Source organism: Carcharodon carcharias, chromosome 11, assembly GCF_017639515.1.
Source record: "Carcharodon carcharias isolate sCarCar2 chromosome 11, sCarCar2.pri, whole genome shotgun sequence".
Lineage (NCBI taxonomy): Eukaryota > Metazoa > Chordata > Chondrichthyes > Lamniformes > Lamnidae > Carcharodon > Carcharodon carcharias.
In genome coordinates, this window is record NC_054477.1 from 37,451,250 (window position 1) to 37,595,428 (window position 144,179).

At 44.4% G+C, this 144,179-nt stretch overlaps 1 protein-coding gene across 1 annotated transcript; it reads left to right on the forward strand.

Annotated features, from left to right (window-relative positions):
* Positions 1-61,250: 61,250 nt before the first annotated feature.
* LOC121283867 (short transient receptor potential channel 4-like) lies at positions 61,251-119,157 on the forward strand. Its single transcript, XM_041198668.1, has 11 exons — positions 61,251-61,628; positions 68,356-68,874; positions 85,049-85,385; positions 97,439-97,578; positions 99,303-99,625; positions 106,157-106,352; positions 106,911-107,117; positions 107,246-107,287; positions 117,684-117,773; positions 118,405-118,554; positions 118,597-119,157. The coding sequence occupies exons 1-11, from the start codon at positions 61,251-61,253 to the stop codon at positions 119,155-119,157; spliced, it is 2,943 nt and encodes a 980-aa protein (XP_041054602.1).
* Positions 119,158-144,179: the final 25,022 nt, after the last annotated feature.

The following is a 144,179-nucleotide window of genomic DNA, read 5'->3' on the forward strand; positions in this document are numbered from 1 at the left end:
AGCCTGATTCAACATCAGCATGTGGCTTGGGAAGATAATGGGAGCAATGGAGGTCAACTACAATGGCTTTAGTTTCTCCAATCTTCAGAAGAAAGAAAACTTACATTTATACAGAACCTTTCATGACATCAAGGCACCCAAAGTCAATGAAGTACTATCAAAGTGTAGTCACATGTAAGGTAGGAAATACAACATCCAATTTGTGCACAGTGGGGTCACACAAACAGCACTGAGATAAATGACCAGGTATTCAGTTACAGTGATGTTGTTGGCCAGGGCACCAGGGAGAACTTCCTTGCTCTGCTATGAGTAGTGCTGTGGGATATTTTAATAGAGGGCAGGAGGGGCCTTAGTTTAATTTATCTTCCGAAAGAAAGCATTTTCATTGTTGCAGTAGTCCCTCAATACTGACACTGGGTGTATCAGCCTGAATTATTTGCTCTTGCCTCTGGAATGGGATGTGAAGTTACAATATTCTGACTCAACAACAATAACCTTTAACAGAGTAAAATAGTCTATGATGCTTCACAATAGCATTATCAAATGCTGAGCCATGTAAGGAAATATTAGGACAGATGACCAAAAACTTGGATAAAGCAGTAGGTTTTAAGAGTGTCTTAAAGCAGGGAAGGGAGTTGGAGAGATGGAGAGATTTATGGGGATGGGCGGGGGGTGGAATTCCAGTGTTTAAGGTTCAGGCAGATGAAGGCACAGTTGTTAATGATAGAGCAATTAAAATTGGCGCATTAAGAAGTCAGATTTGGAGGAGTGCAGAGATAGAAAGGGGGGAAATCCAGAGGGGGGTTTGAAAACAAGGATGAGGACTTAAAAACCCTGAAGTGAAACTGCTGTCACTGAATCACTGAGAAAAAAATTACTCTTCAAAACTTAATGTCAAACAGTCAGACAGCACAGTGACAATTATAGAGTTGAAGGAATTGGTAGAGAGCTGGGTCTTATCATCACACATTTGAAAAGTCTGGAAAATGTCACTGCACAGCAGTGTGTTAATCAGAAAGTGGGCAAAATCCCTGGAAACTCCAGAGGTGACTGTGTGGGAGTAAGGCGAGAAGCCATTGCCGCAGGTCTGCTGCATTTCAACAGGTTTTGTGTGGAACCGAACAATTGCCATCCTGCAGGGTTGGACAATAGGAGGAAGGTGTTGGAGGCTGTGTCATCTTCAGGGAAGGTACGACATTTTCCATACTTGACGAGGACTCACGTGTTGATGATCCACTAACTTGTGAAGGTACATGTGCTTCAAATCCTGTGCTGGTAACTCGTCCAGCAGCCTTGGATACGTGATATTCCTGATCTGATCTTCCTTCTCTCATGTGTGAGCATTCTTGGAATCTCCCACAGTAGGATATTCCAAACTCAGTGCAGTGACATTTACATCAACAGACCACTGTATTTTCCTTAAGTCTAAACTAAAGTATAACCAATAGAATGGGATAGACAGGGCATATAACATGCCCTTTATAGAACCTGCCTGATTTTCTTTTTTATTGATTTAAATGGTTCTGTAGAAGCCACACAATTGGTCCCTCAGGATTACTGTCCAGACAATGAAGATGAAAATCTACCCCATGTGTATATTGTTCAGTTTAGATTAAAAAAAAGGACAAAGCCATATTATGTGACAGGAAGGATAAGTCGGCTTACATGATGTTACAACTAGGATTTTAACACTTGCAGTGAAATTGTTGACAGCTGACAAACCCACGGAGGTATTGGGTGCTCAGGAAATACATTGGCATTCACAACTAATTGACAATTTGGTTATAAATGCAAACAAAAAAATCTGTAAGAGTAATTGTCTTGTTAATTTTGCAGTATCTTTAGTCAAAAATAATTGAGAAATGCATATTTTATTTAAGTAATAGGTTAGATACCTGTTAAGTCGCTTCCCAGTCTGATAGTGAATTGCAAAATTGAGAAAGGTAGGAGTTAATAATTTGTACATTAAGTTTTGAAACAGTTAGGCAGGCTTAAACAAAATTGCCTGTTAGACCATTATATTTGACCCGAACAAAAGCATATGTTTGTTGCTCATAGCATTATTGCATTGCCGATTAGAGATCCTTAAAAAGAATGTAAAATATTAGTTGTCTCCAAAAAAATTCTGATGAAAGCCCTTAATCTAATATGTAAGTAAGTGGCTAAACAGTAATTAAATTACTATGGTTACAGTTCCCAATAATTTTTTTAATTTAATCTGAGAAGAGGAGAAGCCAGTTCCATCAGCTATAAGTGGATTTGAGTAATCAATCTTAAAGTTGACTTCAATGTAAAGCATAGGTTGCAAAGTTTGGCTCCATCATGCCTGGTTTTTCAGTGACACAAGTGCTGTTTTGCTTCCAAAATGCATACACACAGACACACACACACACACACACACACACAGGTCTCCATTTTGGTAACGTTAGCATGCATATGGGGAGCATTCACCTAAGATATGCAGAGTTGTCAGATCATGATGTCTATCAGCATGCAACGATGAGTTGATGCATGGGTTGCCATCTTGGTGCTCAATCTTCCAGCTAACCCACTCCTAACCTCACATAACCGATCATGCATTCAGCAGCAAAAAGGAGAGCCCAAACTGTGTTATTTAAAGGGATCATCGACTATTTTCAGGTTAGTTGTTGATTGATTTCTGTTGCCTCTTGCTGCAGTTATAGAAAGCTTTGTTGTTTTCCAGAGTTGTTTAAAGTTGCTGAAGTATTTAAAAGCAGGTGAGGTATTAGCTGTAGAACTTTATTCTGACTTCAATGATTCTGCACAAACCACGTGTTGTCATGGATGCAGCTGTTTGCATCTCTCTTGGTCTATAGCACCGGGAGCATGAGCAGGAGTTACACAATGCATGACAAGTTGAGGGATGAGGGGAACGTGCTCTCAGCTGGAGCTATATCCACCCAGGATGTCCAGGAAGCAATTCTTCAGCAAGGCACATTGTTGTTAGATGCCTCCACTACAGTATGGGCATCCTCACTCAAACCTGCCACTTGCTGCAACTGCAAGTACAACCTCAGAGCAGGGTGAGGACGGCATTGCCAGTGGCTGTGAAGGTGACCATGGCCATGACCTTTTATACGTCTGGCTCCTTTCAGGGTGGTGCAGGCAATATTTGCAACCTCTGTCTTGTTTGCCATCTACATAAGGGAGGTCAGTGAGGCTCTGTATTCTAAGGGGACTTTTCATTCTCTCTTGCAAGAGAAACAGGTAGAGTAAGCACACAATGAAGGCCAACTTCTCCAAGCTGCTAATGTCATTGACTGCTTACATGTCATTTTGCAGGTCAAACCTAAAATGTAGCACAACCAAAAGGATTTCCACTCCCTTAAAGTCCAACTAATATGTGACCATACACAGCATGTCATGTAGGTCAATGCGTGGTGACTGGCAGCAGTCAAGGTGCCTTCATTTCCTGGAAGCCTGCTGTGCCATCTACATTTAGTCACCATGACAAACCAAAGAATGGCAACTGGGTGACAGGGTTATTCTTTGATGACATAGCTCATGACTCTGGTGCACAATGCACATGCATGTGGGCAGCATGCATTTAACAAATGTCATGATGCCATTTTGAAATGTGATGGAGGGGCCCATTGGCATTCTTAAACGGCTCTGTAGTTTGAACCTATGTGGGGGTGCCCTACAGTATCGGGTGCCGAGATTGGTAGTGGCATGTTGTCTGCTGCACAATTTTGTCATCATATGGGCACAGCCCTTACTGCTGGCTATATGGAAACCAGTTGAAGAGGAGGAGGAGGAGGAAGAAGAGGAGGGGAAGCAGAGGAAGAGAAGGAGGAGGCAACCAACACAGCCGTTTACAGGCCAGGATGACTATGATCCACAAAACCAACTGCAATACCAGTAACTGCAATCCTAATTCTCCATTCACTAACAGTCCCAAACCTTACCTTCCCTCTACTGCTGTTACATCACAGTGCCTTCTTGGCTACAATGCAAAAACAAGAAGCACCACAAAATAAGCATTCCAAACCAAATTTATAATCAAACCATGCCATACTGCATACAAATGTCAGCCAATCATCCTTGTTCATTTCCTTAAAACCTGTCTTCCATGTGTGTTTGCCTGTCCTAGGAATCCCATGCAGTGTTATTCCATTGGCTGCAGCATGGCTGGTGGAAGGCTGCAGATCTTTACTGGAGGTGACTGCAGATGTCCTTGCAGGACACCTCAAGCAGCTCTGGGCCTAGAAAGCTCAGCTTTGGACTCCACCATCTTGCCATGGGTTGCAGCAATCTGATAGAGTAACTGTGTTGAGAAAGCAAATATTGTCATTCTGTGTTGAATATTGTCTACTATTTAAATGGAGAGAGATTGCAGGATTTGGTGGTTCAGAGGGATCAGGGTGTCCTGGTACATGGATCACATAAATTTAGTATGCAGGAGGAATGGAAAGTAAAAGTAGGGACATTTTGCTGCAGCTGCACAGGGCCTTGTTGAGACTGCATCTGGAGAATTATATACAGTTTTGATCTCCTTATTTGAAAAAGAGATATAATTTCTTTAGAAGCAGTTCAGAGAAAGTTCACTCAACTCATTCCTGGGATGAAGGGCCTAGCTTATGAAAAAAGGTTGAATAAGTTATGCCTTTACACATTGAAATGTAGAAGAATGAGAGTTGATCTTATTGAAACATACAAGATCATGAGGGGACTGGAGAGGGTGTAAATCCAGAGGATGTTTCTCCTTGTTGGGGAACCTAGAACTCAGGGACATAGTTTAAGAATAAGAGGTCTCCCTCTTAAGACAGAGATGAGGAGAACTTTTTCTCTCTGAAGGTTATTAGAATGTGGAGTTTTCTTCCTCACAAGATCGGAGAGACTGGGTCTTCAAATTTATTCAAGACTGAGTTAGATAGATTTTTGTTAGACAAGGGAGTCAAGGGTTATAGGTGCAGACAAGAAAGTGGAGCTGAGACCATAACCAGATCAGCTATGATCTTATTGAATAGTAGAGCAGACTCGAAGGGCCGAATGGCCTACTCCGGCTCCTAAGTCCTATGTTTCTATGTATCCTGACAGAGGACAGCTTGTTTATGCTCCATGTAACCACTGCTAAACCCCAAGGTGGTGTCTCAGCTAACTTATTAATTTGTTGGAAGACAGATTGCTGGACTGCTATGAGACCCTTCAAGTCCTTTTGAGACTGGTCTCTGCATCTATTATGACAGTATAGTGATGATGTGTAGCAGCAAGCTAAGCGTGCATAACAGAAGACTAAGCTTGCATGGCACCAAGCTGGGATTGCATAACATCGGTCTGAGTTTTCACTTCAGCACACAGACATCAAGTGGTTTCTGCTCATGCTGCAATGCAAGCTGAGACATCACCCATCAGAAGTTGCAATATGGTTGGCTCTACAAGTGTGCTAATGGTGTTGGCCATCACCTCCATACTGAAGAGTATGTGCTGCAAGATCTGTGCAAAGTCTTGTGCCAAGTTGGTGCTGGATTCCTCCATGTTCCTTGACATTGACTTCAGGCTTTCTCCTAGGACCCTAAATTCACAAGCTTTTCATTGTGTATGTACTTTTGTAGGCCACCCCATCAAAGTCGTCATTTGAATCCTCTGTAACAAATCTTGTATGTGATCTTGCTCTACAGTCAGTTGACATCTGTGCTACTCTTGTCCCCTGCCCTGGCTTCAGAACACTTTTGTCCCAGTGAGTGCAGATCCCGCCACTATCCTCTAAAATATGAGCAATGTCAGTATCTGAACTGGTGGCTACAAACGTGAGATTTAGTGATGATGTTTCTTCTTCATCGCTGTCTCTCTGCTTCTCCACCTCTTGCTGTTCCACTGATTCCTGGCCAGGTGGCAGTTCTTGGGTATTTGAAAGGAGAAAGGCAGAAGGTAGGATTGTGGTGAGGGGAAGGAGAATTGCTATTCCTCTCCACCACTTGCATCAAAGCCTCCGTAAGTAAGAGTACTCAAAATCTTGGAGCATGCTGCTTGCCCTGTTGTGTCATCCTTGCGTTTCCAAGTCAGAACCAGTTGTAGAATGACTTCTGGCACCTGTTGCAGCCAAAATGCACCTCTCCTTTAAGAGATGCAGGCTGGCTTTAAGTAGTGTAGGCTAGTTTTAACTCATACAAGGCTTTTCCAACAACTTTGTGTCTCCTGTTCAAATGTAGTCACTCAATGGCACACTTAGTGTCATCAAGCCATTAAGTAAAACTATAAAGTGTTCTTTTGTTAGTCAAGAGGGAAAGATATATGTAATTTTTTAATTGAATGTCATTGATTTTGCTTTGCATTCTGCAGACTTGTCTATTCAAGAAAGACAAGACAGTCAATATTGTCTTGCATGCACTGAGATAGAACACATTAATTCTGTGTAATGTCCAATCTCCTAATGCAGAAAGAACTGATGAAGCATACCCTACCGAGAGAGGGAAATTCCAGAGATCGGCATCTAGGAAAATATGTTTGTAGCATAGGATTTTTATAGGTGGTACAGTAAGAGTAATGTAGCAATGTTAATAAAGTACATTTTAGGAACATGCTTGGCTAATCCTAAGACAGCAACTTACACATTGTAGTACAAGAAGATAACGTTCTAGTCATACCCATCACTCATTCAAATTTAATCAAGATGTCTCAACATTAAATAGACCTGCTGAGAGAAATAACACCACACACAAAAATTTCAACCTGACAAACCTGTTCATTTACCAGTTCTACAGAAAACCATGCTCACACATTCAATGCTAATCTGCGTTCTAGCCCATCAACACTCTGTAGGTTGAGAACGATGGTCCTAAAACAGTTGGTTCTAGTCAATGTGTAAAGCATGAAAAATACTTTCAGTAACTGAACTTCACCTTCCTGTTGTTTCAAAGCGCATGTAGGGAGGGAATGATGATTCAACTACTGACTTAATGGCTCTTTAAAAACAGCAATAAAGGCTTATTTTACGCTTTAACAATGTAACTCAATAGAGGAATCTGCAAACTTGGTTCCACTTTTGCTAACTATGTTGTACTTTTCCAAATTAGATATTAATATTCCTCCCTCTTCTAGTTTTTCCCCTTGCTTCATTGTACTCCTTACACATGATGCTAACACCCAGAAACCAGCCATGATTTAGTACAAAATTTCTTTGTAACACTGAACCATCTGTATGCTCTCAAAACCTATTGAACATACATATCATATTAGTATACATTTTATGTTGTTGCTATTTCAGGACAGTGAATGATGATACACCAATATGTCCAGAGTTTCAGCGCTCAGTAAGGATAATTTTTAGCTAAGAGAGGCAATAAACTAGTAGTTGGTGAACAGTTGCCTGTTTGATGCCTTGGCTGATTTTCCATTCCAATGGAAATCAAAATTCAGGTGAGGCATTTGACAGATGGCCAATATGTAACTGGCAGCTTATCACCAAAGCTGAAAATGAAAATTACCCCCATTAACTTTAATAAAACTGAAAAATCAGGCGAGGCATATCATGGGTGAGTGATCCACAAATAGCAGTTTACTATTTGCACCTGAAGTGAAATTCAACTCCTCCACTTTTTCCTTCGTCTTAGCTCATGTGGTGCACAAAGAGGGCAGGGCCCGAAACTTCCATCCATTTACATCATTTATACTGTTATATTACTGTTAATAACCTAAAAATATTAAGGAAGCTCTCATTAACGTGCTAGAAACAAGTGTCCTCGAAGATTTTGGCACTTTTCATGATTTGGCTGGCTGAGTCCTTTGTAGCTCATTCATACAGAAGCACCATTCATCTGGTGTTGCAGCACCTGGAAATTTCTTGCTTTTATGTGTCATGCAGCTATTAATATTATTGGAAATTATTTTATTTTTAAAGTAGATGTTTAGTCTGTGACAGTGTCTTAATTGAATTAAAGCCAGCTAGTCTGGGTGCTTTGATATGTACTAGTTTTGAGATGTAAGAGAGTTAGAGTGTATTTGCATTTTTTTGAATGGAGCATTCAAGAAGTACGGTGAAATCTGGCACCTAGCTAGCAAAGGCCAAACACTATGTTTATATCACTAATAAACTTGTAACTATGAAAGGGGTTTTATTGTTAGAAGAGGTGGAACTCAAAGGGGCTGGTGATACAATGAGAATTTACATTCAATGAGCTGTGTTGGGTATAACAGACTGCAGTTTCGGTGTGCAGGGCAGAGGCAATGTAAGATCAAAGCAGCTGTAAGATTACAACTGTCTCCTCAGGAATCAAAGTGAAAGGAACCTCATTTTGAATTTGTAAGGTGAAAATGCTTTGCCTGGTGTCTAGTTAAGTCTCTGGGTTGCTGTTGCCTTATTGGAGATTAGTTTGGGAATTTGTTAGAAGTTATGATAGTAGTAATTTTAGCCACATGTACATGTTTAATGTATTGTAACTTAATAAAATGTTTCATTTAATTTAATATAAAAACCTCTTGAGAACTGGTGATCTGACTCCTGAATTTAGAGTTGCATCTCAAACATACCACTTAAAAATATAGTTACGACAGTTGTTTAAAGTTTCCCTCTGGGATTTGTAAATAACTCAGCTTTACCAATTGCTGGGTCATAACATATGTTACAGTTGCACACTGCAAAAGCTAGACCCATATAAAGCAGGTGAAGTTGCTCCCTCACTGATTTAGGCAGAGCTTAGAAGTTCAGGAGCTTTGAAGAGCCTCCATATTTGGCTTACTGATTTCTGACTTCACAGATAGTTATACAGAAGCGCACTTAGCAGTGTGCAGGATTAGTTTTATGCATGTTGATTTAAGAGGATAAACAGTGTAGATGTGCCTAGCATGAGCAGGGATGAAAGGTATACTGTGGCCAATGTGCAACTGTGCCAAATTTGGTTAAATTGTTGAATTTCCTTTGGCACTACTCAGTAGTTCTAGGAGTGAGGGAGTTAGCAGTATCTAGGTCATACAACTGACATTCCTGACTGGTTTGATGGATTATAGATCCAAGAGTCTATTCCTCTGGCTTCAATCTCAAACAAGAAAGCTTGGAGGTCTTTAGAGAAGGTTCTGAATCATTCTCCTAGTTGCAGCCTGGCTCTGCTGCTTACTAGGCACAGCTGGCTATTTGGTAATTCATAATGTTGTTAAAATGTTACTATGATGTTGGTGAGAAATGCATTGACATAAATTGAAAGAGAAATTAAAGAGAAAAGCAATGATTGTGACTTCCTATTTGTGTTGCTGAAGAGTACTTGCTGATCAATGGTTATTGAGAGGCTGTACAGAAATTCCATGGAGATTCGGCTGATTATACCCATTTTACACAGGTTTTACACTAATACAGGAACAGAAGACATGCCAATAACCATTCCCAGGAGACATCCATGTATCTCCCTCTAGAGGCCAGAGGTGGCTGTACAGTGAAATTTGTTAATTAGGGACACCTAAAGGACTTGCATCAGGTGTCCTTTATCTGCACATGTCCTTATTTTCAAAATGGCCATTGAATAAACAGTAAACCTGATGATCCTGGGATTGGATGTATCTCCTGAAACCTTCCTTCTCTTTATCACTCTCCTCTCAACTAAGATTGTGCCTACTCCTGGAGCCCTAACAACAAGAGTGTGATTTCAATATTATTTTCTTGGCTTTCATTGGCTTTCCCAGTTCATTGCCATCTTGGGGTGTTTTTCCATTGAGGAAGGAATATCCCAATCCTGAGATCGGCTACATTGGTAGCCTGCACAGGGTGAGATGGCTCCTGGAGGGCAAGAGAGATCTCAACCAACTTGGTGGGGGTGGGGGTGTTGTGTGATGCGGGGAGGATTAAAGTCCTGCAGACTGCTGTGCTAATTCCACAGTGGCACATTTTTGATGTGCGATGGGGTGTATCGGAATCTGTTGACAGATCATCAGAACCTGCCGCACTGGTGGAGTTAGATGTGATCCTCCAATTGTAGTTTCAGCTTTTCCTGCGTTCTCTAACCACTTGTACATTTTCAGTTGGATTTTGCATGCTTGGCTTGTATGCTGCATTCATTGCTTGTAGTCTGACTGGAACCATCCTCCTGCATGGAGGTTTTCATAATCTGCATCCATAATCCTTTGTTCTGCAATTAATGGCCAGTATTTTGCAGCAAAACTGTCAACGTTCACTGTCTTATCAAGTGAAACTGACAGCAATTTCTAGTGTCCATACATAGCAGTTAAACATGGACATCCAAAAGTTGCTGTAAGTGCTTCCTAGCTCCTCCACAGGTTAAGCTGTTGAAGTCCATGTAGATACAAATATTTTAAAATTGTTTGAATTGATGCGTGCTTTCACTTTTACACTGTTGGTCTTGCTGTAAATGCCCTTGAAAAAGTTGGGCCTTATTGAATGAGGTGTAACTGGGTTTTAATGGTGTACTAATTTCATATTTACTTCTAAACATCCGCACTGGCCCTGAAATACTAATTTTATATTTGCGGAATGTCAGATTTCTCCATGATAATATAAGTTCCATAGGTTTCTTTATATATATTTTTACAAACATTTTGTCTATGATATTTCAGGTGCTAACTTAATCCATGTGTATGTCAAAATCTTTACCTTGCTCTCTTCAAAATTAGTGCACTTTACTTTCTGACTTGCTGTCTGTGAAAATTCCTCAATGAGATTGGCTGCTTAGCCCATTTGATAACATTACTTGCCGGACAACAGAGATCACCTATTGTTGCTATCAAAATCAAATTAACACCTTGTGGGAAACCTTCTGTGAGGCCAGTGATTAGTGTTGTCACATCCCCTCTCATCACAAATTGCAGGCCAAAAAAATTTAAAATTATAAAACTGTGGCAAAGCATTTCATAGTCTAATAGGCCTTAGGTTCAGAACCTTTCTCCTTTCCTCTCCCTTGGTCCTTCCACTTTACTGGCTCATTTCTCACTGCTGCTCCAACACTATGTTGCTGCTGTTGCTCCTGGCTCTGCAGCTAATGATGGTGTCCCCTTGTCTGCACTTGGGCCCCAGTCCTACAACTTCTAGTCCCCTTCCCTTCCTATTCTGCTCTATCTGAATGTTGAGGTCCTTGCCATTCCCCCCACCACCACCCCCCCCCAACCCCCTGACTTGATTTCAACAACAACCCACAATTTTTGAAGCCCCCCTGCTATTCTGAATTGTTCCCAATTGCAGAAGCCTGCCACCAGATGCAGAAACCTCTCAAATAGAGAGACCCACGAATTGCTGAAAGAACGCTCGAAGACTCATGACTCTTCAGCCCATTCCAGGCTGTGCTCCACACAGCCCTCTATAGCATTGATCAGGCGACGTCACCTGTGAGGTACTATGGCTGATAATTTAATCCAATAATCACCACCTGTTGGATCCTGGCTACTAGTTTAGTTGGGCTAATGGATCTGGGTTGCACGTTTCTTTTGGGATGGCCAAGTTGGTACCATAGACAGAGCAGGTCAGTAGACAGTTCTTATGTACAAAACATTATATTTATTGACAAAGGAACTCAGCAGCTAAAACTCAAACCCTGTCTCTACATTACAGACTGTAAGTCTAGACTACTCACTATTGATTACTGATTACTAAGGTAGTCTGTGCTACTTTGCTATTGGATACTAATATCATGTGAACTTCTATTATAAGTTTCTTCTTAAAGGTATATTACACATCAAATTACCACACCACCTAAATAAGTTTGAGGCAGTGTCTGAAAGACCCAAACCCCACTTTGCAACAGTACCGGTCATTTCAGAGCAGTTCTCAGCCTTTGAAAAATTGAGAGTTTTTTTTTAACCCAGTACCAAAGCATCAAAGAAACTCCTCTATCCTTAGACGTGAGTCATGCAGTCATTCAATCCTGGAGAAATAGGGTGGTTTCACTCATGCTTTTGATGCTGGGTTAAAATAAAATCTTCTTAATACAATTTATAAAATACCCTGTTATATCCTTTATGGTCCAAAGTGGATGACCTCATATTTTCCTACATTGAAGGAGCAGGAGAATGGGGCTAATTGGATTTTTAAAATTTGTTCATGGGATGTGGGCGTTGCTGGCTGGGCCAGCATTTATTGCCCATCCCTAATTGTCCTTGAGGACTGAGTAGCTTGCTCAGTCATTTCAGAGGGTATTTAAGAGTCAATTACATTGCTGTGGGTCTGGAGTCGCACGTAGGCCAGACCAGGTAAGGACAGCAGATTTCCTTCTAACTAACTTGATTTTTTAATGAAGTTATGAGGATGCTTGATCAGGGTAATGTGGCTGATGTGTTGTATGTGAACTTTCAGAAGGTAACAAAGTACCGAATAATAGATTTGCTAGCAAAATCAAAGCTCATTGGAGTAAAGGAACATGAAGTGCATTAACACAACGTTTCCAAGGAATAGAAGGGCCTGGACTTGCCTGAAAGGTTGATCAAAGCAGATTCAATAGTAATATTTGAAAGACAATTGGATAAATCTTTGAAGTAAAGCAATTTACAGGGCTCTTCCCCCTTGGAGTGTAACATTTGCAACCTTCCAATTATATGATTTTTTTCAGCAGAATTCAGTATCTTTTTTAAAATAAAAGAAATAGTTGTATTTAATGTTCCTGTGCCACACAAGGTGCAACATTCCTGGCCTTGGCACGCTCAGGCGCACGCTCCCTTGAGTGGGCAGAGAGAGGACATGCGGTGGAGGGAGTTCCCCTGGTCCCGCCGGCGGTGTGAGCACACGTGCGCAGCGCCGGTGCTGTGGAGGGAGCTGCTGGAAGGCGGGAAGAGTGCGAGCTGTCAGCGGGCTAGGCGGGCAGGCGGGCGGGCAACAAGAAGGAGACAACTGCTGATTCACCTCACAACCCAATAACACACACATCCCACCGCTGAATGAACAGTGAAGGCAGCTCAAGGCTTTGAGGAGGGAATGTAACGCCTGCGTTGTGGTTTTTCTTCAATCTCATTCTGTGTCTCCCGCCGCCCCCCCCCCCCCCCCCCCCCTCCACCTCCTCCTCCTCCTCCTCTGGCTAAAGTGCAGATGAAGAAATTCTCACTTTGTGCATCGGCTAATGGAATTACAAAACGCTGTTAATGTTAAAAATTGAACTGTCCGACAGGAACGAAAATGTGGTCACGTCGTCTCTTGGGGACTGTCTTGGCATCTGAAGCGACAGCTCCCCATTTACACCGACAATGAGGAGTTACTAGGGGAAAATGTTCCAAGGCACGGAAAAATGAGCCGGTCCCTTAAAGTGTGTTTTACGCTTCCTGGGCAGATATATTCGATTATCAGGATGTGAAACACTGAATATAGTAAACAAAAACCTGTGGACAAAAATGACACGATGCAGCTTTAGAATACCAAGTAAGTGGTCATCCTCAGGTTGTCTTCTCTGTTTTCCTGCAAAGTAGCAGACGGCTGGCTGGGAACTGTTTTTTTTCTGAAGCCATTGTATTTTGTCGCCTTCGTTCCACATTTTAGTATCCTTTTAGTACATGTGTCCGCTGATACCAGCAAAGAGTTGTGTGGAATTGATTGGGGCAGCGGGGGTGGGGGGATTATTCCCAGATTATTCCCATTGCATCTGATGGTTGTGTTGAATTCTGAAATGCGTTCCTGTCAACTCGTTGAGCCGTAAAAATATTGGCCTTACTTTACCACATCCCCCAGTTAACACCTATTCGGTTGAGGGAATAGTTTACCCGAATAATAAACGTCCGTTGTTGACTTTTATGTCGACATTTCACATACGGTTGAACTATTAAATCAATGCGTCAGTGGTTGGTTCAGCTTCATTCTTGGTGAAGGGCGCCGCTGGTGGACATTTCCACATCCCCATTTGTTTTTTCGACTGTACAATAATCACTTTTAATTTGGGAATTCCGTCCAGTGGTTTAATCAAATAAGTTAAGAATATGCGCATTATTTCTAGCTTAATCCATTAAAAACCGAACGACTGTTTCAAACTATGTACATTTACGGATCAGTTTCGAAAGTTATAAAACAGAACACGTAGAGCATGGCGCATCGAGTTGTAAACTATTTCGTTGTTTTATGATTAGCTACTCAGTCTAAAACATGAATTTTAAGACCAGGGAATAGCACTTTTTATGGGTGCTGACTGCGTCAGTCTGTGGTAACCACATAGAGAATGAGCGAGGAATGCAAAAGCTTTGGCGAAGCTGTGTCGGAGTCAACTTTGTTAGTCGCCAGGTCCTTGTTAATTCATTGTTGTATATCTGTTCCCTAAACAATGTCTACATGGGTCTGCAAGTGAAATATTGTGCAGTTCCATGCAATAACTCACTTACACCAAGAAAATTCATTATCTGTTCAGAACAGAGTAGGTTCACTCAGGAACTGTAAAGGAGCAACGTCCTCCGAAAAAAGTGTGGCAAATCGTTCATTTTTTAAAAAAAAACACACAATGTAATAAATTGTGTCACTTGCACAAGAACTAGAGGGAAGGGGTGGGGGGAAGAAATGCACCACTTATTTGTATCTTTTTTCCCTTTGACAAACACCGATACGTGAAGACAGTACCCAGTAACAACCAACATCACTTGGGTCAGATAGCAACCAGGCATCGGACATCAAGGGATACCAGATATGTGCAGTGTTTTAACGCTCGTTTTATCTCAAAACTGAAGGATTTTTAATAATTAGCTGGGAGCTCATACAGGGGGAATTCCATTTTGGAGTCTCCAGTCTCAAAATTCCCTGATCCTGCCCAATGGGAATCATTTTTTGTAGCATTGAGTGCTGTAGAGTCAACGTTGCTGCTGCGAAATAATGGATGAACGATTAGATTTTTCGAGGGACGGATACACCGATTTTAACTTTATTTTATTGATCAGAGTTCGCTTTTCGAATGTATATAGTAGCATTGGAATTCCTACAAAAACCTTAAACATTCGTTTGCTAATATCACTGTAATTTCTAGGTTTATATGTGCTGCCGCACAGAGACTTATACAAATCATTTCCCACAGGTTTATTGCCCCCGCCCCCACAATAATTGCTCGAAATGGTTGGATTTAGTGCTGAATTTTACGAATGTCTGTTCATTGCACGGGGATTCGTCTATTTCCGAGAGCCCGTTAGGAATTCGGGCATCGATCCAGCAATTTGTCCAATAACTCAGGTTTCTGCCTGAACTGCCTGTGTTTCCATTAAAATAGGTGCAACAGCTTTCTAAACCCGTCTCCTTGCATGCAAACTCCCAAAGATTCATAATTAATTGCGGCCGAGTCTGTAGATATTTTATCATTTATGATTAACATGTTGCTCCGCTATTCCATTTAATATATTCTTCCTTTTTTAATTCATCGTGGGAGTTGCTTCCATCTATTATAGATTAAATTTGGTGCGTGGAGCGTGTGTTTAATTGAAAATTCATTTTGAGTACCTGCAGTACTGGTTATAGCCATAGGTAGCACTATAATAGGTGCAAAGTGTCACGCCAAATGACGGACAATATCTACATTTTTTTTTATTCTTTCATGGGATGTGGGCATCACTGGCAAAGCCAGCATTTGTTGGTTATACCTAATTTTAGAGGGCAGTTAAGAGGCAACCACATTGCTGTGGGTCTAGAGTCACATGTAGGCCAGACCAGGTTAGGACAGCAGATTTCCTTACCTACTCAGTTAATCAGATGGGGTTTTTTATGACATATGATGTCACAGTTTCACATTCACTATTAGGGAGACTAGCTTTATATTCCAAATGTATTTGCTATTTGCAGCCATGTCAGCAGAGCTTGGGCTTCTGGATGACTAGTCCAGTGACATTATCACTATGCACACCATCTGCCTAGAATTCTTTAAATTCATTGGATGCAGGCATCCAGCATTTATTGTCAATGTTCAGTGGGCAGTTAAGAGTCAACCATGTTGTTGTGGGTCTGGAGTCACAAGTAGGCCAGACCAGGTAAGGATGTTTTTTTTAACAACAATCAGCAATGGTTTTGTGGTCATCATCAGACCATTAATCCCAGATTTTCTGCCGTGGTGGGATGCAAACCCAGGTCCCCAGAGTATTATCTTGGGTCTCTGAAATACTAGCCCAGTGATCATACCACTATGCCACAGCCTCCCGTAACTGTATAAGTATACTAGAAAAATACCGTCTGACCACCTAGTTTCCATAAATCATTCAAAATGCTTTCTGATCTTTTTATCACTTTTCTTTTCTGAGAACTGATATTTCTAACATGTCAAATTATTTTAAAGAATAAAAATGTCCAATAGTACATATTTCACAATAATATTTAATCTGTTCAATGCATTGTCTTCTGTGCTATTTAATATCTTCACAAATATTGATGAAATTTTCAGCCTCCCAAAAATTGCAATGTGGACTTGGTATTTGTGCCCAGTGTTGACTCTGAACTGAATTTGGATTGTGCAATCTCAGCATGTGCAATTTGACCAGTTGGCTAAAATATATCAATCCCATTCATCTTCTTCTTCTTTCAGCTTTTCCTATTTGACACACTGCTGATTAATCACCCTTCTCCATCTCCCTCTGTCAGTCACCTTTCCTGTTTCCAATCCCAATGCCTTTAAGATAAAAGCAAAATATTGCAGATACTGGAAATCGGAAACAAAAACAGAAAATGCTGGAAAAACTCAGCAGTGTTTGTGGAGAGAGAAATAGAGTTAATGGTTTTGAGTCCGTATGACCCTTCTTCACTGCCTTTAAGTCTCTCCCCACCACATCTTTCCACCTGGTCATTGGCCTCCTTCTTCCTGGCAGTCCCATCTACATTGCTCACCTCATCACATTTCCTCTCTCTCTTCCGCAACCGATGTCTATACCATTTCAATCTCTTCTTGGCTACTTTCTTCCATGTTCCCACAATCTTCATTGATCCTCTGATGTGCTGGATCTTTTCCTCTCTCATTATTCCACACATCCATCCCAACATTCACTATCATTAGTATATAGTCATTGTTCCTCTCTTAAAAGACAGCAATACCATTAATTTATCTAATCTGATGGGATACTTTTCTTTAATGTCAAGCCACTTTTACTCAGTGCATTTTATTATATAATGTTAAACATGAGTACATATTTCAAAAGCTTTATGACAATAACATTTACATCGTGTATTCTTTTTGAAAATTTATTTTTGTGTGCGAGAGAGAAATCTAAGGAGATAATTCAGATCATATAGCTTTTGTGATATTTGTGTTGAATAAACTTTAGAAAGTGTGTTCAGCTGAAACAGAGTGAGTGGGGTCTGGGAGAATGGGAGAGAGGGAGAGAAAGTGTAGTGAGAAAAAATGACAAGAAAATGTTAATTTAATTTTGAAGCTGCCTTATTACTCATCTGTGTTTAGTTGGCTGAAAAGGTAATTGCTAATTACTGCTGTGAGACATGGTCCTAATTGTTAACACTTATGAGACTGAGGGAGAAAGATAGCAAAATGATTGACTGTGTCTTGCTTACTTTTCTAATGAGTAAAAGTATAAAGACAATGTTAGCAGCTACAGGTCAGTTAGTTTGACATCAGTGATGGGAAAGGTTTTGGAAAGAATAATCAGAGAAAAGATCAGCAGGCACTTGGAACGGTTTGAGTTAATTACAGATAGCTAGCATGGATTTGTAAAAGGCAGATCATGCTTGGCTAATTTAAGTTTTTGATAAAGTAATAGAGAAGGTTGATGAAGGGAATGCAATGGAGGTTGTCTTTATGGATTTTAAGAAAGTGGCAAGATACCACATAAAAGGCTGGTTAACAAAATTGAGGCGCATTGAATAGAAAGTTCAATGTCAAATTGGATAATAAATTGGCTTAAGGATAAAAAACAGTGAGTCATGGTAAATGATTATTTTTCAGACAGAAGGATGGTAGACAGTGGTGTTTCCCAAGGGTCAGGGCCAGGATCTTTTTTGTTGCCATATATAAATGACTTGGGTATTGGAATACAGAATAAAATTTCAAAATTTGTTGATGATCTAAAATTGCAGGATTGGAAAACAGTGAGGATGATATTAATCGACTGAAACAGGACATTGGCTAGTAGAATGGCAGGCAAGTAGCAGATGAATTTAATACAGAGAAGTGAGAGGTGATGCATTTTAGCAGAGGGGTAGGGAGAGGCAATGTATACTTAATAGCACAGTCCTAAAGAATGTGCAGGAACAGAGGGACCTGAGGGTACATGTACATAGATCTTTGAAGGCAGCAGGACATACTGAGAGTGCGGTTAGCAAAGCCCATGGGATCTCGGGCTTCAGCATTAAAGGCATGGGGCAGAATTTTCCCCTCATCGGGCGGGTGCGGCGGGCAGCCCTGGGAATGGCTGCAAAACCGACTGCCGCCAGCAATTGGGCTCCAACCACGATTTGACGTTGGCTGGCCAATTAACGGCCAGCCAGCATGAACGCGTACTAGGAGCCTCAGCACTGCCGGGGTGGGGAGGAGCATGAGTGCTGAGGTGTGCACGTGCGTGGGCGAGCGCGCACTGAAAGCTCCCTGCAGGCAAGAGCTGCCTCAGGGAGCTAACGGACTTTAAATACAAAAACAAACTTTTAACATGTGAGATAACTATAAAATGCTGGTTAGGCCACAGCTGGAGTACTGTGTGCAGTTCTGGTCACCATATTATAGAAAGGATGTGATTGCACTGGAGAGAGTGCAGAGGAGATTTACCAGGATGCTGCCTGGGCTGGAGGGTCTGAGCTATGAGGAAAGATTGAATGGGCTGGGGTTGTTTTCCTTGGAGCACCGAAGGTTGAGAGGGAACCTGATAGAGATGCATAAGATTATGAGGGGCATAGAAAGGGAGGAAAGGAAGGCCCTTTTTCCGTTAGTAGAGGGGTCAGTAACCAGGGGGGCATAGATTTAAGGTAAGAAGTAGAAAGATAAGAGTTGAGTTTGAAGAGAATTTTTTTCACCCAGAGGCTGCAGCCTTGGGAGGGAGCAACCAGTGCTACGGCTGGCACCTCCCCAGTCATCGCAGCCTGCTAAGACGACAAGCAGCTCGTATGCCAACATGAGGTCGCTCTGGACCTCCCTACTCACCATTGATAGACGGGCACCTAGCTGGGATACTGGGTGCCTCATCCACCTTCCACACTGGCACTGACCACCTAAGGTCATTGCCTGTGTGAGGGCTTGTAGGTCCGAGCATAATCTCAGGAACCTCTGATTCTGTCCGTGGAGCTGCCTCTCCATGAGAGTTGCCACTCTCTCAATGGAGGAGGCAGTGCGCTTGACCATGAGAATCAAAGCACTGCTCATGCTCTGCATGGACTCCTCTACAACAGAGACCGTGCAGACCCTCATGTATTTCCACCAGCTCCTCCCGCATGTCCTGCAGGACATCCAGCATGTGCCGTCTAATAGACTACTCCAGAGGCTCATCATTTGCCTTCGACTGAGCATCGTCCTGGACCCCAGCAGTTCGCTGACTGCCGTCGCCCGGGGCACTCTCTGCTTCCACCTGCACCTCAAGTGAGTGCGAAGTGCCCTCACCAATGTGCACTGACATTCTAGCTGCCGATCTGATGCCAACCGAGTTGCTGGTATCTGCGCTGGTGCCTGGTTCAGAGAGCGGGTGTGATGCAGGTGCAAATGAAGCACGGTAGTCCTCCGGTGTCAGGCATGGCCCTTCTGGATCCAGAGAGAGAGTGCATGATGGCGAATCTAAAAGGGAGAACAAGGACATGTTATTAGTTAAAGTCATCACACTGTCACTGTGCATGCCAGGTGCCCTGGTGAGACAATAGAGATCTGCATCATGGTGCCCTCCAGGTGTGAGGTTGCCATTACTGAAGAGACTACACTAGAATAGTTGAATCTGAAACTCTCACCTCTGTACAATGAGATCTTACTGTTGCCTGGCACCCCCGCTTCTCCACGCCTGGTTGCACGTGGAGCTCTCCTGCTCAATGGTGTCCTGCTCGAACCTGGTCAGCAGCAGCAGGTTGGGTGGGCCTCTGTCTGTATGTGACCTCTCCGATGGATATGGCTTGTTTTCTCCTGAAAGGACAGTGGCACATTGATTAAACCACTTTCTACCTGCAGCACCATTGCAGCCTGGCCTACCCCAGCAGGCCCAATCTGAGTCATGGGCCTTGAGTTGCAAGGCACTCAGTCCAAGCAGCCAGGGCTCACCCTCTTGGCCAGCTCTGGCATCATTGACAATTGGCACTCAGATTTTATCACCCCTGAGGTCCATGGGGGGGGTGGGCTTGCGGCCACACTTTAACACTTCTGCATACTGACCCATGCCAACACAGTACTCACCCTTCATGAGCGCAGCAGGTCATTGAACCTCTTCTGGCACTGCACCCATGTGTGCCACACCATGCCATGGCTGCTAACCAGTGCTGCAACCTCCTCCCATGCCGTCTTTGTGAGGTACAGTGGCCTCCTCCTCATACCTCTGGGGACAAGGGTGTCCAAGCCACCTCGCCCAGGAGGACTGTGAGGCACTTATCCAAAAAGTGGGGGAGCGGAGTGCTCACCCGATCTGCCCTCCTGCCTGGCGTCTCCGGCCACATTTGACTCCATCACTTTGCTAACGCAGAACAGACATTCTTCCGTGGCAGCCTTCCAGTGACTGCCTGTGCTGCCGTTTTTATAAAAAACGTGGGCCCCTCTCAGCCCTTTCCAACCAGTGGGGAGCTGTGTTTCACACTGGGCGGTCCTTAATTGGCTCACCAGCGTGAAATTGCGGTCAGGGGCTGAACACGAGTGGCGGCCCGTTTCCCGGTTGATCCCAGGCCCACCCAGCAAACTCAAATTTCTGCCCATTACGATACCCTCTGCACCATATGCCCTTATCTTGTGAGACCTTTGATGTGGTACCTATCAAATGCCTTTTGGAAATCCAAGTACACCACATCTACAGATTCCTTTTTATTCACCTCGCTTGTTACTTCCTCAAATAACTCAATAAGTTAGTTAAACATGATTTTTCTTTTACAAAACCATGTTGACTCCACCCATTTGCATTAAGATTTTCTAAGTGCCCTGCTATAACCTCCTTAATAACAGTTTCTAACATTTTCCCTATGACAGATGTTACACTAACTGGCCTGTAGTTACTTGCTTTCTGTCTCTGTTCTTTCCTGAATATAGGAGTTAGCTTCAGTATTTTCCAAACTAACGGGACCTTTCCAGAATCAAGGGAATTTTGGAAAATACAAATCAATGTATTTACTATCTTCACAGCCACTTTTTTTCTTTTAGGACTGTAGGATGAAGTCCATCAGGTCTTGGTGACTTGTCATCCTTTGGTTCTAATAGTTTTTTTCAGTACACTTTCCCTGGTGTCTCATAATTGTTTTAAGTTCCTCCCCTCTTTTCATCTCTTGATAAATGGTGGTTTCCTCTTCTGTAAATGATGGTATTGGTAAAATTTAATGCCCTCCCCCATAGTGAGTTTGGTGGCAAGGGGCGTTTAATCAGGTGGGAGAGTGATGTGTGAGGACCCTGCCACATTCTGGCCTCCACCACAATTAAGTCCATGGCCCGTCCTCCCACTAATTGAAGCCCTTTGTTGGGCAACTAGTGCCTACTTAAGTGCCTGAATCTGCTGCCGCTGTTATTAACCCACTGGCGGGCATGGAGCTGTGGGAAACGTGACAAGCAAACCAGTGCGCTGTTGCTTTTGGGCTCCTGAGGTGGGGGGAGTGGGTAGGGTCCCTCATTCAAAGACACTCAGTGCTTGATCTGCCTCCCTGATGGCGCTGCATTTCAGAACTGCTGGCCTCTGATTGGTTGGCAGCTGCGACTTCTGTCTTCGGGGTCCTTGATCCCCTGGAAGGCCTGCTGCTGTCCAGTTTAATACCCGAGTATAGCACTTAATTTGGCAGGCCTTTCTAAAAGAAGCGACCCGAAGCTTATGCACGGGCCCCGACTCAGGGAATCCCCCTGCCCGCACAGGGAGTGCACAGCATTTTCAGCCCGTCCACATAAAATGGCGGCACGCATCTGATCAGGTTCATGCTCGCTCCCATATGCCCCCGCACAACTGCCCCCCTCCACCCCGATGAGGGGAAAATTTAGCCCATTGAGCAAACCTTGCAGTTTCCAATTTGCCACGAAAAGACGTTAAATGAAGCTGCTGTTTTTTTTTACCCTCTTGTAGTGGAAGTTGGAGTTGTTTCTGGATTTCTCCAGAAGCAGTAGTGATCACTTCAGGAGACACTGTCATGGTAACCCCATTGCTGCTTCACCCAGAGCCTATAGTTTGTGGAAGGCATGGAGAGAGTAAATTTCTGACAACAAATGTTAGGTTAACTGATCTATAATCCCCTAGTTTTCCTCTCTCACTTTTCTTAAATAGTAGAGGGAAATGCACAATTTTCAAATCTAAAAGAGCTTTTCCCCAATCCAGAGAGCTTTGGAAAATTATAGTTATGGCATCTATATTGTCATCATCTCCTTCATTTAACACGCTGGAGTGAAAATATCTCATTCTGGGGATTTGTCCCTCTTTAGTGCCCTTATTTTCTTTATTACTGTTATTTTGCTTACTTTAATTTTGGTGAATCCCTGCCCTTGAGCTACCCGTTTATTTTTCTTTGGATTTCTGGCTTGTTGCCCTCTTCCTCTTTTGTAAATGCTGCCATAACGTCATTATTCAGCATGTCTGCCATTTTCTTATTTTCAAGGGGTCCACATTACTCTTGATCAGCCTTTCTTTCCTCATATTCTTGTAAATTAAATTGTGAGTTGATTTTTCATACTCCCCTTGTTGTGATCGAAGCTGATGTTACCACTGGACAAGTCAGATTGTAGGGTGGAAGCCGGCTTGATACATCCTAACTTTTATTTTTTTGTTTAGAGACATGGAGGGCAGCTACTGAACAGAGTCACAGGATTCAGCTGATGAATTTTTAACAAAGGAATAAAACATTGATTAAATAAGAAAAGATAAACTATATTACAATACTCCTTCACCCACAACTATACCTTTACAGAAAATATTCAGATTTGTAAGGATAAAACAAGTTACAAAAGCTATCTTATACTCTAATGTTCACAGTAGGTACGCAGTCCATGTAAACCAGTAGGTGAACTGTGGTAAGACACACCACACTCCCAGATCAAGTGACAGATGCAATCCCAAACAGATGCTATAGATCTCTCATCAACTCCCCCCAAACGCTTGTCACACCATGAGCCAACCAGTCTCACTGAGCTCTGTCTTTCACACGAGGGTTTCCCATCTCCACTCTCAAAGAATTTACTTTGGAATCTTCTCCCAAACGATGCTTTCTCTCGGACGCCTTCCACGCCCTCTCTCTCAAATACTCAGCTGTGTCAACAGAACACTACTGCTTCATATGCTCATAGTAAGGACTCACCAACCTTTGGCTGCCTCCTCGGATCTTCTGGCTTCTCGCAAGCCCACTTTGTCTTGAGTCTGCTTGCTGCAGCTTTCTCTCTTTAATTCGGAGCCTTTTCCTCAGCTCCTTGCTTTCACTTCAATTGAACAGGATCTTGTTCCAGGTTCTTGCACCTTTGACTTAAAGGAATTCATGGGACCTTTCTTCTTTTCCTTTAGGACCTGCTCCTTGCAGCCCCCTCTCATAGTAGACTGCCGACAACCTTGTGATCCAGAACTCACTTGACATTCACTGTTACTTTAACTTTAGAGCAACTCATCTAAGATTTTTAGACTTATTTTCCCCAGAAATCTGCTGGTATGTATAACTAGAGAGGGACATAAACTGTTTACTTCATCCTCCAGCATAATCACCAAATAACCTCAAACTGCTTTCTGTCTCTAGGCAACAGCATAGTTTTTTTCCTACTTCAAGAGTCCTAAAACCTCATTGGAATGCAGGTATACAAACAAACCTTCCAGAATTGCAGGCATCATTTTAAAGTGAAACTAAAACTCAGGTTCCCTTAACACACAAGTACAGTCCTTAAGCTTAAAGCTAAAACTTAAAGCTATAGCTTAGTCCTAACACCCACAAACACAAATACAACTTACTTAAACTATATCTAGTTCCTAACATCTAGAAATACAAAGACAAGTAAAACATTGCGAGCCGCAGTGACACATCTGCAGCAAGTGTTGGTTGCTGGAGGAACTCCGGCTCCGAATTGATGAGCTAGAGTCTGGGCTCCGAACGCTGCAGCACATCCGGGAGGGGGAGAGTTACCTGGACGCTTTGTATCAGGAGGCGGTCACACCCGGTAGATTTAGTACCTCAAGTCCGCTCAGTGGTCAGGGTCAACAGGGTGTGACTGCAAGTGAGGCAGGTAGAGGGATCCTGTGTTCAGGAACAGAGGAGCCTCAGCTCTTGACCTTGTCCAACAGGTACAAGGTACTTGCTCCCTGTGTGGATGACGAACAGGGCTGTAGGGAGGATGAGCCATCTGACCATGGCACCGTGGCACAGGAGGCCATTCATGAGGGGGGAGCAAAAATACAAGTGGTGGTTGTAGGGGATTCTATAATTAGGGGACTTTGTAAGCAGGATTGAGAGTCCTGCATGGTATGTTGCCTGCCCGGTGCCAGGATGAGGGACATCTCTGACCGGCTTGAAAGGATATTGGAGAGGGAGGGAGAGGATCCAGTTGTTGTGCTTCACGTCAGGACAAATAACAGGTAAGATTAGGAAAGAGGACCTGTTTGGGGATTATCAGGAACTAGGAACTAAATAAAAGAACAGGTCCTCAAGGGTTATAATCTCCGGGTTACTACCCGAGCCACGTGCAAATTGGCATAGGGACACGAGAATAAGGGAAGTAAACACGGGGCTAAAGGAGTGGTGCAGGAAAGAGGGGTTCCATTTCGTCAGGCACTGACATCAGTATTGGAACAGGAGGGATCTGTAACGTTGGGACGGTCTCCACCTGAACCGATCTGGGACCAATGTTCTAGTGAAAAGGGTAAATAGGGTGGTCAACAAGACTTTAAACGAGAAAGTTGAGGGGGGTGGAAGGAAGGGTAAAACTCCAAGAAGTATGACTAATGGGAAACAAAGCAGCAGGTTAGCGTGTTGGGGGGGTGGTTTCAACTTCATGGAAAATTATGAAAAAACTGAAAAGAGAGGAGAGCCCAGAATAGGCTATTAAATTCTCCAGAACACAAAATAGGACAGAATGTTTAGAAAGGGCTAGGAATCTAACTTCAAGCACATCAGATAAAGGGATGATAATGAGAAAGGGGACGGGAAATACAAGACTGAAGGTGTTGTATCTGAATGCACGCAGGATACGAAATAAGGTAAATGTGCTTGTGGTGCAGATTGAAATTGGCAGGTATGATGTGGTGGGCATTACGGAGACATGGCTGCAAGGAGATCAGGACTGGGAGCTAAATATCCAAGGATATACATCCTATCGAAAAGATGAGCAGGTTGGCAGAGGGGGTGGGGTTGCTTTGTTAGTAAGAAATGAAAAATCGATAGCAAGAAATGATGCAGGGTCAGATGATGTAGAATCTGTGTGGGTAGAGTTGAGGAACTGCAAAGGTGAAAAAACCATAATGGGAGTTATATTCAGGCTTCCGAACAGTAGTCAGGATGTGGGGCACAAGATACACCAGGAGATAGAAAAGGTGTGTAAAAAAGGCAAGGTTACAGTGATCATGGGGGTTTCAATATGCAGGTAGACTGGGAAAATCAGGTTGGTAGTGGATCCTGAGAAAAGGAATTTGTGGAATGTCTACGAGATGGCTTTTTGGAGCAGCTTGTGGTGGAGCCCACTAGGGAACAGGCAATTCTAGATTTAGTGATGTGTAATGAGGCAGATTTGATAAGGGAGCTTAAGGTGAAGGAACTCTTAGGAGGAAGTGACCATAATATAGAATTTACCCTGCAATTTGAAAGGAAAAAGCTGGAATCAGATGTAATGGTATTGTTGAATAAAGGCAACTACAGAGGCACGAGGGAGGAGCTGGCCAGAATGACTGGGAGATGAGCCTAGCAGGAAAGACAGTGGAACAGCAATGGCAGGAGTTTCTGGGAGTAATTTGGGAGACACAGCAAAAATTCATCCCTAGGAAGAAGAAGCATACTAAAAGGAGGATGAGGCAACCGTGGCTGACAAGGGAAGTCAGGGACAGCATAAAAGCTAAAGAGAAAGCATACAATGCAGCCAAGAGCAGTGGGAAACCAGGGGATTGGGAAGCCTACAAAGGTCAACAGAGGACAACTAAAAAAGCAATAAGGAGGGAGAAGATTAAATATGAGGGTAAACTAGCCAGTGATATAAAAGAAGATTGCAAGAGTTTTTTTAGATATATAAAGGGTAAGAGAGAGGCAAAAGTGGACATTGGGCCGCTGGAAAATGACGCTGGAGAAGTAGTAGTGGGGAACAAAGAAATGGCAGAGGAACTGAATAGATACTTTGCGTCAGTCTTCACAGTGGAAGACACGAGTAACATCCCCAAAGTTAAAGAGAGTCGGGGGGCCAGAGGTGAGTATGGTGGCCATTACCAAGGAGAAGGTGCTAGGAAAACTGAAAGGTCTGAAGGTGGATAAATCACCTGGGCCAGATGGATTACACCCCAGAATTCTGAAGCAGATAGCTGAAGAGATAGGCGTTAGTGGTGATCTTTCAGGAATCACTGGAGTCAGTGAGGGTCCCAGAGGAGTGGAAAATCGCTAATGTAACCACGCTGTTTAAGAAAGGAGTGAGGCAAAAGACGGGAAATTACAGGCTGATTAGCCTGACGTCGGTCGTTGGTAAGATTTTAGAGTCCATTATTAAGGATGAGATTTCAGAATACTTGGAAGTGCATGGTAAAATTGGGTAAAGTCAGCATTGTTTCAGGTCATGCCTGACAAATCTGTTAGAATTCTTTGAGGAGGTAACGAGTAGGTTAGACAAAGGAGAGCCAATGGATGTTATTTACTTGGACTTCCAGAAGGCCTTTGACAAGGTGCCACACAGGAGACTGCTCAGTAAGATAAGAGCCCGTGGTGTTAGAGAAAGGTATTAGCATGCATAGAAGATTGGCTGTCTGGGAGGAGGCAGAGAATGGGGATAAGGGGGTCCTTCTCAGGATGGCGGCCGGTGACTAGTGGAGTTCCGCAGGGACCACAACTTTTCACTTTATACATTAATGATCTAGATGAAGGAACTGAGGGCATCCTGGCTAAGTTTGCAGATGATACAAAGATAGGTGGAGGGACAGGTAGTATTGAGGAGGCGGGGAGGCTGCAGAAAGATTTGGACAGATTAGGAGAATGGGCAAAGAAATGGCAGATGGAATACAACGTAGGGAAGTGTGAGGTCATGCACTTTGGTAGGAAGAATAGAGGCATAGACTATTTTCTAAATGGGGAGAGAATTCAGAAATCTGGAGTGCAAAGACCTATTTGAGAGTCCTAGTCCTGGATTCTCTTAAGGTTAACTTGCAGGTTGAGTCGGTAGTTAGGAAGGCAAATGTAATGTTGGCATTTATTTCGAGAGGACTAGAATATAAAAGCAGGCATGTGCTGCTGAGGCTTTATAAGGCTCTGGTCAGACCACATTTAGAATATTGCGAGCAATTTTGGGCCCCGTATCTCAGGAAGGATGTGCTGGCCCTGGAGAGCGTCCAGAGAAGGTTCATGAGAATGATCTCAGGAATGAAAGGCTTAACATATGAGGAACGTTTGAGGAGTCTGGGTCTATACCCGATGGAGTTTAGAAGGATGAGGGAGGATCTGATTGAAACTTACAGAATACTGAAAGGCCTGGATAGAGTAGACGTGGGGAAGATGTTTCCATTAGTAGGAGAGACTAGGACCCGAGGGCACAGCCTCAGAGTAAAGGGAAGATCTTTTAGAACAGAGATGAGGAGAAACTTCTTTAGCCAGAGAGTGGTGAATCTATGGAATTCATTGACACAGAAGGCTGTGGAGGCCAAGTCATTGAGTGTATTTAAGACCGAGATAGATAGGTTCTTGATTGGTAAGGCGATCAAAGGTTATGGGGAGAAGGCGGGAGAATGAGGTTGAGAAACTTATCAGCCATGATTGATTGGTGGAGCAGACTTGATGGGCCGATTGGCCTAACTTCTGCTCCTATGTCTTATGGTCTTATAACTTACTTAAAACTATCTCTCGTTCCGATCACCCTTTTGAAACTCTTATCTGTCTTGTCACCTTTTGTTGTTCTTTGTATCTTTCCCAATTGCCAGGATCTGTGTTTTTTTGCATTTTTGCATGCTTTTCCTTTTAGTGTTATGCTGTCTCTTAGCTTTTTCTTTGGAAATGAATATAAAATGGTTCTGTATCACGTTATATTATTTTTTGAACCGATCCCACTGATTTTCGATCCTTTTACCTATTAAAAGATTGTCCAGTTTACTGTGGACAAGTCTCTGCCTCATCGCATTAGAGTTAGCTTTAAATCTAGAATGTTAGAAGCCGCTTCACATTTCTCCCTTTCAAACACCACATTAAACTCCATCATATCATGATCACTATTAGATAATACACTGTTAGACCATTATCTAAATCTGGCATATATTACTCATTACTAAATCTAATATGGCCTGTACCCTTGTTGGTCCTAGGATGTAATGTTGCAGAAACTGTTCAGAACACACACAAGAAATCCAGTACATTTATGAAATTCTGACTTTTCAGGGGGCAGGACAGAAGCAGAAAAGGCAAGACAACACAAAGGGAGCAGAGGCAGACAAGAGAGAGGGCATTTTCTTTCTGATTTATTGAGCATAATTCCAAAGAAGGTCAGCTAGTTCCAAATATTTACCAGTTACCCACTTTAAATTGCATTTGTGACTCATCAACCCAGTTAATTATGAAATGGAGACCTTTTTGATTGTAATTGTACTGTTACTCAATGTTGAGTGCCTCCTGTTTTTTATCACCTACACATGCATGCCCTGATTTTTTATAGTGCTTTCCGTTTGCAATTGTCTTGTTTTGACATGTTTACTTAGTTGGGAGATGTTTGAGCAGGTGTAAATACAGATTGAATGCAGAAAAATGAAAAATGCATTATTAGCAAGCTTTCTGTTATTTGTTCCCATTATTCACTTGACAAAAACTAATCACAACAGAGTTCTACAAAATTGTATCTAGCTAAACAGAGAAGATGCTGGTGACATACACACTTAATGATTCAGTGTGTGGCCAGTAATAACCGTAAGCAGAGTTACACCAGCTGTGCAGCAGCATTCCCAATAAGATCAAAGCACCAAAATCATAAAGGAAAGCATAGCTTTTAAAGGAAAGCTCGCCTACTTTTATATCCGTTAATCCAATGTCTAACTAGTTATTTATTGAAATAATTTTTGAAGGAATTACTTTGCCTTACTTTATGTTTCCGGAAGACAATTCCATATATATAAAGGTGGGGGGGGGGGGTGCGGGGGTGGTGGCGGGGTGGGGGGGGTGGGGGAGGTAATGCACTTTGCTTTCTAGCCACAATGACACTTGCTCTTTTTAGAACCTGCTTCCTTCAAACCTGCATTCAAATCGTAGAATTCTATTATATGTGCATCATCAATTCTTGTCAGCATTTTAAAGATTTGAGTCACTTCCCTCTCAATCTTCACATTTCCAGGGAAAACAAATACAGTTCTGCATGTCTGTTCTCATAACTTTGAGCTGACCTGAATAGTTTTCTTTGAACGCTTTCCAATGTATCAGTGTCCTTTAGGAAATATAATTTGCTTGAAATTAGATAAAATATTCCAGACAGAATCTCATCAGTGGTGCAACAAACTTGGTATAATTTCTTTCACCTTATTAAAATTGTCCTTAATATATCAGAGAATCATACATTACAGCTCAGACACAGACTTTTTCACCAATCAAGTCTCCTGATAATTTCCCAGTTAAGCCATCTACTCTAATTTCGCTCTCCTACCCACATACATTCTTCTTTATCAGGAAACTGTCTTGTTTTCCTTTTTAAGTAATTTATTGGTGCTTCTTCATTGTTTGTGGTAGAGAATCGCACATTCTGATCATCCTGGAGTATAAAAATATATTCCAGTAATTAATTAGTTTTCTTGGTAAGAACATCACATTGACTTGGAAATTGCAGTAAAATGCCGTCAACCCCAAATGGATGGCCCTTTACATGTAACTGAGGGACATCCTTTTGGCATTGATATTTGTTTCTTTATTTCTTGTCCCTGTATTCATTATTAAACACGCGTAGATCAAAATCATCGCTCATTCTTTAACCCTGAATGGGGCTAACTTAATTTGCTTCTTTTCTGAAGCTAGGGATAACAATTAGCATTCTGTAGTCAAGTGCAGCTCCATTATTTCTTTGAGAATCCTAGCTGATATCCCATCTCAGCCTTGTAGGCGTTCTTATGTTGATTTTTCTGACAGGCAAGAGTGTTGACACTGATCCACACGTGGGAAATGCATGTAAAGTATACCTGGACCTGAATTTTTCAGACGGTGGGGTCTTGCTTCCCATCGTCTGAAGAGTTGGTGGGGAACACATCCTCGCCAACTCTAAGTGCAATTATTTGACACTCGAATGAGCAATAAGTGGCTGCAGGGGGCTTCGGCCCCTCACTCAGGAGGAAGTCCCACCTTAGAGTCCGAACAGCACTGCAGTGGACAAAAGAAGAAATCCAGGAGGACGTCGAAGCCTAAGTCCGGGCACCGGAGGCCCAGGTAAGTTCAAGGAGTCCCAGGGTGGGGAGGGTAGGGAAGGCCTGGGACTGTGAAGGGGGTGATCAGGGTCTTAGAGAGAGGTCTGGGATAGGGAGACTCAGCACTTCTAGTCAGAAGGGGACATCTGATAGTTGTCCCCCAGACTGCTTCCCTCCCAGGATCTAACTGTTCTTTTTTGGGCTTCCCCCATGGACATTCAATCCTCCCGCCAGCCTAAATATTGAGGCAGAGTGGGAAATGGCTGTTAAGTGGCCAATTATTGACCCCTTAATGGCCTCAATTGGGGTAACGGCGGGCTTTCAGTTCGAGGCCCTGCCTGCCCCAGCATAAAATTGCTCTGTGGTCAGGCGGGCAGGAATCCGGGGGGGAATCCGTCCCTTCAATTTCAGGCCTCGCCTATTATCCCTCTCTCAGCCTAAAGACCCACCGGTGAGGAAGCATAAAGTTCTGACCCTGGGTACTGTAGTTACTGGTTCCCATTTTCAATCGTGGATTTAAAAAGTGAGCATTGGGGTTAACTATTCTCTACAAGTGGGTAGAGAAAGGGCTTTACAACTCAACGTTTTTAGTAATAATACTTCCGTCTCACTGAATTCAACTGCAGTTTCCTTACACGCAATCATTTAGAAAGTGTGACTTTTCTGCAATCTGATGTTGCAGAAATGCATGATTAAATGCATGGATTAACAATTACTCTTTTTGCAGTAATGTTGGGTGGAATTTAATACCCTCCCCCGTGGTAAGTTTGGTAGCAGGGATTATTTGTCCAGGTGGGAGGGTGGCAGGTGAGGATCCTGCCGTCTTCCTCCTCTACCCCAATTGTGTCTATGCCGGGGAAGACCCTGGATGGCCTTGCCACCTCGCTGCCAGTTGAGGCACCATTTAACCTGCTGCCGCTGATGTTAACCTTATGGCAGGCTGGGGGCTTGTCATAGGGGGAGCACAACAAGCGAACTCTTGGGGAGTTACTTCCGGGCTCTTGGGGTGGGTGGGGGTGGGTGGGGGTGTGTGTGAAATTCCTTGTTTAAAGGTAAACAGTGCCTGATCATGAGACCTGGCATCATGAAAGAGGGAAGGGGGCACAGAGAGCCACCCACTGCCCTTACTGCCGGCCCCATTGCACCCCTCTCCCCACAACTTGAAACATATAACCATCCTCCCTCCATTACTCACCTGTGGGCCTCAAATCCAGTGTCGATACTAGGCCACGGGTGGGTGTGGTACTGGCTGAAGCTACTGCCTCCCTGGTGGTGCTGCCGTTCAGCAGAGCTGCCAGCTTCTAATTAGCTTTTGTTGGCAGATGGGACTTCTGCCCCTGGGGTCCTTGATCCTGGGGAAGGCCCACCCCTATCCAGTTAATTACCTTCGAGGCACTTCATGCAGCAGAACTTCCCTAAGAGAGGTGATACAGGGATCTTGTCGGCTCTCCAGATCCCCATTGCCTCCAATAAATTCAGCCCCTGTAAACTGGATTAACTGTAGTCATGCATTACATTGTTATATTTTTTGAATTGACAAAATACCATATACAGATGAGAGGGAATTTTTAATAAGCTAAAGCAATTAAAATATTTATTTACTAATACATTAAAATAATATGTAACATAATAGAAAATTTAGGAAGTTATATAAGATAAATATAAATGTTTTCTCACTGCTGTGTTTTAATGCCATTGTAAAAAGCATAAAGATTTCATCTGATTGCTATACAATAGTAAAATCATCAAAGCATTGCTTTAAGACACTTTTTCAATTTTGCTGGAACTAGTAAATAAAAGAAGTCTTTGCATCATTTTTACGATGATTCTAATACTTAATGGCCACAGGACACCCACCTTATACTGAGCAAAATTTGTAACAGGCTGATTTATTCTTTTCAATGACTTCACCTGTAACATTGAAAATCTTTCCCCATCATTCATAGAATCTTATAGTACAGGAAGATCAATGTGCCTCTACCAGCATATTGTTATTCAGTACCCAGAATAACGTACTAAAATAGCAGCTCCTTTCTGTCTCTGCATCACACGATTTTCTCAACTGACCACCAACCTTTTCAACCCTCCTCATATTTATTCTTCTACCTTGATCCATATGAATTAGGTAATCAGACGAAACTTTGGTAAGGTTACATTTACAAATACCATTAGCGATGCTTATTTATATATTTGAACAAATCCATATTTGAGTAGAGCTTTTATATGACCCAGTTATCATATTTTACAAACCCACCTGCAGGATATTATGGGCAGAATTTTACCCTCATCGGGCGGGCAAGGCAGGCAGGCAGGCCTGGGAACGGCTGAGAAACTGACCGCCGTTCGCGATTGGGCCTCGACTGCGGTGACACGCTGGCTGGCAAATTAACGGGCAGCCAGCGTGAAACGTGCGCTCAGAGCCTCGGCACTGCCGGGGTGGGGTGGGGGCGGGAGGACCGCGAGAGCTGAAGTTCGCACATGCGTGTAGGTGCGCGCGGTTAAAGCTCCCTGAGGCACAGAGCTGCCTCGAAGCTGAAGATTTTCAGTAATAAAATAAAAAAATGTTTAAAGTAATGAAAACATGTCCCCTCATGTGACTCTGTCACATAACTTATAACTTATTCTCAGAAGTTCTATAGTCTATATCTGATAATTTGTTCATTTGTCATGCTAAGGGAATCAAATTATCTAGTAAATTAGTTTAAATAAATAATAAAATAGCAGTTTCTTTTTTTTTAGCACAATTCAAACTCTGTCACATGAGCAGGGACATGTTAAATATGAGTGTAAGATTTTTTTTTTAAATCACTGGTTGAAACCTCATCCCGCCTGTGGATGAGGCTTCGCCAAAAATGCAAAGGCTGCTTGGCGTTATTGCTCACCTGCCAACTGAACGGTTGGACGGGCAGGGAAAAATTCCAAACAATTGGTTGATCAAGGGCCTTAATAGGCTGCTTAATCGTCAGCGGCACACCGCCAACCGAAATATCGCGCGAGTGGACGACGACAGCAGAATGCTCGCCTAATGTCATTGCGCATCGTTTTACACTAGAGTGTGTTGGGTGCACACCTGCACGCTGAGCGAAAACTTCTGGCCTATGTTCTGCAAACTCGCCTGTAGAAGTACCAAACTTTAACCATTCCCCATCTTGAAAATTAACTACTTTGAATTTTTCAATCTATTGATTGACTTTTAATCAAAAGTGGTGTGCACACCTATACATTTGTGGTAAATGGGTTTATTCAGTCAGTCGTAGCCACGCTGTAATATTGGAATAACTTATTCTCTGTAGTCTATATCTGATAATTTGTTCATTTGTCATGCTAAAGAAATCAAATTACCTAGTAAATTAGATTAAATAAATAATAACATAGTTTTTTTTAGCACAATTCAAACTCATGTTACCCAATAATTTGAGTTAAGCAACATAGAGTTACCAGGATTAGACTATACATGGGTGAACAGAGCAGCAAATCCAACAAGAGTGTAGCCACTTGTTCCATGTGCCTGCCTTTCAGAGGAAGAATAGAATTTATAGTACCAGAATGCCTTACATAGGCCTAAGAGAACAGCATGATGTAGAAGACTTCACCTTTCTAAGGAACCATTCACACAATTTTTTTAAGATAGGTAATTTAAGGGTGCCCTTTCTGATTCAAACTATTCTTCCCGTGGCAGCAAAATGTTACAACTATTTCTCAAATGTTTAACTGCTGATCCATTCAAATCACCTGGATAAGATTTCTCAGCAGGTATTAGTCAAGGCAATACATCCACCTGCATCCAAGAGGCATGCCACCCCCAGAGTCACCAATGCATCTATTTCTGTACAGGTTCAGCAAATCATTTAGAGACAACACCATTTCAAGCTGTCAGTAACTTCTGCGGTGTCCTCAGCATGATTGACTGTTCTCACATGGAGATAGTCTCATGGACACCACATCTGCTAGAATAGCTGCTGCAATGCAGCTTTCATAAATATTAGAGATGAACTCGTAACATGTTTTTCTTGCTAGTTTTTTCTGTAGCAACAGCTGCGTATGTGTGTCTGTGTATGTATACATATATTTTACATATACCTGCAAGTGTGTCTCTAGGTATGTTCATAGATGGACTATGTAGTTAATGCTACAACTTATATTATTTCCCTGCCTCTTTCATGTAGTACTCAATGAAGTAAAGTGAATTGATGTTTGCTTACAAATTCCAGTGTCAACTATGCCCTGTGGAGTCCACACTCTGGGTTCACTAACTGAAGGAGCCCTGAATTTGGCTCTCTGGCCAGCAGGTTGCACTTCAGTTTCTCACCTCTGTGCTTCACCAAATGTTCCCTCCTGCACCTCACCACCTGATCCCCAAAGTACGTGTTATCTGTATGAGTGATTGTTAATGTAGGACTGGCACAGGGTGCTCCTATTCAGCACCTAGAGAGAGTAGAAGAGGATACTTTGAAATTCTGACAGTAACATAGGCCTCGAAACAGCCTTATATGGGATAAAAACAAAAAAACTGCGGATGCTGGAAATCCAAAACAAAAACAGAATTATCTGGAAAAACTCAGCAGGTCTGGCAGCATCGGCAGAGAAGAAAAGAGTTGACATCTCGAGTCCTCATGACCCTTCGACCGAACTGAGTCATGAGGACTCGAGACGTCAACTCTTTTCTTCTCTGCCGATGCTGCCAGACTTGCTGAGTTTTTCCAGATAATTCTGTTTTTGTCTTATATGGGATAATCTTGTCATGTATATGAATGCAAGTTGTGGAAGGATTGAATGAGTGCCTGAATAAAAAGATAAGAATAAAAAGCAAAAGGCGATAGTAATCATGAGCTTGGAGGAGTCAGCTGCCTTCCCCACTCCCAGTTTCTCAATTATTTCCACCTTCAGAATTTCAAAGGCCCTCTCCTGACAGGATTGTAGTGCTGGACTAACCCCTTGTGTCTGCAGATATTGATGCCAGTAACATGTGACTCTCTCTGGCAAGTATATGAAACAGGAATTATGAGGAATATGCGAAAAGATGTGATAAACCTGAGTGCTCAGGCCAGCATGCACTTTATGTGCTAAGATAAAATCAAATTACTGCGGATGCTGGAAATATGAAACAAAAACAAAAATTGCTGAAAGAACTCAGCAGGTCTGTTCTGAAGAAGAGCCATATGGACTCGAAACATTAACTCTGTCTTTCTCTTCACAGATGCTGTCAGACCTGAGTTTTTCCAGCAATTTTTGTTTTTGATGCACTTTATGTGACTGTGTGAACATGCATTATGCAGGAGCTGGCTTGGGTAGTGTGCTCTGTGATTGTCATACAGTACTTGATGAAAGACAGAGCACTTCACTCAATTTTATATAACACGTTTCATCATCTCAGGACATCCCAGAACGCTTCACATCCAGTGAAGTGCCTGAAGCATAGTCACTTTTGATGAAGCAGGGCAAAAGCTTTGTCTTGTTCGTAATACAGATTGTCTTGGGAGAGATGGGCATTTGGAAAATGTGTGAGCAGTTGGTAGAGTGTTGTACATTGTTCATCTGTGCTACAATAACAACCTGTTGCAAGTGCTGTTAAGATGCTTTGTAAGGCAGCACTTTGAAAGGAAATAGAGAAAAATAGGCACTTTATATAAGTATGTTCTTTCATAACCTCAGGATAAAATACTTCATAGGTAGTGAAATACTTGTGAAGTGTAATTACTGTCGTAATGTAGATAATCATAGCAGACAATTTGTGTACAGCAATATTCCATAATCAGCAATGAAGTAAATGACCAGGTACTTTGTCTTTTTAAATCATGTTGATTCAGCGATAAATGTTGGCTAGGATACTAGGAAAACTCCTTTGCTCTTCCTTAGAGTCCCGTGGGATCTTTTACTTCAGCCTGAGAGATGGATCTGGTTGGCATCTCATCTGAAACATAACACCTCCAACAGTGAAGCATTCCTTCGGTACTTCATTAAAATATCAATCTAGATTGTATGCTCAGGTCTCTGGATTGACACTGCATTCACCCATAGAGCCATCCACATCTAGGGTGCTCTGGCTCTGCTCTTCACTGAAAGTTGGTCCAAAGCTCCAAAGAATGGACTGCCCTTCTTTCCAGGATTGCCTGCAACACCACTTCAAAAAATAAATTTATCAGCCCCACAACCTGCCTTATTTTTCTCTACAGAATTTCACATAGAGCAGCAAAGAATAAGCTTCTGTCAAATTGTCAGTGTTGCATTGTTTATGCTGAGGTCTATGCCTGTGGCTACTTACTGCAATAGAGAAATTCATAGTAAGTAAGCTTCATTGCTCATCCTTGTCCTCAGATCAGACAGCTTCTTCTTGATTGCATCTGAAGTGTACCAGGTGCATGACATTGCATTAACACTCTTCCTCTTTCTCCTATACCAAACAAAGGCCGGGATTTTGTGGCCCTGCAATGGTGGAGCCCATCGCGGGAGATTCGGCGGGACCGGACAATCTCAGAGGTGGGCGGGGCTGGAAAATCCCACCCGTACTCTTTGTTTGTGGGTTCTGTGCCTTTCGCCACTACCTCCCTCCCATTCTTAAAATTAATTTGCTGTCTTTTTACTATTGTACAAGAGACTGGAAGACTAAAGGATTCATAATATTTTCTTCAGTGTATTTAGAATAATTTTCCTGAATAACAATTAGTTTCTGTAACGTGAATTTTCTAATCAGTGTGACCTTAAAGTTGCTGTCAACCCTTTCATTTTATGTGGTAAATGTCAGCATTGAAGTAATATCAATTGGGTAATTTAGGCTTGTCCCTTAACATGGTTGGCAGCATTGTTAGATTGCTGAAGTGACTGTATAGTATTATTGCAGGTGAAACATGAGCTGCTGCACATCTGTTGTGTCACATCCTATGTTGAAATAAGTGCTCCACTCAAAAGTACAAGTTCCCGATAGGATTCTCAAGGGCAGTTAGGGATGTGTGATAACTAGGGACGCCCACATCCCATGAATGAATATTTTAAAAAATTGTTAACTATCCTAGGAGCTAGCCCTCATTATTTGGAATGAAGAGCGTAAGTGACCTCTATTCTGCTGATCTTTTTGCAAATAAAATAATGTATTTAAAAATCTCTTACCAATTATGGGCATAGTGTTCTTGACATTTATATTTTGGCACGGTGAACTAATTTTCATTTGCTCCAATGTTTATAAATGTTCAATGAATTATCTTAATTACAGAATAATATATTTTTTTAAATACCTTGGCTGCAAAATTGGACTCTGGTTCTGTCTGTGCTGGTGCTGATGTTGGTGGTAGGGAAGCCCCAAAGGAAGAAAATGGCATGTGATGCACAGCCCAGGGGGCACCCAGCCTGGGAGTTGCACCAGTTGTGTCAGGAGCGGTTGGACTGTGGCCCGTTCCGGGGCTGGGAAAAAAGCGTGGGAGTTGTCATGTGGATAAGCTGCACACTGCAAGGTGGCGGGCAGCCAATCTGCATATTTAAGGCCACTATTATGAGCATTTTGTCAGCAACAGTGCTGTCAGGCAGGCTATCAGGCAGGTCTGTCAAAACGCCAAGCACCAACTTGATCTGCATTCTCATCAGTGTTATACACTATGTCATTCCACTGAAGTCTTCATATGAATCCTCTACAGTAGAACTCATCTGCGACCTCACTCCCTGGGTGATATCAAGATGAGAATGAGGTGGGAGTTGAGAAAGAGCATTAAACAGTAATATATTCAATATTCTCAGCAATGCCATTGGCTCTGTTGCAGTCAGCTGCATGTTGTGGAGCACCATCTCCTCTGTAGGGCTCGGGAGATGTAGGTGTGTTTGTCCCCCATCACTTCTGTTCTGCTCCTTTCTATTTTGTGCCACCTTGTCCTGCTGGAGAATTAGAAAAATGTCTAGCTGTGCTGCACTGTGTTTGGTGATGTGCTTGCCATTGCTGAATATCTGAAGGTATATGGAGACAGCAAGAGTGCGTGTGAGGCTGGCATCATTGGAATGTGAGGATGGGGTGAAGTATCTGAATGTAATGCCTGAGTCCTAACTGCTAGGAATTACTGATGGGGTTATGATCCATTGAGCAGCATGAGAGATTGGTGGTGCATTTGATATGAGATGACCTTTGAAGATGCATTTACTGACCATGAGTACCGTGTGATGTTATTGAACTTCTTCTCGTACTTCTGCGAGGTCTTCGGGGCCAGACTCCTTGCATTGGACACCCAATCACCAGTTTCCATTACTTATATCCTCCTGGCCTCCTGCAGAAATAGGGGATGGAAATTAATGAGGGTGGCGGGGGACCTGATGTGTGTCACCAAAACTGACAGCAGCCCTGCCAACCCAATCTCCAGGAATTAAGCCCCTCATTGGCAGTGGGAACACTGCTGCTGGGGCTCTTGACTCCTTGGGGGACATTTCGTTCCAGGACTGCCCCAGTATCAGAGGCTGGCAGCTCTCTATTATTGGCAGTATAACCAAGAGTGGTAGCTGCTGCCGGTAATATACTTAGACATTCATCAGGGATCATTGTGGAATCTCTGGAGAAAAGTACGTGATGGCTGAATGGAGTCACCGGTGAGAGGGTTGGAGGGAAGGAAGGGGGATTCTCAGCACCCCCCCACCCTTCCCATTCCCAATGTTGGGTCCCTCAGTCAGGCACAGAATGCCATTGAAAGAGTGTCCTGTCCATCTCCCTGTTTGCGAGTCCCCTTCCCACTGCTGGTTGAATACCAGTGGCGGTGTGAAGAAGGCTTTATGTGGGCATTAAGTGCCCACCCTAGGGTTTCAATTGGCATCTGGGTGGGAAGGTCGCCTCCAAGCCTTACTGCCCTGGACTTAATCAAGTGGAAGCAGGGGGGAGGTGGGGCCCCACCTCTTACCCTCCTGCCTGATCAATCAGCTCCCCCCCACCTTGGAACTGGCCATAGGGGCATTAAATTCAGCCCAGGGTCCCTCCTCCTATGACATCTTTGATATGATATTTCAGTGACTAAGGCCTCCAGTGCTGCATCCATGAACTTGGGCACCCCCTCTCTGAACTGGCTCTCCATTTGCTTTGTTTCTTCTTGCAGCCAGTTGCAGTACTGGCAGTCAGAAGCAGCCTCCTGTGATTTGATGCACCTTCTCTTTAAGAGGAGCACACTTTTTAAGAGCTGGGGGTTACCTGGAACACATGCTCATTTGGTATGCTGTTAAACCTCCTTGTTGAAGAGCATGGGTCCCAGTTGGCTGCATACTACAATTAGACAAATGTTCAGGATGCATGAAAATGGGTGGAGAGCATTTCCAGCCCTTTTTCTCCCCCGTTTTAATTACCTTTCCTCATGGAAGTGTTGACCCTTGTTAAGGTTCCATGAGTGTCATCAGCCCTATGGCACCTTATCCAAACAGCTATTCTTGATGTATGAGCCTAATCAGTTAGTAAAGGCAGGTTGTTTCTCTTTATAAGTGATGATGTTCAAGTTCCAGCAGAGACTCTTGGATGGTTTTCTCTTCCATTGCACAGCCACTTCAGGGCTAATCCTGACAGCCCAAATGTTGCTCTGGCTGAGATCAGCAAGTTCAGCATTGACCTTAGATCTTATTGATGTTTACAGCACAAAAGGAGGCCATTCGGCCCATTGTGTTCACACCAGTCAACAAAGACCTGACTACACTAATCCCATTTTCCAGCACTTAGTCCATAGCCCTGGAGGCTGCGGCAATGCAGGTGAATATCTAAATACTTCTTAAATGTTACGAGAGTTTCTGACTCAACCACCCTTTCAGGCAGTGAGTTCCAAACTGCCCCAACCCTCTGGGTGAAAAATATTCTCCACAACTCCCCTCTTAGCCTTCTACCTCTTACGTTAAATCTATTCCCCCTGGTTATTGACTCCTCTACTAATGGAAAAAGCGCCTTCCTATCCACCTTATCTATGCCCCTCATAGCCTTATACATATAGGAGTCTGCCACATTGCATTTGTGCACAGAGCTATCAATAATAGAATATTTTAGTGCATACCTATTTATGTATGTGCATTTTTCAAATTTAACAGTCCCTGAAAGGGACTTTGAGATATTTATGTGTTTAAATGCAAATAATACTTATTTTATAAAAACAAAAAACTGCGGATGCTGGAAATCCAAAACAGAAACAGAATTACCTGGAAAAACTCAACAGGTCTGGTAGCATTGGCGGAGAAGAAAAGAGTTGATGTTTTGAGTCCTCATGACCCTTCCACAGAACTGAGTGAATATAAGGAAAGGGGTGAAATATAAGCTGGTTTAAGGTGGGTGGGGGGAGAGAAGTGGTGGGGGGGTGGTGATGTGGTTGTAGGGACAAGCAAGCAGTGATAGGAGCAGAAAATCAAAAGATGTCACAGACAAAAGAACAAAAGAACACAGAAGTGTTGAAGGTGGTGATATTATCTAAACGAATGTGCTAATTAAGAATGGATGGTAGGGCACTCAAGGTACAGCTCTAGTGAGGGTGGGGTGGAAAGACTAACAGGGCATAAAAGATTTAAAAATAATGGAAATAGTTGGGAAAAGAAAAACCTATATAAATTATTGGAAAAAACAAAAGGAAGGGGGAAGAAACAGAAAGGGGGTGGGGATGGAGGAGGGAGTTCAAGATCTAAAGTTGTTGAATTCAATATTCAGTCCAGAAGGCTGTAAAGTGCCTAGTCGGGAGATGAGGTGCTGTTCCTCCAGTTTGTGTTGGGCTTCACTGGAACAATGCAGCAAGCCAAGGACAGACATGTGGGCAAGAGAGCAGGGTGGAGTGTTAAAATGGCAAGCGACAGGGAGGTTTGGGTCATTCTTGCAGACAGACCACCCCCCAACCCCCCCCCACCCCACCCCACCCCGCCACCTTAAAGGGTCATGAAGATTCGAAACGTCAACTCTTTTCTTCTCCATTGATGCTGCCAATACTTATTTTAAGTTTGCTTTATTTTTCAGATGTTTCATAAAATTATCTAAAATTGAAACTAGTGAAAAAATTATATTATATGATACTGTAAAAAAGGCAGTATTTCGTATAGAGATACTGCAGATTTGGCAGGATTATATAGTTGCTGGATGTAATGTATAGTGTGTTGAGAAGAAGCAGTATGAACATCAAATGGCTCCTGGGTGTTAAAAGAATCTGCTATTGATGATGGAATGAAGAGGTTGTGAAAGAGGTTAATGCTGCTGTCAGATATTACACAGGCAAGTCAAGGAGGTCAGTATGGATGTCACAGTGTGAGGAGGCGTTAGACATGATATATGAGCACTGGGAAATAAGGTGGATTAAGGCATTTGAAAAGTGTCATGATACTTTAAAACCTATTATTGTGGCCATTAACAGTCTGGATTTCATTACAATTCCTGTTTTTATTTCTCTTGTTAGCTACAATATTTTGGGGTTTACTGTTCATTAGCAGGGCAATTTCATCTTTTGCTACATTTGGTTTCACATTATACTAATTGTGACATGCCTGTAAGTATATAGTTATTGAAGACTTTGCCTGGGGCTGGGAGGTGGGAGGGCTAGCAAAATGGCACAGGAAGGTGTGGGGATTGTCTGAAACCTTCCATCCTATGCCATTTTGCCAGTGGCAGGAAAGGTGGCAGATTGGCCATCTCCCCATTAATTGGCCAAATAAGAGCCACTTCCTGCCTCCAGTGGGCACTTTGCCCAAGTCAAGGGGCCCTCCACCATGTGGAGAGATCACCCAGTGAAATCTGGCTCTGGGTGGTGATGGCTGTTGTGATCTGATGCACATTTAACTTTAAGGGGTTATATCTTAAACTATTGTCAATCATTACCCACCTTGACATATGATGCAGTAGCTCAATGACTTGTTAGTCAGTCTGCAAGTAGCAGTAGTTGAAGTCATACAAGCCTCACAGCCTCCCAGTGAACATTATCTGTGTATAATCTTACCTTCAAATAAAGAATTCACATTATTGTTTCATCAATCTGTGTATGATTGGTACGTTTATGTAACAGTGGCCCTCCTTTACGAGCACCCAATGGTCCACGAAGGGGCACCTCGGCAACAATGGCCACACCAGCTGCTCAGCAAACCCCTGCCATAACGGCCCCCCATCCCCCATGCCCTGATGGCTTGGGTCCCCAACTCAAGTTACCCCTCTCCAAGCGAGCCCAGCTACTGAGGCACCCTGTCACTACAGCTGTAGCCTCAACAATGACCACTCCTCCCGATGACGCTGCTGTGACTGCTGCACCACCAGCCCTCTGATTGGATTGGGTCAGTGTCTTTAATTGGACAGCAGCCCTAGCATCAGCCACCTAATTGGCTGCTGCCAGCAAGATGTGACACCAGGTCTTACCTTCCACTTTCAGCTCCGGCAGTGGGACCCCTGTTGTCTCCAGAATATTCAGCTCAGCATTTCAGGGAATACAATCATTATGGGCTGAATAAAGAACAAACTCCATCTCCAAACGTAGCTCAAGGAAAATTGAATAGGATAAGATTCCTGGTAATCCATGACCTCTATCCAGCAGGAGGTCACTAGAAATATTAGTGGTGACTGTTGGTTTACCTTGTCAGTTACACAGAGAAGTTAGACCATAAAGAACAACATTAAAGAAGAAACAATATTCAAAAACAGCCCCATGACAAAGAAAGTGAAAGTGGGTATGACAAGTTATAATGTAGTTAGGGTATAAAAAGATACAAAGATTTTAAATACTCTGAGAGGGAATATTTTACTACTTACTTCAATTCTGATATTTTTTTCATTTCTTCCTGATTAGGCCAGCATTTATTACCCATCCATAATTGCCCTTGAGAAGGTGGTAGTGAGCCGCCTTCTTGAATCGCTGCAGTCTGTGTTGTAGCAACACCCACATTGCTATTGAGAAGGGAGTTCCAGGATTTTGACCCAGTGACAGTGAAGGAACAGCAATATAGTTCCAAATCAGGATGGTGAGTGAAGGGAACACCACAGGTGGTGTTTCCATGTATCTGCTGCCTTTGTCCTTCTAGGTGGTAGAAATTGTGAGTTTGGAAGGGGGTGTTGAAGGAGCCTTTGTGAGTTGCTGTAGTGCATCTTGTAGATGTTAATACTGCTGCCACTGTTTGTCAGAGATGGAGGGAGTGAATTTTATGGTGGATGGGGTGCCAGTCAAGTGGGATGCTTTGTCCTGGATGGTGTCAAGCTTCTTGAGTGTCGTTAGAGCCACACTCATTCAGGCAAGTGGAGAGTATTTCCTCTCACCCCTAATTTGTGCATTGTAGATGGTGTACAGGCTTTGGGGAGTCAAGAGTTGAGTTACCCTCTGCAGAATTCCCAACCTCTGGCCTGGTCTTGTAGCCACAGTATTTATATGGCTGGTTCAGTTCAGTTTCTGGCCAGTGGTAACCCCCAGATGTTGATAGTGGGGGATTCGGCAATGGTAATTGCATTGAATGTCAAGGGGAGATGGTTAGATTCTCTTTTGTTGGAGATGATCATTGCCTGGCACTTGTGTGGTGCAGATGTTACATGCCACTTATTAGTCCAAGCCTGGATAAGATGTTGCTGCATAAGGAATGGACTGCTTCAATATCTGGGGAGTTGCGAATGGTGCTGAACGTTGTGCAATCATCTGTGATTATCCCCACTTCCAATCTAATGATGAAAGGAAGGTCATTGATGAAGCAGCTGAAGATGATTGAGCCTAGGACACTACTGTGAGGAACTCCTGCAGTGATGTCCTGGAATTGAGATGATTGACTTCCAACAATCACAACTATCTTTCTTCATGCTAGGTATGACTTCAACCAGTGGAGAGTTTTCCCCCTGATTCCTGCTGACTTCAGTCTTGCTAGGGCTCCTTGATATCACACTCGGTCAGAAGCTGCCTTGATGTCAAGGGAAGTCACCCTCACCTCACCTCTTGAGTTCAGCTCTTTTGTCTATGTTTGGACCAAGGCTGTAATGAAGTCAACAGCTGAATGGCCTTAGTGGAACCCAAACTGAGCGTCAGTGAGCTAGCTATTGCTGAATAAGTACTGCTTGATTGCACTGTCATGACTCTTTCCATCACTTTGCTGATCAGGAGTAAGTCGATGGTGTTGTAATTGTCTGGCCTTTTAAGTACAGGACGTACCTGGGCAATTTTCCACATTGCCGGGCAGGTACCAGAGTTGTAGCTCTACTGGAGCAGCATGGCTAGGGGCGTGGCTAGTTCTGGAGCACAAATCTTCATTACTTTTGCCAGAATGTTGTCAGTCCCATAGCCTTTGCAGTGTCCAGTGCCTTCAGCCATTTCTTGATATCACGTTGAGTGATTCAACTTGGCTGAAGACTGCAATCTATATTGCTGGTTACTCAAGAGCAGGTCGAGATAGATCATCCACTCGGCACTTCTGGCCTAAGATGGCTGCAAATGCTTCAGCCTTGCTTTTGCACTGATGGGCTGGGCTCTCCCATCATTGAGGATGGGAATGTTTGTGGAGCCCCCTCCTCCAGTTAATTGTTTAATTGTCCAGCACCATTCACGACTGTATGTGGCAGAAATACAAAGCTTAGATCTGAATGTTGGTTGTGGGATCATTTAGCTATGTATATTGCATGCTGCTTACACTGGTTCGCATGCAGTGTCCTATGTTTTAGCTTCACCAAGTTGACACCTCATTTTTAACTATGCCTGTTGCTTCTCCTGGCATGCCTTCCTATACCATTCTTTGAACCAGGTTCGATCCCTGGCTTGATGGCAATGGTAGAGTAGGGGGCATGCTGAACCATGAACTTACAGATTGTGGTGGAATACAATTCTGCTGCTGCTATTAGCCCACAGCACCTCATCAGTGCCCAGTTCTGAGTTGCTTGTTCTGTTTGAAATCTATCTGATTTAGGACGGTGGTAGTCCCACACAGTGTGATGGAGGGCATCCTCTGTATGACGGTGACACTTCATCTTCACTAGAACTGTACATTGGCCACTACTACCAATACTGTCATGGACAGATGCATCTGCGACAGGTAGATTTGTGAGAAGGAGATCAAGTTGGTTTTTCCCTCTTGATGGTTCCTTCACCACCTGCTGCAGACCCAGTCCACCAGCTATGTCCTTTAGGATTCGGCCAGCTAGGTCAGTGGTGATGCTCCTTAGCCACTCTTGGTAATGGACATTGAAGACCTCCACCAAACTCTCATTCTTCGCCCTTGCCAACCTCAGTGCATCCTTCGAGCAGTGTCTCACTAGAAGAGCATTGATTCATATGCTGTAGGGGACGGTAGGTGGTAACCAGCAGGCGGTGACCTTACCGATGTTTGATTGATGCCATGAGACTTCATGGGGTTCAGAGTTGATGTTGAGGATCTCCCAACCATATACAATTCTGCCACCATTTGGGACATTGTCAATAAGGTATGATTCCCTGAATATGTGTGTCGGGCTGTTGCTTGGCTACTCTGCGGGACAGCTCTCCTTTGGCATAAGCCCCCAGATGTTCATAAATTTGCAGGGTTGTCAGTGCCTGGTCTATATTGAGTAGTCTGTCCAGTTAGCTGCATTGCAATTTGATACAACCGATTGGCTTGCTAGGCCATTTGTGAGTCTCATGTAGGCCAGAACAGACTTGTGTTTCCCTAAAGGGGCATTCTGAACCAGATGAGTTTTTACAACAATGATTTAGGCTAGGCTAGCTATTAATTCCAGAGTTATTAATTGAATTTAAATTCCACTTGCTGCAATGGGATTTAAACCCAAGTGCCCAGAGTATTAGCCTAGGCCTCTGGATCATTAGTCCAGTGATGTTACCACTGCACCACTCTCTCTCCCCACTCACCTTTGATAATCTAATCTATACCTGCTTGATGATTCTTGGAATTGCAGATTAAACTTCTGTCCAATTCAACCTATATCTGTATTATACAATTCTTAACTAAAACTACAACCAATAGTAATAGTTTATAAGCAATGTGACATCAAAAATTCTATAAATAATATATTGAGTGCATGCTGCTAAATTGATGCAGACTTTAAAATTATCGCCGAAGCTTTGGAACACATTACCATAACTAGTGAGCCATACTGATCATCAGCATTTCCAGCTGCAGGTCTTTAGAATTGATAGATGGTATTGGTATAAAGCTGCAGCTTTGTGGTTTTATTCCAAGATTCAGTTTTTGCCTTCTTTTAACTCTAAGTAGTATTCTTACAGTAGGAATGACAATGAAAATACACACATATCTAAGTATATATGGCAGGTTATGTGTACTGTAATTGAATGCCCAATTGCAAGCCAGTGAATAGAACAAGCAGTAAGATCAGTCAGGCTAATTTTATGATTATTATAAAAGCAAAATACTGCAAATACTGGAATCTGAAGTAAAAGCTGAAAATGCTAGAAATACTTAGCACATCAGGCAGCATCAGTGGCGAGAGAAACAGATACACACTAGAGGTTGTTGACCATTCATTAGAACTGAGAAATGTTAGAGATGGAATAGATTTTTAACAAGTGAGGAGGCGGTGGAGGGTGCAAAATGAACAAAAGGGCAGGGCTGTCGTAGAATGAAAAGCACGAGAGAGATTAAATGACAAAAAGATTTATGGCCAAAAGAAATGATATTGGGACAATCAAAGAATTAAAAAATGAATCTAGAAGAGGTGTGAGTGGTAAAATCATGAACATCTGCTGTCTGGAAAAAAAAACAGAAAAATAAGAAGAGAAACAAGAGTGAGAAACAAAGCATACCAGCAAAGAAAAAGGAAACAAAATGGGGACAGAGGTTACGGTCTAAATTCATTGCAATCAGTATCAAGGATGCAAGGTTGTATAGTGCCCAATCAAAAGGTGAGGTGCTGTTTCTCAAACTTGTGTTGAACTTCATTTGAATACTGCAGGAGGGCAAGGACAGAAAGGTCAGATTGGGAGCACAGTGAAAAATTAAAATGACAGCTAATTGGAAGCTTGGGGTCAAGATTACAGACTGAATGGGGCTGTGTGTCCTGCAACGTGGTCACCTAATGTGCTTTTGTTTTCCCTGTGTAGAGAGCAATGAATATCATATACTAAATGGAAAGAAGAACAAGTAAATCGCAGTTTCAACTCAAAGTAGTGTTTGGGGCTTTGGATGGTGAGAAGGGAGGTGTTGCAAAGGAAGGCACATTTTTCAAAGAAGGGGCAGGAAGAGGAGGGGAAGAAGGGCTCTCATCAGGAGGTCAAATATGTACAGGGTCTTCAGGAATTTATCCTCCTAATTCAACCACTGCAAGGAACAGTCTGTGCAACATTTTACTAAGGAGGCGCTAACTGAAATTTGCAGGTCGACCGGCAGCCTCTAAGCAAGATGAGGATGGCACTGTCAATGCTTGGGAAGGTGACGGTGGCATTGGATGTTTTTGTGTCGAGCTCCTTCCAGACTGGAGCAGGTGATATTTCCAACATTGTCTTTCACTGTTGACTAAGGAAGCACTGAGACCCTGAATGCAAAGAGAACAGAATATGTTTCATTCTCTCTTTCCAGAGAAAAACAGGCAGATTGAGCATGTGGCATTGCCAGGATAGGAAGCTTCCTTGTGGTGCAGGTTGCCATTGACTGTACACACATTGCTTTACTAGTGCCATAAGTAAATTCAGAGGTATACATCAATTGTAAGGGATTCCACTCAATCAGTGTTTTGCTGGTGTGTGCCATTCTCAGCATGTCATGCAGGTTAATGCCCAGTATCATGACAGCAGTCATGATGTCATTATTCAGCAGCAATTTCCTGTTCCACTAGCATTGGGCCACTATGAGAAATCAGAGGGTGGCTACTTGGTGACAAGGGCTGTCCTTTGCGTATCTAGCTCATGATTCTGGAGCGTACCCATGCCCATGTGTTATTTTTTATTTATTCTTTCACAGGATTTGGGAATCACTGGCAAGGCCAGCATTTATCACCCATCTTTAATTGCCCTTGAGAAGGCAGTGTTGAGCTACCCCCTTGAACTGCTGTAGCCCATGTGGTGTAGCTGTTAGGAAGGGTGTTCCATGACTTTCACCGAGCAGCAGTGAAGGTCCGATGATGTAGTTCCAGGTCAGGATGGTGTGACTTGGAGGGTAGCATACAGGTGGTTGTGTTCTATCCATCTGCTGCCCTTCTCCTTACAGTAGTAGAGGTCATGGGTTTGGAAGGCGCTGTCGAATGAACCTTGATTAGTTTCTGCAGTGCATCTTGTAAATGGTACACACTGCCGCCACTCTGTGTTTATGGCAGAGGGTGTGAATGTTTAGGGTCTTGGATGGGGTGCCAATCAATTGGGATGCTTTGTCCTGGATGGTGTCAAGCTTCTTGAGATTTGTTGGAGCTGCACTCATCCAGTAAAGTGGAAAGTATTCCATCACACTCCTCACTTGCATTTTGTAGATGGTAGACAGGCTTTGGAGAGTTAGGAGATGAGTTACTCATTGCAGAATTCTGATCTGCTCTTGTAGCCACAGTATTATATGGCTGGTTCAGTTCAGTTTCTGGTCAATGGTAACCCCCAGGTTGTTGATAGCGGAGGTTTCAGTGATGGTAATGCCATTGAATGTCAAGGGAAGGTGGTTTGATTCGCTCTTGTTGGAGACGGTCATTGTCTGGCACTTGTGTGATACGGATGATGCTGAACACTGTGCATTCACCAACAAACATCCCCACTTCAACCCTTATGATGGAGGAAAGTTCATTGATGGAGCAGCCGAAGAGGGTTGGGCCTAGGACACAACCTTGATAACTCCTGCAGCGATGTCTTGGAACTCAGATGGTTCACAAACTATCTCAGTTCCACAGCTATCTTCCTTTGTGCTTATATTAGACAATTTATTTTCTTCTTTATTCTTCCATGGGATGTGGGTGTTGCTGGCAAGGCCAGCATTTGTTGCCCACCCCTAACTGCCCTTGAACTGACTGGCTTGCTACCATTTCAGAGGGCAGTTAAGAGTCAGCCACCTTGCTGTGGGTCTGGGGTCACATGTAGGCCAGACCAGGTAAGGACAGCAGATTTCCTTCCCTAAAGAACATTCGTGAACCAGGTGGGTTTTTACAACTTTTGGCAACAGCTACATGGTCACTATTACTGAGACTAGCTTTCAATTCCAGATTTCATTAATTGAATTTTTATCTTTTTGTGGAAGATTTCAGTTTGGTAACACATACTAGAGTAAATTTCTTATGCCAAATTCCATCAGTTGCCATGGTGGAATTTGAACCCATGTTTCCTGGGCATGAGCCTGATCCTGTGGATTATTTATCTACTGACATTACCACTATGCCACCATCTCACTGCAACCTATGAGTTGTGGCTGCGGCTTGCAGCAGTGTTAACTACATACATTTCAGGTCAAGCAATATGTCGTGATTAGCAGGTGAGTGATTGGTGTGGTGAGTTGAGCAATCTCTGACCCTAATGGGGCAGGATATGACTATTGAAGATGTATTTACTGACCTTGATCACTTTTTGTGACACTATACTCAGGTTCTGGAAGTTCCATTTCTGACCACTGGCATGACCACTTCTCGCTGCTTTCTGTACTTATTCATTGACTTCCTGGCATACTTTTATTTCTTTGCATGTTTTTATCTTCTTGTGGAGGATTTCAGTTTGGCAGCACAGACTAGAGTCAATTTCTAATGTTAGCTACTTAGAGTGAATTGAGTGGCTGATATCAGAAAATAGTCAGAAGATATGCCATAGAGGAAATACAATGAGCTTGGCATCCCAATACATTCTGTTGACAGTAGATCAGCAACAGCTCAATCCACTTCTGATGGGAATTTCATGTTCATTCTAATTTGGAACCATCAATGCATCCCTGAGGCAGACACTCCTTTGAGAAGATCATTTTATGTGTTGCTATTATAGTTTGGTATTATATTCACGAAAGTGGAGACAATCTAATCAGTCTAGCATTTATTTATTTATGATGTGAAACGTTAGACGCATATGCCTCCAAACTCAACTAGACTCCAGTTTCAGCGAGTGTCTCTTTATATCTGCTCAAATAAAACCCCAATGAATGCCTTCTGTCTGCATATAATTAAATACAGTTGATATACCTCGTAGTCTCCCAACCTTGGACAGCCCGCTTCTACCTTCTCCCCAAAATCCACAAACAGAACTGTCCTGGCTGACCGATTGTGTCAGCCTGTTCCTGCCCCACAGAACTCATTTCTTGCTACCTTGACTCCGTTCTCTCTCCCCTTGTCCAGTCTCTTCCCACCTACATCCACGATTCCTCTGATGCCCTACATCATATCAACAATTTCCAGTTCCCTGGCCCCAACCGCCTCATCTTCACCATGGACATCTAATCTCTCTACACCTCCATCTGCCACCAGGATGGTCTGAGGGCTCTCCGCTTCTTCCTCAAACAGAGGCCTGAACAATCCCCATCCACCACTACTCTCCTCCATCTAGCTGAACTTGTTCTCTCACTTGACAATTTCTCCTTAAACTCATCTCACTTCCTCCAAATAAAAGGTGTGGCTATGGGTACCCGCATGGGCGCCAGTTATGCCTGTCTATTTATGGGCTATGTGGAACATTCCTTGTTCCAGTCCTACTCAGGCCCCCTCCCACAACTCCTTCTCTGGTACATCGATGATTGCTTCGGTGCCGCTTCATGTTCTCGTCTGGACCTGGAAAAGTTTTATTAATTTTGCTTCCAAATTCTACGATTCCATCATTTTAACAATCCATCACTGACACTTCCCTTCCCTTCCTTGACTTCTCTGTCTCAATTTCTGGTGATAGACTGTCCACCAATATTCATTACCAGTCTACCAACTCCCACAGCTTCCTTGACTACAACTCCTCACACCCCGCTTCCTGTAAGGACTACGTCCCATTTTCTCAATTCCTTTGCCTCCGTCGCATCTGTTCTGATGATGCCACTTTCCAAAACAGTTCTTCTGACATGTCTTCCTTCTTCCTTAACCGAGGTTTTCCACCCACGATGGTTGACAGGGCCCTCAACCGTGTCCGGCCCATCTCCCACACATCCACCTTCACACCTTCCTCTCCCTCCCAGAACCATGATAGGGTCCCCCTTGTCCTCACTTATCATCCCACCAGCCCCGCATTCAAAGGATCATCCTCCACCATTTCCGCCAACTACAGCATGATGCCACCACCAAACACATCTTCCCTTCACCCCCTCTGGCAGCATTCCGCAGGGACCGTTCCCTCTGGTCCACTCCTCCATCACCCCCTACACCTCAACCGCCTCCCATGGCACCTTCCCATGCAACTGCAGAAGGTGCAATACCTGCCCGTTTACTTCCCCCCTCCTCACCGTCCAAGGGCCCAAACACTCCTTTCAAGTGAAGCAGCACTTCACTTGCACTTCCCTCAATTTAGTCTACTGCATTCGCTGCTTCCAATGCGGTGTCCTCTACATTGGAGAGACCAAACGCAGACTGGGTGACTGCTTTGCAGAATACCTGTCTGTCTGCAAGCTAGACCCAGACCTCCCTGTCGCTTGCCATTTCAACACATCACCCTGCTCTCATGCCCACATGTCCGTCCTTGGCCTGCTGCAATGTTCCAGTGAAGCTCAATGCAAACTGCAGGAACTGCAACTCATCTTCCAACTAGGCACTTTATGGCCTGCTGGACTTAACATTGAGTTCAACAACTTCAGCTCATGAACTGTCCCCTCTATCCCCATCCTCTTTCCAATCCGACTTTTTCCAATAATTTATATATTTTTTAAATATATTTTTCTTTTCCCACCTATTTCCATTATTTTTAAGTGTATTTCCATCCATTGTTTCATCTCCACCTTTTAGCCTATTTCGATCCCTTCCCCCCACCCCACCCCCACTAGGGCTATCTGTTACTTGCTCGGCCTGCTTTCTACCCTTAATGTCCCCATTAGCACATTCCTAAGCTAATATCACCACCATCAACACCCCTTTGTCCTTTTATTTATGACATCTTTGGCAATCTCTCCTTTGCCTCCACCTATCACTGGCCCTCTACCCAGCTCTACCTGTCCCAGCCCCCCCTTCAACCAGCTTATATTTCACCTCATTCCCTCAGTTCGGATGAAGAGTCATATGGACTCGAAACGTTAACTTTGTTCCTCTCCGCAGATGTTGTCAGACCTGCTGAGTTTTTCCAGCTACTTTTATTTTTGTTTCAGATTTCCAGCATCCGCAGTATTTTGCTCTTATCTTACGGTTGATATACAATTGACAATGTTACCTTTGTTGCATATAGATTCTTTAATCTTGGAGATTCTGTCAAGGATTTTGTTGCTATTTAGGGTCAGCTATGCAAACAATATAACTTCATACTGGGCACATAGGTTTTCCATTAGGTGTTTCTCCATCCCATGGGGATGACATAAGGATGACAAAAATGTGGAAGCAGCTAGATTGAGACATTGGGCTGAATTTTCCCTGACCTGTGATGGCGGACATTGAGGTTGGGCGAGGGGATGGTGTGTGGGAAATTGTGCTGAACGGTCCCCTCTTGACACATTCTTGCTGCCGGGTGTTTTCCCAGAGAAACAGATTGATTGCCTGCTCAACTGAAGTGGGCGGCCAATTTGTATATTCAAGGCCACTTTGGTGGGGGGGGGTTTAGTGGGTTCTCCAGCAGCAGAGTGGCCCTCCACTGCTTGTGGAAGATGCTAATTCCATGGAGCTGGCCTCCCTGTGATAGTCCGGGAACTATCAATACCAGAGACACCATTTCATGGAGAAGACTTTGGGCATGCTAATAAATGGCAGCAACCATGACAGTGTCCATTACTGTTGGAGGCATCATGAGTCCGCCCACCATTCTTAATAGGATAATAAGCATGGAGGCAACCAATTAGGAGGCCGCGTCTGGGATAATAGCTTCCGCATTCTGGCTTCCAACTAGTGTGGTCTCGGGACCTCCCTTTGTGCCCAACGTCAGGGTTGCTAAAATCCTGACCATTGTAGAAGACATTTGTTCTGTACAAGCAGATATTCACCACAGTTTATAGATCAAGAAGGTCTGTCTTACTTTGATTTTCTAAATGAAGACAGTTTAAAAGGCTGTGCTTTGCTTTGGAGGCTTTTGAGGAGCATATCAATTGCTAAATATCTGCAGCCCACTTCCATTAGATGAACAGCATTGTCCAGAAGAGTCAAAGTTACCACTGCCATTAGTTTATTTGCAGTTGCATCCATCTATGGTAGTATTATATGACTTTACTAGATGGGTGAAACAGCAGCTTCCCACTGCAACAAGAAGTTGACTGATTCAACAAACTGCACTGTTCATAGCTTCCCAGTGGAACCAGAGAATTGTATTGTTCTAAAACTGCAAAGAGCAATTGATAGAACAATTTATCACTCAAAGCCTCACATGACAAACCACTCCATTTTATGAACATAAAAGTCTTTCATTCTGTTGATCTGCAGCTAGTGGGTGATGCCAGACACTTTATACTGTTTTTGAATGCCTGATATTCAGGAATCTGTCATTACACTTCCATCACGCAACAATCCACTGTATCAGCCCACATGACCCAATGTATCAGGGTGGTTGGTTGGTGATCAGGGCAGTCATGGCACAATTAAGACTTCCACAGACAGAGGGTGAAAGCACTTGTGTTGATATTAGCCCCATTATAAGAAATTTCATGGAACTGATTATTAGTGCTTTGAAGCCTGGATAAACCTGGGAGCCAGAGAAGAGGGTGAATGAAACTTTCGGTCAGTTGCTTTAAATGCATAACAATTGTCATATTAACTAAGGTTGCTTAACCCCTACCTGTTCACCCGACCCCACAAACCACTCACTTTCAAAGAGTATTGTCTGTTTACCTCAACAACCTGTATTTATTACAGTGCCTTAACATTAAAGAATGTTCCAAAGTTCTTCACTGAAAAGTAAAAAATAGGATGTTGAGCAAAAGAATGAGGGATGCCTAAAATCTTGGTCAGAAGGGAGTTTTAAAGAGGATGTTAAAGAAGGAGAGGGAAGTATAGAGGTGGAAAGGTTTACAAAGGGAATTCCAGAGTGTGGCTCTGAACAAGATGAGGCATTAAAAACCAGGGTTGTATTTGTCCTCTCAGATGGCTGTAAAGGATTCCCTGGCACTATATGAAGAAGAACTGGGAAATTCTCCGCAATGTATTGATCACTATTTATCCCTTCATCAACATCATTATCTCATTGTTGTTTGTGGAACCTCAATGTGCACTAATTGGCTTTGGCATATTGGGCTGAATTTTTAGCTCGGTGGGTGGGCGTGTGCCCGACCTGACTGAGCGTAAAATGACGTGCGATGAGGTTGGGCGAGTGTCCCGGCATCATCGCACACTCATGCGATATTTCGGTTGGCGGGTGTGCACCGGAGTCGGCAGCAGGCCTACTGACAATTAAAAGGACTTTTAAGGCCATTAAAAAGATAATTAAAATAAATTTTTCGTTGCCCGTCCAGCCTTACAGTTGGCGGGTAGGCGAAAAGGCCAAATGGCCTTTGCATTTTTTTGGAAACCTCATCCACAGGCAAGATTTAACAAATAAAAATAAAATTAAAAATTTTAAATTTAACTAAAAACATGTCCCTGCACATGTGACAGTGTCACATGAAGGGACATGTTTTATAACATTTTCATTTTTTATTTGGAAAACTGTTCATCTCCCTGAGGCAGCTCTGCGCCTTGGGGATTTTCAAGTGTGCACTCACTCACGTATATGCCTAAAGTGCATGCTCACACTCCTCTCGCACCCCCCCCCCCACCCCCCACTCTGGTCACACACACACGCAGCGCTGAGCGCTGCTGCGCACGTTTCATGCTGGTCAGGCCTTAATTGGCCGCCAGTGTGAAATCGCAGTCCGGCCGCACTTTGGGATATGCTAAAGTTGTGAAAGGTGCCATGTAAATGCAAGTTCTTTCTTGTGCACCCTCCTGATGCTCTAAATGAGTGTCTGTGCCGACAGAAAAGATTTCTGTGGTGATGCCTGACTTTAACATCCTCCAACACAGCCTCTTCTATGTCTTAATTCTTTCCAACATAACATCAAAATATATATATTCTCTGTGACAAATCCATGGGCAGAATTTTCCCGTTGGTGTGCCGATGTGTAAAATGACGCGCGGTGACGTGGGGCGAGCGTGCGTCCCAATGTCACTGCGCGCCATCACGATATTTCGGTGGGCGGCCGCACGATGATCTCCGATGCGGGCCCGCCATTAATTAACAGGCCACTTAAGGTCCTTGAGGCACCAATTGACGGCGATTTTTCAAGGCCCTTGTGATCATTAGGTTGTCGCACAGGTGCAACGGGCAGGCGGGTAGAACACATTTGTATAAACCTCATCCACAAGTGGGATAAGAGGGATCAGTGAGTTTGTGAATGTTATCAGTCAGATATTTAATTTGGAAAGTTACTGATGCTTGCCTGTGTGAGCAGAAATGCTTCAAAACTCATACCAGCTGCTTGGACAGGACCCACAACCTTCAGGTCAGGACTCTACAGTGAAGATCCTTTTGGGGCCTGCAGGTTTCAGGAAGCCTTTCCTTAGCCTGGGAATGGAAGTTACGCTCTCCACTGGAGGCGCCTCCTCTGAGGAGGAAGGGAGGGCCAGAAGTGGAAGGAGGCCAGGAGTGCACATTCAGCCCCCAGGGGAGGCACCTTTGGGAGGAGAGGCACAGGCATAAGGGGCGCAGGGCCAACAGGAAGTCCAAGGCGGAAGGGGCCACAGAAGACGCCACTATCCTGCTGCCAGGGTATACAGGCGGCAAAGCAGCTACCTCAATATGTCTGAGATGCAATGCTGAAGGAGGCTCCGTCTCTCAAGGGAGACAGTCAACTCCATCTGTCAGATGATAGGCCCTGAGATCTCTGCTAACCCCATGCCAGTGGCTCCAAAGGTCACATCTGCCCTCAACGTCTATGCCTCTGGCTCTTTCCAGGGCTCGGTGGGTGATCTTTGCGGTGTCTCCCAATCAGCTGTCCATACTTGTATCAAGCAGGTAGCAGACACTCTGTTCAGGCGCGCATTGACTTTCATCCACTACCGCACAGACGAGGCCAGCCAGGCAGAGCAATCCTGAGGCTTTGCAGCAATTGCTGTTTTCTCCCGCATCCAGGGTGCAATAGACTGTACACATGTGGCCATCAAGGCGCCAGCAGGTGAGCCCAGTGCCTTCATCACAGGAAGGGCTTCCACTCCGTGAACGTGCAGATAGTGTGTGATCACAGGATGCTGATTCTACAAGTGTGTGCAAGGTACCCAGGCAGCTCCCACAACGCCTACATCCTCAGACACTTCCAGGTGCCGGGGCTCTTCAGTGCTCCAGCCCAGCTTGATGGATGGCTGCTGGGTGACAAGTGCTAACTCCTCAGAAGGTGGCTCAAGACACCTCTCCGCCATCTAAGAATAGAAGCTGAGCAGTGATACAATAGGAGCCAAGGCTCCACAAGGGCTGTGGTGGAGAGAACCATCAGTTTTTTCAAGATGCGCTTCTGATGCCTGGACCATTCAGGGGGTGCTCTCCAGTACCCCCAGATCGTGTGTCGCTGATAGCGGTTGCATGTTGCACTATCCACAACCTTGCGCTGGAAAGGGGCGACGCAGTGGACTCATCATGTAGACACACTTGCTGTGACTGCACACGATGAGTTCAGCAGTGAGTCCGAAGATGAGCACATGCACGGAAATGCTGAGGGGGTAGATGCTGACCCGGGCATACTCCAGGGAGGTAAGGACACCCGGGAGGCTTTAATCCAATGAACTTTCAGCTGGAACACCGCATATGGACCTCCAACAAAAGCCTATGCTGCAGGCTCCATACTCGATACCTGAGTGCTACATCTGCCTGGATAGGAACATTAACTGAGGGTCAAGTCAGTAAAGCTCAGTGTGACATAACGCATTCATAAGCTCATGGATAACCATCCACCTGCAGAGGAAAAGAGGCACCCTTAGCCATGGTCACATGTCTAAACTCAATGATAAAACAAAATATTCTTAAGGAAACAAAATGACAAAGGTGTTAAACAACACACCAACTAATCATGACCTCATTGCGGGGCAACACAAAAGCACCAATGAGAAACCCGTGGTGTGCCTAAGGTGCCTTAAATTTACACTTTTGGATGCTACATCTAGGTGCTTCCCCCCTCGCTGGCACTGGCATCTGAGACAGCCTGCTCTCCATGCTGTCCTATTGGCCTTGATGACCTCTGGCTCATGGAGCCTGTGCTGGCCGCGCCTGGGAGGGAGCAGCCAGTTCCACAGCTGGCATGTCCCTGTCATCGCAGCCTCATCGGATGCAACGGTCACTGGCAGAGGGGTGGAGGAGCTGCTGCGCTAATCTGGAGCGCCTGGAGAGGAGCCCACAGAGATGACAGGCAGCTGCTGCACCGACGTGAGGTCGCTTCAGATCTCTCTCCTCACCGTAGATGGATGGGCACTGAGCTGGGAAACTTGGTGCCCAGACCATCTCCCACACTGCCACTGACCAGCTGAGGTCAATGCCCAATGTGAGGGCTTGCTGGTCTGCGCTAATCCCCAGGACGCCCTGATTGGTCTCCTGGAGGAGCCTCTTCACGAGAGTCACCACTCTCTCCATGGAGGAAGCATGGTGCTCGGCCATGAGGCTCATAGCATTGGCAGTGGTCTACGTGGACTCCTCCACCATAGAGTCCAAGCCAAGCATAAGCCTCATGTACCTCCGGCAGATCTTCCCATACACCTTGCTGCATTTTCAGTGTTTGCTGCCTCATGGACGACTCCAGAGACACATCATCAGCCACCGACTGAGCGTGTGCCTGGTCCCTTGCAGTCCTCTGACTGCTGGCACCATGGGCACCCTCTGTCTCTGCCAGCTCCTCCAGCGACTGCGAAGTGCCCTCACTGCTGTCCCCGGGACACTAGCCAATGATCTAATTCCCACCGAGGTGCTAGTATCTGCGCTGGTGCCTGCCTGGCAGAGATGATGTGACGCTGGTGAGTCAGAGACTTCAAGACCCTCAGGTGTGAGAGGGGGCCCTGTGCCTCCTGCTCCTGGCCCTGATCCGTTGATGCTGAAAGGAAGATCAAGGACATTTGATTAGGTAATGTGGAGACAATGTCAATGTACATCCCTGTCCCCTGGATCATTATGCGCTCATCCTTCCATAAGCAATGGTCAAGCCGTATTGCAAACTTCAATCACTGAACATTCAGCAATGTAATGGCTGCTGGGACACTAATGGTGACCTCACTGCTGGGCTCATATACCTACCCGTGGCACCCCAACCTCACCAACACTGGTGGACCTGGATTCATGGCGCCTTTCCAGCTCGAGGGCCTCCTGCTTGAAATTGGAAATGATGGCCAACTGGGCCGGCCCTCCGCCAGTCCTCAACTGCTTGGCGGCATTAGGAGCATTCTTCTGAAAAGGAGGAAAGAGCATTGATTAGTGCAACTTGTACCTGGAATCTCTTCGCTGCCAACCCATCTCAACCAGAGTGGAATATTGCAGGGCCCCAGTGTCTCCTCACCCCGCAGCTGCTGCACACTCAAACCAGGCCTGTCCCCCCACCCCCACCTTGGCCAGATACTGCCTACATCACGTTTGGCACCACACGGTCTAACTTTGCAGAGCAAGGAGGCGCAAGCACGTGGAACGCAAAATGCAGCAGGTGGATCGGTGTCCCCCCACATGGAAGCTCCCCTCCCAGCATGTCAGCACCCTGACTTTGACATGTTCTGTTGTTCCAGCACTGCGCCTAGGCACAGATCCTCCAAGTTGCCCCCAAAACAGTAATGTGGCTGTCACTGTACCACATGCTGCAGGTGCAGAACCCATCTCATCACCACCCTCCCAGGCTGACCTAGGCAAGGGCAATATCTGCTGGCTCGCCCATGAATGCCGTCAATGATTCAATACAGTAACTACACTCAGAGTTGGCTGGGGTGAGGTGGGGGGGGGTGGGGGGTGCATACAATGGGAAAGTCTATCTGCTGGGTTAAGTAACCAATGCCAACATGGTGCTCACCCTTCCAGAGTGTAAAAGGTAATTGAAACGCTTGTGACACTGGATCCAGGTGCGCTGCAGCACTTTGCGGGAGCTCACCTCCTCCCAGGCACGTTTGGTAATGTGGGGCGTTGGGGGGGGGGGGGGGCCGGTGGTGGGGGCCTCCTCCCCTCCCTGAGAATGTGGACCTCCCTCTGTGCTGCCACCTCCTCGGAGGGCAGCAAGGTAATTGTCTGAGAAACGAGGGGCACAGTGCACCCCTGCCCTACCTTCCTGCCTGGTCTGCTCACCAGCAACGCTCTGGGGAGCCATTCTGCTGGTCATGTTTGACAGCCTTTGCAAGGCTGCAGGAGCTCTTTTAAACAGGTCACCAGGTCGCCATTGGACCCGGCGATCATAGCAGTCCCACTACTGCCCGCCTGCTCCCATTGTCCTTGGGAGCCGCATTTCATGGCGTTTCATTTTAAAATGGTGGTGCAGATGTAATCACGGGCGGCAATAGGATCCGTGCCTGCTCCCGCATGGCCTGCCCGACAGGCAGAAAATTCTGGCCAAAGAGAAGGCACAGACGAATGGTGGATTCTTAGAGCACATCATAGGTCTATAGATAGATAGATAATTAGTGTATTGAAAATGCAAGGCATAGGAAATCTCTATGGGAGATGATACGGGTAAAGAAGAGACAAATTAGCCATGAAGAAATCCTTAATTTATCATTATAGTGAATGTTGAATCATTTATTTTAGCAAGCTGTTAATATTTTATTCTGGTACAAATGAAATAAATGCAGTTTTATTTTAATGATGAAAAATAGAGGCCCTGAAATCCACAGCAGGAACGTGTTGCCTTAACTGCCAGGAGTCACCTTCCTTAAACCCCTAATGTTCACCTAACCAGGGTCAGTGCCTTAGCATTTAACCCACCCCATTTCCCCTATGAAAAACGAAGTACAGATGCCTTCTTTGGTGCCCATTGAAAATTTAATGATTTAAGTTTTTTAAAGAAACATTTGTTTAGAAGTGTTCAGAGATCCAAGTCACAATCACCGGGTGGCCCCCACGTCTGTAACTGTCTCAGCTCATCTGCTCTCAGCAAGTGCAGTTGCACCAACCATCCCAGGATATGCAAACTCTGCCTTTTAGCCACGTGTGATTTAAATCTGAACACTTTTGTTTTGAAGGCATCGAAAATTTAATTATGTTGTTTTATGATATTTCATGCGACATTATTGAAATGTTATAGACTCTGGAGGCATGTTTCATCTGTTTAATACTTCTTATCTGCAGAGTACAACATTAGTGTATATTTATTTCTGAATATCATACCTGGGGTTAAATTGCTAATGGAAAATACAAAAAAATGGTCTTTTATCTTGCAGTTATATGCATCTTGGAGAAATAAGAAAACATGAGAATATTAGTGTAGTTTGTTGCAAGCATGTTAGACTTCACAGTTCCTTCACTGTCACTGGGCCAAAATCCTGGAACTCCCTTCCTAACAGCACTATGGGTGTACCTATACCAGATGGACTGCAGTGCTTCAATCAGGCAGCTCACCCCCACCGTCTGAAGGGCAATTATGGATGGGAAATAAATTCTAGCCTAGCCAGTGACATTCACATCCCACGAACAAATATTTAAAAAAGCTGATATTTCTACAGTATTTCACATGAAGAAACTTTAAGAACTAGTGTTAATTAGGATTGCTTAAAAACATGAGGATCATTTCCTTTTCATTCCGAAAATGAATTGCAACTATTATGGTAAAGTTTACCCAGTCGGATAGTCGATTATAAAATATTTTTATGCTTTTCTTTCTTTAAGAGACAAAACTTTGACATGGCATGAACGATGGCTCAGCTGTACTACAAAAGAAGTGACAATGCACCGTACAGAGACCGAATTTCTCTTCGAATTGTAAGAGCAGAATCTGAACTCTCTCCTGCAGAGAAGGCTTACCTGAGCGCTGTTGAGAAAGGTGATTACGCAAGTGTCAAACAAGCTCTTGAAGAAGCTGAGATTTATTTTAAAATCAACATTAATTGTATTGACCCTCTGGGGCGGACTGCACTTCTCATAGGCATTGAGAATGAGAACTTGGAAATCATTGAACTTCTCCTGAGTTTCAATGTGTACGTAGGAGATGCGCTTCTCCATGCCATCCGGAAAGAAGTTGTTGGAGCTGTTGAACTACTATTAAATCATAAGAAGCCTAGTGGGGAAAAACAAGTAAGTTGTATAAAAAATGAAAAGTACAGCATGTTTAGCATACCTGAATTGAATCTTAATGGTCCAACATTTGGCCAACAATATATTATTTTTAATCGAGAGATTCCTCATTATAAAATACAGTTAAGATGTTAAGAATTTTGAATCTGCAATGGAGAATTCTTTACCTAATTTATAATATCACATGATGCAATGGGTTGAACAGATAATGGAGCAATGTGAGATATGATTCAACAAATAGACAAATGGAGCAGTTAACCAGGCAAAGGAAAAATAAACGTTTGATAACTACATTCAAGATATATTTTGAAGGACATTAAAATTTTAATAAATAATTAACAAATTTTTAATTAGTTATTTTAATAGGCTATTACTTTGGACCAGCACTAAAATTAAAATTAATCTAAGTCTGTATTCATGGTTGCAGTGTATTTGGAGAATATAAAAATGCAAAGGGCAGACAAGCAATTTGGGTAGAATTCATTGATGGTTACAGAGGTAAACTTATATATAGCTGGCCATCAAAGATTGCTTTTTTTCACTTATATCTGTGAAATGAAACTGATAAATGCCTTCAGACTAATCGTTTTGCACATTTAACATCTTAGGAAGTTAGAAATTGGTCAACAACAACAAAAAAAGTTGCATCGAGTTTGCCACTTACCAACCTGATAGTCTGCATGATACAACAAAAATGGAATTATTGAATAACCATGGCAATCAATCCCTAACAGGTAGTCTACAACAGACCCAGTGATGATGTGAGGAAATCCCACAGTTCTCGAAAGTTTTGGGAACCCTCAAATCCACTTAGGCTGGAATTCTATGACCCCTTCGGGGCGGGGATGGGGCTGTAAAATGTGGCGAGCCATTCTAAACTTCATGGGCAGGATTTTTCCGTTGGCGTGTGGGGGTGGGCCTGACATGCCGACGCGTCAAATGGCGCCCGATGATGCCGATATTTCGTTCAGTGGGCGCACGCCGGAGTTGGCTACGCGCCTGCCAATATTTAAACGGCCTATTAAGGCCATTAAGGAAGTGATTACAGTAACTGTTAACACTGCCTGTCCAATCTTAAGGTTGGCGGGCAGGCGAAAAGGCGAAGCGGCCTTTGCGTTTTTTAGGAAACTTCATCCACAAGTGGGGTGAGGTTTCCTAAAGCTTTTATTAATTTAAAAAAAATTTCCTAAATATAAAAATATGTCCCACCTCATGTGACACACATGAGGGGACATGCTTAAATACATTTTTAATCCGGGAGATTGAAGCACTCTTTCACACATGCGACTGTCTCTCCTCCCGCTGCCTGCACAGGTAGCGCTGAGCACTACCGCTCTCATCTTACGCTGCACCCATCCCCGATGGAGCCCACCCGCCACCTGAAAAATTCAGGCCCATTTACTTCAGTGGAAAGGTAAAATTCCACTTGCATAAAATTCCACCCTTAACATATATAATATCAAACACTCATGTATTGTGCCCCAAAGTATAACTTTTTGAATTAAATCTATCCAATGTGCACATGAATGAATCAATACTATATGGTTCCATTGTCTCGCAATGGAGTTTCTTCCATAGATTTACCACCCACTCACTGAAATGGCCCAGGATTTGATGGAACAGGAATCTCTTGGTGAGTGCCATGAGTTAGATATTTTCCCTCACCTTTTAGTTCTAATTCATTTTGTGCTGGAAATTGTTGGAAGTGCCAGCTGATGGCAATATCAATGAGATACCTGAGACTTTGAAGACATAAACAGACATAATCAATTAAATATAAGGACACAGAATGAAACAGAATGAACGATTGAGATGGAAATAGGGTGGGTTTAAGCCCAATTAGATTTAGGTGGAGAAGTTAACAGAGAGGAAGAAAGATTCAATTGAGAGAAAATAAAGGGACAGAAAGAAATTTTGAAAATAAACCTTTAGGAAGAGTATACCACCGGCCGGGGTGAGACTCCACATTTTAATTGTTCCCTTTCTCAACCTCTGAGGTTGAGTGGATATTACAGAAGCATAAACATTGTCTTAAAAGAATTCTTAAATCATGGAATAGCAGCACTGACTTTCTGCAGTGAGTTTACTTCACATTTGCAGCACAAATGCAGCAATTTCTTGAAACTCATGGGGGAGGTTGACGGCGAGCTTCAGTGTTTGTGAGGCTGACCGTGGAGCATCACAAATTGTCCAGCAATTTGTGGTGATTCTTAATTCATGGCCTATCTCATTCTTGTCAAGTGCTGGATCTTCTACAAACTAATAAGGGTGTGGACCTTTAACCCACCGTTATTTTGGTAGCCAATTCTGGCCCATTGTTTCTAAAGACTAGTTTTGAATTTACCACTCTTTAGATTATGCCCTCTGGTTCTAATGCGCTGGGCAAGTTGAAATAGCATATCATGGTGGACATCACCTTGTCCCTTTAGAATCTTAAAAGCAGTAATCGGATCACCTCTCAATCATTTATTTGCCAATGAGAGTGTGCACAATGTACATGAACACCCAAAGTTCATCCCATCATCCCCTCAATCATTCTGGTGGTTCTTTTCTCTTTTGTTTCAAAAGCTGCAGTTTTCTTTTTACTCTGTGGCGACCAGCATTATACATTGTATTCCAAGTGCTGTAATATCAATGATTTATAAAGCGAAAGGAATAACTCACTCTTTCAGCACAATATGCCCTTTTATTACACCCAACATTTAATTTGCTTTATTTCACTGTCACCAATATTTAATGAGATAGCTTCAATTTATTGTCAAGTGGATGTCAAATTGGGCAATATTTCTGAAGGGAGGAGAGTTAACAGGAGGAATTATAACCTCCAAAACAGGTGGGATTAGATCGGATGGGAAGAAGAAATGAAAAAAACCTCAAACCTGAACCCAACCTTCCTCAAAACTTCCCAGATCCAGTTTTAACAGGGATGGGCAGCAGATGACCAACCCTCTGCCAGTAGGCAAGTCACGCCTTTAAATATTTTAATGAGGTTGTACACATCATATTTTATCTACTCCAGCCTTAACGCTGGCTGACAAGGCGTTCTGAACATTGGGAAACACAGCAGCTCAAGGGAAAGTAAGGGCTGCTGCATTAAACAAGTAAGTGCTTTTCCAGCACTGCTTGTGGGCCATGGAGAAGCAGGAGTCCTCCCCCCACCACCCCCCAAGCAAACATGTTACCTTCCCCACAGCTTGAACCCACTTATCCAGTGATCCGATACCTTGCCGATGTCCTTGATTGTTCGCAATATACCCCAGTGGCTTCCCTCAATCTTCATCACTTCTCCACCAATCTCTATGGCCCCTTCATTGACATTCCCCAAACTCTTCAACCCCTTATTGTTTTCCACCCCATCACTTCACCCTACCTTGATGGCACCCGCCCCTCCCAACACCTGATATCTGGCCCCACCATAGGTATCCTCACTTATCTCTTCAGCCTCATGGAGATGTCCCCAAAGGCACCCCATTCTCTCCCTCCTCTCCATTCCCCAGCTGTGGCTGGTTGTTACAGACCTAGCAGCCTGACCTATCTGCATCTGGGAAATGGATTTCCAAAGTGGTAATCAGGTGCTGCTGTTAAATTCAGCAGGACCTGAGAGGAACCTGTTTTTCCTTTATTCTAGGTTCCTCTCCCTGTTGTCTCACCCCCTCACCTCCCCATTAAGATTAGTACCAATATTTCAGGTTGCTGACCTTTCTCTGATGAAAGATCACTGGCCTGAATTGTTAACTCTGATTCTCAGTCCACAGATGCTGCCTGGCCTGATGGGTTTTTCCAGCACATTCTGTTTTTGTTTCTGATAAAAGTGGGGCTCTTTTTGCTGTAGGAGAGAAGGTTAAAATGAAATCGAATCAAGATGTGCAAAGTGATGAAGATTTTTGACGAGATAAACAGGGCTTAAATTGGTTGGTGAGCTGGTAACTAGAAGGCATAAGATTGCCACAAAAAGAAGGAAGGGAGAGGTAAAGAGATTTTCGAACACAGAGGCCAGAATTTTCCCTTGGCGGGGATGCTCGGCGGAAGTGGGCAGGGGCAGTCGGGAAGCCACTCACATTTGGCTCCGCTCCGCGATTTCGCGTGGGCGGGCCAATGAAGGCCCGCCCTGCGTGGATTGTGAGCAGCAGCGCTCAGTGCTACCTGTGCGGGCGGAAGTGGAGGGAGAGCCAGGTCTCGTGCACAGTTCACGCATGCGCGAGAAAGAGTTCTTCAATCTCCCTGAGGCACTGAGCTGCCTTGGAGAGATTGAAGCCGTTTTTAAAAAAAATTAATGAATCCAATAAAAATTTAATGAAACATGTCCCCTCAGCTGACCGTGTCCCAAATCTCATGTATCACATGAGATGGGGCATGTTTTTAATTTCAAAATAAACATTTTATTTAATTTGCATTATTTTTAGGAAACCTCATCCCTCTCGTGGATGAGATGTCCTAAAAAATGTCAAGGCCACTTGGCCTTTCACCTGCCCGCCAACTGTTAGGCTGGATGGGCAGCGTAAATTTCAAGTTAATTAGCTCATTAATGGCCTTAATAGGCCTTTCAATTATCGGCAGGCATGCAGCCAACTCCGGCGCACACCCGCTAGACAAAATATTGCGCAATGACTTTGGGATGCATGTCATATGATACTCGTGTGTTTTGGCGTAAAGTTCTGGCCAGAGAATGGCTACAGAATGGAAATAATACTGGAAACAGATTCCATTGTAAATTTTATAAGGAAAATGAATAAAAGATTGGTACAATTTTTATGGGATATTATGGGCAAAGGGAAGAGGAATGGCAATAAATGAATAGCTCCTTAAGAGTAGCAACACAGGCACAATGGATGGGTGGCCACCTATTGTAGTTTAAGCTGCTATATTGGAGATTGGTCATATTTCAATGCATAAAATGATTGACGTGTTTATAGCATTTTATAGCTGGCAAGCATCAGAGCTAGTTTAAATTTGAGTTCTGCCTCATTCAGAGGATAACAAAATGATCTTACTGGGACTCCCAACTTAAGTGGCTGATAACTATGTGAACAGAATGTCTTTTTGTCTGTGATGCAATTAATTAAATTTGATCGAATATGTAGGAGTGGCATCAGGAGAAATAGAGAGGAAACATTAATGTAGTAAGTGAGAGAAGATTTACTGAATAGCTATACATTAGAGCTAATCATTCAAAAAGCACTTTTTCACACAATGATGGTGGAACTTTTCTTCCCACAAAGCCTGTGGAAGCTGAGACAATTGAAATTTACAAGGCTACAATTGACAGATTTTTATTAGATAAGGGTATCAAGGGATATAGGTCAAGTGCATGTAAATGGAGTTAAGACACAGATCAGACATAATCTAATTGAATGTTGGAACAGGTTTGCAATTGGAAATTGCACAGGTTAGGTTACAGTTCAGGTTTCTGCAAAAACTCCTCCGTAAAACCACAGTTGTAAAATCTTCCATGAACCAGTGCAATCAGGCAGAGCAGTAGAACATCCTTGTTTCTTATTATTTTCTTTCCATTACCTTGATGTTTTTAAGAGTGGTAATCTAGGGCAGAATTTTGCCCTTGGCATGCGGGCTCGGCGGGGGGTGGTCGGGAAGCCGCCCGCGATCAGCACCACACCGCGATTTCACGCTGGCAGCCAATTAAGGCCCAGCCAGCATGGAACGTGAGCAGCAGCACTCAGCACTCCCTGTGCGGGTGGCGGAAGGAGGGCAAGCGGGCCAAGCACGAACTTCGCGCATGTGTGCAAGTGAGCACTTCATAATCTCCCTGAGGCACAGAGCTGCCTCAGAGTGATGAAGCGCTGTTTAAAAAATAAATAAAGAAAATAAAAATGTCATAAGACATGTCCCCTCATGTCATATGACTCTGTCACAGGAGCAGGGCCATGCTTTTAATTCAGGTGTGACATTTTTATTTGATTTTTATTTGCTTTAGGAAACCTCATCCCACCTGTGGATGAGGTCTCCTAAAAAGTGCAAAGGCCGCTTAGCCTTTTCGCCTTCCAGCCAATCGTTAGGTTGGACGGGCAGGATAAATTTGCATTTGATTACCTTTTTAATGGCCTTAACAGGCCTTTTAATTGCTGGTGGGCGCACTGCCGAACAAAATATTGCTGGATGATGATGTTGGGACGCTTCCCCAATATCATTGCACAGCTGGGTCGGACGCATGCCCGCCTGCCCAGCTTAATATTCTGTCCCTGGTGTAATTTTATTAATATCACTTGGAAATGAATTTATCATCATAAATAAGCCTCTTTAATAAGGGTGTCCAGTCCTCCACCTGTTAATAACTTAATTTCAAATTACTAAAATTGCTTAATAAAGCTATACTGAAGCATTTATAATTTCAGCAGTATACATCAGTCAGTTTCTTAGTAAATGAACAAGTCTTTGATTAAAAAACACATTTAAATCATGTGGAGCAGTGGCTGCAGTCCTAAGGAAATGAGCACAGTTTGAAGAGAGTGCCCGAACCAGTTCAATCAGTTGAATCTCGGAATTATGGCCTTAAGGGAGGGCCAGTTTTATGGGGGAATTGAATCTTGAGCTAGCATAAATATTGTTGAAAACACAATTTAAGTGGCTTTGGAGATTTAATTTAAGATTAAAAATCCCCAATCTTTTGCACTGGTTCGGCCAATCTTTGCCTAGATTGCACTGATATAACAAGTGGACACTCAATCCCAATACGTTCTGCTGACAATGCATTTCCTGTTTTGTTCCACAGGTTCCACCAATACTACTGGATAAACAGTTTTCAGAATTTACACCAGATATTACGCCAATAATTCTTGCAGCTCACACCAACAATTATGAAATAATAAAGCTCCTTGTGCAGAGGGGAGTTTCTATACCACAGCCTCATGAAGTTCGTTGTAACTGTGTTGAGTGCGTTTCCAGCTCAGATGTTGACAGTCTGCGCCATTCTCGATCAAGGTTGAACATATACAAAGCCTTAGCAAGCCCATCTTTAATTGCTTTGTCCAGTGAAGACCCCTTTCTTACTGCATTTCATTTGGGCTGGGAGCTTCAGGAACTAAGTAAAGTGGAAAATGAATTTAAATCGGAATATGAGGAATTATCACATCAGTGTGAATCATTTGCGAAAGATTTATTGGACCAGACAAGGAGCTCCCGGGAATTAGAAATTATACTTAATTATAGGGATGATAATAGCATTCTGGAAGAGCAGATCGCTAATGATCTTTCTAGGTTAAAGTTGGCAATTAAGTATCATCAGAAAGAGGTAAGACTTCTGGAAATCATATGTTATTAATATTTGACTTGTGGTGCCATGATTAGAAGACTGTGTGTGCTAGACATAAGTGGGTAGATGGGTCAGCACTTTCAAGATTTAATGAAGTGTGGATTTATTTAAAATTATATTGCAGATATTTATTTTATCATTTCCCGCCTTCATGAGCAGTGCTTATTAAATTGTTCTTGTTCAGAGAGAAGAACAAATGAAAGACAAAGGTACTGTACTAAATTAAAATGTTACTTTTTCACATAGTCATCAATATAAAATTATTAAAATAACCACAATACAAAAATAGGAATTTTCACCAAGACTGTATAAACTGTTGTTGTAAGCCTCTGTGCATTGGAATTATATAATTTAGAAAATAATATAATTAAGATCCCAGATGCCTTGTTTCTCCAGACACAGATCAATAATAAGATACAGAGGAGAAAGGAACATTTGGTCCATTGATCTGTCTTCACTCATTAGGAATTGCTCCCACAGCGCTACTGATATAAATCAATATGATCACTATAAACAAGTTTGAATTATTACCTGTGATATCTTGGCAGGGCAAAAACACTAGTGCACGACATTCTGGTACCCAACTGAACTGGTTTGTTCCAGTTTTGGTTTGTGTCAATCTATCTCTTAAAAACAAAATTCTAATTGACACCCTATTCTCTATTGAACTGTAGATTGTTCAGGGAATGGAAGCAGGTCTCTTAGCTTGCTCACCTCGGCATTCGCCTGCCTCTGTCTCTGTCCCTGGCCTGCTTCTGGAGGCAGTGGCCCAATTCCAGTTCATCCCCACCACCCCACCATGAAAATACTGTGGGTAGGCATTGCCAGGCAGGAGGCGGGGTCAGGATGTGGGAAAAGGCCTGACTCACAATCCCTGCCTTGCTGATGAAAATCCAGGCCCCAATGTTCAACATAGCTATGATTGGGGGTTAATTGATTCATATTTATTTCTGATTGAGGAGCATTAATCTCATGTGGAGGCAGTAGAAATGGTTTCCATGCCTGTGATTGAGATGATGGGGAAGTAGGAGGCATCCACAATGTAAATCTGCAACACATTTTAGAAAGTGCCATTGTATGCAGAAGACACTGGAGAGAGTAGCAATCCAAAAGATTTCTGGAACACAAGATGTCAGCAGTAGGTAGTAAGGACATTGGTGTCTTCTGAAGTGACAGCAATCACTCCTTCAGTAGTCATCTTGAGGATCAACCTGAATGCCTGTGCATCGCTGACTGCAACTAATCAATTTGTAATGACACCAACCAGTTTCCCTGTTCAATGCCAGTGATCTGCTAGGAATGACCGTAAATGGTGTTGCCTCTGTACAGAATGGCAATGGACCTATTTCCTTTAGGCCCCCTCTATTAACACATGAGGGAACTTCAAACATGGTCCACCATCCTTTGACACTGCAAGAGAAAAACTATCAGGAGCTGATCCCTCTCAGCTAATCTGTTCATTTGTTCATTGAGATGATAGTCATCACAAAACTCTATGGGCAGAATTGTCCCAGATTTGCACAAAGTTTGGTAGTGAGCTGGAAAAGAATGTTCTACCCGCCGGCCGCAATGACGGGTTTTCACATCGTATCACCCCATTCCCGGCACGTCCTGCCTCATTAATAATGCATTCCCAGGAAACACACCAAATCACTGATGGGGTGGCATCTAATTCACCCACCACACTGTCACCTCAGGCTTTCACTAATCCAGGTGTCATATTTAAAGGATGCTCCTGCAGAGAGCTAGTTCTCTCTAATGGATCGGAAGCTGCTGCAAAGTCATGGCTGCCAAAGGGAGGAAACATGCTGCCCCCAAATTTAACAACACCTCCCTTGGGCACCTACAGGATGCAGTGGAGGCCAGCTGTTAAGTCCTCTACCCCCACTCTGGATGAAGACCAGCCAGCAAGGAGATAAATCCAGCATGGGAGGTGGTAGAAACAGCAGTCAGCACCAGCAGCCTGCAAAAGAGGACAGCTACCCAGTGCTGACAGAGGATGAATGATCTCCTCCGTTTTGCCAGGGTAAGTCACTTTTCTCATCACTCTCAACTCTCACACTCACAAACCCATCACACATCCACAGGAATCTCACTCATGGCCAGTTCAAGGGACATCACCATTCACTCTCTCAAAAAAAACTTCATCTGCCCTGCGGATTGTGTCCTTATCCTGTCCATGGCACCACTCTCCATCCATACACACCAGGCATCCTTCTCATGTGGCCTGACAGGCGTCCTGCTTAGATTCTCTCTAGTTGTCTTCATACAGGGCAAGATGGCACACAACAAAAGGGAGAGGTCACAGACTGGTGGAGGAATATCTGACATCAAGGTCCTCAGAGACTTTGAAAATAGTCATCCAGCTGGCTGAGGATGACCTGGACCGTTCCTGTGCTGACGTGAGGTTGGCGGTGCACAATCAAGTGAGGATCCAGCAGTGCAACATCCATCAAGTAACCATGTTGTGAACGAGTTCCCCTGTTCCGTATTCCCCTGCCATGCACTAATTATCTCTCCTTGCTTTTGCAGGCCCATCTGGGAAGCAGCCGAGGGTGTCCATGGGCTGGATCCTCGACTCAAGCCCCGAAGGCACCTCGGAAGAAGAAACTAATGACACCCTAATTGAAGACACGTTACAGCGTTCACCCACACCCTCCACCGGCGCAGAGACATACACCTCGGTGGGACCTAGCTTTAGAGTAGACTCGGGGTCACAGTCTGGTGAACACATCTCACTGTATCATCCACAGCATGTGGCAGCAGGGACTCCCCAGGTTTTGACACTCGGAGGATTGCTGGAGGCCAGAAATCTGCTGAGTCTGAGTCAGGTGATGAGCCTTTGGACACGGTCATACCTCAGTTACTGAAGCTGCAAAGGCAAGCTTGGGAACATCACGAGATGTCAGCTGCACTCCTGAAATTGCAAGGCACGATGGAGGAGTCCGTCCGCCTTCAGTCTGAGGTGATAGTGCCGGCATGCAGACACACTGAGATTAACACTGGTAGGGTGGCGGCTGCCATGGAGACCTTGGTCCAGGATATGGGTTCTGCACTGCTGCGAGGGCTGAAATCCATCACTGACACCATAGTTGGCCTCCAACAGTGTCAATGCGAGAGGGGTGCGGGGCAGCGCGATCTCACTCCAGCTTCCCCTTCTCAAGAAGTCAGCCAGGGCCCTCGGGCACCCATGGAGAGGAGGATCATCAAGTGCACACTCTGAAGCCATCCACCTAGGTGTCTCCAGGAGTGTCCGGCCTATCCGAATCCCCTCTTCCTGTGACCCCAGCAGCTCCAGCTCCACAGGCTGAAGAGGCCGCCACTGCCACACAGCAGAACCCTGAAAGAAAGTCTTAGCCTTCCAGAGGATACCCATCAAGGTCATCACAGACAGGGTGTAGCAGGCAGCAGGCTGCCTCCACTTCCACTGTGGATGTCGGGGGGGCACCAAAACATAGCGGCAGGGTTAGGAAGGTTAAGAAGGTACAGTTGCATAGCCTGTAAGTACAAGCTAATCACTTGTACTTAATGTTCCCTATTGTAAATAAACTCCCAAGAATGTCTCCTTGTCTACGGCTCCTTGTTATGATGAGCAGTGTGTAACCTTTAGAGCAAAGTGATGGTCTGGCTTCACACTCACTGGACACATTAGTGATGCCTGCACCTCGAAGGTGCTTGTCATTGCTGCTAGAGTGTTGTGGGGAGGTGTCACACAGTTCCTCTTCAGCACCTTTGAGGTGGGGCTCGTCCCCCATCTCTTCAGCATCTACGACTGGTGACACTGCAGCTCCTGAAGGGGTCAGGTGCTGAAGGCTGACAAAAGATCCGGTGCATTTAAAGTTCCACGGCTACATCTCCATGATATGACCCCGATCACAGAATGCAAGCGAGCTGCTCTCAGCCAAACAGGAGTCAGACATTCACAGAGGCACTGTGAAGATCTTTGGAGTGTCCTCACTGCATGTTGTCATTATCCTCCTGGAATCTAGCGACTATTAGGGCCTCCGTTGTGTCTCCATGATATGAGCCTGACCACTGAGAGTATGTGCGCTGCCATCAGCCACACAGGAGTCAACCATTCACAGATGCAAAGTCTGTCCTCACTGCAACTTGTCATCTCCTTCCACGAATCTTGTGGCTGTGAGGGCCTCCTGAGCATGCCTGTCTCGTCAAAATGCATATTGTTTATTGCACCAAAGTTTGTGTCACAGCATGAGCCTCCTTGCACCTTCGCTACACTGCAGTCTGAGGCCACCACACAGGCATCATCAGCCACGTCGTCTCTGGATAGCTCTTGTCCCTGAGGAGCCTCTTGATCCTGGAAGATGTCAGGGATCTGAGACCTGCTAAGGATTTAGGAGTCGTGGATGCTCCCTGGGAATTGTGTACAGACCTGCAGGTTGTGTTTCTGGTAGTTGCACACCAGCTGAACATTCGGTGAGTGGAAGTTGATGTAGTGGACTGCCTTTTGCCACGGAGATCTTAGAAGCACATGAGTGCAGTCGATTGCACCCTGCACCTGTGAAAATCCTGAGATCTGCGCAAATCCCAGTGCTCTTGCTCCCTGGCTTTCTTGATCCCAGGCAAAATGTACAAAGTTCTGTGCCTTCACGAAGGTGGCGTCCATAACCTCCTGGACACACTTGTGCGAGAAGGCTTGCGAGATCCCGCACAAGTCAACTATGGAGCCCTGGAAGGAGCCACTGGCATAAAAGTTGAGCTCTGAGGTCTCTTCCAAGGCTACTCGCAGTGGCTGCCCCCCATGTCCCCAAGGCACCAAATCCTGCTGCAGGCGGCACATGTGACTGTCCAGTTCCCTAGACATGCACAATCTTCGGCGACACTGGTTCTCGGTCATCTGCAAGAATGACAGGCTCCATCCATAGACCCTGGGTCTAGAGAGGCACCTATGAGCGACAGGTCACTGTGGATCTTCAGCTGTATCTGCAGCAGGCCTGCCGCACCTTCATCTTGAGGGAGCTGGTCCTCACTTTGCCAAGCGAGGCACCTCCACTGCGCGCTTCTTCTTCCCTGGTCTCTGAAAGCCATGAGGCATACCGCTAAGTCACCAGGCTCCATGATCCTGATATTCTCCTCCTGCAGGATCAAGGAGAGAGATGTGTGGGTTAGCATCCTTCATTGCCGCCTCCCCCAACCCCCGCTCCCCCCCACCCCTGCCATCACTTGTCCCGGGCCTCCTGGCATGTCACAGAATCACAGAATTTTAATGGCACAGCTGGAAGCCATTCAGCCCATGGTGTCTGCTCCAGCTCTCCAAATAAGCATTATGACCTAATGCCATTGCATTGTCTATTCCCCATACCCCTGCACATAGTTTCTATTCAAATCATCTAATGCGCTCTTGAATGCTTCGATTGAAGCTGCCTCCACCACACTTGCAGGCAGTGCATTCTAGACCCGAACCACTCGTCATGTGAAAAGTTTTTTCTCACGTCACATTTGCTTCTTTTGCAAATCACTTTAAACCTGTGCCCTCTCGTTCTTGATCCTTTTATGGCCATTACTCGGCTTCAGCCAATTTTGTATCCATGTTGCTGCTGTCCCTTTTATTCTATGAGCAATAACTTTTCTCATAAGTCTGTTGTGTGGCACTGTATCAAATGCCTTTTGAAAGTCCATGTACACCACATCAACAGCATTACTACCCTCATCAACCTTTTCTGTTACCTCTTCAAAAAACTCCAGCAAGTTAGTTAAACATGATTTCCCCTTTAGAAATCTGTGCTGGCTCTTCCTTATCAACCCATATTTGTCCATATGACAACTAATTCAATCCCAAATAATTGTTTCTAGAACCTTGCCCACCACTGAAGTTAAACTGACTGGTATTTAATTGCTGGATTTATCCTTACAATCTTTTTTTGAACAAGGGCATAATGTTTGCAATTCTCCAGTCCTCTGGTACCACCCGAGTCTAGGGAAGACTGAAATATTATGGCTAGTGCCCCTGCAATTCCTACTCTCAATCCTTCAGTGTCCTTGGATGCATCTCAACCAGTCAAGTATTTCCTTCAGCCTGTGCTGCCTTGCCACCAACACCGCCCCCCCCCCCACCATGACTCCACCCAGTTGACCCACACTGGACCCCTTGCCCCAGCATCACACTGAAAGCTATCTGGGAAAAAAAGACTTGCCTGTGCCCCTCGCGAATGCACGGCGCCTCTTCCTTGTTGTCCTGTGCGCGATGCACACGAGCGCTGCGCAAGGTTGTGTGCACTCACCTTCAAGTTCGCTCAAAGTTCAGGCAGCCAGGTACACACCTTGTAAAGGCAGTCGTGAAGCACGCTGTTCTGAAGCCAGGCTGACGTGGGTGATAAATTTGACATGGGGGGATGATTCCAGTGAGCAAGGCTTATAATTAGATGCAAATGTATTAAAATGATGTTCCTGACGTGTGGAGATGGGAAACGTGGTCCACCATTGACGGTGGAGTGGACAACCGCAAACTGGTTTCAAGATGGCATAAAACCAACTTTTGGCCTTCTCAGTGGTTAGGCATCAGTAACGTTTTGTTTAAAGTAAATAAAGTTTGAGATTTAAGACATCTGCTTTTGGAATAAAGCCACAAATAAACAAAAACAAAATTTACTATACAAGTTCAGAAAGGTAAAAACAATTTACAATACATATCTTATACTCTAACGTTCTAACTCAAAGTATGAGGTGCATGTGCATGAACAGAAAAACTGTTGTCAAACACACCACACTACAGAGTAAATGGCAGATGCAACCAAGACAGAGCCCATAGATTTCTGAGGAAATCATCCAGACATTAGTCCCACCATAAATCTCACTGAATCTTCGGGCGGAATCGTATGATCCCATTGGTAATGGGCAACATGGCGGGGTGTGGGGGGGTGAAATTTGACGTGGGGCAGAAATTAGTTTCAAATTGGCGTGAAATCACGTCAGGATCATCCAACGGTGTCCGCCATATTGGAATGTGAAACCTGCTGGAGACCGGCGTGAACACGATTTGCATCCCGCTAATGGGATGCAAAGTAAGGCCCAACTGGAATCATTTCCCCTTACCTGATTTACCATTAAGCAGGTGGGAAAACACGTTGGCTCAGAACACGTCTGGACAAGCATGACATGCAGAAGTCTGGCCTTGTTCAGATTGCAGACAGCTTAGGAGAAGAAGATGCTGGAGCCCTACAGCTACTGGACCCAGGAGGAACACGTGCACTGCATGCTGGGTGGATCCTAAAGCACATGTCTCCACTGCGAAGCAGCTCCCTGAAGGTGGAAGGTCTCCGTTGATGCTTTGTGCCTGCTTCAGAACATCACAGCCTTGGCTGTGGACTGCTACGGATGATCGGTGATGTGTGGGAGAGGAAGGGGTTCTGTGGCTGGGGGTGTGGTGAGGGACAAAATTGTCAGGGGGTTTGAGGTTGGGAGGAAGGGAACAGGTATCGGGGGGTGTCGAAGGTGTCTTTGGGGTGAGATTGAGGGGGGACAAAGGTGTTGGGAGGTGAGAGTGAGGTTGGGAGGGCAGTGGAAAGTGTCAGGGGAAGGAGGGAGTATGCGGGAGGATACTGTAGAGGGGAAGAATGCTGTAATTGCGGAGGTAGGTGCAAGGGAGGCGGAGAGGGGAAGGTATCTGAAGGGAGAAGGGACTTCAGAGAGAGGAAGGTGTTCAGGGAAGGTGAGAGGTTGGAGAGGGGAAGGTGTCCAGGGGGCAGAGGGAGTAAGGGTGGAAGAGGGAGTCAGGTGTGCGGGATGTCCAGGTGAATGTGCAAGGAAAGGGTCTGTGGTGTCAATGTTTCCTGGGGAGTGAAGTGAGGGTGGACATGGTAGGTGGGAATGGTGTGTGAGAGAGGGGGCAGAGGGAGCTGGTAGGGCAGGAGGGTGAGAGTACGTCGGTAAGAGTAGAAGGGGTGGCAAGGGTGGTTGGTGGGGACATGGAGGCAGGCACTGACCCTGGGGGTGGTAAGGAGGGGGTCAGAGAAATCAATGTGGGGTGGGGTTCTCTGAGAGGATGGGGGTGGGGTTTTCCGAGAGGTAGGGAACATGCACGTTCACCTACATCCTGAATTGATAAGTTTTTGGGTTGGTAGGTGATGGTGGGGAGGTGGATGGTGATGCTGGGGGTTCACAGTGATGGGGCAAAGGACATGGGTGACTGGGAGAGTGGAAAGGATGGGGGGTGCTAATCAAGAACTTTTCCACGACCATGTTTGTCAAATCGAAAGTGGGAGGAGCCTTGTGTTGGACGGGCACAGGCGCTGCATGGGAGGGTGATCAGTGGGTGGGCGGAGATGCAGGTCAGCTCAGATGGACAACTGAAAGAGAACCCCAGCAGGCAGCATTGAAAATGCTTGGGGCAGTGAGATGAGTGTGATGGAAGAAGGCTCCCTGTACATGGGCGTGTGCTCGCACAAGGCTCTGAAAGGCCCTGCCGCACCCACACTTCTCCATCCAGAAACATATTGGTCCGGCTGTGTGCAGCTGAACTGCTAGTTGTTGGGGTGGGGTGGGGGAGGGGGTCGACTGATGCTGGGGGAGGACTCACAAAGCCTGTTACTGAAGCTGAAAGACAACATTACACATTATTCAGTGAAAGTGAATATATTTTCCGATCATAAAGTGACAAAATGTGTTCACCCGTGCAACCAATTGGGATAAGAATTTCTTAACTTTTCTAGGCCTACCATTTCTTCTAGGTGCTGCCCTGACACCCACAGCGGGGGTGGAGACAGCCTGTACAATGGTTGGCCCTGTTGCCTCTGATGACTTTGGCGTATGTCCTCTGGAGAGCTGAGGCTTTGAGGGCCCAGGTTGCTTTTGCTGTCTTCCTGTGGGCCAGCTGCTCCCTCCACTTTGACAGAGGATGAGGTTGAGCGGGTCACAGGTGAAGGGGACTTGGAGGGAGCAGACAGCCCCTGAGATCCCTGAGTGGATAACCCAGGGGTGTCCAGCTGCCACTCCTCCTCCCTTTGGGTGCCCAAGGACTCTGGCCTGACTCCTTGAGGGGAAGGAGCGCCTGGGAGGACATCAAGGTGCCTTATTTCCCCATTGCGTCGCCACTGCAGGAAATCACCCGTGGCTGCTGCAGTGGAGTGCAGGTCTGCGCGCATCTCCTTGTTCTCCTGGACCAGGGGCCCCATGACCTCCACCATCCTTCCCATGGAGACCTCCATATGCGCACATGTGGGCACCTCTTCATCAAAGGGCAGGCTGACACACTCCTCCCAATTGGGCTTCCGACAGCTCTGTGTGATGTTCCCCCGCCTTCTGCTGCCTGTCCATATTATTTGGGAGGCCAATTCCAGAGGTTCATCGTTTGACTCAGACCTCACGGATGCCTCTTGCCCAGCAGTCCTCCAAGTGCAGGGGAGCTCGGCTGAACATGCCTCCTCTTGCTGCAGACACGTGGCCGTGCGGTGACCATCAGCAGCCTGCTCTAGATCTAGGTCCCACCGAGGTTTGTGTCTCTGTGCTCATAGAGAGTGTGGTTAAGCGCTGTGACAGGTCTTCCAGACTGCTTATTTCCAATTCTTCAATGGAGGAGGTGTCCTCTTGGCTGGAGGTGAGGACCTGGATGGAGCTGAGGGACTGGCTGGCTGAGGGGGTCAATCGTTTGGCAGAGCTCCCTGTGAACCAAAGTAGAGATAATTAGTGCATGGCAGCAGAGTCAAAGGCGCAATGGCACGCAACTCAAAGTGAGTGAGGGGCCTAATGCCACTCCACCCTCTGTCTGGGACCTCTTCCTGCTGTTGTGAGCCAGCTTCACCTGCATGAAAACAGATGGAGAGAGTGTGAGCAGGACGCATGACACTGTGTGGAATGCTTGTGTGGTGAGCAGAGCCATGGGCGGGATGAGGATGCAAGCTTTAGAGGATCTGAGCCTGATGGAGATGTGAGGGTGCATGTGAGAGAGTTGGTGGTGTTGTCCCTTGAGATGTGAGATCCCTGCAGATGTGTGATGGGTTTGTGAGTGTGTGCATTGAGAGCGATGAGGTGGTTGACTTAACCTTGGAGGAGCTGATGAGAGTATTCATCCTGTAGCAGCACTGGATGGCTGATCTCCTCCGTGATCCAGTGGTGCTGACCACCACTGCCACCACCCCTCAGGCCAGATTGGTGGACCTCCAGCAGCCAGTGCAGGGGTAGAGGACATCATGGCAGCCTTCCACTGCATCCAGCAGGAACCAAGAGAGGCATCACTAAATGTCAGGGTTGCTGTCTTCCTGGCTTTCAGGGCCATCTTTCGCCTGGAGCAGTCTGGGTCTGTAGACATGAAACAGGCTGTGCTGTGGTGTGCTTTAATATGGCACCCGGAGCGAGTAAGTGCTGAGGTCATGACGTGGCGGGCAAACTTGAGCCCGCCCGCCAGCAATCCGGCAGGTTTCCCATGAATACATTCTAGGTGATGTAGGACGCGACGGGAAGGGGACGAAATGGCATAAAAACCCAGTCATTGCAGCTGGTATTTAAAACGTCTTTTTTCACATCCAAAATCATCCCAAATCTAGGATGATTTCGCCCTTCGTCTTTCTCATGAGGGTTTCCAATCTCCACCTTTGAAGGTCCTGACTTGGAATGCTCTTTAAATATCTCACCCACTTGGAGGCCTTTAACAACAGGTGACCTCACAGGGTTTCAATCTCGAGCAGAACACCGTTGCTCCAAAGGGGTACCTTTGCCCCCAAAAGCTCACAGTATGGAGCCAATCTACTAACTGCAGCTCTTTCTTTAATTCAGAGCCGATTTCTTTGCTCCCTTCTGTTAACTTACTTAACAGGAGCTATTCCTGTCCCTGTGTCTGTGACACTTCTTGACTAGCAGACTGCTTCAAGCTGACTTCCTGAAGAAGAGTTGTGTGCTGACCCTTGAATTGTTCTGGAAACCTATCAAAGCAATCCCAGAGGGTCCCACCCTTGTTACTAGATAGGATCCAGAATTGGGACATCCTGTACCTTTGAATATCACAATCTCTACAGATCAATGGATTTCATGACAGTTTCAATGAGATCATGTCTCATCCTTCTAAATACTAAGGGAACATAGTCTTACCCTCCTCACAGGACAATCCTCTCATCCCAGAAAACCTTCAATGCACGCCATCTAAGGCAACTATATCCTTCCTTAGATAAGGAGACGAAGAACCCCTGATGCTGTGAAGTGTAGGTAAATCCAAGACCTTTGTAGTCTACAAACCCTGATGAGTATCTATTTGTAGGAACCGGCATGTTCTGCAATGCTTCACTTTAAGAGATTTCAATCTATCCTCATCCATTTGTTCATCCTGCCCTTTCTCATAACATTGGGCAATCTTATCTCCAGTCCAAACATGTATTTTCTCAGAGCTGACCTAACAGGGCAACACTCTGACAGACACTCCAGAGCACCAGTTAAAATTGATATGCCAGAAAAAGTAGAACCAACTTTCGTATGCTGAAATCAAGATGGTCACCTTAATTCAGTATCAGAGAGACCACCCTATAGCTCATAGAATGATAACATGTGTGACAGTAAACTTTGGATTTAAAAAAAAACTCATTCACAGAATGTGGGCATTTCTGGCTGGGCCAGCATTTATTTTCCATCCCTAATTGCCCTTGAGAAGGTGGTGGTGAGCCACCTACCTGAACTGCTGCAGTCCATGTGTTGTAGGAGTACCCATTGTGCTGTTCGGAACGGAGTTCCAGAATTTTGACCCAGCGACAGTGAAGGAATGGTGATATAGTCCTAAGTCAGGTTTGTGTGTGGCTTAATGGGGAACTTGCAGGTGGTGGTGTTCCCAGGGGTCTGCAGCCCTCGGCTTTCTAGGTAGTAGAGATCATGGGTTTGGAAGGTGCTGTTGAAGGAGCTTTGGTGCTCTTTTGCTGCAGTCCATCTGGTAGATGGTGCACACTGCTGCCACTGCATGGCAGGGAATGAATGTTAAAGGTGGTGGTTGGGGTGCCAATCAAACAGGCTACTTTGTCCTGGATGGTGTTGAGCTTCTTGAGTGTTGTTGGAGCAGCACTCACCCAGGCATGTGGAGAGTATTCCATCACACTCCTGACTTGTACCTTGTAGATGGTGAAGGGTGGGTTTGGGGCAAGGCTTGGAACAGGAACAGGAGGTTCCTGAAACAGAATTAGCTGTTTCAAAAGCAGTGAGGTCATCTAACAGTTAATGTTCAAGGGGAATGGTGCAATTTTTATAGGTTCATCACAATTCAAGTTTTTACTGCCATATTTGAAGCAATAGTCACCAGCGCTCTGTTTTACTGAGTTTCACATGCTAGAAACACCCAAAAATAGATGATAAAGCAAAGAAAATCAATCTATGCTTTTTTTGGGGGGCCGCCAGTGACTTCCATAAGAAATGCCTAATATGTTGATCAAAATTATAGTCCTGGAGATTCAACAATGCGGGTGATGTTTTGTGGAACAGTGGCCCAGCCTAACAAGACAGAAAATATTAAAGATATTCCTTGAAGCCTGAACATTGCTTGGGCATCCCAGGCAAATTGTGGGGTTTTTCCCTAGTTAATAAACTAATTTTCTCCTAGTTATTAAACAAATCAGGACCGTTAGTGAGCTGTGCGCATAGTATGTACAAAGGCTGTATGTAACAACAGCTCTTGGTGGGATATTGTGCACAGCAGGAATGCCCCAACAGAAATATGACCCAGAAAGCCTTTACTAATATGGCAAACAATGCTATCCCAGCTCATGACAAGCATCAGTTTTCTACTGGCCATATCAGAGACTTAGGATGTCATTCAGTGCTCAAGAGACAGGTGCTGTGTAGCCATATTCTTTGAACATCGCCTTACTTTGTCCTGTTTGTTCATATTAAAGTGTTCAGTACAATTTCAAACATGTGACAAAATTGCTCATGATAATGTCGTGAACGAATAATGCCTTACATAAGAACATAACATAAGAATTAGGAGCAGGAGTAGGTTGCATGGCCCCCTCAAGTTGCCCCACCATTCAATAAGATCAGGGCTAACCTTCTACCTCAACTCCATTAGCCCTGATCTTATTGAATGGTGGGGCAACTTGAGGGAGCCCACAACACTTGATTCCCTTACAGCCCAAAAATCTATTCATCTCATTTTTTGCCATGATGGAGAACTTCTCCGCATGGCGAAAATGGCGGCAAACTTGGAACTTCTAAGTCCCGCCCCTGAACACGGCATTTCCTATTTTCCTATTTGGGCTGGGGTTTGTGCATGCATAATTTATGAAGGCAGCTGGCTATTTAAATCACCAGCTACCTCCACTGAAGTGGGATTTTGGTAGGCCAGGTTGATTAGATTAGACCAGGTAAGAGCAAGTCTGAACTTGGTGGATTCTTTTCGATAGCCAGGGTACCCCTTTGGATATGGTCCCAGGACACCTTTGGGAGAGGTAAGGCACACTTTGGGATTGTTAAAATTAAACATGATTGTGTGTAAAAAGTGCATAAACACATTAGAACTGTCAAAGTTGTCAAAGAACTACTGATCCAGCCCAACCCCCAGAACAAAAATCCTAACTGCAAGTGGCCATTTTTAAAGGCCAGGTTCGCAGAACTGGGAATTCTGTCATCTCTGCACACCCGACCTGGGAGTGAAAATCTGGGCCTCAGTCTTGACTGTAGACAATAACCTTAACACCAACAGTTCTGGGGTAGAAAATTCCAAAGATTCACAATCCTCTAAGTGAAAAGATTTCTCCTTATTTAAGACCTAAGTGACCAACCCTTTACCCTGACACTTTGAGCCCTAATTCTAGAGGCTCCAGCCAGGGGAAACACATACAAGACTTGTAAGTGTTTCAATAGGATCATTTCCCATTCTTCTAAACTCCAAAGAAGACCATTAAGTGCATATGACAGTAGTTTACAACCTTTTCTCGGTTAAGGAACCCTATAATATATTGTGAAACTATGTGGAATACCACCCTCTCTCCCTCCTTCCACTCTCCACACACCCCACCACTGCCCCCCACCCCCACCCCCCCACCACCACCACCATATAAAGCAAAAGTGAAACTAAAGTAAAAAAACTATTGAACAAATGAATGGGATTGCAAAAATGTCATTGATTAGTTTTCATTAAATGCATTTCGTTCCCTGGATATTTTGGGTTTTATTTGTTGATCTGGTGCCTTGAATGGGGTTTTATGTCAGCTACAACAGACTAGTTGGAAAATTGCAGTCATGTCACCAAGACTGAGCTGAGATGGAGCCCGGAAAGTTGGTGCAGAGTTTGAGAAGTTTTAAATTTGGTGTAGAGTTGGGGAAGTTTGAAAGTTTTGAAGTGATGAAGGATAAATGTGTTCAGACTGTCTGGGGATGTGTCCCATTTACTGGTGATTGTTATCCTTTTAGGGAAAGTATTGGAAACTAAATCCCGTGCTGGTGAGTGAGAGAAACACAGAGAGAGAAGGAGAGTGAGAGAGAGAAGCCCGTAAGTGTGCAGGGAAACCTCTAGGGATGTTCGTGTTGAAAAACACCGGCATATGATTTGAACTCCAAAACTTTTATTAATCTGTCAAATTTCACCCTACTTTTTGTTAACACCACCAATTGCAACTTAAAACTGGAATGATTTTGGCTTGGTGAAAATGTAGTGGTATTTTTTACCTATATCTGTTCTTGGGGTATGGATCCACAAGCAAATCTGCATTTATTATGCATCATTAGCTGCCTGTTGTAAGTAGTGGTAGACGTTCTTTTAGCATTTTTTTCTACAACTGAAAGGTTTGCTAGACATTACAGGGCATCACGAATAGGCCACACTAGGTGGGTGTGATAGGCTTCCTTCCCTGAAGGATACTAGCAAACAAAAAAAGTCAATCATTTAAGACTGAGATGAAGAGAAATTCCTTCACTCAGAAGATTGTGAATTTTTAGAATTCTTTATCCCAGAGAGCTGTGATTGCTCAGCTATTGAGTATAATCAAGGCTAAGATCGATTTTTTTTTGGGGGCTGTAAGGGAACTGGGCAAGAAAGTAGAGTTGAGGTTGAAGGTCAACTATATCTTTTTGAGTGGCGGGTTTGAGAGGCATAAACTCCTGCTCCGTTCCTTATGTGGTTCACTTGAACAATCTAGCAACCATTTTTCCAGGTATTAGCCCATACATTGCCTTTCAGTTTCAGAGTTGGTACGATTTGATGCCTGCATTGCATAATCACTATCTAAGGGTGTCACTTGTTATTTTAAACCCCCATATGCCATATCTAGTTATGTTGTCCCATTGATTCTGTTGAAGAGTCATACGGACTCGAAACGTTAACTGTGTTCCTCTCCTCAGATGCTGTCAGACCTGCTGAGTTTTTCCAGGTATTTTTGTTTTTGTTTTGAGACAGAAATTCCTCTGTTCACTAGATGTGGCAATATTGCAAATGTGCATATGACGATTTATTGTATTTATTATTTCTATTCAAATTAAATTTTGAGAAAAGTACCAAATGAAAAACTTGTACTTAGACATTTACAATGATGCTATATTTATTTACCAGTGGAATTCCACTCTGCAAAAAGTCTTATTCATTGTACATCACCTAATGGACCAGTGGATATATACACTTCCTAGAGTAGTATAGAGCCACATAGTCAAGCATGTTCCCAGATTTGCGACCTAATCTCCACTAACCTGATCTTAACCAGACTGTAATCCAACAAGACTACTAAAACTAGCCATGCCCCTGGGTAAGGAGGGGGAGAAAACACTTCATAGCTGATCACAATCCAATGCTGGAAACTACATGTGGGTGGGTGTTTGATAAGGACTGAATTTTGCTGTGATTCCCTACATGATTGAATAGAGTGCTAGTACTCGAATTAAAAATAGCCACTATTGCCGACAGGTTGGTGCCAGTGAAACTGTATCCTTGCTATGAGACACTAATTTCAAGACAGGAAAAGGAAATATTGGGTGGCGGGGGTAGGGGACGGGAGGGATGGAGCTGGTGGTGACAGGAAAGTGCAGTTGAAACGGATTTATTGTAAAACTCAACTTTAGACATAAAGTATGCACTTTAAACTGTGAAACGTATGTTACAACTAAAATAGTATGCTGGTTTACAGAGTAACTGACTTAAAGGAAATCTTGTCTTTGTTTTAATTAATTTTAATTTATCCTTCTCGTTCCCTCTGAATTTATTTTTTTTTAAATGTATAATTCTTGTCTTGTCTTCTAGTTTGTTGCCCAGCCAAATTGTCAGCAGCTCCTTGCTTCCCGCTGGTACGACGAGTTTCCTGGCTGGAGACGACGACACTGGATCGTTAAATTCTTGACCTGCATCAGCATCGGACTGCTATTTCCAGTCTTTTCCGTGTGCTACTTGATAGCACCAAAAAGCACATTTGGCCTTTTTATTAGAAAACCATTTATTAAGTTTATCTGTCATACTGCATCATACTTGACTTTCCTTTTCCTGCTGTTGTTGGCATCTCAACATATTGATCGAACAGATTTAAACATGCAAGGTCCTCCACCAACCATTGTTGAATGGATGATACTTCCCTGGGTGCTAGGTAATTTATTTGCATGTGACAATTAATATGTACACTCGTGGATTAGACCCCTGGTGCCCACATTAAATCCAGGTCAATGTGTAAATCTCTGATAAGTACAGAATCTGGTGAAGCTGAGATGTGTACTATCTTTGAATTCTATTTTAAAACTAACTAGGCTTACAGAGGAAGAGTTGCTTTTGGGTGAATTACAAAAGGCATAAAGCACTTGTAGACCTATGACTTAGCAGGAGTGCATGGGGTTTGTATCCTGACCTTCCCTACCTTGTACATGGTAGAGTTTCTAACCACCCCAAGCAAGGCTAACAGCTTGGGAGGGACATGTCGCACATCCCTGGTATGGCAGAACATTGAACCTTTGGCCCCATCAGGCCTTTGGTGAGTTAGCAGTTTGCAGCCAACTGTTGATTGGTAAAGCTACAATTAGCCTCAGTACCACGGGTTACGAAGAAGACAGATTACTCCAGATTCTTGCTACTGATCACTATCCGGCTACCTCAACTGTGAATTCCCTCCCACATTGAACAGACTGTACACGTGCACAAGAACAGCTGTTGATCAGGCTCGTGCATGGAGGATACCCACTTTGGCAAATTGCCTATTCCAGGAGAGGAAAGAAAATATTGGAATTTTGAAAAATATATAAAATGGAGCTGAAAAGTTAGTTGAGTTGGGTTAGCTACATTGCAGAAGGAAAGGAGATAAAGGGATATGGAAGGAGGGTGAGAAATTAGTAGTAGGATGATTGGTATGTGTGGAGGATAAACACCAACACTGCCTGATTTAACTTTCTTTGTAATTCAATGGGAAAAAAATGAACAGGTTGAATAAAAAGCTCTGAAACTTTAAGTTTTAGCTGCCCTTCATCCTGAGTTACATTTTGTACATACCATTTTTCCAGAACTTTTCATTATATTGAGTAGATTAATGTAGTGCGCACAACAGAGTACTGCAGGTTGCAAATATTATGGGGGATAAATTTTAAAATACTATCAGTCGCACTGTAGGCACAGTGCAGTAACATTGACCTGCATCTTGATTAGGCTGAAAGACATTAGCATTAAAGGTCACAACGAAATTAAGGTAAATTACCTGAGGTGATGGCTGCAAACCTGGGCTTTATGATAAATTTCATGAATTGAAGCTCCTAGCATGAAGCTTCACCTACCAAGAGCACTCATTTACTTCTTACCCTTTACATGCCAATTCGATAAAGCTGAACCATAAGTATCTTTGTTGATAGTTTTTTTTTTTTCATTTCATTTCTACATTTGATTGTCATACGCAGTATAATCTGATCTCTGTTTTAAAACCTGGGCTTAGAAATTTAGGGAGGTCCATTTTTAGGTATTGCCATTATATAGCAGACCAAAATTTTACCTGGCCACATTACATGCTCTTAGACTGTTATCGCTGTGTAATTTCTTAGCCTTTAATACGAGCCATATTTAATCACTTAAGTTTTGTAACAAGGTAAGCAATACTAATTGTCTGTTTACATATGCTCCATATTTTTGCCCTGTCACTTTGTCTGTCCATGTCTCCTTGTAGCTTCCTCATCTGATCCACATAACTTATATTACCTAACTTAGTGTCAACCACAAACTTGGATATAATATGCTTTATTCCTTAACCTAAGTCATTGATATATGGAAAGCTAATGCCCCAGTGCAAATCCCTAGGAAATACCACTTGTCACATCTCACCTATCAGAATACATCCCCTCTTCTCTCCTCTCTGTCTTCTGCCTCTCAACCAATTATCAATCCATGTCACAAAGTCACCTCCGGTTCTCTGCACTTTCATTCTTGCTAATAATCTCTTTGCTTATTAAAACCTTCTAGAATTTTATATAAACAACATCCAATAACATTCACTTATCCACTATGCTATTGGCCTTCACAAGAAATTCAGCTACATTAGTCAAATGTGACCTAATCTTCTCAAATCTGTGCTCATTCTTTATGATCAGTTCAAGCTTGTCCAAATGTCCAGTCACTCTGGGCAGAATTTAATGTCCTCCCCATGATGAGTTTGGTGGCGGGAGGCAGTTAATTAGGCAGGAGGATGGTGGGTGGGAATCCTGCCACCTGCCCAGGGTGGGAAGGCCAACGAAGCCCACTTGAGAGCCTAATCCCACTGTCATTGGTATCAACACAGCTGGTATTAACAGGCAGGAGGCTTACCATGTGGGCTGCACAACAAGCAGACCTGTGCAGGGTTGCTGCAGGCTCCCAGTGCAATTGGCTCAGTGCCTGATTGAGAGGCTCGGCATCAGGTGGGGCGTGGAGGGGGGTGCTGCTGTAAGCTAGCCCTTGCCCTTGCTGCTGATGTTCCTCTCCCCACGCCCCCACCCCATGACCCCACTTCTGCCGTCACTCACCTGTGGCCTGGGATCCAGCGACGATACTAGGCCTCGGGTGGCTGTCATATCACAGAAGCCATCTCCTCACTGGTGGCGCTGCTGTTCAACAGGCCTGCCAAGCTCTGATTGACTGGAAGCTCTTGGCAGGTGTGATATCTGCTCTGGGATCTTTGATCCTGGAGAAAGCTTGTCGAATGGCACTTAATGCGGCAGGCCTTCCAAGAGGGGCTTTTACCAGCTCTCCAGCCAGCGAGCATGACCACTGTCACCTCCATTAAATACCACCCTCTGTCTCTGATGATGGATTCCAGGAATTTCTCTGCAACTGATTTTAAAGTGACCATTACCCATTTTATCCTTATATGTAGATTGACATTTGCAATTCTCCAATCCATAGGCATGATTCCTGAATCTGGAAATCTTTGGAAAATTAAGACTACCAAATCTGCAAATTCTTCACTTATTTCTTTTAATGCTCTGGGGTGGAAACCATCAGGTCCTGGAGAGTTATCTATCTTAAGTGCCATTATTTTCTACATTACTATTTATTACTTACATTAAATCCACTAAGTTCCTCCCTGTAACATTTTTAGGTTCCCTGTACTGCAGGTATTGTGTCCTCTTCCTTCACTGTGAAAATGGATACAAGGTACTCATTTAACAGATCTGCCATTTCCATATTTTCCTTTATAGTCTTGTCTGCTTCAGCCTTCAATGGCTCACATTCCCCTTTACCACCCTCTTTCTCTTAATACATAAAAATTTTATGCTGTTAGCTATGATCTCCCTTGTAAGATTTTTTTTATATTTCCTCTTTCCACTGTTTATTACTTCCTTTGTTGCTTTTTATAGCTGTCACAGTCAGCTAAATTTTCACTTCTTGCATCTGTGTAAGCCTTTTCTTTTAGCTTGATATTCGTTTGCCATGGTTGCTTAACTATACAAGTGGAGCCTTTGCCTTTTAGGGGTATGCACTGGTTTTGTATCGTGCCAAAAGCCTCATAGAATACTGCCCGCTGTTTGTTAGTAGTTTTATCCATTAAGAGTTTAACTAAATTTACTGTTACCAATTCATTTCCATTCCCTGTGAGGTTTGCCTGATCTAAACTTGCAATTTCGGTTTGTGATTCTCCCCTCTCCCCATTATGGATTGTAAAACAAATTTTGCTATAAAGCTGTCCCACTAATTATAAAAACTCAATGCCAATTATAATCATTGTTGTTGCTCCATCCTTCCCTCATATCTGTAATTATATATTCCCCCCTTCCAATCCCATTACGTCAATACTATCAGGAGGTCTGTCGTTATTCAAAGCTCTTTATATACTTTGTTCCTTTCATACAAAGTGAGATTTTTTTTTAGGTTCATTTCCCTTGCCAGCACAAATCAAGAAAATCATGCTTTCCGTCCATTGGTTTCAGTGCATGTTCACTGTCACACTTAGAAAAATTACCCCATTGTATCAAGACAATTATATCGATAAGCCAGCATTATCACAGGACCTATAGTTGGATGAAGGAGACAAAGGGCAAAATCATCCCAGATTTGCACTAAGTTTGGCAGTAGGCGGGACAAACAATGTTTTACCCGCCAGCTATGATGGCGGTTCTTCACACCATATTGTCCCACACCCGCCGCATTGATTATGCATTCCCAGGAAACATGCTGATTCGATGGTGGGTGGGCGTTCCTTTGTCCATCAAGCCATAACCTCACCGCTTCTTCACGCCAGACGCCACATTTAAAGTGCAGCCATGCGCACACTTCTCAGTTCTTCCAGCCCATGACTGCCACACGGGAGCCATGACCCAGAAAGGCAAAAACACTTCAGCCCCCAAGGTCCCTCGAGGGCCTTTTAGGCACAGTGGAGGCTCACCATGATGTCTCTACCCCGATCTTGCTGCAGGATGGGCAGCAACATCACCAATCCGGCATGGGAGTTGGTGGCAGTGGTGGTCAGCGCCAACAACCTGCAAAAGAGGACAGCCACCCAGTGTCACAAGAGGTTGAATGATCTCTTCCGTTCCACTAGGGTAAGTCACTCTTCTCATCACTCTCAACTCACACACGAATAAACCCATCACACATCCACAGGGATCTCACACCCCAACGGACAACACCACTAACTCTCACACACACCCTCATACACCTCAAACTCATATCCTCTGGAACTCACGTCCTCATCCCATCCTTGTCTCCACTCACCACACAAACATTCCATGCAGTGCCATGTGTCCTGCTCACGCTCTCTCCATTTGTTTTTATGCAGGAAAAGCCTGCTCACGTCAGCAGGGAAAGGTCCCAGAGCTGGGGTGGAGTGGCCCATACTAGGCCCCCCACTCACTTTGAGGAGCATGCCATTGAGCTGGCAGGAGAGGATGTGGACCGTGCCTGCGGTGGCGGTGAGGCAAATACCCTTGTGATCATTCTGTACCACATCATCCTTCTCTCAACGCCAATATGAGTGCCCTCTCCAGCTTCTGATTCTGCTGCCATGCACTAATGATCTCTACTTTGGTTCACAGGGAGATCTGCCATGCAACCGACACCCTCAGTCAGCCAATCCCTCAGCTCCATGCAGGCCCTCACCTCCACCCAAGAGGACACCTCCTCCACTGAAGAGCTGGAAGAAAGCAGCCTGGAAGACCCATCACAGCGCTTAACCACACCTTCCACCAGTGCAGAGAGACACACCTTGGTGGGACCCAGATCTAGAACAGGCTCAGGTTCACAATCTAGCGGTCACTGCATGGACATATGTCTGCAGCAGGAGGAGGCAGGTTTGGCTGAGCTCCCCGGTGCTTGGAGGATTGCTGGGAAAGAGGCATCTTTGAGGTTCGAGTCAGATGATGAGCCTCTGGATTTAGCCTTCCAACTCATCCGGGAGAGTCAGCAAAGGATGAGGGAATATCATGCAGAGCTTTTGGAAGCCCTCAACAGAGTAGCACACAATTTGGAGGAGTGTGTTCGCCTGCTCTATGATGACGTGGTGCCCACATTTGCATGTATGGAGATCTTCTTGTTGGGGGATAGTGGACACCCTGGAGACCCTGGTCCAGCAGAATGCGGAGGTGTATGCAGACCTGCACTTCATCACATGAGCCATAGGTGACTTCCTGCAGTGGCAACACGAGAGGAAACGGGGCACTTCAACATCCCTCCAGGTGCTCCTTCCCTTCAATGGGTCAGGCTAGGGCCTTTGGGCACCCGAAGAGTGGAGGAGTGGCAGCTGGACACCCCTGGGTCATCCACTCAGGAATCTCAGAGGCCATCTCTCTCTCCAAGTCCCCTTAGCTTGTCACCCCCTCAACCTCCTCCTCTGTCACCACAGAAGGAGCAGCTGGCCCACAGATTGTCAGCCAAAGCAAGCCAGGGCCCCCAAGGCCTCAGCTGTCCAGTGGACCCACACTGAAAGCATCAGAGTCAACAGGGCCAACTGTTGTACAGGCTGTCTCCACCGCTACTATGGATGTCAGGGCAGCAACTTGAAGCCTAAGGCGTTCAAAAGGTAGGAAATTCTGATCGCAGTTGGTTGCACGGGTGAACACATTTTGTCACTTTACAATTTGAAAATATATTCACTTTCACTGAATAATGTGTAATGGTGTCTTTCAGCTTCATTGACAAGCTTCACGAGTCCTCCCACTGTATTCACCACCCGCCCACCACCCCCCCCCCCCCCCCCCCCCCACCCCACCCCACCCCACTAGCAGTTCAGCTGCACACAGCTGGCCCACACGTGATTCTGGAGGGAGAAGTTTGTATGTGGCAGGGCCTTTCGCAGCCTTGTGCAAGCACTCTCCCACTCACATGGATCCTTCCCGCATCACACTCATCTCAATGTCCTGAACATTTTCAGAGCTGCCATCTAGGGTTCGCTTTCAGTTCACCATCTGAGCTGACCTGCATCTCTGCCCAGCCACTGATCACACTCCCATGCAGCACCTGATCTCACCCACCATGACTCTTGTTTCACTTTCGATTTAGCCAGTATGGTGGTAATACAGTTTTTCTTTAGCTTCTCCATCCAATCCCCTCCCCCAGTCACCCATTTCCTTTCTCCCATCACTGTCAGCCCCCCGGCATCACAATCCACCTCCCTACTATGACCTACCAGTCTCAACACTTTTCTTTCTGGGATGTCCAGATGAACATGAACATTCCCTTCCTTCCCGAAAATCTCACCCCCATCCACATTCACAGAATCAGAATCGCAGAATCTCACAGTGCAGAAGAGGCCCTTTGGCCCATCGAGTCTGCACCGACACATGAGAAACACCTGACCTACCTACCTAATCCCATTTACCAGCACGCGGCCCATAGCCTTGAATGTTATGACGTGCCAAGTGCTCATCCAGGTATTTTTTAAAGGATGTGAGGCAACCCGCCTCCACCACCCTCCCAGGCAGCGCATTCCAGACCGTCACCACCCTCTGGGTAAAAAGATTTTTCCTCACATTCCCCCTAAACCTCCTGCTCCTCACCTTGAACTTATGTCCACGTGTGACTGGCCCTTCAACTAAGGGGAACAGCTGCTCCCTATCCACCCTGTCCATGCCCCTCATAATCTTGTACACCTCGATCAGGTCACCCCTCAGACTTCTCTGCTCCAACAAAAACAACCCAAGCCTATCCAACTTCTCTTCATAACTTAAATGTTTCATCCCAGGCAACATCCTGGTGAATCTCCTCTGCACCCCCTCCAGTGCAATCACATCCTTCCTATAATGTGGCGACCAGAACTGCACACAGTACTCCAGCTTTGGCCTCACCAAGGTTCTATACAACTCCAACATGACCTCCCTACTTTTGTAATCTATGCCTTGATTGATAAAGGTGAGTGTCCCATAAGCCTTTTTCACCACCCCACTAACATGCCCCTCCGCCTTCAGAGATCTATGGACACATGCCAAGGTCCCTTTGTTCCTCAGAACTTCCTAGTGCCATGCCATTCATTGAATACTTCCTTATCTAATTATTCCTTCCAAAGTGTATCACCTCACATTTTTCAGGGTTAAATTCCATCTGCCACTTATCTGCCCATTTGACCATCCCGTCTATATCTTCCTGTAGCCCAAGACACTCAACCTCACTGTTAACCACTCAGCCAATCTTTGTGTCATTCTCAAACTTACTAATCCTACCCCCCACATAGTCATCTATGTCATTTATATAAATGACAAATAATAGGGGACCTAGCATAGATCCCTGTGGTACACCACTGGACTCTGGCTTCCAGTCACTAAAGCATCCTTCTGTCATCACCCTCTGCCTCCTACAACTAAGTCAATTCTGAATCCACATTATCAAATTACCCTGTATCCCATGTGCATTTGCCTTCTTTATCAGTCTCCCATGTGGGACCTTGTCAAAGGTTTTGCTGAAATCCATATAAACTACATCAACTGCACTACCCTCATCTACACACCTGGTCACCTCCTCAAAAAATTCAATCAAATTTGTTCGGCATGACCTCCCTCTGACAAAGCCATGCTGACTATCCCTGATCAAACCTTGCCTCTCCAAGTGGAGATAGATACTTTCCTTCAGAAACTTCTCCAATAGTTTCCCTACCACTGACATAAGACTCACTGGCCTGTAGTTCCCTGACTTATCTCGCCAACCTTTCTTAAATAGCGGAACCACATTATCTGTTCTCCAGTCCTCTATCACCTCCCCCGTGGCCAGAGAGGAATTAAAAATTTGCGTCAGAGCCCCTGTCATCTCCTCCCTTGCCTCCCTCAGCAGTCTGGGACACAAATCATCCAGACCTGGAGATTTGTCCACTTTTAAGCCTGCCAACACCTCCAATACCTTGTCACTCCCTATATCAAAATGCTTCAGAACCTCGCAGTCTCTCTCCCCGAGTGCGATACCTTCATCCCCATTCTCTTGGGTGAAGACAAATGTGAAGTATTCATTCAACACTCTAGCGATGTCATCTGGCTCCACCCATAGATTGCCCCCTTGGTCCCTTATGGGCCCTACTCTTTCCCTGGTTATTCTCTTCCCATTGATATAGAATATCTTGGGATTTTCCCTACTTTTACCAGACAGAGCTTTCTCATATCCCCTCTTTGCTCTCCTAATTGCGTTCTTAAGCTCCATACTGCACTTTCTGTACTCCATTAATGCCTCTGCTGATTTGCTTCCCTTGTACCTGCTAAAAGCCTCTCTTTTCCTTCTCATCGTAACCTGAATATCTCTGGTCATCCATGGTTCTCTGAGCTTGTTACTCCTTCTTATCACCATAGAGGGAACATATTGAGCCTGTACCCTCCCCGTTTCCTTTTTGAACACCACCCCCCCCACCACCGCCCACTGTTCCTCTGTAGATTTCCCTACAATTAACTGTTCCCAGTCTACCTTGGCCAGATCCTGCCTTATTTTACTAAAATCCACTCTCCCCCAATCCAAAACATTTTTTGCAACTTGTCGGTTTCTTTGTCCATAACAAACTTAAACTGTACCATGTTGTGGTTGCTATCACTAAAGTGCTTGTCTACCAGCACCTCAGCCAACTGTCTGGCTTCATTCCCCAGAATTAGGTCCAGCAATGCACCGTCCCTTGTTGGACCGTCTACATATTGACCTAAAAGGTTCTCCTGTACACATTTCAAGAAATCCGCTCCATCCAAGCCCTTAACACTATGTCTATCCCAATTAATGTTGGGAAAGTTGAAATCACCTAATACACCCTATTGTTATTGTTTTCACACACCTCCACATATTGTGCAAATATTTGCTCCTCAACTTCCCACTAACTATTTGGGGGTCTATAATAAACACCTAACAATGTGGCTGCCCCTTTTTTATTCCTGAGCTCTACCCACAAAGCTTCATTCGATGCCCCCTCCAGCATATCTCTCCTTACTGCAGTAACTGTTTCCAACTCATTCACCTCCTTGACCTCACTCCCAGGGTTTGTGACTGCCTCTGAGTCCCCACCAACCACCCTCACTATCCCTTCCACTGATACCATCGAACGCTCGCCCTCCCTCCCTACCACCTCATTCTGCCCTTGGTTATTCTTACCATTCCCTTGTACCACACCCACCCTCAGTTCACTCTCAAGGAGGCAGTCATGGACACATCAGAGCCCTCCCTTTCATGTTCACCTGGACAACCCCTCTGCGGAACCCTTCCCCTCTTGGAACCCCTTTCCTTCTTGGAACCCATTCCCCCCTTGGAACTTATTTCCTCCCCCCACCTTTGTCCTTCTGCCACCCCAGCCCCTCTGGAACCACCCAACTTAGTCCTTCTGTTTTCCTGACTACTTCAGATGCCCATACTTCTTCTGCCTCCTTTACTTTCTCCCTGCTTCATACTCCTTCCTCCCCCTGGACTCCTTCCCCTCTCTGCACTCCTTCCCCCCTCCGAACCCTTCCCTTACACCTTCCACCGCCCCTCCCCCACCCCTTACACCTACTTCCCCAGTTGCCATTTTCACCTCGGTACCCCCTCTTCCCCCTGTAGTCCCTCCCCACCCCCAGCCTCCCCGCGACAGCTTCATTTCCTCCCCCCTCAACCTCACGCCCCGACACCTTAATCCCCCCCCTTCCAACCTCTCTCCCCCGACACCTTTGTTTCTCCCCTCCCAAACTCTCCCCCAACACCTTCGTTCCCCCCCTCCCAACCTTACTCCCCCGACACCTTCGTTCCCCCCCTCCCCACCTAACACCCCACACCTTCATTCCCCCGCTTCTAACCGCAACCCCCGACACCTTCATTCCCCCCGCTCTCAGCCACATCTCCCGACACTTTCATTCCCCCTCTCCCAACTTCACTCCCCCTTCACCTTCGTATTCCCCCCCCCAACCTCAGCCCTCGACACCTTCATTCCCCACCTCTCAACCTCACCCCATCCTGCCACCTCTTCCTCTCCCAGTCAATCCTAGACCTTTGATACATCTTCCTCTTCCAAAATCCGCTGGACCTTCCTCTCCCCCCCCCCCAACCATCATCTAATGTGAGCAGACCCTCAACGGTGACTTTCCACCTTCCATGAGCTGCTTCGCAGCAGAGCCATGTCCATGAGAATCCACTCAGCATGCCATGGACGTTCCTCCACTGTCTGGCTCGCATTTTCTGTTCCTCGGATGTCCGCGATGTGAACAAGGCCTCGGGGGTAAGTCCTGACTTCCATATGCCACCCTTGTCAAGACATGTTGTGCACTGGCATGTTTTCCTGCCCATGTGGTTGGATGATTCAGCAAGGAGGAGATGATTCCAGTGGGCTGGCCTTATAATGATATGCAGATGTACTACAATGTGGTTCCTGACGTCCGACAGCAGGGAACACAGCCCGCCATCGACGGGCTGAGCAGACGATCGCAAACTGGTTTCACAACGTCTTGAAACCGATTTTTGGCTTTTTTTTTGCCATATTGTTTGCTCACGCCGCCTAATATGCCTGATGCCAGCAGGCACGGATAATTCCGTCTATAGAATACCTCACTCCATCTCCTGTCTCAGACACAGGATTGACAGGGGATTAGATATATTGCTTTAAATGCAATGCAAGACACCAAACTTACACATACATGAACTGAAGATATGCTGATGGACCTATCCATGAACTTGATGGATGCTATGTATTCTAGTGTCAGCTGTAGCTCAGTGGGCCTCTGAGTGGATTCAATTCTGACTCTAGAGACATGGGCCCTAAACCTTGTTGACACTCCAGTGCAGCATTGCTGGTAGCGTTATCTTTCAGGTGAGACGATAAACCAAGGCCCAGTCTTCTCTCTCAGGTGAATGTAAAAGATTTCATGGCATTATTTGAAGAAGAGAGGAGTCCTATTTATGCCTCAGTGTTGTGGGGTATGTTTAAAGGTACAGATGTACACTTTCTCCATATGCAGATTAGATGACTGGGAACCTCTCACAATTATGGGGAATGGTTCCATTCTAATACTGGAGCCTATTCATAAAGCAACTGTGCTTTATCGGCATAATTATAACAATGTTTAGACAGCATTGAAAAATAAATCTTAAAGGAGCCAGCTATAAAATGAATTTTAAAATTATTTTATTATATTCTTGCAAAAAAAAATGTCTAACTAAAAATACAAATAACATAACTTAAAATTTTAGCATGGTATGCTGAAAGCATTTTCATTTTTCCCACCTGGGTGGTAATCTGTAAGAATGGGCCAACCATCCATTTTTAGAACCCATCTGATTTTCATTTCACTGCTATCAGTGGAATGAAAACCAGATGGGTTTCATAATGGGCAGGAAATTTCCTTGCCAGATTACCAGCAAACATTGAAGATCAAAATCTACCCACTGTTCTCAAAATTAATAACAGAAGTTGTCATCTGTTATGTCCTAGCACAGTATGTTCATGTGTATTTGATTTTCTTTAACCAGACTACAATTTTAGATTTATTGCTCATAGTATTCCCCCAAGCAAAATAAATGCTTCTGAAATAAACTTCTGCGAGTAGGATTTTGTTGCCTTTTCTTATGATTTGAGAAATTTCAAGCACATAGAAAGATAAAGAGAGATGCAGGAATATAAATTTGAGTCAATCAAAAAAGGGGCAACTTGGTGGGTCTTTCCTAATTCTGAATTTCTTTCACTCCTGATTTAACTATAAGCATATTAATAGTTATATTGTTATTTTTTTCAAGAATATTGATAAGTACATTTTCAGATGCCTTTCTTTTCTTTGGCAACAGGTTTCATTTGGGGTGAAGTAAAGCAAATGTGGGATGGTGGACTTCAGGACTACATACACGACTGGTGGAACCTTATGGATTTTGTAATGAATTCTTTATACCTAGCAACAATTTCTCTTAAAATTGTTGCTTTTACTAAGGTAATTTCATTTTCACTCTTCCCATTCTCCTCAGGAATTGAACTTTCCAAGTGAACAAAAATCTGAACAGAGAAATAACTTCTTACATTACATACCTGCAGTTGAACGAAAATGGGTGATTCTAACGAGGTTACAACTACAAAAAAATTATCTAAAAAATTCAAAGCAACAAACTCTTGCTTCAATATGATTTTTGGTTTGTTCAAAGAGGGTTGCATAATAGGTGACAGAAATGATATGAAGAGAGAGGAAAAAGGAAGGAAATGAAGTAAGAGGAAAGAAACAGGGATGAAAGAGAAAAATATTAAATAGAGAATGAATTAAAAACAGGAATGAAAGGGGAGAGGAAGAGCAACAAGGAATACACGATAAAAGAAACTGAAGTGAAAGGAAAGAAAAAGAAAACAGCTGAACGGCGAGAGAGAAACAAGTGAAGAAGAAAATTAAAGGAATGGCAAGAGTAGATAAAAGAGAAACAATTGATGGGGGAGAGGCTAGTGATGGAAACAGGATAATGAGAATGCAGAAATAGAAGACAAAAGAGTAGTAAAGGACAAGAATGTAAACTTTGCAGACTTTTCTTTAGAAGACCTTTTGGTAGCAACATTAATAACTCATGGTTCAGTTGGCTATGAAAAATTTCTAGTGTATTCAGGCACAAAAAATGTATTCCATCATCCAGATTTCTAGCCTTGTTCCACAAATTGTCACGATTTGAGGATAGACTTAGTACCTACCTGGAACTAAGCCTATAATTCTCTGATGCATGCCAATAATATACATAGATAATTTTTAATAAGGAACTAGGATACGTTTCATAGCTAAGGAAATTTTTAACACAAATTTGTTTTCCACATAATGAAAAAAGAACTACATCTCGTATACAGGATGTTTACAATTACAATGTAATGTTTTCTGTACCAACAATTTTAGAAGTAGGCTTTTCCATTCCTGTCTTATGAGGATTTTGAAATTTTTGTATATTTGTTACTGACTTTTTATTTTTTTTTATTATTCAATAGTTTAACTGTCTGATGAAAGCAGTCTTACAGTTCTGAAGTATTAAAAGTAACCAGATTAAGTAGTCTTGCTCAAAACTGTCTGTTAAAATATAGAATTATACTTCTGAAAAGTATACTCCTCATCTATCAGATGCTTTATTTTGAGTTCTATTTTCCATCTTTAATTTAACAGTATCCTATAATTAAGCAGGAGTTTGAAGAAAAGATTACCCTGCGCATCATTTCCAGATCAATTAAAAACACAATGGTTTTCACAGCAGTAATCATTATGCTTTCAAAGAAATAAGATAGCTCTTTGAATGTAAAAACCTCTAAAAATACAATCTATATAACATACAGTACCTGTAAGCACCCAGATACTATGGTTAACAGCTGCTCCAATAAATCAGTAAAACAGTAAGAGAACACAGTCATTAGAAATGTCATTTGGGGTTTGATGACAGTAATTAAACTGCAAATCATTATGTTCATGCATTTTGAAATTGATACCTGATAGATGCGAATAACTGTAGATTTTATATTTAGACGCATAGGTCAATAAAACAAAACAAACATTGTTTCTTTATCAGGGATTATTACGATCTTTTTCTGATTTGTACAATGGAATATTTTATTTTCAGGACAAATAAATTGTCATTGACCTATATCAAGCTCATCAAAGTTGAGACATGTTTTATACTAACACCATTATTTTGTTTAAAGTACAGTGGTTCACGCCAACGGGAGGACTGGGAAATGTGGCACCCCACCTTAGTTGCTGAGGCACTATTTGCTATTGCAAACATCTTCAGTTCCCTTCGCCTAATCTCACTATTCACGGCTAACTCTCATCTGGGACCCCTGCAAATATCTCTTGGACGTATGCTCTTGGATATTCTAAAGTTCTTATTCATATACTGTCTGGTGCTACTAGCTTTTGCAAATGGTTTGAATCAGTTGTACTTTTACTATGAGACAAATGCATCAGAGGAACCAAATAACTGCAAAGGAATAAGGTGTGAAAAACAGAACAATGCCTTTTCAACGTAAGCATTTTTGTTTTCTTTTACGTTAGTTAAGCTCATAGGAGGACCTTTCTGAGTTTGTGCCAAAATTTTCACCATGCATTGTTGGCTCACAGGTACTAAGTAAATAACCTCCATATGTATACACACTTTGTATTGAAACTATAAGGGAAAGTCTGTACTCAGATGTTCTATTTTTACTATTGAGCCAGTACAGTAACAGGGGGAAGATAATCCTGTAAGCAAGCCTTGTATCTAAATGGCACCTAGAATCATCCATTATTTTACAGCCAGACTGTACTAGGTTTGCTGGAATCTCTCAGTGACAATATATGAAGGTGGTTTGCTTTGGAAATGCGAAGACAACACAGTTGGCCTGCAACTTCGGTGCATAGAAGACCATGACCAAGTCTGATTTGTTTTTCTAATCCTTCAAATTTATCAATATGATTGAATTTTTTTATATTTAGGTTTCTTGTTTGGGCTTTGTTGAGTGCATTTAATTTATTTTGTTTTTGACCTTCTTTCAATTTTGAATTTGTCTAATTTGCAAAAGCAGGCAGCATGGCTAGTAGGGTGAAGTTGTAGAATGTTAATGCTGCGTGTGTTTTATATTCAATTGAGTTGCGGCCTTCAGGAGAACAGGAATAAGGGACTGGACCTTGTTTTAATGTTTTGTGCTTTAGACTTGATGATTTAAAAAAAAAATTGGAGCATGGGATTTGTGTAGATGTTCGTTACTATGACAAACAAACCAGAGGCAAGAAGAGGTTGAGTCACTTAGTTCTGTTTATCACTTGCTGCTTATGCTGTTTCACCTGTAGTAGTATTGTGCTGTACCTTCACAGGTTCACACCCCATTTTTAGGTATGCTTGGTATTGCTCCTGGTATGCCTTCTTGCACTCTTCACTGAACCCAGGTTGATCCGCTGGCTTGGTGGCAATGGTAGACTGGGGGATATGCCAGGCCAGGAGGCTATAGATTGCGATTAAATACAACTCTGCATTGCCGAGCGCCTCATGGATGCCTAGTTTTGAACCACTAGATCTGTTCAAAATCTATCCCATGTAGAATGTTGGTAGTCCCACACAACGCGAGGAAGGGTATCCTTAATGTGAAGGTAGGACTTCATCTCCACCAGGAACGCGTTGTGGTCACTCCTACCAATACCAATGCATACATAGGTACATTTGTGATGACGAGACGAAGTAGGTTTTTCCCATTCGTTGGTTCCCTCACCATTTGCCACAGACCCAGTCTAGCAGCTATTTCCTTTAGGACTCGGCCAGCATAGTCAGTAGTGGTGCTACCAAGGCACTCTTGGTGATGGACATTGAAGTCCCCCATCCAGAGTACATTCTCTGCCATTGTCACCCTCAGTGCTTCCTCCAAGTCATGTTCAACATGGAGGAGGACTGATTCATCAGCTAAGGGGGAGCAGTGGGTGGTAATTAGCAGGAGGTCTCCTTGCCCATGTTTGTCCTGATGTCATGAGACTCCATGAGGTTGAGAGTCAATGTTGAGAACTCTCAGGGAAACTCCTTTGCGACAGTATACCAATGTGCCACCACCTCTGATGGATCTGTCCTGCCAGTGGGACAGGACATACCCAGGGATGATAATGGCAGCGTCTAGGACATTGTCTGTAAAGTATGAATCCATGAGTATTACTATGGGGGCTGATGTTTAACTAGCCTGTGAGACAGCTCTCCCAATTTTGGCACAAACCCCAATGTTAGTAAGGAGGTCTTTACAGGAAAAACAGGGCTGGATTTGCCATTGTCATTTCCGGTGTCTATGTCGATGCCGGCTGGTCCATCCAGTTTCATTCTCTTTTGACTTCATAACTGTTTGATACAACTGAGTAGTTGCTGGCCATTTCAGAGGCCATTTCAGAGTCAACCACACAACTGTGGTTCTGGACTCACATGCAGACCAGACCAGGTTTTTCTGACAATTAACAATAGTTTCATGGACAGCATTACTGAAACTAGCTTTTAAATTCAGATTTACTAATTGATTTTAAATGCCACCAGCTGCCGTGTTTGGATTTGTACCCATTTCCCCAGAGCATTAGCTTGAGCCTCTAGATTACAAATCCAGTGACATTACTACTACACCACTGCCTTCCCCAGATGAGCAGAAATTCCATCCAATTAAACATTGGGAAGATCAAACCCATTGTTTTTAGTCCCCAGCAAAAACTCCATTTCCTACACACTGACTCCATTCCTCTCCTTGGCAACAGCCTGAGACAGCCATACAGTTCACTGCTTTTGGAGCCATATTTGACCCCAACATGAGCTTCTGACTACATATTTGTGTCATCACTAAGACCATCTATTTCAACCTTTATAGCATCACCCCAATACCCATCTTGCTCAGTTCATCTGTTGTTGAAACCTTCATCCATGCCTTCATTACCTCTAGACTTGATTATTGCAACACACTTCTGGCCAGTCTCCCACTTTCGACCTTTCATAAACGTAAAGTCATCCAAAACGCTCGTGCCCATGTTTTAACTTGCAGCAAGTCCAGTTCACTCAACATTGCTGTACTCGTTGATCTACATTAGCTCCCGGTTAAGCATCTCCTCAACTTCAAAACTCTGAAGAAGGGTAACAGGGACTTGAAATGTCTCTCCACAGATGCTGTCAGACCTGCTGAGTTTTTCCAGCGTTTTTGGTTCTTGTTTCAGATTTCCAACATCTGCAGTATTTTGCTTTTATTTTCTTTCAAAATTCTGATCCTTGTTTTCACATTCCTCCATGGCCTCACCCCTCACTAATCTCTGTATCTCTCACAGCCGCCAGGGATTTCTACACTCCTTCAATTTTGGCATCTTGAGCATTCTCAGTTTTAATTGTTCCCTCACTGGCAGCTGTGTCTTCAGCCGCCGAGACCCTAAGCTCTGAAATTCCCTCCCTAAACCTTTCCACCTCCCTACCTTTCTTCCCTTGTTTAAAACATGCCTTAAAACCTACCCCTTTGATTAAGGTTTTGATCGTGTGCCCTAAAACCATCATATGTGACTCGGTGTCAAATTTTCTTTGCTAATATTTTAGTAAAGTGCCTTGGGAATTTTACTCCACTAAATATGCTATATAAATATACTTAAGAAACTATCATATTGTCGATTGAGGATTCAGGCGCAAGGGGCATAGTCTAAAATTCAGAGCCAGACCTTTCAGAATTGAAATTAGGAAACGCTTCTAAAGTCTCTTCTGTATCTCCTGGCAATGCAAGGTGGCCACCAATATCCATCTACGCATGCGCACTGGTCCACACAGGTGCAGAAATCCAACGATGTCACTCCACTAGAAAGCTTTTTTGTTCTCGTGGCAATATTTTTTCAATAACCCTGATATGTTCCTGAGACATTGGGCTGCATTTTCCGGTCGGCGAGCGGGGGCGAGGCCCGCTCGCCAACGGATAAAATGACGCGGGGTGATGTCAGGTGTGCATCCCAACGTCACCGTGCGTCATTTAGATTTTCAGTTTGGCCGAATTGGCTGCGTGCCCGCCAAACTGTCGAAGGCCTATTAAGGCCAGTTAACAAGCAATTAAAACAATCAACTGAGCTGCCCGTCCAACCTTAAGGTTGGTGGGCAGGCGAAGAGCCCAGGCGGCCTTCAGAAAAAAACATGAAACCTCATCCACCGGCAAGATGAGGTTTTGTGAAGGTTTTAAAATTTGTATAAAATATAAATGAGGCAGCACTTTGCCTCAGGGAGATGAACCTGCCCACTCCCGCACACCCCTTTCCCCCACAACGGGGCAAAAAACCTGCCTACTTATTTCCTGTGGTAGAAATAGGCTGATTTTTTTTAAAAAGTATAATTAGAAGCTGCAAACTGAGAATCCTCAGTATGAATTAACTTGATAAAAGTTTACTCATGGTGGTTATTAGAATTTTTGAAATTTTTTGGAAGCTGAGATGTCACTGTTGCTATGCAAGCAAACAGGGACAGTGATTTTCTACACAGCTGTATTGAAAATCACTTTGTCATGAGTCAAGTTTCAACTTTGCTTCCTTGATCTTTTTTGGGAGATTTTTTCCGTACTTTATCAGAAGCAGAAGTCATAAAATACTGCCCTGCAACTCCAATAACTGATATGCCTCTCTACTCCTGGCCACTGCCTACGCTGTCGCTCACAATGAAGTAACAGAGTAAAACACTGGAACTGAGCATGCACAGCTTTGGCAACAAACGCGGCCGTAAATAGCTTTGATGCAAGATCAATTGTTCATTTTAAATGAGAATGATAGATTTTTGTTAACCCAGGTTAAACCAGTTAGCTCAGTTGACTCAATGGTTAGCATGTGGTTTAGAATATCGCCAAAAGCGCAGGGTTTGATCCCTGAGGTAGACTGGGTCCTGCCTTCTTGCCCTGCCCCACAGTAAAATCATGGCATCATGGTTCAGTGACCCTCAAATAATCAAGGATGCTACCTGAAGAAGTAAGGTTAACTAAAAATATTGAAGGGTCTGGGATAAAAGTGAGTATGTGAAGTTAGTTTGCAGACTAACCATGATTTAATTGGGCTTGATTTTACAGCCCTCCGCCAGCATATCTGAAGGCAAGGTGCTCATAAAATAAAGCCTTCCCACTGTTTTCCCATCCACCCCAACCTGTCTCCAATAATGCGGTGGGTGGAGAAGACATCAGGCAGCCAGCCCACCCTGAGGCCACTTAAGGGCCTCATTCTGCCTCCGCCATTGTTTTATGTCTGGCAGGGGAAGGTGGAGGAAAGACAGGGAGTCCGTGCTGCTGTCAGGAATGAAGGGGGAGGGGTTCTGTGCACCCATGGGAGGCACCTCCACACGATCATATCCCTCCCATCCTTTAACCCTACCCATGCACCGCGCCCCACCCCCCCACCCCAGCGGCACCCTGCCATGCCCCTTGCCCCTTCCCCCATCCCCCCATGCCAATTCTGCCAGCCAGGCCCATCCAAAATCCCAGACTTAGCTTTAGGTCCGGACTCCATCACTTCTCTTTCTTGGTGACTGCCTGTAGTCTCATCAGTGGCCACTGCTTGACCTTGCCGCTGCTGGGCCAACAGAGCTGCCGGCCAATCAGCTTGGCCAGCGGTTCTCTAGGGCAGAACTTCCTCCCAAATAAAGGCAGAAGTCCTGCTCTGAAACAATTAAAGCTGCTCCCGGTGTAATATTGCTGCGGGGCAGCTGGATTTCAGGTGGATGGGCTGAGGACTGACTTCAGTCAGGCAGGCAGTATAGAAGCATAGAAACTAGGAGCAGGAGTAGGCCATTCGGCCCTTCGAGCCTACTCCACCATTCAATATGATCATGGCTGATCCTCTATCTCAATGCCTTGTTAGAATTTTGTACGTTTCAATCAGATTCCCCTCTCATTCTTCTAAACTCTAGTGAATACAGGCCCAGTTGAACCAATCTCTCCTCATACGACAGTCCTGCCATCCTGGGTATCAGCCTAGTGAACCTCCACTGCACTACCTCTATGGCAAGTATATCCTTTCTTAGGGGGAGAGACTAAAACTACATGCAGTACTCCAGGTGTGGTCTCACCAAGGCCTTGTATAACTGCAGTAAGACATCCCTACTTCTGAGCTCAAATCCTCTTGCAATGAAGGCCAACATACCATTTGCCTTCCTAATTGCTTGCTGCACCTGCCTATTAACTTTCATTGACTGGTGTACAAGGACACCCAGATCCCTTTATACTTCCACATTTCCCAATATATCATTATTTAATTATTCTCTGCCTCTCTGTTTTTCACACCGAAGCGTATAACTTCACATTTATCAATGTTATACTGCATCTGCCATGCATTTGCCCAGCCACACAACTTATCTAAATCACCCTGAAGCCTCCTTGCAACCTCCTCACAACTCACAACCCTGTCCGGTTTTGTGTCGTCAGCAAACTTGGAAATATTGCATTTGATTCCCTTATTCAAGTAATTTATATATATCGTGAATAACTGGGGCCCAAGCACTGATCCCTGCAGTACACTACTAGCCACCACCTGTCACCCGGAAAAAGACCCATTTATTCCCACTCTCTGTTTCCGGTCTGTCAACCAATTCTCAATCCATGCCAGTATATTACCCCCAATCCTATGTGCTTTAATTTTTCCCATTAGCCCCTTAATTGGGACCTCATCAAAAGCCTTCTTGAACTCCAAATACACCACACCCCCTGGTTCTCCCTGATCTATTTTACTAGTTACATCCTCAAAAAACTCCTGTAGATTAGTTAAGTATGATTTCCCTTTCATAAACCCATGCTGACTTTGTCTAATCCCGTTAATCCTTTCCAAGTGTTCTGTTACCACATCTTTTAAAATAGACTCTAGCATTTTCCCCACTACTGATGTTAGGCTAACTGGTCTGTAATTCTCTGTTTTTTCCGTCTCTCCTTTTTTAAATAGTGGGGTTTGATAGTGAGTGTGGGGAATACTCCACCCTCTACAATCCAGCCTGTTGAATGTCAGAAGGGTTAAATGAATTACTTATACCCCTGCTCCTTCTGTGTGCATAAATTCAGGTTGTTGTTGTTTGCAGGTTATTTGAAACTCTCCAGTCACTGTTCTGGTCAATATTTGGTCTCATTAACCTATATGTGACAAATGTGAAGGCTCGTCATGAATTCACAGAGTTTGTAGGTGCCACCATGTTTGGAACATACAATGTTATCTCTCTTGTGGTTTTGCTCAACATGCTGATAGCTATGATGAACAATTCTTACCAGCTTATTGCGGTGAGTTCTTCCTGGATATTTTCTACTGTTAAAAAGAAAGAATTATTTCAAATATGATGACATATATTTCATCCAAGAAACTAAGTATAAATCAGGGAGTAAAAATTAAACACTAGAAATCTAAAATAGAAACGGAAAATGCATATAGGCAGATTGGCATTTAAAAGAGAAATGTACCCAGTTGACCATTTCTGATAGTAACCAAAATCTTCACCTGTCTTTCTATTTCATATATTGACTATGCTCCATATTTTTCCTGTATTTTTTTTAAAGTTTGACCTTAGCTAATTTGAATTTGCTATGATGGAGATATCAAAATAGAATTACCTTATAGGTTTAAAACATGATTGCAAATTAAATTCAACATGAATGACAGAAAAATATGGAAATGATAAACAATTAGCATGAAAGGAATTATCAGTCTTTTATGGCCGAGGTTCCAACACCTGTTTATATTTAAACAGTGAAACAAAAAATTTGAGTGGGAGGCTGCAATTCATGCATATTCCAGCAGACCATTTTCAAATGTCACCATTTTAATTTGATTGATTTATGTAGGACCATGCAGATATTGAGTGGAAATTTGCAAGGACAAAGCTTTGGATGAGCTATTTTGAAGAAGGTGGAACTCTCCCAACTCCTTTTAACATTATTCCAAGTCCAAAGTCTGTCTGGTATTTAATAACATGGACTCGAAGACACTTATGCCTCAAAATTTTCTGCATGCAAAAACGAAAGAAACCTGAAAGTCTTGGCTCTCTCGGGGTAGGAAATGTAATTTCTTCCTACATATTTTACCAGACGTTAATATCGTAAACGCTAAAATGCACAATTGCTATTTCAAAGCATGTTTCTTTACTTCTTTACTCAACTGTGTGTTTTATCTTTTGAAGAGGCGTGCAGCTAACAATCTGAGACGAAACCACCAGTACCAGGTAAGGGAAATCTTTAAAGTACGCTTTGGTTTTCTACAACAATTAAATTAATAAAGCACCGAGATTACACCAAGTCATAAAAATACACTCCTTCCTTCCTTATCTGTCATATTGGGCAGAATCGTCCCAGGTTTGCACTAAGTACAGTAGTGGGTGGGAATAAGAACACTATACCCGCTGGCCACAATGGCGGCTTTTCACTCTGTATCATTCCGATCCTGCCTCATTAATCATGCATTCCTGGGAACCACACCATTTCGCTGGTGGACAGCCTCTGATTTGCCCGCCATGCCATCACCACATCACTTTCTCACACCAGGCGCCATATTTAAAGTGCAACTGCGCACACACCTCTGAGTGCTCCAAGCCCAGGACTGCTGCACAGAAGACATGGCCCCAAAAGGCAAGAAGACTGCAGCCTCCACCACCTCCCCCACAGTGGTGCATCCATGGAAGGCCCTTTGGATGCAGTGGAGGCTGGCCATGATGTCCTCAGACCCCACTCTGGGCGAAGGCCAGCAAGCAAAGTGACCAATCCAGCATGGGAGGAGATGGCAGTGGTGGCCAATGCCCACGCCCTGCAAAAGAGGACAGCCACCCATTGCTGAAAGAAGATATATGGTCTCATCCGTTCTGCCAGGGTAAGTCACACTTCTCATCACTCTCAACTCACACACTCACAAATCCATCACACATTCACAGGGATCTCGCACCTCAAGGGATAACACCACTAACTCTCTCACATACTCTCGCATCTCCATCAGGCCCATTCCCTGTCGTGCTGATGTCCTCATTCCGACCATGGCTCCGCTCACCACATAAACATTCCATGTAGTGCCATGCGTCCAGTTCACACTCCCTACATCTGTTTTCATGCAGGAGACACTGATTGACAACACCAGGGAGAGGTCCCAGACCGGGGTTGGAGTAGCCCACATAAGGCCCCTCACTCACTTTGAGGAACGAGCCATCGCATTAATGGGTGAGGACTAGCACTGTGCCTGTGGAAACACTAAGGTCAGCGGTGAACACCACGTGAGGATCCTGCACCCCATCGTCCCTCTTTCAACACAAATATGAATGCTCACTCTCCTGCTTTTGACTCTGCTGCCATACACTAGTTATTATCTACTTTGGTTCACAGGGAGCTCGGTCAAGCAACCGACACCTCAGCCAGCCAGTCCCTCAGCTCCATCCAGGTCCTCACCTCCTGCTAAGAGGCTACCTCCTTCATTGAAGAGTTGGAAGTAAGTAGCCAGAAGATACATGACAGCGCTTATCCACACCCTGCACCAGCGCTGACACACACCTTGGTGGAACCTAGATCTAGAGCAGGCTCAGATTCACAATCTGGTGGTCACCGCAAGGATGTGTGTCTGCAGCAGGAAGAGGCAGGTTCACTGAGCTCCTTGGCACTCGGAGGGCTGCTGAGGAAAAGGCATCTGTCAGGTCCGACATCAGGTGATGAGCCTCTGGATTCAGCCTTCCAGCTCATCATGGAGAGTCAGCAGAAGGCGGGGGAAGACACACAGGGCTGTTGGAAGCCTTCAACAGAGTTGCACACAAGTCGGCGGGGTGCGTCCGCCTACTCTCTGATGAAGTGGTGCCCACATGTGTGCACTTGGAAGCCTATATGGGAAGGATGGTGGATGCCATGGAGATCCTGGTCCAGCAGAACACGGAGATGCACGCAGACCTGCACTCCATCACAGTAGCCATGGGTGACTACCTGCAGTGGCAATGCGAGAGGGAAACAGGGCACCTCGACGTCACTCCAGGTGCTGCTTCCCCTCAAGGAGTAAGGCTGGGGCCCTCGGCCATCCAAAGGGAGGAGGAGCGGCAGCTGGACACCACTGGGTCATTCGCTCAGGAATTCAGAGGCTGTCTGCTCCCTCCGAGTCCCCTTTGCTTGTGATCCCCTCAACCTCATCCTCTGACACCGCAGAAGGAGCAGCTGGTCAAAAGGAGGACAGCCAAGGTAAGCCAGGGCTCCCAAGGCCTTGGCTAACCAGAGGACCCAAGCCTAAGTCGTCAGAGGTAACAGGGCCAACCATTGTACAGACTGTCTCCACCCCTGCCGTGGATGTCAGGGCAACACCCAGAAGTATTAGGCCTAGAAAAGTTAAGAAATTCTGATCACATTTGGTTTCACGGGTGAACACATTTTGTCACTTTATAACCTGAAAATATATTCTCTTTCACTGAATGATGTGTACTGTTGTCTTTCAGCTTCATTATCAGGCACCCGAGTCCTCCCACTGCATTCCACCCCCCCCACCCCCAAACTAGCATTTCAGCTGCAAGCAGCCAGCCCACGAGTGATTCTGGAGGGAGAAGTGTGTGTGTAGCAGGGTTTATTGGAGCCTCATGCAAGCATTCTCCCATGCATGCAGAGACTTCCTCCATCACACTCATCTTAATGCCCCAAGTATTTTCAATGATGCCTGCTGGGGTTCTCTTTCAGTTGTCTATCTGAGCCGACCTGCATCTCCGCCCGTCCACTGATCACACTCCCATGCAGCATCTGTGCCCGTCCAACATGAGGCTCCACCCACTTTAGATTTGACAAACATGGTAGTTGAAAAGTTCTTGACCAGCTCCCCTGCCCTTCCCTCTCCCCCAGTTACCCATGTCTTTTACCCCAACACTGTCGACCCCCCTGACATCATCTTCCAACTTACCACTGTTGCTGAACAGCCAGTACCGTTTTTTGGGGGATGTCCAGGTGAACATGTAAGTTCCCTACTTCCCCAAAAATCCCAGCCCCACCCACGTTGACCTCCTGAACCTTCTCCTCCCTACGCCCAGGGCCCGTGTCTACCTCCAAGTCTCCACCAACCACCCTTTGCCGCCCTTCTACCATGACCATCGCACTCTCACCCTACCGGCTCACTCTGCCCTCTCTCATTCTCACCATTCTCTCCTTCCACACGCACCCTCATTTCACTGCTCAGGAGGCAGCCATCAATTCCACAACCCCTTCCATTGCATGTTCATCTGGACATCCCCACCCCCGCCTTACCCCTTCCCCCCCTCCGGACTTGTTCCTCACCCCCGGGACTCCTTCATCCCCTCCAGACTCCTTCATCCCCTCAGACTTCTTCCTACCCCTGTACTCCTTCCTCCCTAGGAATTCCTTCCTCTTCCCGAAGTCCTGCCCCCCTCGGAACTCCTTCCTCCCACCAAACTCCTTCCCTCATACCTTCCTGCCCCCTTACACCAATTCCCCAGTTGCCATATTTTACCACCTTACACCCTCCTTCCCCCATTCTCCCTCCCTCCTCCCAAACTCACCCCCATCTGACACCTTTGTTCTCCCCCTTCCAACTTCACCTCCCCTAACACACCTTCCTCTCCCAGTCAAACCTACACCTTCCCCTCCACCCCCTCGATAAGCATCCGTTCCAGACCACTCAAGTCCTAAAGCAGACCTTCAACGGTGATCTTCCAACTTCCATGGGCTGCTTTGTCAGAGTCCACCCAGCATGCAATCCACCTTTCTCCAGGGTCCTGTTGCTGTCAGGCTCTAGCATCTTCTGCTCCACTGATGTCCACGGTGTAAGCAAGTCCCTGAAGGCTGATTTCTGCACATCATGCTTGTCAAGATGTGTTCTGAGCTGGCGTGTTTTCCCACTGATGTGGGTGGTAAATTTGACATGGAATGATTCTGGCAAGCTGGGCTTATACTAACATGCAAATGTATGACAATGAGTTCCTGACGTGTGGCAGCAGAAAACGTGGCCCTCCATTGACGGGCGGAGCAGGTGATTGCAAATCAGTTTCATGACGCTCTGAAACCAATTTTTGGCCTTCCCACCATGTAATCCACACACACCCACTATGGTGCCCAACACCAGCAAGCATGCAAAATTCCATCCATTATTTTCACATGGTGCTACCACAGACCTCATATTTGTATAAATCTTTAAGTGTTGTATTAATAGAAATCGGCCCTCCTAGACCAAGAGACAGGGAGTATTGTACCTAAGTTTACTGACATTCGAAAGCTAGGTGGGAATGCAGCTCTGAGGAGGACACAAAGAGGCTGCAAAGAGAAATAGTTATGTGAGTGAGCGACAAGGTGACAGATGGAGAATAGTGTGGGGAAGTGTGAGGCTATTCACTTTGGTCATAAGATTAGAAACAGAGAATATTTTTTAAAAGGCGTGCAACTTGTAAATGTTGACATTCAGAAAGTCTTGGGTGTACTCGTACAAGGAATCCAAAATGTTAGCATGCAGGTACAGAAAGCAGTATGTTGGTCATTGGGCGGGATTTTCCTCACCCGCCCGCTGCCGTGATCTCCCGGTCCCACTGCAAGTCAATGGACTTTTGGCTGGGGCACCACCTCACCCACAGGGGGTCCCACCCGTGACTGGGCCGGAAAACCCCAGCCATTATTGCAAAAGTTTGGAGTACAAGAATAAGGAAATCTTGCTACAATCGAATGGGGCTTTGGTGAGACCACACCTGGAATACTGTGTACAATTTTGATCTTGACATTCAAAGAAGGATATATTTGCATTGGAGGCAGTACAGCGAAGGGTCACTAGATTTCTCCCTGGGATGAGAGGGTTGTCCTACATTGGGTCTATATTCTCTGGAGCTTAGAAGAATGAGAGGTGATCTCAGTGAAACATCCAAGATCATGAAAGGGATTGACAGTTTATGTACTGAGATGTATGTGTTTCCCCTGATAGGAGAGTCTAGAACAAGGAGGCACAAGTTCAGGATAAGTTCTGATAATTTAGGACTGAAATGAGGAGAAATATGGAAGGTGGATCTTTGGAATTCCCTGCCCCTGACGGTTGCGGATGCACCATCAATTAATATATTTAAGGCTGAAATAGACAGAATTTTGGTCTCTCAGGGAGTCAAAGGATATGGGGAACGAGCAGAAAACTAGAGATGTAACCCAAAATCAGCCATAATCATATTGAATGGTAGAGTAGGCTTGATAGGCCATATGATCTTTTTATGCTCTTATGTTTTCTCCTTGTGAGGTCTAGATACCAAACATTTCCTTAGACCTGTTTCCACTCCACCAGAAGTGTAAATTAGCTTTCCAGTAAAGTTCCTAGAAACTTCATGTAGCAAAGTGGCAGTAGCTCCAGAAATATTCCAGATTAATGGATTTTTGAGAGTTGGCTTATGATTTATTTTATACTGAATTCTAGTTTGTTGGACAATTTGCCTGACTTTCTGGTAGGAAGATTTTAAAACTCTGGATATCCTGAGGAGGATATTTTGGAGGTGCAAGAACAGGACCGTAAGAGGGATGCAAAGGAAACTCATTTATCCCAAGGTTAGAAGCAAAATACTGCAGATGCTGGAAACCTGAAACAAAAACAAAAATACCTGGAAAAACTCAGCAGGTCTGATAGCTTCTGCGGAGAGGAATACAGTTAATGTTTCGAGTCCATATGACTTCATCAGAACTAAGAAATATAGAAATGAGGTGGAATATAAGCTGGTTGAAGTGGGGTGGGACAGGTGGAGCTGGATAGAGGGCCAGTGATAGGTGGAGGCAAGAAGAGATTGCCAAAGATGGTTATAGACAAAAGGACAAAGGATGTTGACGATGGTGATATTATCTAAGGAAAGTGCTAATGGTGGCGTTAAGGGTAGCAAGCAGGACAAGCTAGTGGCAGATAGCCCTCCTGGGGTGGGGTGGGGGAAGGGATCGAAATAGGCTAAAAGGTAGAGATAAAACAATGGATAGGAATACATTTAACAAATAATGGAAATAGGTGGGAAAATAAAAATATATATTAAAATATATATATATAAAAAATTATAAATTATTAGAAAAGGGGTATCGGAAAGGGGGCGGGGATGGAGGAGAGAGTTCACGACCTAAAGTTGTTGAACCCAATATTAAGTCCGGAAGGCTGTAAAGTGCCTAGTCAGAAGTTGAGGTGCTATTCCTCCAGTTTGCGCTGAGCTTCACTGGAACATTGCAGCAGCCAAGGACGGACATGTGGGCATGAGAGCAGGGTGGTGTGTTGAAATGGCAAGCGACAGGGAGGTCTGGGTCATGCTTGCGGACAGACTGAAGGTGTTCCGCAAAGCGACCACCCAGTCTGCGTCTAGTCTCTCCAATGTAGATGAATCCTTTTGTCTATGACATCTTTGGCAATCTCTTCTTTGCCTCCACCTATCACTGGCCTTCTATCCAGCTCTACCTGTCCCACCCCCCTTCAACCAGCTTATATTCCATCTCATTTCTATATTTCTTAGTTCTGATGAAGAGTCATACGGACTTGAAACGTTAACTGTATTCCTCTCCGCTGATGCTGTCAGACCTGCTGAGTTTTTCCAGGTATTTTTTTTATCCCAAAGTTAGGATGCCTGCTGTCCCCTTCCTCTTGCAACTTTCTGCATGGATCCAGGCTTCTGTCTCTTTTCCAGGCTCTCTGCAGGTGCTAAGCCTTGGCAGTGTGCAGGACCACACTGGAGCTACTCCCAGGCTATTTAAGTGTCTTAAAGCAGGAAGTAGAGGCTATTCCTGGGTATTCTTTTCCAGTTTTAAATCATTGCCCCATTGTCACTGTTGCCTTAAGAGAGCAAATAATCCCAGAGATTGGAGGTGCCTCATGGAAATGCTTGCTTCCCATCTGGAGATCAGCCGATCTGCTTGATATTCCAGCATTCTGGAGCGACTGGGCTGCTGTAATGTGCTCGATGTCCACCCTTGGCCCGCTATTCAGATTCCAATGTGGTCTGGCCCTTAAAGCAGACTGGATATCCTGTCAGAACTATCAGTTGGCCATCTAGCACAATCTGTTGGCTGGCCACCCGAGATTGGCTTGGTGGGAAAGCCTACAGCAATGAGATACATGTAGACACCATTATCATTGAGCATGGTATAGACAAGACTTCCTCCAACTGAAGCAATATTTTCATTCCCCACTTTCCAGCTATGACTGAAAATTTGTACCTGACTGCATCCTGTACCTTGATCTGCATGAGCCTGACAATACACAGCCTCTAACCTCAAGCAAGGACATTCAGTCCATCAGCAAGACAACTTACATTGAACTGTACCATATTGTCCATCTCCATCCCCACTTTCCTACATGTGACAAAATCTTTATTCATGCTTTATAATTTCCAGGCTCAACTTCTCTCTTGTTAGTTTCCCAAGTTCTATCTTACACAGATTCTAACTCATCCAATATCCTGCATTAACTTCTGTTCAACTGTCAACTCTGTCTTCAGCAAACTTCATTGGTTTCACGTTCCCAACACACTGCAGGGGGTGGGGGGTGGGGGGGATTTTCCCCTCGTTGGACCAGTCGGGCCTGGAAGCAACCTGAAGACAGTCCGCCGCCCACGATCGGGCCCCAACCACAATTTCACGCTAACTGGCCAATTAACAGCCAACCAGCATGAAACGTGCGCTGAGAGCTTCCATGCTGCCGGGGTTGGGGCAGGAGGAGCGCGCGCGCTGGAGTCTGCGCATGCGCGGGGGTGCGCTCACTGAAAGTTCCCTGAAGGCACAAAGTTGCCTCAGGGAGCTGAAGATTTTTATAAACAAAATTAAAGATGTTAAAAATCCAGAAAAAATGTCCGCACAGCAGACTCACGCACCTTTACACGGTGATTATTAAAATCCTGCCCAAACATTTTTTTTTAATCATTGAAACCTCACCCGCCCGTGAATGAGGTTTCGCAGAAAATGTAAAGGCCTCCTGGCATTTTCGCCCACCCACCAGCCATAAGGTTGGACAGGCAGCAAAAAATTCAACTTAATTACCAGCTTAAGGGCCTTAATAGGCCTCTTAATCGTCAGCGCGCATGCTGCCAACTCTGGCACACGTCCACCAACCAAAATATCACACGAGTGCACAGTGACATCGGGCACGTGCCCACCGCCGAGCTGAAACTCCTGCCCTTTGATTTCAAAGTCCATCTAGCCTACAAAACACTTCATGGTTTTGCACCATCCCACTTCTGCAGTGTTGTTAAGCCTACATTCTTTCAGTAATTTAGGCAGAACTGTCCTTTTGCGATTATTCCTTCCAATACACCATTGATAGTCGAGCCTTCAGTCATTCAGTCGTATTTGAACCCTTTACCTTGTAACATCTCTTCCCACTTTGACTATTCTCTTGAAAATTTATCTCTTTGTCTACCCCTCAGTCACCTCCCCATCCCTCCTCTGATACACCTACTCAGTATCCAGTCCTCTTTTGGATACAGCCTGGATGTTTCACTAAATTAAAGGGACTTTATAAATGCAGTGTGATGTTGTAGCTTAAGGAACACTGTGATGTCATATAAAGAGAATAACAGCAGAATCATGACTTTCAATCACTAGGCCATGTTGCAAAGCAATTTAGGAGCTAATGGAATGCTGGGGTACAAAGCCAGAACAATGAAATCTACTGAAATTATGCATATATTTGCAATCTGCTCATCAAACCAGAAATTGAGTGTCAGTACAGCAGCAAAATACTGCAGATGCTGGAATTGTGAAATAAAAACAGAAAATGTTGGAAATACCTGGCAGGGCAGGCAACACCTGTAGAGCGGAACAGAACTAACGAGTTGGATTTAGTGGAGCCCACTGGGACGGAATGATGGCGGAGGGAGTGGATGGGAGAACCTACATCAATTCCCGACATTGGGAAAACTGTCCCCAATTAATTTGTGGGTAGGAAGGATCCGATGCAGGAATATCACCCACCAGCAGCAGGAAGGCAATGAGGCTTATTAGTGAGCCACTTAAAGCCAATTATTCATGAGCCCACCAGAACTCCGCGATGGCTCAGGGATTTAATGAGAGTTGCATGGCTTTCCCATACCTCCCGAGGGCCAGCCAGCAAACCCCATCGGGTTTGCCTGCAGCCTTGGGGGGTGGTGGGGGTGCATCCCCCATTGACAGGTACAATGTACCCAATCAAGGGACCCAGCATCAGGAATGGGCAGGCCGCTGAAAGCCACCCCCCTGCTCTTGCCACCAAGTCTCCTGCCTCCCTCTTTCCAACAGCCCCCTCCTTGTGACCCCCATCCCGCCCTCACTCACTTGTGCCCTAGGAGCCAGCAAAAATCCTGGGCCTGGGCCTCAGTGTATTACTGGCAGCAGCCACCACTGCTTGGTTGGCAGCTCAGTGATTCAGTTTGGTGATGACCCTTCATCCTGATGGCATTGAAGACACTTTAAAGTGGCATGGGAGATAAAGGTCTGCACTAGATCTCCCTTTTCCTGAACTGTGTGGGTGTGCAGCCATTGGCCCTGCTCAATTCTTGCACAGAGAACACCCTGTTTGTGCTAATCACAGGGAGTGAAGAATATTGTGCTCTTCCAGATGGAACTGATGAATATACTTTATGTGTGCATCCATTAAATTAGCAGGTTGGATTTTACAGGTGGGGAGGGGGCATGGCGGGATGGTTACTGCTAGCACCCCCAGGAAGAAAGGTTGGTTCTAAACCGACCAACTTTGAATAAGGCTGTTCCGCAGAAATAACACAACGCCTGCAGCCTATACAAGCTGAGGGTCAGACATCCGCCCTCTGTGAGAGGAAGCCCCGCCCTCAAGAGCTGCCAGCTAATCTGATTGGCGGGTAACTCTCACGATCCCAACTGATCAGAGCTCAGTAGGGGATGCTGCTGAGACTGCAAGCAGGCCCCAGGATGAAGAGGACATGGCCAACGGAGGGAGGTAAGTCTGGGGTTTTGCTCAGGGCAGGATCGGGGAGCCTAGGGAGGGGGTAGGGGCGAGGCTGGTGGGGGCATGGGTTTTGGAGACCTGGTGGGTAAGAACAAAGGGGAAGTTACATTTGGGAGGCGGGAAGGGCACTGAATGTGCACAGGACACCCCTCATCCCAAATGTTGTGCACTCCTCTTTCCTTTCCCCATCTTTTCAACAAAGTTGTTTAAAAAATGGCATTCCCATTCTGACCCACCTACCACTGGCCAGAATGTTATGGCAATGGAGTCCTAAGGGCAGGCAAGCTAGTTGGCGGCTTACCACCCCCACCCCCCCCCCACCCCCCACCCCCCATATTATGGGGTCCAATTCGGGCACGGTGGGAAGGCGGTTGGCTAGCTACCTGACATATTTCACGTGCCTCCCAGCCCGCTGAAAACATGCCCAGCAGGACGCTGTAAAATTCAGCCCAGTTTATTTTTTTCAACACGCCCATAACCTTTCCCAATCTTCTGTTCTCACACTAATGGGCATGTTAGCCACCTGCACCAAATAGGTATTTTTTTATTGAAATGCAAACAACTTATTAATGTTTTTAAAATGATGATTCAATATGAAGGCTACAGTACAAAAGCATAAACATTTATTCAAAAGTGCTAACGGTATAATCTCAGGCATATTTTGTTCTATTCTGTAAAATGAAGTAATTCTTATTTTGCCTGTACCTGTCTTTCAGGAAGTTATAAGAAATTTGGTGAAAAGATATGTTGCTGCAATGATCAGAGATGCAAAAACTGAAGAAGGGCTGACTGAAGAGAATTTCAAAGTAATTTTCTCACCGTTGTTTGCCGAATCCTGTTCCTAGAAAAAGAATCACAGTGTTAGTTGCAATAACTTAAAAATTGGCAAAGATCATTTCCAGTTGAAAAGAAGGTTCACCAGTAAAACCTCAAACATGAGTAGAAATGCTTTAGTGTCAATTCACAAAAGTGTCCAGTGTCCAGTGTTACCACTTGTTCTGCTTCTAAGTTACTGGTAAGGGTGGGAAGAAATCTTAATTATCCTAAGTTATAAAGTAGGTGACCAGCGATGCATCACCAATTTATAATTATTAAAAATGTGTCTATTCAATTGGGGTGGATGTATTAGATCACACCAGTAATGCAACAGTCCTTATGTTGCAATATATTAGGTGTAAAGCAACTGTAATCCCATACTATTGCTAAAGTAGAACTTTACATTATTTACATTACCTGTGGTTCAGTTTCGTGCTGACTGCAGACTGTGCTTGAGCAACTTGAAGTTTTCCTGATTATTACTGATTCTAGCAGTGATGTGTTAACAGAAAAGCATTAATATTGTTGGCAAATGGATCATTTTGTTAAAATATTTGTTTATTGGCTATGTTTTGACATCATTGAATACATTAAAATAAATGACTTTTGCTGTGATCATAGGAACTGAAACAGGATATTTCCAGCTTCCGCTATGAGGTTTTGGGTCTTCTGAAAGGAAACAAGCTTCCTGGTACACAGGCCTTTAGCACAGCATCAAAGGTGTCAGATTCCAATGAAATTTTGAAAAGTGAAGATTGGGCAACTGACCACGTGACTGTTTCAACAAAGAAAATAACACGTGCAAATGAACAGAAGAACAAGCTAAGCTTTTATGATTTAACATCTTTGGTTTGTCCAAAGCCAGTGTCTAAAATATCAGACACTCCAGCAGCATGTAATACCTTAAGCAATGGGTCCACCCCAAAAGCAATTGATATATCCAAGGAAAGGCAAAACAATAAAAGTATTGTTAAAGACTCTATCAAAAATTTAGGATTCTTTCGAAAAAGAACAAAACCATGCAATGCAGAGCAGAAAAGCAATAGGATTTACACAGTTTCTGAGGAAATTACTCAAGAGGAATGCCTACTGAAAAACAAAGAAAGGTCTGACTATGAGGGCATGAGAGGCTTGGATCAAATGGTAGTCAACAAGACTGATTCCGACATAAAAGACCTAAATATGAGTAACACATGGAAGCCAGAAACAGAAGAAAAGATACATGCACTTTCACACAGACAGTCTCCTGATGGCAACACCAGTGCTCACTCATTAGAAGCAACAGAGGATACTCTGGCAAAGGATTCAGGGAATGAAGACAGTGTGAATCAATGGACTGTGACACAGGGTGATTATGTGACAACGAGATTATAATAGTATTTATTTTGCAGGTTGCTTTTGAGAATAATAATAAAGGAATTATATTAAGAAGATATGGTAAACCTTCACATTAGCAATGCTTGTTTCTTTAAGTTATTGATTATTCTTTCAGTGCTCATATATGTTGCTTTTGCAAATAACCTGAGTGAGTCTGTAGAACTCTGGAAAAATGTAACTGACAATCTCTAATTAATGTGGGTAGAAATCAGGGAGGAAAAGTTGATATTTCCCAAGAAATATTGCAGCCATTGAAAGTGGAGGTCTAACTGCTATCTGTAGTACCCTATTTTTCAGTCTTCTTTCCATTGCTAAGCTTGACGTATAAATTCAAGGTAAAACTTTATCAGTTATTTTTCAGGTGATGCATATACACCATTTGTAAGTATGCAGATGGAGACAGGACGAGAAATGTACAAGTATTTTCTAATTTTCTGGATATGTTTTGCCACAAGTACCAAATCAGGAGCACATTATGAATGTACATCATAGGTTTCGTTCAAATCATTAGCGTCCTAGATTGTTTAACTAAATGTCATAGTATAAAACTAAGCACAAATATTTGCTTAAATACATAAAAATAGTATGATACAAGTAATAGGAATATTAGGAACAGAAGTAGGTCATTCAGGTCCTATCATGGCTGATTTACACGTTATCTATGTTTTCCCACCTTTGCTCCATATCCCTTGTTTTCCTCTGTTTATCTGTTTATCTCATTCTTGAAAGCTCCCAGTTGTCCCAACATCTACAGCCTTTTGAGGAACAAGAGTTCCAAATTTCTCCTACCCTTTGAGTGAAAAAGTGCTTCTTGATTTCACTCCTAAATGGTCTAACTCTTATGCCCCCCGATCTGATTTCCCCCACTAGAAGAAATAGATTATGTATATCCAGCCTATCAAATTCTTCTAATGTTTTCAACACCTCAGTCAGATCATCCCTCAATCTCCTATTCTCAATGGTATAAAATACAAGTTTATGCAACCTTTCCTCATAGTTTAAGCCTCTAATATTTTTTTCCATACTATAAAGACTTGTTTTGAATCTATGATATTGTGTTCCACAACTTCAGTAAAAATCTAAAAGAAATAATTATTCATACATTTCCAATCAAAAACATTAGCAGTTACACATAAACCATTACTATAAAAGAAGCTGGTGACACAATGAAGCACTGAATCATACACTCGTGTCCTGTAGATTCAGTTCCGCATTCCAATGAACTCCTGGCCTCAGCTGTATTACAGATTGTGGGGTCAAGAAGACGACAGGTGTCTCCCCAAAAACAATGAAGTAGATTTCAAGTGACATTCATATCTGGCGTGTTCTCTCATTCAGCCCTGGACTGGCATTGGCAAGAACTATCGAAGGCCATACTAGGCCACACTTTGTGTATGGTCAAGGGAACTTTTGGTAACAGTAGTGTAATTTCAAACCTTCAAAACGAGTATATTGATAATATATTGTAGTCAGGGATTCAGGTTATAAATAAAAATCATGTTAGAAATATTTGGGGGTGGGGAGGGAATCGGAAGCATAGGGATCATGACCTGTTCCGACCAGATTTCTGCTTCTTTCTGACCCTAAAGACAATTTCTGTTGTTGGTGAGGCCAGTGCTTCTTCTCCATACCAATCCTCCCCATCACCCTGCCCCCCAAACCAACTAACTCTGCCACCATAACATCTCTGTTGAAGTGTAGCAGGCATAGCGGTATTGGGTCCCACAGTGTCATATTTGAATAGTAATTAATCCAAGAAAAATTGTTGTATATTCAGATCAACAAGGGAGCAGCATCACTCAGAAATCCTGCTGGCTCTGTGGAGTGAGTGTTCCAAGTATACAGTTATTGGTGTGAGTGCCACCTCCCATCAACAAAATGACCTCCTCCCTGCAATTTGGGATGGTGTTAATGCAAGTGCAAATAACCAGGCAGAAGTCCCATTCCACCCATTGCATTTCTAGCTAAAATACTGAAGTAAGTCAAAATTCTGAATCTATTGTGTGTGATTCCTAATTCAAACTATAGCAGAGTGACAGTGTTTTCCTGAATTCTGTGTAGAAAATCCAGCACTAAGGTATCAGATGCATAAGAAATGCTTCTATGAGGCAATCTTACATCACTACTAATTGCATCATAAATGTTTAGTTTGGTTGGAAGTATGATTTGGAACATAGATCTTTAAAATGTATTTGTTTCTCAATTGCCAGTTGCATTATCCCCACTTGCTGCCTTCATTCAGTTATTCCATCAACTTACTGAGCAACACAACTTGAATCTCAGGTTGAAGTTGCTTCATTGGGAGATGCATTTTACTATACAGGATAAATGTTCCTGCTGACTTCGACTGAAATTGAGATAGCAAGTCCTGCCACTATGAAGACCTTCAATCAACAAAGTAGCCAAGAATCATGAGAACTCAGACATATAGAGGTAGTCAAGTCTAAATAACAGTCAAAACTGGAGTGAAACTCCCAAATTAGACATCTCAACATAATTCCGGTGCGCAAATGGTGGAGTTACTGGGCTAGCTAATATAATTTGTTCTATGACAAGTAACACTATCAATGAGTATTAAAGTACTCATATATACTAAAATGCTAGTGCAACTTAACTGATTACCCGTGTATTTTTATATAAGGATATATACAATCATTTTATAATATGCAACAGCTTCAGTGTAATTTATTAATGATGTCCAAATTATAGAAATGAATAGTTTTGAATATTATCCAATAAACCAGCTAGAGAAGGACTCTTAATTTATCATGCTAAAACACTGCCTGTAACCATTAAACCACTAACTTCTCTCAATTGCTTCATATTATGCCATAGCCCAAATCATAGGCATCGTAACTTGGAATTTCCATGGGAATTTTCCCAATGATCCAAAATTATGGCAGGAGAACAAGAAACCCCTGCACAAATTTCACTGAATATAAACATTTTGACCAATAGTAAAACAGCTGGTGAGTTTGAGCTTCATAAATCCAGATCCTTGTGAACAAATTTTTAATCAAAGAATTGTCCTGTATTTTCTTTTTTTTTGGCAATTTTAGTTCTGAGAGGCCTTAACTAGTACTCAAGTAGTGAAACAAGAGTTAGGATTTAATAATGGGTGTCTCATTAATTTTGTTGATTTAAATTGGAGAGGAGGTGTAATATGAAAGTTAACACTCCTTGGTATTTGTTTTTCACTTTTTGTGTAATTTGCAAAAGATATGTTTCTGGTACTTTCATTCCCCATCTTGATTACATTAAAAAAACTGTTAAGATTAGGGTCCTTCAAGGTGCTGGCATTTAAAGAGAAACCTAAACCTTCAAAATAAATATTAGACTAAACTTCCTAAGCTTTATTTTTTTAACTATCATATTTAATTATTGCACTAATGCTGGCCAAAAGCACTTTTTAATTTCTGCCTCGATGTTATAATAATTTATTGTAATGTATGATCAGCAGCTTAACCGCACGATTGTTTACTGTGACAATTTTATATTGACTTTGTGATTTAATATTTTATTCTTAAATCTAGATAATTGAAGCATCAAGAGTTACATCATGTTAAATCATGAATAGTGCAGAACTTTATGCAGTGAAACACCATGGCTCTGAAGTTAAGCAATAGGGTAAACAGTGGATAAATACCCATGCATTCTTCTAAGGCCCCTGTCTCCAGAATCTGATTAGATGCATTAATGACTTAACACCTTTAAAAAAATAGCACAGGAAAGAGTCACAGATTAATATATTAAGTGCTCACCCGCAAGAATTCCATGGCTCAATTTTAAATCCATTTAACTTTTTTTTTCATTATATCAGCCTCCTTCATACTTCTTGGTAGTAAAAACAATAAAATGCATGTTTGCATTTGGCTAAGATTAGGTATGCATTGTGTCTTTAGTAATTGGTCATCAATTTATATAAGATGTGGACATTATTTGCATGCTCTTCTGAAATTAAAATGCATTCTGCACACTAAAACCCAATGGGTTCATCTTTTCAATACGGTAAATGATAACAGCTATACGCCCTTTGGCACTTTCAAGAAGGTCTGCATTCTCTCTTTTATCAACATGTAAAAGTGCCTTAAATTCTACCCTCTGTTGTGCACCTTGCTGTAAGATTCCAACTGACATTTGCTGTAAATATTAAAGACTTTTCAAAATGTAGTATGTAACGATAATGTTGGCTTACTGTTTAATTCCAGAGATTAGATTTTTTTATTCCCTACATCACTCGTGCTAATGTTGCCTGTCTGCCACCTCTCTATGAGCATTGACTTATCAGCTCAATAATATACAATATTTTTATTAGATTTTAACCAAACCACATTAGTGACTTTTAATCATCCTACCAGTTTCTAATAAAAATGGGCATGCTGTAAATTTGCTTTATATACTATTTAAAAAAGATTTGCATTTATATAGCACCTTATCAAATCTCTCAGAATTATCCCAAAGTGCTTCATTTCCAATAAATTACTTTGAAGTGCAGTGACTCTTGTTATGTGAGCAAATACAAATACTTTCTAATCATTGCTGTGTTAGATCAGTAACTTAAAGCATCAAGCTTAATTTGGGTCTTTTCAACTGTTTGGCTGCAGCTCTGATCATTAACTTCTTGTCTGAGTCACAGAAAAAATGTGTAAAAAATGACAGCAGTACTCAAAACTTTCGCCGCAAAATTCGGATTGGGAGCACCCATCATTTGGGTGCTACAAGTGCTGTTGGGCACCCAAATAGTGTTTGTGGTGCACACCCACATTTCTAGGTTATGTCATGCCAGGCACCATATTGGTGAGGGTGTTAGCAGATGCACAATGAATGGCTGCTGAAAGAATGTAGGGCAGGCAGATCATGACATCAATCAGCGTGCAATGTTGATTTGATGCCAATAGTGCCATTTTGGAGATCAATGCTCCAGCTAATGCCCTCTTTTCACTTCACACAGCTGACCACACACTCAGCAGCAGGAAGGACCCTCCACCAGCATTATTTAAAGGGATCATCAGCTGCTTGCAGGTTAGTTGTTGGTTGATTTCTTCTGGCTGTTACTTGGATTCAACAATGTTTGGTGCTTTCAATAGTTGATAAGCTTGCCTAAATCTGCAGGGAGGGTTGTGACTCGTGCACAAGGAGATTTTGGCTGGCTTCAAGGCTTCTGCACAAATTAAATGTTTCCAGATGTGGGTGCACTAGTAACACCCCTTAAAATACAGTATGACTTGGAGAATGAACAGAGGGCAAACAAAACAGAACCAGGTGCTGGGAGAGGGAGAAGGAAGAGGGGGAGAAAGGCTCTCAGCAGGAGGTCATATTCTCCCAGAATATTCTTGAGCAACTCTGCGCTTCAGCAAGGATGTCATCACTGAAATCTGCCACCTGCAGCTATAACTGCAACCATTGTTGCATGAGGGAGGTCACTGAATCTCTCTATTCAATGATAGCTAACTGCATTTTATTCTTTCTTGCCAGAGAGAAGCAGGAGGAGCGAGCAAACTGCTTCAATTGCAGACTTTCCCAAGGTCATGGTTTCATTGAAAGCACACACATTGCTTTATGGACAACACTTGTCAATGTTAATTGTATGTACATACTGGGCGTTAACTGGGGATTCATTTAATTCCTATAACTAGACAAAGACTGAAACTGTGGTGATTGGATTAGGAGGTGTATGCTTGTAAAGTGTAACTCTGTAAATAAAACACTGTGTAAAGATTGGTTCCAGATCTATCCTTCACCAACTGGCTTCCTGGAACACAACATGGTAGCAGACAATGGTTGCCTAAAGGTGAAGGTTGGAAGCTAAGAAAAAAAAATCATACAGAAAACTACCATCATAGTAGTCATTTTGGAAAATTGAAGAAAACAACTATAAATTGTCAGGGTATAGTTACTCTCCAATGTTCTCTGAGCCTGAGCCATGTGACGAATGGAAGAACGAAGTATCGATGTAGACACGGGCTACATCTCCATCAAAGAGGAAATAAGGTATGGCCTTGGCATTGTCACTTCATACCAGAAAATAAAATCAGAAATGAAGTATTTTGCTGGATAGTGATGAGGGTTTGGATCTTTTATTAAAATTCTTGGATGGAATCTACAAGAAAGATAATCTGTTAAGTTCCTCTGAGGAATGGTCAGACCTCAATAGATTTGGAAAACAGATGGTCATTCCATGGAAGAATATATCGTGGACTTTAACATATTGTGTAAAAGATTCACTAAATTCTGTTTTAGGTCTCTGGAACGGTATTAGCATTTATCTTGCTGGAGCTGCAGCCAAACAGTTGAAAAGACCCAAATTAAGCTTGATGCTTTAAGTTACTGATCTAACAAAGCACCATCAGCAGACATTCCTATTACAGCAAAAGACAGAATTGGAATAGCAATAATAGGCAAATAAATCCCAGGAATACCCAAGGAACAGCTAAAAGGTGCCTCAGGCGTGACACAAATCATTATGTGATGGGCTACACAAAGTGAAGAGGCAGGGTGCTCCAAATGACATACGATTGAGAAATCTGAGGAAGAGGATGAAAATGATGAATCTGCAGAAATTATACTGATCACAAGGAGCTTTAGACCACTTAAAAATGTGTTAGCTCTAGACCTGTGTAACTGTGCAGTGCTGGAGAGTACTTGTACTTTAACAGTACGTGAAACAGATTGGTTGAAGTGTTATCTTGGTTCACTGAGTATTGACAACTAATGCAAGGTTAAGAAATATAAACCTGCTTTACACTGAGGTCACTGAAGAGAGTTCCATATAAACTTGCTGGACTGTGACTTGTTATAAGTACAGATGCAGTGTCCAGTGAGACACCAATGCTGTTGAATAAAACTTCCATGAAAAAGCCACAAATAATACCTGACATGAAGCATGTCAAGAATTAATTGTTAATTCATTCTTAAACATGAATTAATAGCATCAGGTGATTCCTGAGAGAAACAAAAAGCAAATTATCTTAAAGTTACATGGATGATTTACTATCTACTTGTCAAAGGTTAAATATACTGTTAAATGATGCAGGTGTGGTTAAGGAAGTGTTTACAAGGCTAATAGAGGAGATTAGTAAGAAGTGTGAAACATATTATGTATCAAAGAATGCCAGCACATGCTATTTTAAGCCTTCCATTGGCCTTTGACTTTAATGAGGTAGTTACCATGGAATTAAAGTAAGGGATAAAGGCAGAAATACTTTCATTCCATAGCTTGTAGACTTGGGAACCAAATTTAGACTCTGTACATTAATACTTAGTAAGGACAAAAGGCTTATCATAGACCAAAGCATGGAGAAGTGAATAGGGACTGGGCTTGCGACACCAGTGACATTTGTGACTGATAATGGAGGGAAATTTTCCAAAGAGGATTTTGGAACCATGTGAAAACATTATGATCATGAACACCACAGCTACAAATCCTTTCAGCAATGGATTCTGTTAAAGGAATCACATGGTGATCGATGAAATGCTGCATAAAATTTTAACTGATCAACCAGAGTGCAAATTGACACCACCCTGCATGATTCATACAAAAACTTCACTCCAGATGGTTAGAGGGTATGGTCCCTATCAATTAGTCTATGGACAAAATTACCTTCTGTGCTGTGTGATAGTCGTCACAGTCTAAATGGCACTGAAATTAGATCCATTTTTTTCTGCACATTTGAATGCTTTATATGCAAGGAGACAGGGCTTTCAGAGGTCTTGGAAAAGATCCAAAGAATACTGAGGCATTGTATAAAACCTTCTGGGACAGAATTGAATCTAGGAGATTGGTGTATTGCTAAAAAGAAGGGCTTAGGGAATAGAAAGGACTTGGCACAGTAACAGATCATGATAGTAAGACAGTACTTACCATACATGGCAGTCAAGCTGTTCATTCCTCACAATTAATTGGAATTCATTACAAAATCTCATATTCTGAGCAGTTTAAACAAGTAAACAAGGGACCATGCACTCCAAGTGCTCATTAGTTTTGTGATGAAGATCTTGAGGAACAGAATATGGTAGGTCAAAAGCTGAATAGTGTTAATGTGAGTGGTCATGATACCCTTAACAGAGCACTCACATCGAAAGGCCAGTTGTCTAGGGCAGAATTTTCAGTTTGACATGCAGGGAGCGAGACCCTCATATCTGCGCGTAAAATGACATGCGGTGACGTTGGGTGTGCGTCCCGACGTCACCGAGACATTGTGATATTTCGCTGGACAGGCGCGCGATGAAGTGTGAAGCCATTAATTAACTGGCCAGTTAAGGCCCTTTAGTCATCAACCGACGTCGGTTTTTAGGTGCCCGTGCGATCTTTGGGTCACTGCATGGGCGCAACAGGCAGGCGGGTAAGAGATTTTTCTATGAGCTGCATCAATGTGCGGGATAAGAGGGCTTTTTGGGGTCGTGGAGTATTTATTGGAGAAACTATTTTAAACTTGCCTGTGTGATCTGCAGTAGCTCAGAACGCATTCCAGCAGCTTTCTGTGTAGTTTAAACCTTCAGGTCAGCACTCTGCAGTCAGGAATCTTTATCAGGCCGGCAGCTTTCTGGAGGCCTCCCCTTAGCCTGGATATGGGATCTGACATGTCCACTAGAGGCAGCTCCTCTGAGGAGGAAAGGAGGGCTAGAAGGAGGAGGAGGCCAGGAGTGCACATTCAGCCTGCAGGGGAGAGCCACCTTTGGGAGTTCAGGCACAGGCACAAGGGGCGCAGGGCCAAGTGTTAGTCCAAGATGGAAGGGGCCACTATCCTGCTGCCAGGGTATACAGGCAGTGAAACAGCTACCTCAATATGAGGTGCAGTGCCAAAGGATGCTCCATCTCTCAAGGGACACAGTCAACTACATCTGTCAGATGACTGGGCCTGAGATCTCCTCCAACTGTGTGGGCGGACACTCCATGCCAGTGGCTCTGAAGGTCACAGTTACCCTCAACTTCTATGCCTCTGGTTCCTTCCAGGGCTCGGTGGGTGATCTTTGCGGTGTCTCCCAATCAGCTTGTCCACACTTGTGTCAAGCAGGTCACAGACTCTCTGTTCAGATGGGCATTAACCTTCATCCACTTCCACTATAACCAGGCAAATCAGGTACAGCGAGCCAGAGGCTTCATGGCCATTGCTGTCTTCCCCACGTCCAGGGTGCAATAGACTGCACACATGTAGCCATCAAGACACTAGCAACAGGAAGGGCTTCCACTCCATGAACGTGCAGATAGTGTGTGACCACAGGATGCTGATTCTGCAGTGTGTGCAAGATACCCAGGCAGCTCCCACGACACCTACTTCCTCAGACACTTCCAAGTGCCGGGGCTCTTCAGTGCTTTGGCCCGGCTTGATGACTGGCTGCTGGTAACAAGACCTATCCCTTCAGAAGGTGACTCATGACGCCTCTCCGCCATCCAATATCAGAAGCTGAGCAGTGGTACAATAGGAGCCATGCCTCCACAAGAGCTGTGGTAGAGAGAACCATTGGTCCTCTCAAGATGCACTTCCGATGCCTGAGCCGCTCAGGGGGCGCATTCCAGTACGCCCCAGATTGTGTGTCGATGATAGTGAACAAAGAACAAAGAACAAAGATAAGTACAGCCTAGGAACAGGCCCTTCGGCCCTCCAAGCCTGTGCCGATCATATTGCCCGTCAACTAACACTTTGCACTTCCGGGGTCCGTATCCCTCTATTCCCATCCAATTCATGTATTTGTCAAGCTGCCTCTTAAACACCACTATCATACCTGCTTCCACCACCTCCTCTGGCAGCGAATTCCAGACACTCCACTACCCTCTGCGTAAAAAACTTGCCCCGCATATCTCCTTTATAGTTTTCTTCTCTCACCTTAAATCTATGTCCACTATTAAATGACTCTTCCACCCTGGGATAAAGCTTCTGACTATCTACTCCGTCCATGCCACTCATAATTTTGTAAACTTCTATCAAGTTGCCCCTCAATCTCCGTTGTTCTAGTGAGAACAATCCGAGTTTCTCCAAGCTCTCCTCATAGCTAATAACCTCCAGACCAGGCAGCATCCTGGTAAACCTCCTCTGCACCCTCTCCAATGCCTTCTGGTAATGTGGTGACCAGAATTGCACGCAATGTTCCAAGTGTGGCCTAACCAAGGTTCTATACAGCTGCAGCATGACTTCCCAGCTTTTATACTCAATACACCTGCCGATGAAGGCAAGCATGCCATATGCCTTCCTGACTACCTTATCCACCTGTGTTGCCACTTTCAGTGACCTGTGGACCTGTACACCCAGATCCCTCTGCCCGTCGATGCACTTGAGGGCTCTGTCATTTACTGTATAATTCCTACCTGTATTAGACCTTCCAAAATGCATTACCTTGCATTTGTCCGGCTTAAACTCCATCTGCCATTTCTCCGTCCAAGTCTCCAACCGATCTATATTCCGCTGTATTCTTTGACAATCCTCTTCACTATCTGCAACTCCTTCAACCTTAGTGTCGTCTTACTAATTAGCCCAGTTACATTTTCCTCCAAATCATTTATGTATACTACAAACAGCAAAGGTCCCAGCACTAATCCCTGCGGAACTCCACAAGTCACAGCTCTCCATTCAGAAAAGCACCCTTCCACTGCTACCCTCTGTCTTCTATGACCAAGCCAATTCTGTATCCATCCTGCCAGCTCACCTCTGATCCCATGCGACTTTACCTTCTGTACCAGTCTGCCATGAGGATCCTTGTCAAAGGCCTTACTGAAATCCATGTCGATAACATCCACTGCCCTGCCATCATCAATCATCTTTGTCATTTCCTCGAAAAACTCGATCAAGTTAGTGAGACACGACCTCCCCTTCACAAAACCATGCTGCCTCTCACTAATATGCCCATTTGCTTCCAAATGGTAGTAAATCCTGTCACGAAGAAACTTCTCCAATAATTTCCCTACCATTGATGTAAGGCTCACCGGCCTGTAATTTCCTGGATTATCCCTGCTACCCTTCTTAAACAATGGAACAACATTGGCCATTCTCCAGTCCTCTGGGACCTCAAACATATCCAGTGAGGATACAAAGATTTCTGTCAAGGCCCCAGCAATCTCCTCTCTTGCCTCCCTTAGTACTCTCGGGTAGATCCCATCTGGCTCTGGGGACTTATCCGCCTTAATGTTCTTTAAGATGCCTAACACCTCTTTTTTGATCTCAACATGATCCAGGCTATCTACACACTCTTCCCTAGACAAATCGACCACTAAGTCCTTCTCTTTGGTGAATACTGATGAGAAGTATTCATTTTGTATCTCTCCCATTTCTTCTGGCTCCACACACAGATTCCCACCTCTGTCCCTGAGTGGGCATACCCTTTTCCTGGCTACCCTCTTGCTTTTTACATATGTATAAAAGGCCTTGGGATTTTCCTTAATCCTGGTTGCCAGTGACTTTTCATGACTCCTTTTAGCCCTCCTGACTCCTTGCTTAAGTTTCTTCCTACTTTCTTTATATTCTCCACGGGCTTCATCTGTTCCCAGCCTTCTAGCCCTTACAAATGCTTCCCTTTTCTTTTTGACTAATTTCACAATATCTTTCGTTATCCAAGGTTCCTGAAACTTGCCATGCTTATCCTTCATCCTAGCAGGAACATGCCAGTCCTGAATTCTTATCAATTGACGTTTGAAAGCCCCCCATATGTCAGTTGTTGATTTGCCCTCAAACATCCGCCTCCAGTCTAGATTCCTCAGTTCCTGCCTAATATTGTTATAATTAAGCCTTCCCCCATTTAAGCACCTTAACCGGATAAGGTTATCCCTATCCACCAGTACCTTGAAACTTACTGAATTATGGTCACTTTTCCCGAAATGCTCTCCTACTGAAACTTCGACCACCTGGCCAGGTTCATTCCCTAATACCAGGTCCAGTATTGCCCCTTCCCTAGTTGGACTATCTACATATTGTCTCAGGAAGCCCTCCTGGATGCACCATACAAATTCTGCACCAACCAAACCCCTAGCACCCCAAATGATTCCCAGTCAATACAGGGAAAGTTAAAATCACCAACCACAACAGCCCAATTGCTTTTACATCTTTCCAAAATCTGCCTACATAAATGTTCCTCAATCTCCCACCGGCAATTGGGAGTCCTATAATAAACCCCCAACATTGTGTCTGCACCCTTCCTATTCCGGAGCTCTACCCATATTGCCTCGCTGCATGAGCCCAATGAGGTGTCCTCCTGTCGTACAGCTGTGATATTCCCCTTAACCAGCAGTGCAACTCTCCCACCTCTTCTACATCCCTCTCTATTCTGCCTGAAACATCTAAATCCTGGAACGTTTATCTGCCAATCCTGTCCATCCTTCAACCAAGTGTCTGTAATAGCAATAACATCATAGTCCCAAGTACTAACCCAAGCTCTAAGTTCATCTGCCTTGGCTGTTATACTTCTCGCATTGAAACAAATGCATTTCAGACCCCCAGTCCCACTGTGTTCAGTAATTTCTCCCTGCCTACCCTTCCTCTTTGTCCTACTGGCCATATTCATTGGTTCCCAGTCCTTTATTTCACCTGCATGGTAGCAGTGCTGCGCTCTCCACAATCTTGCGCTGGAAAGGGGGGATGCGGTGGACTATGGAGATGTTGATGCAGTGGCTGCGGCCGTACTCGATGAGTCCAGCACTGATTCTGAGGATGAGCAAGCACAGGGCTCAGCTGAGGGGGTAGATGCTGACCCAGGACTACACCAAGGAGGCAGGGACACCCAGGAGGCTTTAATCCAACATCAGCAGGACCAGCCTTGCCTGGCACATCCATATTCGGCGCCTAAGTGCAAAATCTGCCAGGTCATCAGTAGAAACTAAGGGATTTGGATGTAAATTTGAATGTCCAAACAAATACTCATGACATTTATCTTAAACATACACATGCAGAACAAACAAGCCACCCTCATCCATGGTCAAACATCTGATTTTTAATTTTAACATCAGATGTTCTCCCAATTGCAAAACAATACTGTAAGCAAGAAAAAATAAATCATAAGGAACTAATCTCAGGCCAACACAAAAGCACCAGTGAGAAACCCATGGTGTGCCTAATGTGCCTTACGTTTCCTTTTGCGGGTGCTACGTCTGGGTGCTGCACCATTGCTTGGAGTGGCATCTGAGACAGGCTGCTGACTCTGCTGTCCTGTTGGCCTTGATGACCTTGGCGGTCGTCCTCTGGCCCCATGGAGCCTGTGCTGGGCCCGCCTGGGAGGGAGCTGCCAGTTCCACAGCTGGCATCTCCCCAGTTGTCACTCGATGAAGTGGTCACTGGTAGAGGGGCAGAGCAGCTGGTGCCCTTATCTGGAGCGCCATGAGAGGAGCCCACAGAGATGACAGGCAGCTGCTGTGCCAATGTGAGGTCGCCTCAGACCTCTCTGCTCACTGTGGATGGATGGGCAATGAGCTGGGAAGCTTGAAGCCCACATCATCTCCCACATTGGCACTGACCAGCTGTGGCCACTGGCGCTGTGAGGGCTTACAGGTCCGAGCGTAACCCCAGGAGGACCTAATTGTTCATCTGGAGGCGACTCTCCACGAGAGTTGCCGCTCTCTCCATGGAGGAAGCATGACGCTCTGTCATGAGGCTCATTGCATCAGTGATGCTCCACATGGACTCCTCCACCACGGACACCAAGCAAAGCATAGCCTCACGTAACATTCCCCGATGCTCCCACACACCCAGTCACATTTCCTCCAGCTGCTGCATCACAGACAACTCCAGAGGCACATCATCAGGCACCGACTGAGCATGTGCCTGGTCCCCTGCAGTCGTCCAACTGCCGGCGCCATTAGGGATGTGATTGGAGTGGAGAGAGTGCAGAGGTCGCTGATCAGGATGCTGGCTGGGCTGGAGAGTTTGATTTATGAGGAGACATAGCATAGACTGGGGTTATTTCCCCTGGAGCAGAGGAGATTGAGGGGTCACATTATTGAGGTGTATAAACTTATGAGGGGCATAGATAGGGTCAACAGGAAGGAACATGTCCCCATTGGCAGAGGGATCAGTACCAGGTGGCATATAATTAATGTAAGGGGCATGATGTTGACAGGGGATGTGATGAGCAACCTTTGCACACAGAGGGTGTTGGGAATGTGAAACGCGCTGCCTGAAAGGGTGGTAGACACAGAAACCCTCCTAACATGTAATAAGTATTTGGATGTGCAGTTGCGATGCCATGGCATACAAGGCCATGGGGATAGTGCTGGGAAATGGGATTAGGCGACCTTGGAACGTGTTTGACCCGCACATACTCAAAGGGCTGAAGGACCTTTTTCTGCGATCCAGACCTCTGACTCTATCACTGTGACTGAGTAATGTTGCAACAATAACAAATTAAACAATCATCAGTGCTTTGGATGTTGGGAGGACATAGCGGATCTCACTGTTGGCCTTAAATACCTGGCCGTTCCACCCCAGCCTCACTGACACCAATTGACTGGGTGCATGGCGCCTCTCAAGCTCCAGGGTCTCCTGTTCCAAGCGGCTTAACATGAGGAGGTGAAACTGGCTGCCTTCAGTCCCCAAACGCTCCAACACATTATGAGAATTCTTCTCCTGAGAAACAGAGAAGGCCATTAATTGCGGCAATTTGCATATGGACACTGCATGCGCACGCCATACCCCAACCACAGTGGGCTATATCAGGCCTCCAGTGCCTCCTCTCCCCGCTACTGGTGATCAGTCACACAAAGAGAGTACGCCCGCTCCCAACCCCTCCCAACGGCCACCTTGGACACATTCTGCATCCATCACTTTAGGAAACACACGGTCTTTGCTCCCATAGCAAGGAAGCACAACTACATGCAGCATCGAGGGCAACAGATCCACAATCTCATCACCATGAATAGGGCATGTATTGGAGTTCTGGATATGTGCCCAGCTGCATCTCCTGTAGGTTGCCCCCAGACTAGTCATGTGCGGCTAAGAGCAACACATGTGACAGGGGAGAACTCACCTCCTCATGAACCACTCAGGCTGATCTAAGCATGGGCACTATCTGCTTGCCCACCCAGCGTAGGAAAAATGCCGAACATGATTTAATGCAGTCACAACAGTAAGACTTGGGTGGGGGCTCAAAGGCTAAGGCTACCTGCTGGGTTAAATGCCCAATGCCAACATGGTACTCACTCTGCCAGGGTGCAACAAATCATTGAAGCGCTTACAGCACTGGGTCCAGGTGCACCGCACCATGTCGCAGGAGCTCACCACTTCCGCCACCTCTTCCCAGGCTCGTTTGGTCATGTGGGGGCCCCCTCCTCCCATCCTGGGGGACCAACACCTCCAGCCACGCTGCCACCTCCTTGAGGAGGGCAGCAAGGCACTCATCTGAAAAGCGACGGGCGCATTGGCCCCCCCCCGCTGGCCTTCCCTACAGCCTGGCCTGCTCCTGTGGCAGACCCTGCAGCCTGGCCTGCTCAGCCGACCCCCTGTGGTGTGACCTCGATTGGCCATTGTAAGCAGCCTACAGGAGGTTGTCAGGCCTTCCTTTAAACAGACAGCCAGGTTACCATTGGACTCAGCGGTCTGTGCATGCTTGCTGCCGCCTGTACACTTGCGCTATCCACAGGAGTCAGAAATTACGCTGGGCGGGCCTTGATTGGCCTGCCTGCGTAAAATGGCGGTGCGGACCCAATCGAGGGCACCGACTAGGTCCAGGCCTGCCCGCACCCGCTCTCCCCCCCAACAATGGAAAATTCTACACCTAGAGTTGGTACTTGGTAAAAGTGTGATGGCAGTGTTTGCATGGCAGTCTTATTAATTTTGAAACAAAATGATTTTTAAAAAAAACACTGAAACAAAATGGATTCTGATGGTCACGTGACTTCTCCTGTGGATTCTACCCCTACCATGAGGATTCACAGAAGACATTTGGAATTCAATGGGTGCTCAAAAAGACAATGGCTAAGGTAAGCCCCAGGCCTGGGCTAACCAGTTCACTTATTTGGATCATGATTCCAGTTTTTTGAGAAAATGGCCATCTTGGTTGCTTGCAAAAAGCATAGAAAAGGTCGACAAGCTGCCTGCAACACATATCCATCTTGATCCATCTTGGATATCCAACTTGATTAGCTTTAAACCAGGGAGAGACAGAGAAAGACATCCAGAAACAGCCACAATTTCTGCTGTAAGTAACTAGGCAGTTCAAAAGTGCCACACTTACAATTTTACAGAAGAAAGGAACTTCTCTTCCCCGTGAACGTAATTCCACCTACCAAGCTACCTGTGAAAGCAACCATCAGAAGGGCTACTGTGGAAGCCATTGCAGCTGCTAAGACAATTCTACAACTTCAAAACCTTCACTAAAGACAACGCAACAAGCTAACTTCAAAAATACAGGCCTGCACCAAATACAGATGGAGCTTAATTCAATCTTTATAACCGTTGCTTTTATCTTCTTCGGCAACTCATCTTTGTGGGCATATACGTTAGTAACTTTATCTTTTCTTAAGTAACTTTAAGAACAATACAAGAAATAAACTAAACTTTCCTTTTAAGCTAAAGGCTTTGCTTATGTTTTTTTTTAAATTGAATTACTCCACAGGTAAAATATACACACTCACATACAAATACATTGTTCACAGTCAACTTTACGGAAACAACCATTGAAGTGTCCATGACACATACATTGCAGAAGGGTTTGGTGAATGGAGGGATGCAACAATTGTGGGACATGCATGAAAAGCTACAGGCAAGCTTAAATATTGGTTGAATGCCAAAAAGAGAGGTCCATCGACTGGTGGAATGAGGCGAAAGAGTGGAGAATAAGAAAGGCAGTGCAAGTACTGATACTTTTTGCGGAAGCAGAAGTAATCCCAACATATATAAAAGTGCAAGGAGATGTTGTAACATGAATAGATTACACAATGAAATAAAAGCCACCAAACAGAGCTGGGAGCTGAAGACCTCATGAGTGTGAAGCTGTTTGCTAATCAAATTGAAGATAAATTAATAAGAGAGGCAAATCAAAGAGAGTTAGATAGTTGGAGAAAGTTTGGAGTTTATTCTGAAGTAGAGGCAAGCAGTTTTATGACAGGTGGATTTGTACTGAAAAAGTGCTTACAAATAGCAATTATAAAGGTTAAAGCAATGTTAGCTGCTAGGAACTTTAAAGAGTGACTGGGATGTTAAGGGTGGACTCTCCTGCAACTGGAAAAGTAACCCTGAAAATATTTAAAGCTCTTTTAACCTCATATTCATGAGATGGTAGATCAAGCGACATAAAGCTAAGTTTCTACTGAGTGACACTTTTCAGAAAGTGGAGTTTCTGAAACTGCCCACAGAGGCAGAAGGAAAACTATTGAAAGTAAAAGTGTCTATTGCTTGAATGGTGCTTCCAGGTATTTTTTGTTGAGGCCTGTTTTGCTGAAAATTGGGTGTATTCAATGAAAAGCAGATTGAACAATGTTTACTCTCCTCCCTGCCCTGACCAACATGCCATCCGCCCTCCCTCGCTGAGGACTGTCAGCTTGGCCTCTGTGAGATCCTGGACGTACCTGAGTGTCCTGGTCTATCGCAGAATGTCATCTCCTTGGCCTACCTGTTGTGCCAGCAGAGGCCACTGCTCCTGCTGGCACTGCCGGTGAGTAGATCTGCTGGCCTCTGATTGGCCAGCAGCCCTGTGAAGTGGGATTTCTCCCTGGAGACTGACAGAAGTCCCACTTCATACTAATTAAAGGGCTGTTGCCAAAAAAATTAAAGCAGGCCAAGCTGGCTAAGCAGAGGTAGCACATCTGACATGTCTTCCTTTTCCCTGAGCCAAGGATTCCTCAGCATATTTGATGGACCGCTCCACTGTGTCTAATATATTTCATGCACTCTGCTCTCACTCCTTTCCCTCCCTCCTACAGCCATGATAGGATTCTCCTTCTCCTCACTTTACACTCCACCATCCTCCATATTCAACGGATCATTCTCCACCATTTTCATCACCTCCAGCATGATGACACCACCGAACACGTTTCCCTCTGCCCTGTCCTTTCAACTTTCTGAAGAGACAGTTCCCTCCGCAACACATTGGTTCATTCCTCAGTCTCTGTCAACAACCTCTCCCTTTCCTTGCAAGTGTAAGAGGTGCAACAGTTACCCTTTTACCTCCTTCCTTCTCACTGTCAAAGGCACCCTTCCAAGTGAAACAGAGATTTACTTGTACTTCTTTCAATTTAGTACACTGTATTCTCTGCCCATGGTCTGGTCTCTTCTACATTGCAGAGACCAAACACAGACCGTGGCCAAGATTTTGAACTTCAAGGCAGTGATCTCAAGTCAGGCCGTTCCCAAGATTGCAGTCCCGCTTCCTGCACAGCAGTGCCAGCCCACGCTATTTTCATCATGGAGTGGCAGGGTTGAGCAGGAATCAGGGCCACCAACTCCCGAAGCAGGAATGGAGATATGTCAAGGTGGACATGGCAGGAGGCCCGTCTCTATTCACTGGGACACCAGCCCAGTTCCATACATGAGTGTTAGGCAACTTAGCCCTCACCCCTCACCAACTTCACCCAACACCCAACCTCTTGCACTCTCTTCTCCCTCCATGCCCCATTCCCCCTACATAGCCCCTGCCCGCTCCATACTCCCATGCCCCCATATCCTTCCGTGCTCCCCATACCCACTCACTCAGTGTCCCCTGTGGAAACAACTCACAAACCTATAATAACATTCAGGAGCCTTTGAGCTGCTCACAAAACTGTCATAATAAACAAACACTCATTCATTCAAACCCCACCTGAAAACCTTAATCCTCTTAGGAGCTCATAAAACTGTCAGCCAAGCACATAACTATTCAGAATTACCTGGAAAAACTCAGCAGGTCTGGCAGCATCGGCGGAGAAGAAAAGAGTTGACGTTTCGAGTCCTCATGACCCTTCAACAGAACTTGAGTTCGAGTCCAAGAAAAAGCTGAAATATAAGCTGCTTTAAGGTGTGTGTGTGGGGGGCGGAGAGATAGAGAGAGAGAGAGGTGGAGGGGGGCGTGTGGTTGTAGGGACAAACAAGCAGTGATAGAAGCAGATCATCAAAAGATGTCAATGACAATAGTACAATAGAACACATAGGTGTTAAAGTTAAAGTTGGTGATATTATCTAAACAAATGTGCTAATTAAGAATGGATGGTAGGGCACTCAAGGTATAGCTCTAGTGGGGGGGTTTTTTTATATAATGGAAATAGGTGGGAAAAGGAAAATCTTTATCATTTATTGGAAAAAAAAGGAAGGGGGAAACAGAAAGGGGGTGGGGATGGGGGAGGGAGCTCACGACCTAAAGTTGTTGAATTTAATATTCAGTCCGGAAGGCTATAAAGTCCCTAGTCGGAAGATGAGGTGTTGTTCCTCCAGTTTGCGTTGGGCTTCACTGGAACAATGCAGCAAGCCAAGGACAGACATGTGGGCAAGAGAGCAGGGTGGAGTGTTAAAATGGCAAGCGACAGGGAGGTTTGGGTCATTCTTGCGGACAGACCGCAGGTGTTCTGCAAAGCGGTCGCCCAGTTTACGTTTGGTCTCTCCAATGTAGAGGAGACCACATTGGGAGCAACGAATGCAGTAGACTAAGTTGGGGGAAATGCAAGTGAAATGCTGCTTCACTTGAAAGGAGTGTTTGGGTCCTTGGACGGTGAGGAGAGAGGAAGTGAAGGGGCAGGTGTTGCATCTTTTGCGTGGGCATGGGGTTGTGCCATAGGAGGGGGTTGAGGAGTAGGGGGTGATGGAGGAGTGGACCAGGGTGTCCCGGAGGGAGCGATCCCTACGGAATGCCGATAAGGGGGGTGAAGGGAAGATGTGTTTGGTGGTGGCATCATGCTGGAGTTGGCGGAAATGGCGGAGGATGATCCTTTGAATGCGGAGGCTGGTGGGGTGATAAGTGAGGACAAGGGGGACCCTATCATGTTTCTGGGAGGGAGGAGAAGGCGTGAGGGCGGATGCGCGGGAGATGGGCCGGACACGGTTGAGGGCCCTGTCAACGACCGTGGGTGGAAAACCTCAGTTAAGGAAGAAGGAGGACATGTCAGAGGAACTGTTTTTGAATGTAGCATCATCGGAACAGATGCAACGGAGGCGAAGGAACTGAGAGAATGGGATGGAGTCCTTACAGGAAGCGGGGTGTGAGGAGCTGTAGTCGAGATAGCTGTGGGAGTCGTGGGTTTGTAATGGATATTGGTGGACAGTCCATCACCAGAGATTGAGACAGAGAGGTCAGGGAAGGGAAGGGAAGTGTCAGAGATGGACCACGTGAAAATGATGGAGGGGTGGAGATTGGAAGCAAAATTAATAAATTTTTCCAAGTCCTGACGAGAGCATGAAGCAGCACCGAAGTAATCATCGATGTACCAGAGAAAGAGTTGTGGAAGGGGGCCGGAGTAGGACTGCAACAAGGAATGTTCCACATACCCCATAAAGAGACAGGCATAGCTGGGGGCCATCTGTTTCCCCCTTCCTTTTTTTTCCAATAAATGATAAAGATTTTCCTTTTCCCACCTATTTCCATTATATAAAAAAAAAACCCCACTAGAGCTATACCTTGAGTGCCCTACCATCCATTCTTAATTAGCACATTCGTTTAGATAATATCACCAACTTTAACTTTAATACCTATGTGTTCTATTGTACTATTGTCATTGACATCTTTTGATGATCTGCTTCTTTCACTGCTTGTTTGTCCCTACAACCACACCCCCCGCCTCCACCTCTCTGTCTCTCTATCTCTCCGCCCCCCCACACACACACCTTAAACCAGCTTATATTTCAGCTCTTTCCTGGACTCGAACTCAAGTTCTGTCGAAGGGTCATGAGGACTCGAAACGTCAACTCTTTTCTTCTCCGCCGATGCTGCCAGACCTGCTGAGTTTTTCCAGGTAATTCTGTTTTTGTTTTGGATTTCCAGCATCCGCAGTTTTTTTGTTTTTATTACATAACCATTCAGTCTCCACTTAAAAAATATTTAATCCTATTAAGCGTTCATACAATTGTTGAATTTAATAAACAGCCATTCAAAAAAGTCTTCAAAAACTTCTTAAATTTCTCAATCTAAACAAAACTCACAGTCCCCGAGATATCTGTGTCACCAGCCCCTGCTGAGCTGAATCCACTCGCAAGGTTTGGAGCTCACCCAAATATTCAGAATAAGATTCCATTGCACAACTGCGTCAACACAGTCTTCAGGGCTGAATATATTCAAAAACTTTGACGTGGTGGAACGATGGTCATCTGATGCACTGCTTCAAAGGCTGATCATCTGGCTGACCTGTCAGGAATGAAAACATTCAAAGTACAGGGTGCAAATGAAACAGTAAAATCTGAATCTAACCACTGTTCTGCTGAAGGGCACTTTATCGACTGGATAATGTTTCTAAGGTTTCTCTACTTTCACAATACTGGTCAATTTAATGATCACTTACCTTTTCTGAACAACACCCTATCAAAAACCATTGTATTAACAAGATATTTAGCTTATCATAGACCGTTGCATTATAACACATGAAGTTGGCAACAACTTTTGAACTTACCTGTCAAAGGATCCTGACTCCAAATTAGGGTTCCCCAAGGTTCACAACCCCTCTGAGATGCCATGAACCACGTTACCTACCAAAACAGGCCTGACTCTACAAAAACAGCGCTGGGTCTAAAATGCCAGTCCCTGTAATGGAGTTGGCAAGTTAGGGAGCGGTGTGTGCGGGCTCGCTACCTATACCCTTATCCCGCACCATTACTAATAGCTGGCAATGGGAATGGGAGCAGAATCCTGGTTTTAAATCTCAACTGCTTCTGTTCTGACATGGATGGAAGCATGAAAATCTGGCCCTGGGTGACTGCTTCACAGAACACCTCTGTTCAGACTGCAAGCGTGCCCTTCCTGTCACTTGTCATTTCAATTCTCCCTCTTGTTTGCACTCTGACTTTTCTGTCCTTGGCTTGTTATAATGTTTCAACGAACCCAACAGAAGCTCTAAAAGCATCGCATCTTTTGACTCAGCACTCTACGGCCTTCTGGACTCAACACTGAGTTCAACTATTACAAATCATAACCTCTGCCTCCATTTTGTTTCTCTTTTTGCTGATTTTTTTTTGTTTTTTATTCTTTCACTTTGCATTTGAACAGCTGCTATCCAGCCATTCACACCTCATCCAAACAAATCTTTTGTTTCTTCGCTTTATCAGCTACCAATTTCTTTGGCTTTTTAAACATTTGTGATTTGATCTCTCCTGCCCTTCACTCTATCACAGACCTTCCCTTTAGGCCCTTTCCCCCTTCCCCAGCCCTTTCATTTGCTTAAAACCTATTACATTTCCATCTTTCCTCAGTTCTGATGCATAGTCATTGACCTGAAACATTAACTCTGTTTCTCTCCGCAAAAAACTGCCTAATCCACTGAGTATTTCCAGCATTTTTGTTTCTAATTTAGGTGTGCACTGTCCAACTAACACCCTGAGGGAGTTAAAAACAACCTTATTTTAAACAAAACCTGAACTATGGTAGAAAATATATATACACAATTTTAGCCTGCTAAACTAATAAGTATCCCAAGCCCAATGTGTAATAGATGTTAACATACACTGGATGGCAGTAGATAAACATTACAATGAGGAGCAATCTTCATGAAACACTGGACAAAATAGGTTGAGCAATGCTCATGGTATCCAATGTGTGCAGCTTGCATGAGAGGCTCTCTGCCAGTTACAGATGTTCATAAAATTAGCTCTTAGGAGCATAAATCCTCTTTGTGCTGTCCTTATTGAATGGTAAACACATAAGTATTTATCTGTTTACTGTTTTAACAAAAACCTAAATCCATTTAAACCAATTAATCATCAGAAAAAAGCAAGAATTTTACGCACCTCATTTTCAAAAAAATTATTTCACAGGATGTGGGCTTCGTTGGCTGGGCCAGCATTTATTGCCCATTCCTAGTTGCCCTTGAGAAGGTGGTGGTGAGCTGCTTTCTTGAACGGCTGCAGCCCATGTGGCTCAGGTACATCCACAGTGCTATTAGGAAGGGAGTTCCAGGATTTTGACGCAGCAACAGTGAAGGAACAGCGATATATTTCCAAGTCAGGATGGTAAGTGACTTGGAGGGGAATTTTCAGGTGGTGGTGTTCCCATCTATCTGCTGCCTTTGTCCTTCTAGATGGTAGTGATTGTGGGTTTGGGAGGTACTGTTGATGGAGCCTTGGTGAATTCCTGCAGTGCATCTTGTAGATGGTACACACTGCTGCTACTGTGCATCGGTGCTGGAGGGAGTGAATGTTTGTGGATGTGGTGCCAATCAAGCGGACTGCTTAGTCCTGGACGGTGTCAAGCTTCTTGAGTGTTGTTGGAGCTGCACTCATCCAGGCAAGTGGGAAGCATTCCATCATACTCCTGACTTGTGCCCTGTAGATGGTGGACAGGCTTTGGGGAACCAAGCCATTAAAAATATTGCATAGAGAAACATAAGGGTAGTCATTACTAATATTAGAAAATTTCTGAGTAACATGAGGTCAATATTGGTGGAATTGTACGGGCCTGCTGACGTCAGGTGTGTTTGGTGGCATGAGCGGACAATATGGCAAGAAAACCAAAAACGGTTTCACAACGTCATGGAACCAGTTTGCAATTGTCCATTCTGCCCATTAACGGTGGGCTGCATTTCCCACTGTCGGACATCAGGAACCTCATTGTAATACATCTGCATATCATTATATACCCATCCTGCTGGAAAAATCTCCCCCGCGCTGGATCTTCCGAGCACACCGGTGTGTTTCATAACAGCATATATAAGGCAAGCACTTGGCGGGCTACTCTTCTAGGGGAACCCGGAGGTGAGTGCACAGTAATGTTGTGCAGCGCTCGTGAGAGTCGCCTGTTGGACTCCTGGGTTGCAGTTGAGGTGAGTTGGGGAGCGCAAGGCCTGCCCTATAGCTGAAAGCGGTGCTCAAGCTCAAAACCCCACCCTCCTCCGTCCCACTCCACCTGACCAATTGGCGACAGCTTTGCCCACTGGACTGCATGCTGTGCTCTCAGCTCAGGCACAGGCTTTCTCCCAACCTGCATTGCAAGGCTGCGCTGTTCACTTGAACCATGGGGGAGACTGGTCCAAATATGTGGGATGGGGAGGGGGTGTGGAGGGAAGCAGCCACACATTAGGAAAACCTTGTATAAAGTGACCATTCCTCCACAGCTGAGACAGTTCAGACCCAGCCATATTAACATACTTGGAGTCGGGCACCTAGCTTATCTGCCCACTCAAACAACACAGAGGCATCAAAGTGCAACCAAGTGCTCCAGAGTTTTTTGCCCCCCGGGCACAGACTGCAAAGTAATGAGTATTTTAGTGGGCAGCAAAACTGCACATGTTGTACGATCTCCTTGCAAAAGCTGGCCATGGACCAGGCACTGGTGGAGGTGCTCACAGCCCCTTGTAATGTCATCATCCCAATTTGGACCAGTCGCCCTCATGGTTCAAGCTAACAGTGCAGCCTTGCAATGCAGGTTAGGAGAATGCCTGTGCCTGAGCTGAGAGCACAGCCTGAAGTTCAGTGGGCAAAGCTGCTGCCAATCGGTCAGGTGGAGTGGGACGGAGGTGGGTGGGGTTTCAGGCAGCCATGCAGTGCACTAAACTCTGGCCATCCAAATGGTGGCCAGCACTCAGGCTTAACCAAGAGAGCTTTTTAGAACACCCATGCTAACCCACACATCTCTTTCTTTCATCCTGCAGGAGGAATACATCAGAAGCATAGAACCTGATGACCTAGCATGCTTTATGGCCTTCAGAGATCAGCGATGAAGGTGAAGACTGAGGTGCCTAGCTGCGCAGAGGAAGGAGCAGCTTCCTCAGGAAGAAGGGGTGGTTAGGGCTTCCCCACATGCCACTGAAGAGCCACAACGAGTCGTTACTGGTCTGCACCTAGCTAGACCCAGGGTCTATAGATGCTGCCTTTCATTCCTGCAGATGACCGAGAACCAATGTCATCAAAGACTGCGCAGGTCTATGGAACTGGTTTGTCACATCTGCCAGCTGCTGCAGGATTTGGCACCATGGGGACATGGAGGTGGCCGTGAAAGTG

Coding starts and splice junctions, on each gene's coding strand:
- LOC121283867 (XM_041198668.1), top strand. CDS start 61,251: ATGGCTCAGCTGTACTACAAAAGAAGTGACAATGCACCGTACAGAGAC. Junction 61,629..68,355: donor AGCCTAGTGGGGAAAAACAA/GTAAGTTGTATA, acceptor TTTGTTCCACAG/GTTCCACCAATACTACTGGA. Junction 85,386..97,438: donor GATACTTCCCTGGGTGCTAG/GTAATTTATTTG, acceptor CTTTGGCAACAG/GTTTCATTTGGGGTGAAGTA.